Source organism: Eumetopias jubatus, unplaced genomic scaffold (genome assembly GCF_037043125.1).
Source record: "Eumetopias jubatus isolate StellerSeaLion01/CBP00866 unplaced genomic scaffold, mEumJub1_p1.0 scaffold_2, whole genome shotgun sequence".
Lineage (NCBI taxonomy): Eukaryota > Metazoa > Chordata > Mammalia > Carnivora > Otariidae > Eumetopias > Eumetopias jubatus.
Window position 1 is genome coordinate 125,636,296 of NW_028274808.1, and position 144,179 is coordinate 125,780,474.

The following is a 144,179-nucleotide window of genomic DNA, read 5'->3' on the forward strand; positions in this document are numbered from 1 at the left end:
ACCTGACAATAATCTCCCAGGTCATAGGACCATCAACTCTGTATGACGCATTGATCCCCATGGACTCGAACTGAACATTCTTTGAGCTATGTACATACCTTGGCCTGAAGACGGACACTGAACTATTAACCAGTTTTCCATAGAAATAAGTTTTGCAAGATTTGGACATCAGATAAAACAGTCCAACATATTTCAGTTAAAAGCAGTCATATGGTATCTCTGGAGGAATGACTGTTTGGCAAACAGAAATACAAGTATTGAACACATATGCTAGAAAAGCAATAGACATTTTCTTGGAGCTAAGGATACGACTTTTGATTCAAAACTGAGCTCAGTTTGGACAGTATGTTTGTCTGTCTGTTTGTTTGCTTGTTTAAATGAATCAGTAAGGACATGAACTATATTTTGTGTATCCAATATAAATGTTATCCTTCAAAACCAAGCCAAATACACCCAGAAAGATTTTGGCAGGAACTTAAGAACCAATGGTATGGTAGTCACTCAAGGCTTTAAACCAAATAACATATGATGAAAGTTCAAGCTCAATCTGAAAAATATTTTCAAGTTTGGTTTTATTCAGGCCAAACTGTTTTTTAAAAAATATTTTTTAGGGGCACCTGGGTGGTTCAATCAGTTAAGCCACGGGCTCTTGATTTTGGCTCAGGTCATGATCTCAGGGTCCTGGGATCCAGCCCCACCTTGGGCTCCATGCTGGGGGACGGGGACTCTGCTGGAGGATCCTTTCTCTTTCTCCCTCTGCCCCCCCTCCCACTCACATGCTTGCTCTCTCTCTCTCTCTCTCTCTCAAATAAATAAATAAATAAATAAATAAATAAATAAATAAATGTTTTTTGGGACACCTAGGTGGCTCAGTTGGCTAAGCACCTGCCTTCTGCTTGGGTCATGATCCCAGGGTCCTGGGATAGAGTCCCGCATTGGGCTCCTTGCTCAGCAGGGAACCTGCTTCTCCCTCTCCCGCTCCCCCTGCTTGTGCTCTCTCTCTGTCAAACAAATAAAATCTTAAAAAAATTTTTTTGTTGTTGTGGTAAAATATCTGTAACTTAAAATACACCATTTTAGCCATTTTTTGAAAGATTTTTTTTTTAATTCATTTGAGAGAGAGAGAGAGGGAGGGAGGGCAGGAGCAAGGGGGAGGGTCTTTGGGAGAGGCAGAAGCAGACTCCCCGCTGAGCAGGGATCCTGCCGTGGGGCTGGATCCCACGTCCCCCGAGACCATGACCTGAGCTGAAGGCAGTCACCTAACCAAGTGAGCCACCCACGTGCCCCCCATTTTAGCCATTTTTAAGTATATAGCTCAGTGGTATAAGTCCATTCCCATTGTTGTGCAGCCATCATCACCATTTCCAGAAATTTTTCATCCTCCCAACAGATGCCTAGTTTGAGAATATATGCAGGTTTGGCTTTTTAAAATGTTGATTCCCTAAAAATGTCTTTTGAAGAAACTTGATTACTTCCTAGTTCCTTAAAAGAATGTGCATCTGAGTTTATCACATGAGTTCAGTTTGTTCAAATGCATGCTTTGCTCTTTCTGTGTTTTAATTCTCCACTTGGGAGCACTAGAAAATAACCCTACTGGGCCAAAAATTACCCTGGATTATATTTTCATCCCAGGTAAGGTAGTGTGAAAATTCAGTCATAGTGATGGCATTTACACATATGAATGATCAGTATTCCACTTTAGGAAATAACTTTTGGATCTGCTATCATGGTGGTTCTATTTTTTAAAGGTATATCTAAAGTAATTGAAAAAAAGAAAACACCAAGAGTTTGAGGCCAAAAATTCAGTCTCTGTTTCTCTAACCAAGTTGGAAAACCGTATCTTTCATTTCAAGATGACTGCTGGTCTCCAACTATTATGGATAGGATAGAATTAATAGAGCTAATAATTTATAATTTCTTGGACTTAGAGGAATGCTTTGTGCCTTGAGTTTAGCTGGGGCAGGCATTATAATCTCACTGATTGGGCTGTAGGGTTAATTCTGAATCTAATTTAGATGCAGATTCACAGAGATTGAGAATCCTTAGATGATATGAATTGGAACAGCTACAGAGCTCAAGGACATCAAGAAAATGACATTCCAGGTCATTGCTACTTCCTAGAAACTCAGCTGTGTGACTCTTGAGGGGAAGGATCTTGTCAATCATGTTCACCCTTATACCACTGATTTCTGAAATAGTGCCAGGCATAGAGAAGACACTCAAAAACTACTTCTAGAATTAAAGAATAACCCCGATCCCGCTATACAACACATACATACATATCCTTGTTTCTACCAACATGAAGGTACAAATGAGATCACGTTAACATTAGTTGCCCAAATTTAACAGGCTCAAGGCCTTATCTGCCTGACTAGTGGTTATTAGCCTTCCTCTCTCCAAATCACCTGCAGTTTTTTTTTTGTAGACATCCCCCAAGTGTGCCTCGGTGGTGTGTCTGCTCCTGTGCTGCTGCCTGTGGTCCACAGCAACTTGAGGGAGCGCCTCCTCATTCTCACTGCTGTGGCTAAGTGGTTGGAGGATGTGAGCATGATGCTGCCCTAAACAAGAGTGCTGGTCTGGATGTTCCCGTGGCTGGAAAATCCTCACTATAGCAAATGACATAGTGTATATATGTATATGTGTGTATGTATGTATATTTCAGTGTTCTGGGCATTGGAGCCATGCTGCCTCCCACAAAGAAATAGAGAGAGGGGGCCCCTGGGTGGCTCAGTCGGTTAAGCTTCTGCCTTCGGCTCAGGTCATGATCTCAGGATCCTGGGATAGAGACCATATCGGGCTCTCCCTCTCCCTCCACCTGCCACTCCCCCTGCTTGTGCTCTATCTCTCTGTCAAATAAATAAATAAAATCTTTAAAAAAAAAAAAGAAAGAAATAGGGAGAATCCTTCCTTCATCCCAACTCAGTATTATGCTTTGGACATAGGAAATCACATGGCCAAGTCCAAAGTCAAATGGTAGAAAAGAATACCATGTCTATTGTGAATCCACAGTAAGTATGGGAAAAAATAATTCTATAGCATGTCTATAACACATATAAAGAGAACCCTGGAAATCAACAAGAAGAAAAGATGAAAAACCCAATAGAAAAAAAAGGCAGGAAACTTACGAAGAATAAATATAAATGACAAAGAAACATAGGATGCTTACCTTATGTTCAGCCTTATCTGTAATCAAAGACATGCTAATTTAAAGCCCTGTGACAATATTTTTTACCCATGAGATTGGAAAAGAATAAAATAACATTAACTCATATTAGCTAAAGAATAAATTTGTCCAACTTTCTGGATGTCAGTCTGGCAATGGGTATTATCATTTAAAAGGTACATAACTAATTATTCAGCAATTCTCCTTCCAGGAATTTATCCTAAACAAAACAAAACAAAGATTGTGCCAAGATCCATGTACAAAATATTTACTATGGGTAAAAAAGAAAACATGGCAAATGAATTGAAGAAAGCTCTTTGTTCTCTTGCTTTTGCCTGAACATTATCATTAGGTACCTGGCAGAGCTAAATTAATCACTTCATGAGCAGCATATAATCACAGATTTTGCACAGTGACATAGTAGACTAAATTTACCGGGAAAGTAACACATTTACCACCACCAACATGACGAATTTCTTTTTTGCACTAAAAAAATGTGCTTTTACTGTGAAACATCAAAAAATCTCTCTACAGGAAGGAGAAAATGAGATAGGAAAAGAAAGATAAAGCAGAAAAAAACTGAAAAGAGAACGGTTATCAGGCAATTCCTTATAACATGTTTTCTGGGTTTCATGGTGGGTCTACAAAAAGATGGACTTTTCAGCATCTTACATATAGATTGTGAACCTTAGCAAGCCAACACACTTCGTCAGGAATCTGTTTAGCAGATATGAAATGAATGGAAGGAAGAGATGAGCAGCATAATTGATAGAGAGAATTTTGAAGCAGTTTCTAGTAAAGTGGCCTGGGGTGGTCAGCCCAGGCTCGTTATTCTGAGGGTCTTCCCAGTGGGGGGGTGGGAGGAAGCATGGGCGGGCATGGTGGAGGAACAGCTTCTCAGTTGCTGCTCACAGTCTGTCAAGGCTAGAACACATTCAGGGACTTCACCTCCCTCCGTGACATCACCTGAGTTACACAGAATGGCGCTGCCCCTATTCTATTTGCATATTATCTTCACAAAGCATTTTAATGTCAAGATTTTTTCCCCCTCTTTACTGTCACTTTTGCTATACTTTTCATTTTATTTAACCAGTTAAAAATTGCTGTGCGTGGCAAGTAGACAAAAGACAAAATGTAAGATCTTTCCCTCCAGATCTTTCCACAAACCCATGTTCCCACCCTTCCTACCCAATTCTCCACCCCTCATCTCAGCTCAACTCTCCTGAGGGATGGCTCTGCCCAACTGTTCATAGAGAGGAAACAGGAATCTCAAATCACTATGTGAGCATGCGAACTGCTATTTGGACCATCTGACAAAGAACAAAAAGTTGGTAAAAAGTTAAAAAAATATATTAAGCTAATATGTAAATCGATAGATATATTAAGTACTTTGGTCCCAACTACTAGCCAGAACACAGCTTTGATTAGGGCACAACGACTCCAGGACACATTAAGCACAGAGATAGTCTCAGAGGAAATGACTAACGGAAAAAAGATTAAGAAGCACTTGGTAAGACTGACTCACATTGTTCAGTTTAACGTGTATTTCTAAATTTAATTTTGTGTATTTTCAGCTTTAGGAACAAAATAACATTTGAAAGGATTTATACTTGAAAGCCTTTGGATTTCAAGCTGATTAGTCTAGTTAAAAAATGAAGTAATTAGAGAGTTCTAAGCTTGTAGGGAACGTTCCGTGACACTTCTTTCCTTATCCTAAAGGCTCTTCCCTCTGTGCCAAGTGGTTATAAACCAAAACTTTGTGAAGCATTTTGGGGAAGTTGTAAAAGTATAGGCTTGCAATCAACAGAACTGAGTTTGAGCACTAGCACTGCAACCTAATAGCCGTATGACTTTGGGTAAACTTGCTTAATCACTCTACACCATAATTTTCTCATCTGTACAGCAGGTCTAATTCTATCTGCCTTACAGACGTGCCATGTGCATTAAACAGCTCCACAACTATCATTATCATGAAATAAGCACCAAATATTTGAATTGAATGCAATTTTCTCACTTCACTTAAATTTTTATGGAAATTATTTTCCAAAACTACATATCTGTAAGAAAATTATTTAATAAATAAAATACTCGATTTTATATCCCACACCCTACATGGTCTCTGTTTCCCCAAGATTCTCCCTGCTCCTCTTCTTTTTAAGACTGAGGGGTAAGGGACGCCTGGGTGGCTCAGTCGGTTGAGCGTCTGCCTCCGGCTCAGGTCATGATCCCAGGGTCCTGGGATCGAGTCCCACATCAGGCTCCCTGCTCAGCGGGGAGCGTGCTTCTCCCTCTCCCTCTGCCTACCGCTCCCCCTGCTTGTGCATACTCTCTCAAATAAATAAATAAAATCTTAAAAAAAAAAAATAAGACTGAGGGCCAGGAGTTGAGAAGAGGTAGGGCCATCAGGAGTCTAATGCTTTCTCTGCTTTTAGATAATCCCCTTGTTTTCAGTCCTGAATCTCAAGTCCACTTTTATAGGTCTTGGAGCTCTGGTCTTCTGGGTTCCTCAGGGTTATTAAGATAGCGTCTCCTTAGTGTATGTCCTCCTCTCCACCGTTAGAGAAACTTGGGTCATAGCTTTGACTCCATGGGTTTGATTAAGTGTCACTCCTCCATTTGCTTCCTGTCTGCCAAAAAGTTTTCTGAAATGCGTCTTATACTCTTTACTTCTCCCCTTTCTCTTTGTCCTTTCTGACTACACCTTTTATGTACTTTTCCTCTTCTTTCTATGTGTTGACACACGCTTAACCAGCTGCTTTGGAAACAACAAGTTGGAAAATTGAAACAATAGGATTTAAAACTAGATGTGAGAATGTAATTTTTAAAAACTCAGGTAAAGGATGTATAAGAATTGGAACTTTCCAGTTTCTGGAGATCAATGCATACATTTAATTTGAGCACTTCCATCATCTAAATCTGAAGATGATGCAGGAAGAAGATTGAATACTTTTTTTTTAAACACATTTTTTTCAGGAATTTTGTGATCCTTACTCTTTGAATTTGTAAACAAGGCTTAATAAACAGGATCCAGAGGATGAGAACTAAAACTAAACACTCAACTGGCTTAAGTTCAAACTTCACTTTTGGAAATTCAAAGTGTGTTAGAAGATGTCTTTGACATTGATAAAAGATGCCTTTGATTTTTTTGAAAAGAATACTTTGCATTTGCTAAAGCTGAAAATGTGAGCCATGAACAGCAACTTAATCTGGGTGGCTAATATGTGTCAGAACAGCGTTTTGCTTGAGCTATGTAGCTGAAGAGACTTTGCTGTATTCCAGAACATACTTATCTCTCCTCAGCTGTCTTAAAACAGGAAACAAGTAGAAAGTCACAGTTGATATATGACTACCACTACATCCAAAGAAATAAAATAAAAGGCAAAGATTCGATTTTTTTTTTTTAAAGATCTTATTTATTTATTTGGGAGAGAGAGAGAGGGAGCATGGGGTGGGGGCAGACAGAGTGAGAGAGAGAAGCAGACTCCCCGCTGAGCACGGAGCCCAATAGAGGGCTGGATCCCAGGACCCTGAGATCAGACCTGAGCCAAAGGCAGACACTTAACTGACTGAGCCACCCAGGCGCCCCCCAAGATTTGTTTTTCAATATTTACAAAAACATAGTAGCATTTTAACATGAAGTTTAAGTCAATATAACATACAATTTCATATGAATTTCTATTTATTTGCAGAAAATATTTTTTCTGCAAATTATTTGTCTTTCCAAATTGGGCCTAACAAAATGTCTGCAATGAGTAAGTCTCTGTTAACATCTGCTCCTTAGTCTGGCTTATTTTGGAAATTTAATTAGGTCACTCAATATTTCATGAATCAAAAAAAACCAAAATATAAATTTATTAGAATATGCATTTGCCAAACAAGAAATACATTTGCCAAACATTAGCAAATCTTCTTTCGGGTGTTGAATCAAATTATACAGAACTGGATCATTTTAACAAAAAGCATAATCAATAAAGGGATAGATCTGCTTGGAAAAGGGAATACCTGTGCCTGTCCATCGAAGCATCTTTTATCTTCGATAGTGGTGGAAACCTGAAAAATGTCTTATTTAGTTTTTTCCTTTCAAGTATTCTCACTAGACACCAAAAAGCACACATTGTAAGAACAAACCTCTATAGGAGACGTCTTAGAGTGCTGGGACCAGTGTTCATTCCATGTCGGGTACATGAGTGTTAATTGAGTGATAATGTCATGTTATTTACTCCTTTACGTGTATATTTTTCACTTCTTGATTTAACAGAAGTATTTAATTGAGGCAGGTTGCTCTCTTTGAAAGAACATAGCACTTTGAGAAGAAATCACAAGGATTTTGAGGAAGGAAGGGAATAGTCACATGGCCAAAACACCCTAGCCAGCAATTATACAAAGATGCTGTGATCACAGCACCACTGCATCTGACATTTGTTACATAAGCCACAGGGACTGTGTTAATATTTAGGAAGCAATTCCTTTCAGAATCACATTTACACATCTTCTTTGAGTTGGTGTCCACAGATGACAAGTTAACAATTTATATAAATTCCTCCAAACCCCAGACTGATACTGGTAATTCTGGATCTTTTCCCCAGCCTACGGTGGTTCATTCGGAATTGAGGCCTGGAGCTTCCCATGAGCTATTGAAACTGCTACCTCAACAAAATATCCATAGTGCTGGAAAACGTACCATTCCCAGCCTTCATGGATTAGGTCCCAGCATTTTGGAAACAGCTGATATTTTCTCTCCATATAGCTCAGGCTCATGAAGAACCAAAGTTCTCCTATAGCAAAATTGTATCTTGGAGGCCAGAAAAATATGTTTTTTTTTTAAAGATTTTATTTATTTATTTGACAGAGAGACAGAGAGAGAGAGAGCACAAGCAGGGGGAGCAGAAGGCAGAGGGAGAGGGAGAAGCAGGCCTCCTGCTGAGCAGGGAGCCTGATGCGGGGCTTGATCCCAGGACCCCGGGATCATGAACTGAGCCGAAGGCAGACGCTTAACAATTGAGCCACCCAGGTGCCCCAGGAAAAATATGTTTTAGCATAACTTTGTTTATTGTTTTCTGGACCTTTTTGTTAACTTCGCTATAGATGAAAACTGCTTCTCCTTTGCTTATAAAAACTTGTTTTTGTTTTTTTTTATATTCTTGTATAAGTCTGTGCTCTAGGTTTGAAGCTTCATCTAATTTCTATAGTCATGGCTTAGAATTTTCCTTCCATTAGAACTCTATCTCCCTTATAGACACAGGGCAGCAGATGTTAGTTGTATTAGCAGAACCAAGATTTCTTGATTTCCTTCGTTCTAAGCAATTTCCTCTCTGCATTATAGGCCAGTCAGAAAGAATTCTGCCAGAAATCTTATATGTTTGATAGGAAGGCATGCAAAATCAATTTCTAGAATAAAAAGGTGAAAAAACCTGCTTAGGAGAAAGAGAACAGAAATTTACTTGATATGTAGAGTCAGGCTAAAGAAAGATGAATAATCCTAAAAATGGTGTCAGAAAATGATAGAAGCCTGATAGATTGAGAAATATATGCATATAAATATATATTTATGAGACAATCTAATGTAGTAATTAATAGCAAAGACTCTGAAGGTATACTAGCTGGCTCAAATATTGGATCTTCTGCTTGCTTTGAGACCTTGGCAAACTGACACTGAGTGAGTACCAGGTACACGGTAGGTGCAGATCTCAGAGTTTGCTATTATTAATCCCCTATAGAGTTTTGGAAATTTTCTGACATGTTCTTATTCTCCAAAATCTCCTTTAACAAGGAGTACACTTGTTGTGATGAGCACCGGGTGATGTATGGAAGTGTTCAACTACTATATTGTTCCCCTGAAACTAATATTATACTGGATGTTAACTGGAATTAAATGAAAACTTAAAAAAAAAAAAAAAAAACCAAAATCTCTTTTTTCTAGATTTCACGAGGAAAACTCACCTCTTTCAAAATACGTAAAAAATCCAAATATATAAATTACTTTAATAAATACGTTTTAGTTGCCTGCTTCTTGATAAATTCTAGGAACATGCTTTAATCTTACCAAAAAACTCTCTCTAAATTACACTTTTGTCTGCATGACTTTAGTACCTGTAAATAGTGAATCCATTCTGTGACCTGGGATTATCAGAGAGGGTCACCTTCCTCTGATCCGAGTATCTTTTCTTTGTTGCCAGATGTGGGGACAAAGACAGCTTGTGCCCCTGTAACTTTCAGTCTAGGAGCTCTGTGTCCCTCTGGTCTTAGTTTTCATGTAAGAAAAGTGTTCAGGGGGAAATTATGTCATTGACTAATAGAGCGGAAAGAGACTTCAGAGGTCACTAGGCCAATTCTTTTATTTTCTAAGAACTGGAGTTTTGAGAGGAGATGAGATGCTTTTGGGTAACAGGACAGGGTAAAGGCAGAGGAGGATGTAGGGCATGCCTTCCTCCCACAGTGTATGTTGTAATGATACAGAGGGGACAGTAATTGATTCTGGAAAAATCTTAAAAAGCAAGTCAATTTACTCTGTTGTAATGCTTATTTCCCCCATTCCTGACAGAAGAATAAACATGGAAACTCATGTATAAGATTAAAATATTCGAGGAATGTTGCATCTAGAAATGCTTTCATGACATGCCCTAGGCAGTTACATAACCATACTCAAGGATATGCACACCATTTATGATGTTATTTTAGGGGCATTAAATGAGACAATACATGCCAAGCACTTTGCTTAATGCTTGGCTCACAGGAAGCAGTTAAAAAATATTAGCTATTTATATGACTATTATTTACTTACCTCTGGGAATCCTCTTTCAGGGAAAAGGCTAGGCAGAAAAATATTTACTCACCATCTTGGAGATAATTATTGTATGATTCTTCACAGTATCTGAAAAGTCAGGTAAGAATAGTGTTATCCCTGTTGAAATCTGGGGAACATAGACACTAAAGATTTGCAAGCACATTTTAATTACCCAAATAGGTTAGAATCAGAAAGAGAAACATAGTCTTCACTTCCTGACTGCTCCGTCCCAGGTTTAAATACTTTAGTTTCTGATGTTTTTAGTTTCTCAAGTAACTTTCTCAAATAACTGTGAAAAGGAAATCAGGAAGCTGAGTAAAGGAAGTTCTGTGGGCTTCTCCTGGAGACTTCCTTCTTTCTCCATCAACAGAGGAGCTGGAAAAGTAGAAATGGGTGTGTTTGAACACTTCCCCTTTACCAAAACAAAATAATAAATAAAGAGGAACCGATATGTGGGCTATTTTTTTAAGCATTATATTTATTTTTCCATTTTTAAAGATTTCACTGATTTATTTGAGGGAGAGAGAGAAGCAGATTCCCCACTGAGCAGGGAGCCTGACACGGGGTTTGATCCCAGGACCCCAGGATCATGACCTGAGCTGAAGGCAGATGCTTAACCCACTGAGCCACCCAGGTGCCCCTATTTTTCCATCATTAAAGAAATATGTAATAACTACTGATACTTATCAAGTAGTGACTACAAATCAAGCAATGCACTGAATGATTGAAATACATTAACTTGTTTGATCCTTTCAACTTGGAGAAATCAGAATGATTTTTATCATTACCATTTCACAGAAGAGGAAACTGATGCAGAGGCTGTTGGTCTGAGGAAAGTTCCAGAGCTCAAAGTGGTAGTGTTGAAATTCCAATTTCAGGCAAGCAGTCATGCCAGGTTGGAAGTCTTCATCAGGACCTTATATGACCATGTGCCTACATTGGTTGGAAAATCAGAAAAACAAGAACGAATTGGGACTCTGAGTCAATGTTGTATCGTGAACAGCAGTTAGGAACTCGCTAATTAAATACCACAAGGCTAAGAGAGCTCCAATTCCGGAGCCGCCAGAGAAAAATGAAGGTATATTCAGTTAAGTTCTCATTGTCCTTCAAATGCTTGTGTGGGCATTACCAGACAGATTGTCACATGCATTCATAGTTCTTTCTCACGCAGTCCAATCTGGTGCACAGGGCAGACGAGAAGGGCATGGGGTATGCAGAAAACAGCGCTAGCCCAGAGAGAATCAAGATAATCCATGAGGGGTGTTCACCTGAGTCACCTCCTTTACCTTTCCCACATTCAAGCAGATCATTGACTCAGCTCATTTCCTCAGGAGAGGATGAAGCAGGGTAAAAAGTAAAAGTTGTTTGGCAACTGCTTCTCTTTCTGGCTTGTAGCTCCAAGGCCTAACCACGGAGAGGGCAAGGACTCTTCGGCAGACACTGGTGAAGGGAAACCATCCTCCCTACAGACCGCCGGCTGACAGCGTTAATTAACTCTCACGAACACTCATCACCTCTGTGTAAGCGTGGAGGTGATGCACGCGTCTTTTTTAAGCGCACATCTATGCACTCATTTAATGCTCTCAAAACCTCATAAGGTTGTCGTAATATTGTTAAGAATGCTCCGTGAGGGGGGCGCCTGGGTGGCTCAGTGGTTGGGCTTCTGCCTTGGGCTAGGGTCATGGTCTCGGGGTGCTGGGATGGGGTCAGTGTGGGGCTCCCCCGGAGCCTGCTTCTCCCTTTCCTCCCCACTTGTGCTCTCTCTCGCTCCTTCTGTGTCTGTCTCTGTCTCAAATAAATAAATAAAATCTTAAAAAAAAAAGAATGCTCCATGAGGGCAAGGATTTTTTTTTTTCTGTTTTTGTTTACTGCTTTACCTCTATTATCCAGAATAGCACCTGGCAAAGATTACGTACTCACTAAATATTTAAACAATATGGCTCTTCGGAGAAAAGGAATGTAAATGAAATAGGCTAGCAGCGATGAGAACTTAAGGAATCCTCGTAAACATGTGATTTGTGGGAAAATATAATATTTGGGATCATTCATTCAGCAAAGATGTAGTAGTGCCTATGATGTGCCCAGCATTCCTTCCCATCGTGAGGGCGCCACACTAAACTGAACAGTGAAATGCCTGCTCTTATGAAGCTCACATTCTGCTGGTGGCGGGGTGGTGAAAACAAACCAAGAAAATACACTATTTGTCAGACACGGTAATGAAGAAACACACAGCAGGTGAGGGATGAGACTGTTGGAGGAGGGTTCCAGGGAAGACGTGGTCAGCCAAGCGTTCTCTAAGGAGAACTAATGAATTGCAGAAGCCAGCCACGTGCATATCCGAAAAGAAGGCTTACTTGTGTTCACTTTCTCTCATTCTCCGGGAGCCTATGGTGTTAAGGTTTTTAAACATAGATGAGCATGTAGCAATAGGCACACATCAGCACCTGTAACTTTGATTTTATCAACTGAACGCAAATATGTTAGGTTATTATTCACACACAGAGATCCTATAAAATGCCAAGAAGAACCAGAAGTCTTTGCAGGATTGGACTGTTTGGCAGGCATATCTCATCTAAGAAATGAAGGAAGAGACTTAGGTGGAAGTAAGTCGCTTCGTCTCTCATTGGCTTGTGACTGTCACTTACTCATCGTATAAACCCAAGATGCAGTCACTGATGAGAGCATAGAAGATACTAGAGACTCCACAGAGACATAGCACAAGTAAGTGATAAGATTGAACTCTACAAAGTTAAGAAATGAGATAGGGTTATTTCTCCATCTTAGTGTTTTTTATTACTGTGATATTCTGTGTGTGACTGAGCAACTGATACCTATTTTCACCATGCCACTCATTCAGCTCTCATTCAGAGCTTCTTTGTTAGTGGCCAGGTAGAAATCAAACAGTAGTTTCTTTTCTTTTCTTTTCTTTCTTTCTTTCTTTCTTTCTTTCTTTCTTTCTTTCTTTCTTTCTTTCTTTCTTTCTTTCTTTCTTTCTTTTCTTTCTTTCTTTCTTTCTTTCTCTTTCTTTCTTTCTTTCTTTTCTTTTTCTTTCTTTCTCTTTCTTTCTTTCTTTCTTTCTTTCTTTCTTTCTTTCTTTCTTTCTTTCTTTCTTTCTTTCTTTCTTTCTTTCTTTTTCTTTCTTTCCTTTTCTTGAGGATAGGTGAAGGGGCAGAGGGAGAGGGAGACAGAGAATCTTAAGCAGGCTCCATCCTGGGCCCGGTGTAGGGCTCAATCCCATGACCTTGAGATCATGACCTGAGCCTAAATCAAGAGTTGGACACTTAACTGAGCCACCCAGTCTCCCCAAAATCAAACACTAGTTTCTAAAAGAAATATAGGTACTGGAGATTTTGAAGGATTTTAAGATTTTAAAAGATCCTTTAAGTAGATATTAGCATAAAAAATGCAGTCAGTACTGGAGGAAAAGTTCTTCCAGAATTTTCCCCACTAATATTTTCAGTGTGTGAAGCCTTTAGAGAAGTTCTTCTCTTTTTGTTTCCTTCTCTTTTTTCTTTCTCCCTCCCTCCCTCCCCCTTTCTTTCTTTCTTCCTTTTGCTTGCTTGCTTGCTTTCTTTTTCTTTCTTTCTTTCTTTCTTTCTTTCTTTCTTTCTTTCTTTCTTTCTTTCTTTCTTTCTTTCTTTCTTTCTTTCTTTCTTTCTTTTTCTTTCTTTCTTTCTTTCTCTTTCTCCTCCCTCCCTCCCTCTCTCTCTCTCTCTCTTTCTTTCTTTCTGTTTAGGGATTTTCTTTGTAATATTTTCTATCATTTTAAGGCTCATTTTGTTGAAGCATCTCCATGTTTTGCCAAGAATTGCATTCTATCATCATTTGGTTTCAAAGGTAATTTAAGGCATTTACTCCAGACTAAGAATTTGAGCTCTCAGCTCCCAAAGGATATTTCAATTATTCCTCTTGCTTTGGCTTTAACATGAGGCAACAATTTAAAATATTTAGTTGGTCTTTGGTGGGAAAAGAGAGATCCTGGCTTGCCAATGCAAAATTAAACATTCGGGATTCGACTGAAATCAGTATTTTACTCAGTTAACAAAAATGCTTATATTTATTGTCCTACAATTTAACTCCAACCTGGCAACTTTTCCAGAACCGAACTAGACATGCTCAGGGACCCTGTGAAGGAGGGAAATCAACATTCTTTACCACCAACTGTTAGCGGGTAATGCAGTGCTGTTATTTAATGCCATAATGGGCAAGAGGTTCTTATGTAGACAATAGCAGCTCCTGTGATTGCTCTCTAAATCCACTTTTTACAATTCAAAACACTACAGTCTATATGATGGGATCACAAACATTATACTCTATGCTGGTACATTTTGTGTAGGTTAAATACTGGTCAAGTTGGGATCTAGTTTGCTAGATCCCAACTTGACCAGTATTTAAATTCACAATATAAATTCACAAATAATCTTTGTTCTTATACTTCAGACTTGTAGGTTATTGCATTACTACTAGGCATATATAAAACTGTATCTGGAATTCTTGAGTATGTTTGACATTCCTTTTATTTAAGAGTAAGAGCTCATGTAGATCAACACTTTTATCAGTAAAATAAAGATAAATAGCATTTAGGTTTTGAAGCGAATTGCAAATGGTTAATACTTAATTCCTTATTTGTGAGTTTTTCTATCCATCAAAATTACTCCAAAAATTCAACTCCTTTTTTCAGTTACCTGCTGAAATCTTGAAGGTATGTAACATAGTAAATGAATATTAGCCTCCTTGGCCAGAGTTGAATTTGGATGGTTATCTCCGTTCTGGCAGACATTAGCATTTTTGATACTGTTTTACTGTGCGCTTACAGCAACATACAGATTAGAACATCAGTTCAGTTAAAATGAAATGGTTTTATTATAGCTTGTACTTTATCAATGACTGCATTAAAATTGCCTCTGGGATTGAATAGTCATGTGTTTTGTGGTTGTTAATCAGTTGAAATGTGCCAGTGTTACCTTAAAGAAAAAGAGCTACAAATGAGGAGAAAGAAAGGAGCTCCCCAAGACAGAACTTTTCAAAAACACTATTATTTTCCATGTAAATATTAATTGATTAATTATTGATTAAATAATTTAATTATTTATCTTATGATTAAATAATTAATTAATTAAAATAATTAAATATTTAATTAACATTAAATATATATTAAAAGCTAAATCTTCTTTTGCATTTAATGGCTTCATCCATCTGAGTTTACAGGTGAAAGTGTCTATGCAGGGGTTTTATGAGTCATCATTCATATGTTCTTTGAGAAACTGTGTATCTTGTTTTTCAAACACAATTCTAAGTGGATTCATCAGATAAATCTGATGAATCAGGAACTTTATTTTTTTTAAAGACTTTTATTTATTTGAGAGAGAAAGCATGAGCAGGGGGAGGGGCAGAGGGAGAGGAAGAAGCAGACTCCCTGCTGAGCAGGGAGACCGATGTGGGGCTCCATCCCAGGGCCCCGAGATCAAGATCTGAGCCGAAGGCAGACAGACGCTTAACCGAGTAAGCCACCCAGATGCCCCTTGAATCAGGAACTTTAAATGACTTCTTCAGAATGGAAGGAAGCCAGTGGTTAGTTTTAGTTGTAAAGGAAAGCATTAAGCACAATCAGCTTACCTTTTTACTTCTTGTCCTGTATCATTTCAGGAAACATTTTGCAGCATGCCCTACATGGGATTCTTAACACGGAGTGACAGTGTTCAGGGCTCAGAAATGAAGCTCACAGGGAACAGCATGATACTAGGATTTGCCTAGGCCAGGCAAAGCATACTTAGGTCTATCATGCAGCTGGGTATTATTTCTATATATTATGGGAAGCTGGGATCTAATTCTGTAGAGTTTTCTTCTTTGTCTCAGTCTGGTCCCATTAGATCCCCACCGAAATGGCATGTCTGTCATATATCTGCGGTTCTGTTTCCAGACTCTACACACCTCTAGATGTCTGGTCCTGAACAAAAATCACATTATCCTCATTACAAGGTTTTTTTAAAGTCTTGCAATCTGGTAGGTCAAGTCCTCTCCTTCTGTTCTCTTAATTTGTCTTGGTTATTTTGGTCCTTAGCATTTCCATTTGAAATTTAGGCTCAGGTTTATTCACAGATGCTCTTGAATTTTAAATACAAACAGTAACTTTGATTGCAAATAAGGACAGTGTTGTCCCTTCCTTTGCATTCCTTACATATGCTGTTTATTGTCTTATCTTACTGAGTTAGCTGGGCCATCCAGGGCTATGTTGAACAGTAAGGGTAATACTGGGGTTCTCATTATTCCTGATGTTAAAGAAAATGCTCCTATTTGCTCCCCGTTATGTATGATGTTTGCTCTAAGTTTTTTTTGTAGCGACTCTATTTTCTTTTGGGCCTGGTGTCTTTCATGAATGTAACTAACTACCAATTCAATTTCTTTACTGGTTAGTGTTAAATACAGGCTTTCAGGGGTTGTTTTTTTCTTTTTTTAATTTGACTGTGTTAGTTTACATATTTCTAAAAATTTTTCCATTTAAGCGTTCAGATTCAGGGACATAAAGTTATTTGCCATGTTAGCTTATGATTTTGAATGATCTATTTCATCTGTTCTTATGACCCCTTTTTGTGTATGATATTAATTTTTGTGACTTTTCATACATTTTCTTTATCAGTTTTACTAGAGGTTTACAATTTGACCTTTTAAAAGTTGTATATAAAAGCTTGCCAGGCCCTAATTTCAAGCAGTGCATCTCTATACACTCTCCCATTTGAGTGGGAACCTTTATTCTCCTTTTTTCTGAAGGAGCTACCCTCCTGGATGCCACTGCCTCTCTCAGAATTCAGGGTCCTGCTTTATTTACCATTTTACAGGTGAGGAAACTAAAGCTAGGGACAGGTGATTTGCCCAAGGCCATTCAGACAGTAAGTGGCAGGGGTGACCCCCAAATCACACATTCCCTTTGCCACTGACCTGCTCTGCCCTTGAGCCTCTTCCTCACTGCGTCTCTCGGTGGGAGCGTGATGTCTTACTTTCATCCTTTTTAACCCGTCATCCTCATGAAGTAAAGACTTTAACAGAGTGAGATTATTGTAACAGAAATATACTGCCAAATGCAGTAAGAGGGGAAAAAAAATTTTTAGGCACTGTCCTCTTTGGTGATCATTAGCTTATATTATAAATTGCCTTATAAATTTTCACCATACAAATATTTACCTGGAATTTATTCCGTTAGGGTTTTTTGTTTTGTTTTGTTTTTTGTTTTTAAGATTTTATTCACTTAGGGGCGCCTGGGTGGCTCAGTCGTTAAGCGTCTGCCTTCGGCTCAGGTCATGGTCCCGGGGTCCTGGGGTCCTGGGGTGGGGTCCTGGGGTCGAGCCCCGCATCCGGCTCCTTGCTCCGCGGGAAGCCTGCTTCTCCCTCTCCCACTCCCCCTGCTTGTGTTCCCTCTCTCGCTGTGTCTCCCTCTGTCAAATAAGTAAATAAAATCTTGGGGCGCCTGGGTGGCTCAGTCATTAAGCGTCTGCCTTTGGCTCAGGTCATGGTCCCAGGGTCCTGGGATCGAGCCCCGCACCGGGCTCCCTGCTCTGCGGGAAGCTGCTTCTCCTGCTCCTGCTCCCCTTGCTTGTGTTCCTTCTCTCGCTGTGTATCTCTGTCAAATAAATAAAATCTTTTAAAAGAGAGATTTTATTCACTTATTTGAGGGAGAGAGTGCTAATCAGAGAGCACAAGCTGGGGGAGAGGTAGACTCCCCACTGAGCAGGGAGCCCAATATGGGGCTTGATTCCAGGACCCCAGGATCATGACCTGCGCCGAAGCAGATGCTTAAACGACTGAGCCACCCAGGTGGCTCTCTTCTGTTAGTTTTTATGCAAAAGCTTTATAAAATATAGAAAGGATTTGAAGAATCCATAAATGTTTCCAATTGCATTTACATTTACTTATTTTTCATGTTCTAAAAATGTGCACATTTACCCTAAAAAACAAAAGTCTTCAGGTTTGGAAGTTTTGTAGCTGTAAAAATCAAGAAACCAGACTTGTGCTCAGTAGAAAATATAATTCTGCAAGTAACTACAGGAATGTGTTGTGCAAGTACAGCTTCATTAATGAGTTATGACTGTTGAAAGGATGTTCTAGAAGGAAAGATAAGCATTTGTCAGATGGTCACGGACCTGTGCCAAATCTTAGATTTAAAGATATATTTGCAGAAAACTACAGATAGCTGCCAACTTACACTAATGACTTCTTAATGTCTTCTTTACTTGAGTGAAACACAATATAAAATAGCATGTTTTTGCAAATGAACCACAACAAACAATCCCTGTGTTTTCATGCAGAATTAGGAGGTAGACACTGACATTTACATGGCATTTGATCAAATGAGAAAAAGTTATATGTTTAATTTTTAATATTGATCATAACAGATGTATATAAATCTATTCATATAATGTTTGTAAGGAAAATGCATATCATGTCTCTGTTGCTGAGGAAAAATTGACCTATGACAGCAAAAATCAATAAAGGAAAGTTGTGTAAAATGTTCGCCAAATAAAAACTGCAACCAAGAATGACACTTTTTCCACTCTGAAGGCTTTTCTTGTTCTTTTGAGATTTAAAAACAGATGGATCAGGGAATTGTAACCACTACGCTTTTTATGTCCTAGATAAGAATGTTCCCTTTATTGTGATTACATAAGTATTTCCTTTTTTTCAGAAGGAAGCTTGCTACTTTACATTTTTTATTGGCTATTTTTGTACTCTCCTATTTTTCCCACTATTTTTTTCTAAGCTCCACATTAAGCTTCATTTAGTCCTAACCCCAAATTTGAACTTCTTCTATGCATATTTCTCCCCCAAAGTACTGGGGCTGTAAATCTTGGAATTTTCATTAGTTCACTCCAGTAAATTCTTCCCTCTAGAGAGAGCACTCCCTCACATAGTGATGTGTGTGGCAGGTGCCACGTGTCACTTGGGTGCAGACTGGACTGGCTAACAGGAGTGGAATGGGGCATGGGATGTTCAGAGTGACTCTGTTTCTAGCAAGGAGCACCAGCTCCACCCGCAACACCTGGACAGGGCAAACCAAGGCCCAGAGAAGTGGACTCACCAGAAATCACTATCATCATCATTTCTTGGATCTTGAGGGGGTCTAGATAGGCAACCGGACAGTTGTTTGCAGTCACCCTCACCATGAATGCACGAACTTGGCAATCTAGATTTTTATGGTTTGTGTTTGACCTTTTATGTGATGTGCTTTCAAATATATTTTTTTAAGATTTTATTTATTTGAGAGAGAGAGAGCGCGCGCGCGCACAAGAGAGAGCGCATGAGCCAGGGAGAGGCAGAGAAGCAGACTCCCCGCTGAGCAGGGAGCACAATGCAGGACTCAATCTGTTCGGATCTGAGGACCCTGGGATCATGACCTGAGCAGAAGGCAGAAGCTTAACCGACAGAGCCACCCAGGACCCTGTGATGTGCTTTCAGATAGAATTTTGTTTTGAGACTTCAGCCCAACTTTTCTTTCTAGCTAACATTCCATTAATATCCTTGAAAGACTTCCTTAGCAGAAAATGAACTATTTATACTTAAACCACTTAAAATTAATGATATTTATGACTTCTATTCATGGAATTACTATGATTATTATTTATTTTTAGTGTACTGTATTCACAGTGTTTATTCTTGACCATAGAATGAATTCAAAGTTATTATTGTTGATAGCTAATAATTATTAAGTATTTAGCATTGTGCTAAATGTTTGACATGTATTATCTCATTAGATCTCCAAATCCATATTAGTACCTCTATTTACAGAAGTGGACTTTGAAATTCAGAGAGATTTTATTGATTAGCCCAAAGATACATAGCAACTAAGAGGAAAATCTGAATTTCAAATGAAAATGTTTCTTTCTCAGTTGCCGGATCATCATAAAATTACCATACGTGCTACTACTATTCCTTAAAATCATTGTTTATAAACCATGACAACGGGAGGATACAAATCACAGAAAATCACAAAATTATAACGGCCTACAACTACCCAATGCCGCTAGTATTACCCAACTCTCCGAAATTTAAGAGAAGTTGCAACCCAGCGGCGTGGATGCAGTAAAAAAAAAAAGAGAGAGAGAGAGCGCAATGTTTCCCTAAGTCATTGATTCCTAGAGGGAAATGCCACGGGGGTGGGAAGAGAGCAGACGGCCAGCTCAGGCTGGCAACGCGGGCTCCCATCCTCTTGCATGTACCCTGTTCTTGAAATCCTCATCCAGCTGTCCTCACAAACTCAGCTGTGTCACCAAAGCAAACAATAAACCAAATGTCAAATTACAAGTGAGTAAAGGCAGGACAAAAACAGCTTCAAATGGAAAGTTTTGGACTTTATCCTCTGACAGTTGGTGTATAGATAGATAGCCTCTCACTCTGAATTTTTTTGTAAGTAAAATTTGAGTCTGGTTATTTCACTGGAATGTTCTAGCTAGTTTTTTTTTTTTTAAGATTTTAATCATTTATTTGAGAGAGAGAGCAGAAGCTGGGGGGGGAGGGGCAGAGAGAGAGGGAGAAGCAGACTCCCCGCTGAGCAGGGAGCCTCACATGGGACTTGATCCCAGGACTCTGAGATCATGACCCGAGCTGAAGGCAGATACCAACTGAGCCACCCAGGTGCCCCATCCAGCTAGTTCTTAAAGAGAGAGTGATGATCTTAATTCTGTCAAGTTTTCCCCATATGTTATTAGGATTCAGGCTTTGAAATATTCTCTAATATCTCCAGTTGTCTCAAAATATGCCATAAAGTTTTGAAAAAAGTCCCCAAAGGAAAATGTTGAAACATCTCTAGAGGGCTGTTAAAATAATCTTTCAATTTTTCTTTTTCCAGAATCATACCATGCCAAACTACAAACTCATTTATTTTAATATGAGGGGGAGAGCAGAAATTATTCGTTACATATTTGCTTATTTGGACATAAAATATGAAGACCACAGGATAGAACAAGCTGATTGGACTGAAGTCAAATCAAGTAAGTGGCACAAGTAACAGTTTATGAAAATGTAGGGAAAATATGTCTCCAAAACCTTCTGTCTTTCCTCAGGGAAATGAAAAAATAGAGGTTTTTAAATCTCATGTAGCTTTACATTGAGAAGCAGCAGTTCAGGCAAGTTAAATAAATGCTATGTGGCCCAAATTTTCCTATTCAAGATGAAAACACAAACCTCACAGAAAGAATATATAAAGATAAACAGTAAGAAGTTTTGTCATAAGAGCTGAAAGAGGGAATACTGAAGTGAGTATTCTTGACAACTCGAATTGGATGGGCTTACTACAGATATCTACAGTGTTCTGACAAAGGATCGGATATGCTGCTCTAACAGAAAACCAAACTCAAGGTGGCTTAAATAAGAAGGAAATTGTATCACATAACTGAAAATCCAGAAATAGGACAGGTTTCAATAGATGACTTTATTCATTTTTCCTCCACTGTGTGTTGCCAGCATCATGAGGCTAGTAGCAATAAGTTTGCTGCAATTTCAGCCCCACAGCCTTGAACAGTAACATCAAGAGGTATATGAGAGAGAAAGAGCACTGCTTCCTTAAGTGTTCCCAGAAGAATGAACAAAAACTCCCAGAAGGCCTTAGCAAACTTGTCATGTCTCACTGGCTCAGATTGGGTCACACATCCATTTCTGAACCAGTCACTGACCAAGCAGATGGGAAGAACCTTGAACCATCTAGTCTACCTCACAAGTTGGGGTTAGAATCAATTTTCATGAAGTACGTGACTATTCCAAAGAAGGGTGAATATGTGAACAAAACTGGGATGTTTGATCAGACAAACATCATGATGATGAGCAAATTGATCAGACAAACATCATGATGAAGAGCAAATATGATGAAGAGCAAATTGACAAATTGGGCAGGTAATCCAATGAAAACATGCTAGTTAGCACTCAGGACAAAGGGGAAGAATTAGAAATATATTACATTAAAAAGTGTGTGGCTCTCAAGTAAGCTGTAAGTCAGCCTCTAGGTGCTATTTTCTTTTCTTTTTTAGAATGAAGAAAGGATAGTTGAGCTAATTCTTTGCCCATCATGTCTGCCTAGAAATACTAACTAAATATTATTTGTCTAAAATTCACATTTTTGTGTTGGTATTATTACAAATTTGCTTAAAGATGAAGTTGAAAATAGTTGAAAACAACTATTGAGTATATGAAGACTTTTGGGCACCTGGTGGATTTCGTTTAATTTCTCCAGCATGCCTTCATGGGATGTATTATTGTATCTATTTTATAGTTGGGATAACTATAGCACACAGAATTTATGTAATTTTTCCAGGTTCACAGTCCTAGCAAGGTAAAACTGTTTTTCAAACACAGGTCAATTTCATTGAGTGGCCCAAGTTATTTACACTAGATAATGCCAATAACACCATGATAACTGGCGTATTAACAATACGTATCGCCAGATGCCTTTTGGAAACATGAGTTCCTTAAAAATCATTAGCCCTGTAGCCACTCTTTTCCTTATTAGAGAACTCTTCCCTGGTGGGCTAGAATATCTTATTTCCTGTTCTCATGAAACTTTCTCATTAATATCTAAACTTTTCCCCTGCTATCAGAATTTGTACATGGGATTTTTGATTCTGTGGTTATAAAATAGGTGAAATTTAATTTTATCCATTAATTAAGATGGATAACAAGCTGCAAAGATGTTACATATAACAAATTCTGCCTTTTAGTTTTTAGATATAAATTCTTTGAGTGCCTCATACCCTATTCTATCTTGACTTTTCATTATGTTATTGAAAATGGAATTGCCAAATTTTCTTAATATTTTCATAGATTCTTTTTTTTTTAAGATTCCATCCATTTATTCATGAGAGGCAGAGAGAGAGAGAGAGGTAGAGAGAGAGAGAGAGGCAGAGGGAGAAGCAGGTTCCCCAAGGAGCAGGGAGCCCGTGCGGAACTTGATCCCAGAACCCAGGGATCATGACCTGAGCCAAAGGCAGATGCTTAACCATCTGAGTCACCCAGGCACCTAATATTTTCATAGATTCTTAGAGTGGGAAGGTATCTTAAAGTTTATGATGGTTAGTGTGTATATATATATATAGTTTCCAATGCTTTAACAGACACCCAGCACAAGTGGAACTTAAGAAACAAAATGGACATTTGGGAGGGGAAAAAGAGAAACAAATCATGAGAGACTCTTAACAATAGAGAAGAAACTGAGGGTTAATGGAGGGATGTGGGTGGGGGATGGGCTAAATGGGAGATGGGGATTAACATAACGCTTGTTATGATGAGCACTGGGTGCTGTATGTGAATGATGAACCATTGAACGCTACTCCTGAACCAATATTGAACTGTATGTCAACTAACTAGAATTTAAATTCAAACAAAACAAAACAAAAAACAAAAACAGACACCCAGCCCAAAAATGGACTAAAGAGGATAGCAGTTTATTTCTTTTGCATAAAAGCCCAAGCTGATATGGCAGTTCTGCTCCACAGAGCTGTCAAAGATTAGGTTCTTTTTTTCTGTTGATCTGCCACCCCTGGTTGGTTGTCTTATTTACATAGTGTAAGAGAGTCCTGTCTCCTTCCACATTCCAGCTCACAGGAAGTGTGAGAGGGAAGGAGGCACATCTCTTTCTTTCAACCGCATGACCAGAGAGTTTTATACCTCACTTCTGCTTATAGCCCCTTGGCAAGAACTTCTTCACATGGTTACACATTACTGCAAAGGGAAGCCGGGAAATCCTGACTTTATTGCTTTGAGAAAAAAGGAAAAAATAAATGTTAAAAACAGTTTCTTAGAAATTTTAGCTGGCCTCATCTCCTACCTGATTTAGGAGTGCTCTCTGGTGTTGGAAACCCTCTATGATCTCCCCTCTGTGAGAACCTAGAGTATCATTGGATATTTCTATTAAAAAGTTCTTCTAGGTTGGGGCACCTGGGTGGCTCAGTCTGTTAAATATCTGCCTACGGCTCAGGTCATGATCCCACGGTCCTGGGATCAAGCCCCTCAGCCCCTCATGGGGCTCCCTGCTCAGCGGGGAGCCTGCTTCTCCCTGTCCCCCTGCCTCTCCCCCTGCTTGAGCACACACATGTTCGTGCGTGCTCTCTCTTTCTCTCTCAAATAAATTAATAAAATCTTAAAAAAAAAAAAAAACTTCTTCCAGGTCAAACCTGGTGGACTGTGCACAGGTATTGACATTTTTCTTCTCTTTTCAAATAACATTAAAGTACTTCTTTAAAAAAAAGGGGGGGGGCAAAGCCCTACAAGGACAAAGACATCAAGCTTGCATAAGAGAGCACAAAATTCTTAAAGCTGGAAAACAGGTCAAAGAATGGTAAGGTGACTAAGTAGGCCCGTGATGCCCAAATATAAGCCTGGTAGAGGCGAAGGCAAGCCGAATCACTGCAGGGAGCCCCCAGAAGGCTCAGGAATTGGTAGCAACAGAGAACTCTAAAAGCTGAACCAACAGAGGGTGGACTGGAAGCATGTGAAGCAACAGCATGACCGCCCTGGAAGAAGTATGGAGATGACTCTCAACAGATGACGGACCAGAGCTTTGTGGGACAATAGGCATTTCTGAGGCCACAATACTACAAGCGGGACTCAGTGGAAGCCTAGAAACTAAATCGTGAGACCCAGAGCCCTTATCCCCTGCTCCCCAATCAAAATGCTACACCCAGACGGGTATCTCTCGGGCAGAAAGAGTTCTCTCAGAGGAAGCTGCTCAATCCCAGAGAAATGTCTAACAGACTCTGGACAGGTGGGAGTCTCAAGGCCATGGCCCAGCCCGATCCCATATACACTGAGATTCCAATTAGCTTCTATTCCTTTCGCTTATTTAAAACAGGAATGGAAAACCATAAATTAAGAGATAATTGTGAGAAGGGCTCTAATGTGAAACAGACATAAACAAAGAAGCAGAGGGAGAAAAAATCAGCTGAGGGCATCAGGGCGATGTAGCAAGAAAAAAACTTCAAAAAATATAAGACCCTTAGAGATGGGGCGCCTGGGTGGCTCAGTCGTTAAGCGTCTGCCTTCAGCTCAGGTCATGATCCCAGGGTCCTGGGATCGAGCCCCGCATCGGGCTCCCTGCTCTGCGGGAAGCCTGCTTCTCCCTCCCCCACTCCACCTGCTTGTGCGCCCTCTCTTGCTGTGTCTCTCTCTGTCAAATAAATAAATAAAATCTTAAAAAAAAAGACCCTCAGAGAGAAAAATTCTATATATTCTGAACAAGCATGCTATAAAAAGGAATGTTCAGAGACAAAAAGATTTTGAAAATTAAAAATTTGATACAGACAAAACAAATGAAATCAATAAAATGATAAAAAATAAGGAACTCCTCCAGAAAGTACAATAGGAAAAAGAAATAAAAAATAAGAGAAAAAAGATTAGAAAAATTGAGACTCAGCAGGTTTAGGATGTCCAATGTCTCAGTGAAATTCTGGGAAGAAAGAAGGAAAATTTAAAAGACTCTTCCTTATATAAAATTAAAATTTATCTCCTCAGTGGCTTTCATACACCGGTCTTGGACATACCATTTTAAATCGTGGGAAGGTGATTATTCCTTCTTTCACATCCAATTATTTGAAGCAATTTAGTATCTTTAAGACATCATAGAGAAAAAGCCACTGCTGTGTAGACAGTTCAATGATAATAGTCTGAGTGAAGATAAAGGTCACTGGCTGAATACGGAACTGAGTCTCAGTTAACTCATGCATCCATCCCTGTAGTTACCAACTTTTAGAACTTGCTTGATTGTTTTTCTGATCATCATTGTGACTATCAGCCCAAACTTCTCAGCCCTGGCTCTACTTCTTGATTTAGATACTGTTTCCCATGAACTATATCAGATCCGCAAGGTAGGTCCAAGGACAACTCTCTTCTCTTCCTTGAGTGATCCATTTATAGCCCTTGGTTTGGATTTCCTCACCACCCAAGAAGGACAAGCTGCTGTTAGACTTAATGTGTGGTGCCTGGGGAATCACAATGTTCCAGGCATAGGAACAGCGCAGAGCACAGTGGGACCACCACTCCTAGCACAGGTCCAGATACTATCCAAAGACATTTTACCAAGATTATAGTGGTTATTTTGACAGCCATATCCCACAGCCTTATATTCAGCGTCACTAAATTCCTTAAAGCTGTTCGACAGGTGCTCCTGTTGGATTACATCTCCAATAACTCCAAAGTTATTAATTTTTTTCTGGAACCAAATGAAGGACTTGGCATTTGTCTTCTTAAATTTCTTCTTGTTAGATGCAGCCCGATATTCCAAGTGTTGGCAATCGTCCCAAGCTTGGCTCAAATGCTGCTAGTAGCTGAAAGCTTACCATCCCACAGGTCTTCCATGGTGCCAATGCTAAAAAATTATTCTTCATCTTGAGTTAATATCTGTGCCTTTTAAAGTACCTTTGAATTGTAGCTCTGCATTTTAGAGATAGTCGGAAAATGTCCAATTTTTCATCCGTTTGGCAGCTGTACCATATTTGAAGATGGCTTTTAGGTTTCTTTTGTCTTCATTTGTTTTATCTCCCCCAGTAAAGAGTGCCAAGTTCTCCAGCCAATCCTTATAAAATGTGGTTTTCAGACCCTTCTCTAACTTGGATACACTTCTCTGGGTTTGTTCATTTTGAGATGAACAATGTAAATGTTCATTTACATGTAAAAATACATTTTTAATGTATTCTCAAAACATGGCTCTTAGAACTATCAAAACAGCTGAGCAAAAGTTCCAGCTGAACTCAGTCTGAATCTCACCTCTACCAGGTATGTGACCTGGACTATTTATATAACTTCTCTTCACCTCACTTCCTCATTTGTAAAATGAGATAATAGTTAATGCCTACATCATAGGGTTGTTGTAAGTACTAGAAAACCTAATGGGTATGTTAAATATGTAGTACACTGCCTAGCATAAAGGAGGCCTCCCTCAAAATGTTAGGCATGTTAATTCCTAATCACATACTTTGCTTCAGATGAGGCATCACAATTTGTGTCGGCTGTCTTTGGGACTCTGTTTTGCTCACCGCAGTATCTCAGGCACCTAGACTAGTACTCGGCACACTCATTAGGTATGTACTCAAAGATGGTTTGATTCCTGATGTGAACCGTAGTTCATCTTGTACTTAGTTACTATGCATACAAAAGACACCTGAAGGTTGATTCTAGTAGTTGCTCTAGGGTCATGGGATTGTTCTTTTCTCTCTTTCCAAAATAATTATATTCCCCAAAGCAAGGCACTGGTTGGAAAAATTGTGATCAATACATATGATAAAATATAATGTAGCCATTAAAAAGGTGATGTTTCACTGATTTGGAAAGATTTCAAAAAGATGTTGTCGAATAAAAAAAGTGGTTTACAAATACATACTATAGGATGCTGTTTTTAAATATAAAAGAAAGCAATTAAAATATTCAAATGGTTATAATTATGTGGTAGAATTTATTTATCTTCAAGTTAGAATTTTTCTATAAAAACATATATTACCCTCTGACAAAAATATAATAAGTTTAGATAAGAAAACAAAGTAGGATCTACAGATAGAATGATAATACATCTGCTATGAGGCTGCCCTATAATGGTACAAATTGCTTGCTGCCTTACTATATACTTCACATAGTCCCTCATCAAAATAAGAATCTGGCTAAATTCTTTACCATAACTCAATATATAAATCAAACTCTCCATTTCCTCAACTTCTTAAAATTTATTTTATTTATTTAAAAAATTTTTTTATTATTAAGATTATTTATTTATTTATTTGAGAGAGAGAGAGCACAAGCAGGGGGGAGGAGCAGAGGGAGAGGGAGAAGCAGGCTCCCCGCTGAGCAGGGAGCCCGACGTGGAGCTCGAGCCCAGGCGATCCCAGGCGATCCCAGGAGATCCCAGGACCCTGGGATCATGACCTGAGCTGAAGGCAGACGCTTAGTCGACTGAGCCACTCGGGCGCCCCAGACTATGGTTTTAAAGAATAATTAATGGTATCGCTGATCGAGGCCACAAAAATTAATGAAGCTTTGAAAGAAAGGTTTATTTAAAAGATAAGTAGTAGGTATATGTAAGCCTATGAGGTAATATACAGTTTAATATGTAGTATCACTATAAACCTGGGTTTTAGACCTGGTGCTGCCATGAACTCTGCAGCAGGTCTTCTAACAACTCTTCTTCTAAAAGACCTATAAAGATTCCACTACAGGGGGCCTACTGTCCCTTTTAGAACAAACATTCAGGAATTCCGGAACTTTAAAATCATGATTTGTTTCCATAATTATCAGTAAAAATGGAAGTAGTATTACTTGACTTTGTTATGGAAGTTGATTTTTTGCTTATTTTTTTTTTAAGCTCTTCCATTTGGTAAAATCCCCATTTTGGAAGTCGATGGACTTAACCTTCACCAGAGCCTGGCAATAGCAAGATATTTGGCCAAAAACACAGGTAATATGTTTGTTGTGTTGAAGAGTTTTGATAACTGAAAAAAATACATGACATATATTCACTATTTGTTTATTAAATAACTATTATTGAACAGTATAGTGTAAAGAATGAAACAAAAGATACGAAAGAAACAAACCTAATCAGCTGAGGGTAGTTAAATGGATTGTGGCGCTTCTACTTACAGGAATCCCATGTGGCTGAAAAAAGAGCAGGGATACCCTTAACACACTTGTAAAGGAAAGATCTGTAGGATATATGGGGATGTGTATATTGAGTGGGATATATAGTTTTATTTTTATAAAGAAATAATGGAAGAATACAAAAAAACCCCTAATAGAGGGGCGCCTGGGTGGCTCAGTTGGTTAAGCGACTGCCTTCGGCTCAGGTCATGATCCTGGAGTCCCGGGATCGAGTCCCACATCGGGCTCCCTGCTCGGCAGGGTGTCTGCTTCTCCCTCCGACCCTCTTCCCTCTCGTGCTCTCTATCTTTCATTCTCTCTCTCTCTCGAATAAATAAAAATAAAATCTTAAAAAAAAAACAAAACAAACAAACAAAAAAAACCCCTAATAGAATGGTTACCAATATGGTAGGTAGGTAAAGGAGCAAAATGAGATGGATGGGGCACAGATAGAAGTTAGTCTTTATTGGATACAGTTTTATATTGTTTTGAATTTTTGAACCATAAGAATATATTGTCTATTAAAAAGTTATATTTGAATATAGTAAATTAAATCCAGCATATTTCTGGGCATAAAATGGTCTCTATTTTATAGATTTGGCTGGAAAAACAGAATTGGAACAATGTCAAGTTGATGCAATTGTGGACACTTTGGACGATTTCATGTCACGTTTTCCCTGGGCAGAGAAAAAACAAGATATAAAAGTAATGTGATCAGTTTGTTATTACTACTATTAATTATGTCTACTTGTGGGGTGCTTTAACGCCTGGGTGGCTCAGTTGGTTAAGCGTCGGCCTTCAGCTCAGGGATGGAGCCCCGCATTGGGCTCCCTGCTCACTGGGGAGTCTATTTCTCCCTCTCCCTCTGCCCCTCCTCCCACTCATGCTTGCTCTCTCTCTCTCAAATAAAAAAATCTTTAAAAAAAAGTTTCTTTTTATCAAAGTAAGACATACCTATAGTTTTAAAATATCAAATTATATTTAAAAATTTAAAACAAAATACAGTGATTCCCTGCTCTACCGTCTCTTCACATTAACACCTCCTCAGACATAACCCACTTTTTAACACTTTTAACTATTTCTTTAGGACACGTAAATCCGGCTTTCTTTGATTCACTAATTTTAGTTTCTCTGGACTTCTTATTATAGTAATAAGAATTTATCTCTTATGTAATCATTGTCTCTGCTCCCCTTCTCCTGAACTCCCAATACAATGATATTAAAATGTTTTGGCCAAATCAATAGTCACTTGTTATATTAGTATGCCTACGCAAATATCGTACAGACACGCAGGTATCTGTCAGTTGTAGTATACCTTGATTTTATTTCCTTGCTCACTTTACCTCCTCAAAATTAGTAATTGCCTGCCTTCATTTGCCTAATTATTTTTACGTTTATTACTGAACCTTCCCACACCATCCAGTAGGCCACCAATACAATTTTCCACAAGGTCAATGATGTCAGATTATCCACTGTTTTCTTGGAGAGATTTGGCCGAGATCCCCTCTTTTTCTGCAGAGCTGTCTGGGTTTTCTGTGCATCTGCACATCTGTCCCCACTGGACTTGCCTCCACTGCCATCCCAGGGATGTCCTTCTCTTGAGTTGGAGTCCTATTTCCCGGATGCCATCCTCTAGCTTTGCTTACTTCTTTGTCCTCCAAGATTCCCAAAATTAAAATGACAAGAGGTGTACTGATGACGGACAGCATAGATATGTCTGTCTTGTGTGTCACACTGCTTCAGTCTGGTTTGGTCACCCTAAAAAACCTTGTGCACCATTGTCATTCTGTAATCTTTATTATCATATTTTTCCTCTTTGTTTTGGTCTGTCTCTTCCCAGGAGTCAGACCATCCTTTAGAAGCCATGGTAAAGAATAGGAAAATTAAAAAGTGTACCCAAAGCTCTCGGCATGTGGACAGGCTGTGTTGATTTTGAGCATCAGTAGCCATTTGTGGAGTATTTCCCAATATTACTGTCTTTAGGGTCTAGAAAGAGTCCCTAGAGAAGACTTCTGATTTTTGCCTGGAAAGAAAGGTGTGACTGCCAGTGTTCTGGGAAACAATCAGCGAAGAGAGGGCCACGAGTCTCAGAACTTAGTGTTCAGTATGCATATATTCATTCAATCCCCTATTTTGAAGACATTATGAATGTCAGCTCCCAACAGACAGACCATCGATTTCCCCCCTCTCCAGCCTTCTGATAAACACGGGGAAGAGGCATGTGTCAAGCAGTGTAAAACGAAGAAGGAAATCTTATGCTAAAACTACCTCTTTCACAACTTTCAGCCACTCCTCACATTACCCTCTCCCTTACCTCCTTACAATTCTAGATGTAGCCTGCCTTTTTCTGAACCACTTGAGGGTTTTATGGGGTAGATAGTGTTGGTTTTCAGCTTTCCCTTTGCAGATACCAGTCATCCATTAGCTTTATAGCTTTGAATTTTGTTTTCTCTTGTCTCCTCTCCTGTTTTCCACCTCTTTGTGGGTGCTATCTTTTAAAAAATATGGATTTACTGTGGTTTGGGGATGAAAAAAATCATACATGTGTGTCAAATCCATCATCTTTATCCAGAATTCTAAATAGACCTTGTAGGTTATGCTCCATTACCGCCCCTTAGTGGTTTCCTGGGGGGCACACATCACAGACTCTATTTTAAAAACTCTTATTTGTCTTCTCCAGTAGAGCGTGTGGTGAGGGTAGTAATTACGTCTGTACTACCACTCATGCAACACACCCATCCCTGTGCTTTTCACGCAGCAGGGACACGTGTGTGGCCTCAGCCAGTCCTCCCAATCCTTTCATGGGATACATGCTTTCTATCATCATGCTCACTTTGCAGATGAAGAAACTGAGAATCAGAGTGGTTATGGAGTTGCCTAGAGCCATGGACTCATTTAAATGAGTGACTAATACCCAGAGCATCCCTTAGGGAGAAACTGTTATCTTCATTTTCGCGGATGGAGGAATTGAGGTTCATGTAGAAGTAACTTGTATAAGGATATTTAGCTCAAAAGTGATACACAAGGAATTCAAGTCCCCGCCACTCGGACTCAGACCTCTTAACCACTGGCTGTAAGGCCTCAGTGCCGGCAGCTGGTCGGTATGCACGGATGCGGTGTGGCTTAAGGTCTATATCCAAAAGTTACTGCACAGAGTGAATGACAGCCTTATCAATTTACTTAAACATATTTAGGCTAAATACCACTTAATTAGGAACTTCTGATTTCAATAGAGATATTTGGAACATAAAAGTATTCACATTTCTGATTCCTTGATAGAAATATAAGGTGTGTCACACACACACACACACACACACACACACATGACTAACCAGAGCAAAGTCTAAAATAAAAGCTCAGCTTTGATATAGCAACATATTCAGGCTCTGGAGTCACACTGCCAGGCTTGAATTCTGATGCCCTTCTAGTTGTCACATACCTACCTATCAATAGTTCAAATTCTTTGTCTGTAAAGTAAAGATACTATAGAATCTACTTTGAAGTATGTTGGGAGGATTAAATGTTAGCATGAGTACCTATGACTAGGTCGAAAGTGTTCAACAAATTTTAGATATTATAATTATAGTATCTAGTATATTAATAACTATTAATATGTATAATTAATAGTGTTATATAGTTCACTGCTCGTTGTTTTTCTTTTTGTTGGACATGGCATCTCTATTTAACACATCCTTATAAATGCAGAAACAAGTAGATACATAATGTCCAATTTAGAAAAACGGATCTAAAGCTTTTCATTTCACATGCCAAAACCCCACTGACTGGCAGTCTATCAACTTATAGGCTTGCCCTTAGCTATTTTTTACCCTTCTGTGGCTGAGGCTCCATAATAGAAGCTACCTCTCAAAGGAAACTATTCTTTGAATGCTTATGATATGAGTAACACTCTACCTTTGTATTAGAATAACAATGCACTTACATACCTAACTAAAAAAAAAATTCACAGGACAAAATCCAAATTTATAAATAAATCATATGAAGGGAGGACGCGTTGCAGAAATATTGCAGTTGGCTACATACTATCTGATTAATAAGGAGGACCTGGCTGGTATACGATGAAAAACCCGCATAGTTTTAGTACATTTCTTCACCTAGTCTGGGTGAAGTGGGTCGCGTTGCTGCCACCTTGTGGTCAGGTAATTTTTCAAAAGCAGAATATTGATAACAGTGAAGACGAGTGGATAGTAAACATAGTCCTCTTATTATATGTGCCCTAAAAATCTATCAAACACACATAATTATAAATATTTCAGTATCTGTTGCTAGAAATTCCACTTCCAATTTTAAAAAAATTAAAATTAATTTAGAAGGCAAAATATGTTTGTGGACATTGGTCACCCTGATAATCCTTGAATTTACCACTAGTGTTTCTCTGGTTATTCAACCTGTCTGTTTCAGTTTCCTCATCTAAAGAATGAGGAGGGGAGGACGAAGGATGAGCAGGATCAAAGAAATGCCAGTGGCGCATTTCCAATACTAAATGATTTTGGTAGTATGGATTTAAAAATAGTGCTTTGGAGAAACATCATTCCTCTAAAAGTCATTTGATAGAATACTGTAGCAATGACTTCTCAGGTTGAGAAACCTCCTGACTTATAAGTCTCCAGAGGAAGAGGAATGAAATTTCTGAGTCTACCAAGTGTAAGAGCGGCTATCTAAGATTTATCAAGAAATGCATTTTAAAAAAGTACACATCTGGAAAAAAGGATGCATAATCAAATTTCATCTTCTTTATGTTATTTTGGTGAGTATTCCTTACAATGACTCTTAAATACTAATGATTATGTTGGGGTTAGTAATTTACATATCGTTAGATGAGATGAGTCACTGGGATGATTCACCAAACCTATAGAGAACCTGGGCTACGGGAGAAGTCAATACAGATAAAAGATTTTTATTTGGCACTGTGTGCGCACAAGCATCTGTGTACGTGTACCTTAAGTGGTGGAAATACACATTTGAAGAAGTAACAAAATGATACAGGTGAGCACACAAAAGTTTTGGAAAGCTGTCCAGCAGCTACATCCTATTCCATTCAACTCCGTTCCATTTCTAGCTTTTCTAGGAGAGCGAAATTGACCATCACCTTCCCACCTGATGCTGAGCTGAGCTGGACTGGGCTGTAGGAAGTGTCACATGGATCTGGGCCCATTGCCTCTCAGCTCACAAATTATGTGTAAGAAGAACTCACAGTGTTTTATTTTAAACTATGACAGATTAACCATAGAGAAAGAACCTTATGAATGTAGGTGGTATAGAACAGTGGAAAGGATATAAAGTCAAAATGATGACAAGCTTTCCAAGTTTCAGTTTGTAAAATCGGGCAAATGTATGTTAATATGTAATGATGCTTTTGTAAACTCTACAAACAAGGCATTATGTGGCAGTAAAGTCTATTACCTTGCTAAGTTACAGTAATAACAGAAAGTAAATCAGCAAGTTGGTGAGGGAGTTATCTACTACCCGACTTGCCTTAGTAAGGCTGGATTATAGGTAATTTGTCATTATTAATAAATAATATATATATACACATATTTTATGGTATTTTTGAGTTTGGCTTACATTTTATATCCAAGATACACACCGGCCAGAATTTTCATATATAAGCAAACACTTCTTACAAAGAAAGAGGCCATGAATAAATTATTTGGTCTTCCAGAGTTTCAAGGAAAAATACAATTTTTAAAAATGGATATATCTTAATTTTTCTCTTCTAAGGATATTTGATTTATAATGTTACCTTACATAATATATATATCAAAAGGGGGCACTAGTTGATGGTTTTGTAGATAACAGTCAAGGCAGACTAACCTCATAGTCTCAAAACCTCATTTGTAAGGCACAATGTCAAGCCAACAAGATCCATAAAGCCTAAGAGCATAAGGATTCATTATAGATCACTTCCATTAAGTGTGATGGTGAAATAAAAGACTGCCAACCTGAAGGAGCCTAGCCATACAAAATAAAACTCATTTCTTTACCCTCAGTTATGTTATTTCACTTCAAAGAGAATGAGGATAATTTTAGAAATTAATTACCTTAATAAAAATTAAGATAAAAATCATGAAAAGATTTTGTAGGTGAAATATTTGGTCATTATATACAAAGATACCGTAAGAAGTGGACACAAAAGTAATTCATGAGTAACAAAGGGATGACTAAGTATGAGGATTCAGACCTCAATCTCGATAATGTCATACATTTGAAACAAACAAACAACAACACACAGCTACTTCTCTTTCTTTCTGAACTCATGTGGGAGAATAAAGATGGAAAAATCTACTTCCTTTTCAAATCATGTTATTTTTCTTCCTATTATCCTTAAAGTGATCTTCTTCATCCTCTCCTAGAATCAGATGTTTAATGAGCTACTTACATATGATGGACCTCATCTGCTGCAAGATTTGGACACATACTTAGGGGAAAAGGAATGGCTTATTGGTAACTCTGTGAGTATGTTTTTACATCTTTAAAAAATACAAGTATACACACATACACATACATATAACCAAAAACTTACAAAGACTCGGTGAGGAAAAAAAAGTTACCAATAAGGAAGGACTAGATAGCAGGGATAAAAGCTAAACTTCTTTGAATAAACCTGTTTTGGTGGACTTAACTTTGGAACTATGTACTAAAATATTTTATATAATTATATAAAAACAATGAAAATATTTTAAAAAGCTAACACTGCAAAGCAAAAGCAAAGTGAAGCAAATGAACCTATGTTAAATTGATGCATGAAATGTGTAGAGAAGTACCTATTACTCAATAAGTGAGGAGAACCATTTTAAGAAATATCATCATTTGTAAAACACAGTCATTTGAATATACATTTTATTAAAAATATTCTCTCAGAACCAAAAAATAGAAATCTTATACCATTTTTAGTAGAGGCATACATCAGAGAGATATTATGGGTTTGGTTTCAGACCACAGCAATAAAGTATCACATATCAAATGGATTTTTTGGTTTCTCAGTATATATAAAAGTTATGTTTACACTATACTATAATCAGTTAAGTGTGCAATGGCATTATGTCTAAAAAAATGTACATATCTTAATTAAAAAATACTTTATTGCTGAAAAATGTTAACCATCATCTGAGCTTTCAGAGTTGTAATCACTGATCACAGATTACCATAATAATGAAAAAGTTTGAAGTATTTCAAGAATTACAAAAGTGTGACACAGAGACACAAAATGAGCAAATGCTGTTGGAAAAATAGTGCCAATAGATTTGCTCAACACAGGGTTGCCACAAGCATTTGTCAAAAATGTGGTATCTGCAACATGCAATAAAGCAAAGCGCAATAAAACGAGTGTTCCTGTAATTCTATTCTTAGTGGTACTGAGTACAGTCATATGGTTTTATTAGGATTTCTGATATAACTTATTTTGGGGTAAAGCAGTAAGAAAATATGTGGATGTCACTGGGAACCAGGATTTTCAGTGTGGGAGAAAGAAGATAGAGATGTAAGATCAGTGAAGCTAAGTAAACACCCTATTCCTGAATGTGAAATATATATATGAATATATGTAAAAATATTATATGTGAATATATAAATTTATATATATATATAACATAAGGTCATGATGTACTGACTGTTATATATATAACATAAGGTCACAAGGTACTGACTGTATCTTAGGATAAAGAAAAAACCATGTTGTATCTCTTTTTCTTGAAACAATGACCAACCCTGTTGTCCTGGGCACCTTCAGGACCCAGATTCTGGTCTCTAAATATTAAAAGGAACCAGGGCTTCTTAGAGAAATGGCTCGTTCTCAATTTGGGACAGGAAATGTAAGAGATGAGCTGGAAATACCTTGTCATATCAGAAGCAGATAAATTATCAAAGACAACTGAACTGGGGACTCCAAAGTCAACTTGAAGCAAAGGCTTCCACTGGCTAAATACGGGACAATTCAAGCTTCGCTAAGAATATTAACAGCAGTGGATTGAAACAAATCAAAATGAACGAATCCATGAATTTATGATGACCACTCCTACCACCACAACAAAACACAAACACATATATGCAAACCCCCAAACCAAACAGAACTTCATTGGTTACTTTTGGAAGATGATATGGAGACAAATTACTACTCTGAAAACTGTTTTTTAAAAAGTTGGGAGGTTTGAATAAAGAATTTATCTTGCCTTTCCGATCTGTGCCAGTTGTAACTCGAGATAACACAAACCGAAGGGCAAAGTTTGTCTTCATGTAAGTATTCCAGTTAGTAAGTAAAAAGGGGAGACTAAAATCAACTATCACCATTTTCCAACCCCTGATGGTTGGAACAGACCGAGGCATTGGTTAATAATTATTAATATCACAGAAAGCGAGACAATCAGCTATTACAGCCCTACTACTGAGAGAGAGGAGCACGTTACTGACAAAAACTCAAATCTAAACATGACTCAGATGCTGTGGTAGGTCAGAGTCTGTGCCTTCAAGGAGGCTGCTTTCTAGGAGACAAGACACAGACTGCTCTGGGCAGCACTCTCATGACTTACTCTGTTTATGGTCTGTTGAGTCCTTCTGGGTGACATGGACACATACTTTCCACATCTTTATTCTCAACTTTCAACCTCATCACATGCTTCATTTCCTCCCACATTCCCCAATAGACTTTCCTAAAATGGTCCTCTCCCTGCCCTATTGAAGGACTTAAAATCCACCCCCCTTGTTTTCTATTAAGACTCTTCTGTAAACTACCTCCGGACCCCATCTCTCAGCACTCTCTCCCTTCCTCAGTGTTCCACACACACTGGCATTTTGTGCACTCCTCCAACACACAACTCACTCCCACCTAAAAGCCTTTATACTTGCTGTTCCCTCTGCCTACAAGGCTTCATCTGCAGACCGCTGCCTGTCTGGATCCTGTTCTCATTTAAGCCTGGGCTTAAATGTCACACATGTAAGGTCTTCCCTCCATGACCACCTGAGGGTCCTTCCCATCACTTCACTTTTTCCTCATCATCCCTACCGGTTGAAAAATGTTTGTCTTCCTGCTTCTAAAACAAAAGGTGCACCCGGAAAAGGGTCTGTATCACATCTTGCTCTCCAGTCCAGCCCAGCCCAGCCCAGCACGTAGACCTGCACATCACACACAGTAGGTACGCCATAAATGTGTTGACTGAACTCCGAATCCTCTAACCCAAAACTCTCCTGGTTGACAGGTGTTTAGTATGCAGGTTCATAAAACACTAGCAATTAGCATTATTAGATTCCATACAAAAATAAAACTACGGATAGCCCACATTTAAACTTCACTCTTTGATGGGTATTCATCATCTGGAGTCAAAGTAATGTCAGCCAGATTAGTTTCTAGTCACAAAGGGAAAAAAAAGAAGTTTTCGAAGAAAAAGTATACAAGGGCAGGACCGGGCTGTCATCACACCTGGGGATCCATTAATGCTCGGACACCGTATGTCTTCGGAGGTGATGTAATCTAATGTGTTAGCCAAAAATATTTCACTTGCAACTACGAGCTCTCTAGGGATAACTTGCACCCTATCCCTTTATACTCTGCAAAAGGAAGGAACAAGGTAAGATGAAATAATCACACAAATCCTGAAGACAGGACATTCTTCAGGAGTAGTGTGAAATCTCTAGTAAAAGGGAGTTGGCATAACCAGACGAAATGCATGTCTTGGAATGGATTCTGCTTTGTCCTATAAAGGACATTTTTGGAACAGATGAAAAAGTATTGATTGGGTATTAGACAATGTATTGTCGCAGAGAGGTGAAGATTGAATCAAGTTACAAGAGTATGTATTCTAAGATCTCATTTTAGAACACACACACACACACACACACGTGATACCATTATACAAAGAGGTGTTAATGGTAGCAACCTCTGGGTGTTGGGAGTATGGTGTTATCTGTAATTTTCTATCATATACTCATTCCACTTTCATAGTAACAGATAATTTTGAATTAAAAAAACTATTCTTGATTTAATAAGTTATGCCTTCTATGTTCAATGGCAATTTTTGTTTGCTTTAAACTAGGTTACTTGGGCAGATTTCTACTGGGAAATTTGCAGTACCACACTTTTGGTCTTTAAACCTGACTTGTTGGACATCCATCCCAGGCTGGTAACATTACGGAAGAAAGTGCAAGCCATTCCTGCTATCGCTGACTGGATACAACGAAGGCCCCAGACCAAACTCTAGGTAATGCCTGCTGCCTCTAAGCTTTGTTATTCACACACAGCATCGCTTCCATCAGATAAGAAGCTCGTCAGCCTGCCACGGAATCTACACACTCCCCTCCCAGGCTCCACCAAGTCTTTCACTTTTGCCATATTCTGCTTTAAAAAAAAAAAAAGAAAGAAAGAAAAAAGGGGGGGGGAAGATCACTTAGTTTCAAGTATCCCTTTTGCCCCCCTTTCCCTTAGAATAATTTCATATCATTTACAACTGAGAAAAAAGTTTACAATATAGGCAGGGCTTACATTTCATGAGGTTTGACATACATGGATGTCAGTCACAACGGTTTAGGAACATACACGTTTTCCCCCAAAATGGTTTGGACTTAAGCTGTAATTGCACAAAGTGTTAACTTTGCTGCCAGCTCTGTGGTCCACAAATCACTATGTAAATAACAGATGCACAGCATGACCAGTGCCCAATTCCATCACTTCTTTCCAAGGCTGTTAATGAGTGGCCACTGCACATCTGTTACGCACAGGTAGCAGGGTGGGTAGCTGCCTTGCCGGCTTGTTTCTCAGTGATAAACCCACTCAGAAATTTTTAAAAAGTGGATCATTGAAAAAGGGAACTCAGCAACAAAGATGAAAGAAAGTACAATAAAGAAAGGAAAAGTGACCATGCTGGAGTCAAATTCAAATTACACATAAATGGAAAGAGCAGACTATAAGAACATTTACACAGCTGCCGTTCAAGGGGCTCCAGAGATGTAGCTGGAAGAACTTGGCAGACCTACTGACAGAAATGAGGAAAATGGCCGTGACAAAGGTGATGTTCCAGAGGAAGGGAGACTGCCAAAGGGCTTCACGTTAAAAGAACAGAGATGGGGCACCTGGGTGGCTCAGTTGGTTAAGCGACTGCCTTCGGCTCAGGTCGTGATCCTGGAGTCCCGGGATCAAGTCCCGCATCGGGCTCCCCGCTCAGTGAGGAGCCTGCTTCTCCCTCTAACCCTCCCCGCTCTCATGTACTTTCTCTCATTCTCACTCTCTCAAAATAAATCTTTAAAAAAAAAAAAAAGAACAGAGATCAAAAGAATGAGAAGACAAGCCACAGACTGGGAGAAAATATTTGCAAGAGACGTTATCTTTACACGATATGTAAACCATGGATACATGATATGGAATTCTTTACTTTCTGCTCAATTTTGCTATGAACCTAAAACTCCTCTTAAAAATAATGTCTATTAAAAAAGAAAAAAGCAGGGATATTTCCTGACACTGGAAATGCAATAAAATGTGGGAGGGTGATCCAAACATAATTTGCCAAGGTATAAAAAGAATGCTCACTTGCAATTATACATGAAGGTATTATTAAAACTATTCTTAATACATTTTTTACCGAATACACTTTTTCAGTTTCTTTTACTACTAAAATTAGTTTTACTACTTTATTTACCTATACATTTATAACCGTTTTTAATGTGTTGAGAAAAAAATTTAAGTCATAGAACATTTTCTTCATTGACTTAAGATTATTTTGCACAATTTCAACCTGCAGTCATTTTTATGGTCCTACACTACTGTGGAAAGCAAGAACTGCCCATATAAACAAACCATTTAAATAGAAATCTTCCAAGTAACTATAGATTATCCCTCAACACATTTTAAACCATAACTATAGCACTGGAATATATTTTAGTTCAATTTGCATGTTAATATTAATATTGGATTGTCTAATCTTAGCATGTCATGTTATATATAGAAAGAGACTAATGAAAGAGATGGCGTATACTTGAAATGCAGGACAGAGGAAAGAGAACATGGTTGAGAAGCCAGAAATGGGGAGAGGATGTAAGGGAAGAAAGAAAAAGAAAAGGAAAGCTGGGCTAAGTATGATTTTGTTTAAGGTGCTTCTTTCATCCCAACAATGTTCTACAAAATAGGAGAAAAGATGTTAAATACTTGATACATCATTAAGGATTATACATAAAAACAAAGTATATTTCCCAAATGACTTGCTTCTTTGGACCACATTTTCTTATCGCTAGTCGCTGTTAATAAATGATAACAGGTTATAAGTGAATCTCATTGCAAAGTATTGTATCATGTTATCAAGGCAATTTAAGAAAAAATTATCTTTCACAACAGAAATTCAAATAATACTCTCGACGATGAAAGTAGTAACTTTTTTTTCCTCTTATGCATGTTCATTTTCTGCCATAAAATTAAATTCTGACAAACTTTAATGAAAATAGAATTTAGTAAAAGTGAGAATGACAATGCTTATCTAACATTATGAAAATCCACAATAACATCAGTCCCACTTGTTTACACAAATCATAATTCAAATATAAAATGCAACCACAGCAGGGCTCATAAAGAAGTATTTCATTTCAATCATAGCATCATCAATCTTTAGGTCATCTTTTTCACTGAAGGGACAACACATTCCGTTATCCCACCCTGTACCCAAGATAAATGGCTCCTTGCTGAGCAAGTATGAATTTGAATCAATCAGAATTGCAGATTGTAACCAGAAAACACACATTTTGGGAAGAAAAGAGTTAGAAGAATCAGTTCCTTAATTTTATGGACATTTTAAGTGTCTTGCTTAGGGTCACCCAAATGGAACCCTAATACTCCTGTCCAACCTCCCTAATACTCCTGTCCAACCTCTATACAGTAACACCAAAGTTAGAAACAACAGTAGTTAATGTTGCAATATAAGTATCTGTTGGTGTAAAGTTACAAGTCTATGGGGTCAGGAATACAGTTATGAAACACATAAGGCATATGTCTTCTACCTTTTAAGTTGCATTAAAAAATAAAAGTTGCTTCAGTTGGTCAAGATGATATTCCAACTATGGCTTCACATGCTCTTTACTACTGGTAATAGATTATGATGTTCATATGAACATCAGTCCAATGAAAGGACTAATGGGAATATATCCTAAGTAATAAATTCCAGTTTATTGAGAAATAGATAATATTTAAGGACAAATGATCTCATTTGTGCTCAATATTGTATTTTTAAAGGTAAAGGGAGAGTTAGAAACTATTAAAAAGGGTGTGAAAATACAACTTATGATCACAAATATTTTTATTAAGCCCAAGACATAAAAGAGCATGACAGGGAGAACTCAACTACATCTCATTAAAGATAATATGGACTTAATAACAACAAAAGAAACAGCCTCTCACTGAAGACACATTACCACAGAAAAGTTAAGAAATCCATTATGAGATTTTGAAAGGTAGTATTTCCAACACTCTAAGTGATTTGGGTCCTGCAATGTAGGAAGAGGTAGTAATAGTATTTGCAGATTCCTTCTAGCCCCATTATACTAAAATATATCGATTATATTCAATATACCTTCAAGATTGGAAAAATCTACTGAATCATGAGTTTTCAGAGTCTGTAATATCTGAAGATTGCTTTGAGAGCTTCATTACTCTTCTAACTCCAGAGGATTACATGACCTAAGCATCTTAGCAAGTCAGGATGCCTTGAAAGTACAATCTCCAAAATTAACAAGTCTGTGATTTATAAATAAGTTTATTTATAATGATATTTACATAATAAAAACAAAACACATGAAACTCACAAGTTATACAAAGAAACTGATGTATAATAAAAACAGCAAGATAGACTGACAGGCAAAAATTTAAAGAAAGATTTAATAAAGAGTTCAATATCAAATAGACAACTTTACTTCTTCTAAATTTCACTTTGTCACCCACACTGAATTGGAATTGAACAATGGCTCTCTCTTCAGGAGGTCCTGTACTGGAAATTCTGGAAACTGATAAATTATATTGAGAAGTGTTTAAAGTTAATGACCTATTTCCATGCAGTACCTAACGCTGCCTTAATATGAAGTCACATTCAGTCTGCTTTGAAGTGAAATAGCCTGTTAATCTGTTCTGCCAGGCTAGACAAATGTTACCCACATTTTGCTGATACGTGGAGACGTGGCAGGAATAAACTACTATTTAGAGAGTAAAGAGAACTGGAGCAGAAGTGACTGGGCAACAGTTTCAAGAGAAGCAAAAGCCAGGAGAGGAAATCAATGAAAACATGCACAAGAATAGGCAGAGTAGTAATAAGCACAATTAGTGCAGTGGGGAAATGAACAGAAGGAATTAATCCATGGAGCAAGAGAAGGGCTTCTTCATTACTATTCACTGGAAAACAACTTAGTGCCTAGCCAAATTTGTTTTAACAGAAGTACTTGGAAGGACCTGGGGGTGTTAGTAAATGGAATGCCACCTTTAAATTCAGGTTGAGTTCTTGTTGACAGTGGTGAACATCTGCTTCAAATAGCAATAAAATGAAAGCTATATAATCTATACAGCTGCGTCCTTTAAACTAACAAAAAAAGAACTTCAAATGAGACAAGGAAAAACAAGACGTAAGCATTGTCAAATAAGGCACATGTAAAAATCTACACACATTATCCAGTGAAAGACAATATATATATATTTAGAGGTAGAAATAATTACAAAAATACTGACATTTCTAAAGCATTAGCATATTTGTTACAAACAATCACCAACTAATCCCCATTCAGAAAACTGTTTTGTAAAATGATTATTCAACATCTTCAGGACTACATATTTGTGGGTGTTTTTTTTGTTTTGTTTTGTTTTTTTGAAATTTCACATGTGAGCATCTGGAGAATTCAGTTAGTGGCAAAAAAGTTGTCCATACTATGAGAAATGTAATATGGAAATTATAAAAAGTTATAAATGTTCATAAACCCCATGGTCGTCATAATGTAAATGTCCTTGAGTGCACCAAGTTGATATTTCCTCATCAATTAGGAATTCACAATTCTTAAATTTCACAGGCCCATTGACGTTTTTAGTAACGTGGCTATATCTGCTGGCATACTCCCTTCGTCACCTGCAGGTCAGAAAGGGGCATTAAAAGTTTAATAAAAATATTTTATGAAATATATTTTCTCTAACTTTCATGAATTCCTAATCATCTTTCAAGGTCCAGTTTGCTTCAGTGTCACTCCTTGTTAAAAACCTCCGTGAGGGGTGCACAAGTGGTGCAGTCGGTTAAGTGCCTGACTCTGGGTTCTGGCTCAGGTCCAGATCTCAGGGTCTTGAGACTGAGCCCTGCGAGGGGCTCCACACTCAACATGGAATCTGCTTCAGTTTCTCTCTCCCTCTCCCTCTGCCCCTCCCCACCGTGCACGCTCTCTAAAGTAAGTAAATAAATCTAAAACAAAAACAAAACGACCTTTACAAATCCCTACATACATTTAAGGCTATTTCCTCTGTGCTCATGTTCATATTACCAGCACAGTAATCTAGAGGCTAGGTTTCTGCGTTGACATAAATAAAAAAGATAGGCAAGTATTAATCTGGATCATATTCTATTCATATAGAGCAACAGTATTTACTACTCAGGTTTACTCGATAAAAACATTTGTGCAACAAAACTAAGTAATGCAAATAAAGACAACCAATGAAATCATTCATCCAAACCCTTATTTTCAATCCAAAAATACAATCACTTAGACTTAACTGGTATATCTAAACAAAATTGTGAATATGGCATACCAGTTGAAGATTAAAGTGCTCACTGTAAATAACATTTTCCCAATGTTTGCTCCATATTTCAATTAAATGAGACTCCAGTATCTAGACACTTATGCAGGAAGCATTCAGGATCTTTTTTTTTTTAAGATTTATTTATCTGAGAGAGAGAGAGCGAACTCCCGAGTGGGGGGAGGGGGGGAGAGAGAGAGAGAGAGGAGGATCTCAAGCAGACCCCCCACTGAGCATGGAGCCCAACATGGGGCTTGATCCCATGACCCATGAGATCCTGACCTGAGCTGAAACCAGAGGCCAGACAGACAGACGCTCAACTGACTGAGCCACCCAGGTGCCCCCAGGATTTTCTAAAGCAGGAAAACATTTTGTGTCAATTAAGTACTCAGACTGTTTAGAGATGAACTGATTAGTTTATAGTGACAGTGGTATAGTTGACAATTCATAAATATTTGTACGTTCACAGCAATGAATAATTTTATAAATTAGATGTGGCTACAATGCAGCCAAACTAATTCACTACTCTGTCACACATACACACCCCAGTTATAATCTAAAATTCTGAGTACTTTTATCTACTCTTCCTTCAGTAAAACACATATGCAAAGAAACACAGACTATTCCATAAACTCTCAAGGAGTTCACGGACACCCTTGCGCCTTGAGGCTCTTCCATAGATTTAATAGCCTATGAAATCTAACTTGAAACGTGCTAAATTAACTGACCCAACTAAATAATCAGACAGCTCCAGAAGACAGTAAGACAAGAATTCAAGAAAGTACAAGACAGCAAGACTGTACAAGATTCAGTATTATGGGAATGGAAGGGGGGGTGAAAAGAGGAAAAGGGCTTGAGGAGACTTTTGTAAGTTTGAAGATACTGAAGATATAATGCAATAAAATGCAATAAAATGCAATGGGTGAACTCTGGATTTTTTTTTTAAGCTATAAAAGATGAGGGGATAATTGGGAAAACATGGTAATATTTGGAAATTACTGTTAATTTTCTTGGATGTAATTGGCAACTCAGTGGGAATGCTAAAATATTCAGAATGATGTGTCATGTCTACAACTGACTGAAATGGTTCATGAGGAAAAAAAGGTAGATGAAGCCAAATGTTTACACAACTGCTAAATTCATTTATACTCTGCTTTTAACATCTCTGTATGAAAATTTCCATTTTAAAAGGTAGAAAATCTATTAATCACATTAAGAGATTAAAGAAAAATAACACACCCCCAAACCATAATCCTTATTCTAAAGCAGTGGCTCTCTGACTTTAGCATGTATCAGAACACCAACCAGATTACTGAGTTCCATTCCCAATTTCTGACTGAGTAGGGATGGAGTTGGGCTTGAGAATTTGCATTTCAAGACAATTTCCCAGATGATGTTGTTGCTGTTGGTCCAGGGACTGCACTCTGAGAACCACTAAGGCAAGCTCTAGAAACACAAAAATCTGACAAGCATTTCTGAGAGGAATCATGGTACTTATCTTTCACAGTTTCATGGAAAGGGGGGCACAGAGATTGTTAACATAAAGCACAGACACACTCAATTACAAATATGCTTTTTGTTTACAGTGGAAAAGAACCTCACTGTGAGAGATGAAAAGGGTACATGTACTCTCGTTCGGTCTGTGTCCAATTATTTAAATGAATAAGCAGAAGCACAAGCAAAGATGATAAAATCATTACAGCTAAGAGAATAAAGACACTGTTGTATCCTTACCCTACCAAATAAAACACATACCAGAAAACACTGATACAGATAGCTTTAACAAGACAGAGTAAGATTTCCTACAAAAAGAAAAGAGTGATAAATGGGGGAATGATTCTTTTTAATAAAAGCTTTACAGGTAACAGCCTAAAAGCATAGCTGAAATAAGTTGCTATTCTAACAGATACTTGATGTGAAAATAACAGGTAAAACTTTAAACTAAACAAATTTATATAAATACAAATAATTTATGTGAATTATGACTAGACATGACTGGATATACACTGGTCTCATCTGAAATACCATTAAAATGCCATGGAAAAAAGAAATCAGGGGCATTATACAAAAGAGAAAAGAACAGAAGAAAAAAACAACAGTGGGGAGAGAGCTGTCAACAAATTTTGGAAGATGAAAAGCAAATGGAAGAATGGAAGCTGACTTTAGCAGAATAGACAAAGCAAAAACTTAAGTGAGCACATAGAAAATGCAAGAACGTTACTTCATACTCAGAATCTAACCACACCCCTCCCTCCCCCCACCCCCACTGCCCCAACTCAAGACAGGGGTAATGTATGGCTCCCAAAGGATGGGGAATATACAGAGCTAGAGCAGATTGAAGAGTACAACATCTAAAGCCTGCCCAACAGAGCCAGGCATTTACCCCAGATAACACAAATGAAAGTTTATTCTCTGGAAAGTCTGAATCAGAGGAAATGCTAAATATGGGCATAGAAGACAGTGAAGTTATACTGGAACAGGAAAATTAACTATATAAATAGGACAAGAGCCCTCCCTCCCCCCCAGCTTCTCCTTAGCTCTAATAATGCAGTCAACAGGTTTATACTCTATGTCCCACCATCCTCATTTCACAAAAGATTGGTGAATATGTTTCTGGGGAAATGAACTAGCCCATGAGAAGCAACCTATATAGTTAAAGACAGTGGGGACTCCAACAATCAAACTGCTGAAAGCCCAACTAAAACTAACTATGATGATTCTATTTAAAGACTTACTGTTAGAATTAAAACAATGTATCCGGGAAGGTGGCAGAAGTGCTAAAGGAGAACAGGTATTTAATTGTTTTTCTAAGTTTGAAAAGATGCCCTAACAAAACAGGAAAAACTGTTGTGCTATGGAATCTGCCTTCTATTGCTTCTGCTAGATTATCTGATATTGGCAAGTTGACACCTCCACACAAAGCTTAGTAACTGTTTAAGTTATAATCATCACACTTGCTTCTACTCAAACTTTTTTTAATGCCTGCCTCCCCAACCTGAAGGACACCTACTAATTTCACCATACACACCTCCCTCCCTCTCTCTCTCTCTCTTCTCAAAGACAGATTAAAATACACTGAACTCTTTATAGTACAAAGTGCCCAGCAAAATACTGGGACCTCGTAAATATTCAATGGAAGTTTGCTGAATTGAAACAAACAATGATCAACATTAGGAAGATCCTTACTTATTAGAATAATGATTAAACAGCTTGTATTCAGTTAAATTTAACATTAAATAAGAAAAGTACGATGTAAAAGACTGCATGCTAAGTTGTGTAAAAGGGAAAAAGAATACATATACTTATTTATTTCTATCTGTATAAAATGAGCAGTCACATGCTAATAAAAGTCAATGTGTCATTGTTAGGGGGAAATGGAGGATAGGGTGAGAAGGCGGCCTCTGTTTGCTTTTTATATCTTTTGAATCTTGAACTATGTGAATGTATTATCTTTTCAAAAATAGAAAACTTAATTTAAAAACTATTCTTTTCAAAAAGGTGGAATGAAGAGGGTTCTCTTAGAGGGTTCTTTCTAGTACCCAACCAACTTCAATCTGAAATTACTAAATTTTTGAGAAAAAAATGCGTTTTATTGCACTCTAGTACCCTTAAGTATTTACTGGTCAAAATGAAATTAATGTAAATTTATAGTTCTTATGAAATTAATATTACACCATGTATTTTAATTCTTGGGGATTCATATGTGTTACTTATATAGTAAATAAATTATAAAACTGTGGATAAAATTATAGAACTAATTTTATTTCGGGGATGTTTTGGCATCAAGAGATAAGGGATGGAAGAGACAGAATTATCCAAAATCAAGTGTTTGCATCAATTCTGGCAAAATAATCTTAGTTATTATAGTACTTTTGAAATGAGCATGCTTTTTCTATACTGTATGCCAGTGAAGGATTTGGGCCATTTTTGTTAATCCCTTGCTACTGCTAATTTGATGCCCTTTCATATAAATAAATACTGATGGTTTTGTTTACAAACAACTTACCTTCATCAACTGTGGTCATATCTTGTTCTAGTTTCAATTTCTGTTGGTTAATTTTTAGCATGGATTCTTCAATTGTCCCTTGGCTTATTAATTTTATAACTAGTACTTCTCTAAAGAAAACAGAAGATATGTCCGTTGGTTACTTAATATAAAATTATTTGGCTACATATAAGCTATATAAAACATCTTAAGAGTTCAATAAGAATAATCTGAAGATTGTATAACAAATACATCCATAACTTTACCTTATTTTATTTTTTTTATATCCATAACTTTAAATTCCCTTTTATTCAAACTTGGGATTGGCGTTTTCTGAGCATGTAACTTCTAAACGACCTTTCTTATTAATCCAAGATATCTGTACTCCAAAAATTACTGGTAAAACTTACTACAACAAACAGTCTGGGTGCAGATAGGTATTCATTTTAAAAAGGAACATGTTAAACAAAAACAAAAATAAAAATAAATTAAAAAAATAAAAAGGAACATGCTTTGCTTGTCAGGTTCCACTAAATAATTCAGTATAAAAAGTAAGAAAGCGTAGTGAAGTACAAGGATTACACAGAAGTTTTAGTCCCATAATAGGTACAGATAATATGATTCATAAATGAATTTATCAATATCTTTTGGAAATATAGTAACACACTCCACACAGAAAACACTGATTATTCACTACTTACATGTGAAAACAGAGTTGAGTTATAGGTATTAGCACCTCTTTATGGTCCAATGTCAAAATGAACCTTCACCTAAAATATCTACAACTCAAATAATGTATTTCCTAAAGGATAACAGGGTAGCAATAGTATACATTTTACTGTCTATCTGGCTCTTAAGGGATCTGACAAGACTTTTTAACTACTAATATTTTTCAAAGGGGCTGAACCATTGGTAATATTTTGTTTTCATCAGCTGCAGAACTGACTGGGGTGAGGTGGGAGGTTATTTTGCTTTAACTACTAAAAATGAATAGGATATATAGTGAAGTTCACATTCAACACTGCTGGTATGAAACATAGCAGCAGCCATGCTTTGCTGAAAATACAAACACTGAAGCAGGACACTGACAGACTATATTCTACTATTATATACAAATTAAATTGGCATTTAGTTAAAAATAAATTTCAACTCAAAACACTTACTTAGTCTGGCCTACTCTATGGCATCTATCTTCTGCTTGTTTGTCATTGTACGGGTTACAGTCAATATCATGAAGTATAACAACATTCGCTGAAGTGAGGTTTATTCCTAGGCCACCAGCTTTTGTTGACAGCAGAAACACAAAGATATCCATATCGGTATTAAACTCGTCAATTAGGTGAATCCTATAAGATAAACGTATTGGGCTAAATTTCACTAAAATGTATACAACTAAAACTGAAAAAACAATCACACTACATGGAAAAAAACCCTGAAGATGTAAATACATGCTCTTGGCAATATAGTTACCTTTCCTGCAGTTGTTTTACTGAAAGACCTTCCCAAATTCACCAAGTTCTTTTCTATTCCATTTCTCTTTCTATTAATTCTCACTTTAATTCAACTATTTGGGTTTGAGTAATGCTAAAGGGTTATCTTCTCCTTTGTTTAATGACTTCTGGCTTACCTAAATTTTGCATATGGCTTTTCAATCTTTAGCCTTCTCAGAAGTCTATTGGTGGCTGCTCTTGATACCAGATGAACTAAAGATTTCAAGATCAAATAGAGCAGTGTATTCCCTTTTAGCATGACTTCTATCTTTAATGCAGGGAAAAGAAATCATTCTGGCTGATAAAAAATAAACCTAAAGATGTAATGCAGTTTAAACACACTAGAAAAAGTATTCTTTTTTTTAAGACAATCTTTTAATCTTTGGGAATTAAAAAAATAAACAAACCAAACTTACTCAATTACTCTTAAAATACGAAAAGCCCAAGATTTTAAAACCATCTTGGTTTTTGTTTTTTTAAACAATCTTGGTTTAAAGGTAAAGTGCTTCAAGGATTTGAATGAGTCTTAAAGGGCAAAACATTCTAATTAGGTATCGAAACAGATTTCTATGCAATTCAGATCAAAAACTTAGAAAATTTTTATCTTAAGACAATGGTTTGAAATAACCACACAAGACTCAAAAGCAATACAATCCAATCAAATGCTTTATATACATTTAAAATTCCAACATTTACTCTTATTTAAAGGTGAGGTGGAGATTTTCTGAAACTAAAGTGAAATATACCAACCTTTCAGAAATCTGAGTCTTCCCATCTAATCTGAGGTACCTATGCTGATGATGTTTTAAGAGAACCTCTAAAATATCCAGCATCATGGTAAATTGGCTAAATAATACAACTCTATCACCCTGTGAAAATACATATATGGATTAGATACATGGAAAAATAAAATTCTAAGAATCTAATGATCAACTGCTTCTTTAACAAAAATCAAGTGATCACAGCAAACGTCTATTATATAATGATCCTGGGGTCCTGGGATCGAGCCCCGCATTGGGCTCCATGATCAGCGGGAAGCCTGCTTCTCCCTCTCCCATTCCTCCTGTTTGTGTTCCCTCTCTCGCTCTGTCTCTGTCAAATGAGTAAATAAAATCTTTAAAAAAAAAAAAATCAATACAGATGGTGTATTCTACTAACTTCTATTTTTCTTTCTCAGACTCAATAGAGGAAAAGTAATCAGGAAAACATATCCCCAAATAATATCCTCTAAATGTTCAAAGCATTAATTTCTAGAAACATATATAATAGATATAGGCTAAAACTTCAGGAAAGTCAAATCATGCCAGAATTATCTTAAAGAAGTTTAATTGGAAAAATACAAGAGGAGTAGCATTCTTTATTACCTTCTGTTTCAATTCAGACAAGATGCATCCTAAAACTCGGAATTTTCCAGAATCTAAAATCAAGTCCATGTCTAACTGGAAGTTATTAATATGTCTATACTGTTTACAAAGTACATGTAATTCAAAGTCTGTCATAACTTCCATATCTTCAAAGATCAAGTCAGGGTTAGCCTCACAATGTGTTGGTTCCTTAAAACAAAATAGAACAATTCACACTTCAAAATGAAGGTAATTTATAATATGACCAGAACACTCGAATAAAATTGTTCACATCTGATAAAATATTAAGTAGCTAAAAAGCACGTTACATGGTACAATTTAACAAAGGAAAATAATTTCATTATTTTAGGTACAATAAAGGTGGAAATGTCCTTACTGTTTTAGGGACAATGTCCTAAAATATTTAGAGATGAAGTAATGTCTAGAATTTGGTTCACAATAATCATGGGGAGGGATCTAGATGAAACAAGAGTAGCATCATTCTAGATAACAACTCTAAAAAAAAAATGGGTGGTTACATGGGCAGAGGATTTCATTATACAATTCTCTCTTTCATGTTTGAAAATTTCCATAATAAATTTAAAATAATATAAAAACATTTTAAAAAGCAAATAGTTGCTTTTAACACAAAGATCTATAAAGGAGAACTATAGGTGGGTGCTGAGGGAGAATGAGGCAAAAATAAAGATTTACTATAGACAAAATATAATGAAGAAAACAAATGGAGATAAACAACTCACTGCCCTGGACATAAAATCTGAGGGATCCTTTTGGTAAAATAAAGAAGTGCATTATGGCAGTCTCAATCAGGAGCTGGCACACTTTCTATAAAGGGCCTGACAGTAAACATCTCAGGAGGCTCCGAGGGCACAGTGATCTGTTCTGCAACTCCTCCACTCTGCCCTTGTACAGGCATACCTTGCTTCATTTTTGTGTATGGGTTTCACAGATAATGCGCTTTTTACAAATTGAAGGTTCGTGGCAACCCTGTGTCGACCAAGTTGACTGGTACCATTTTCCAACAATATTGCTCATTTTGCGTCTCTGGTAAATCTTAAAATATTTCTAACTTTTTCATTACTATTGTATTTGTTATGGTGATCAGTGATTATAACTTGCTGGAAGCTCAGATGACAGTAGCATCTTTTTTTTAACAACAAAGTATTTTTTAAGTACGTACATTTTTTTAGACATAATGCTACTGTACACTTAACTGACTACAGTACAGTGTAAACATAACTTTTATATGCACAGGGAAACAAAAAAATTCATTTGACTCCCTTGCAGTGGTCTGGAGCCAAACCTGCAGTATCTCTGAGGTATGTCTGTGTTGAGAAAGCAGTCACCAAAAAAAAGCAACAGAAAGATGGGGCTGTGTTAAAATAAAACTTTATAAAAATAGCCACGGTCCTGTTTGGCCCTAAGGCCATAGTTTGCTGACTCCTAACACAGACTGTCAATCCCCTTGGTTCTTATGTTCCCCGAAATTATCTTGAACTTTGTCTTAAAAATGCTTTTCTTAAATATGGGGTTAATGGATCAATATGCTCATTAGGCTCAACTGATCTTTAGCTAGCCTAACAATTTAACCTTACATTTAATAGCGTTAATAAAGGTTAGTGTTAACATAATATGAAATCCTTACCTTTAGCATAAGCTGCGACATTTCCTTGAGCTTTTCAGCTGTGTAATATTGGCGATGTAATAAAGGATGATTGGCCATTTTTCGCAATTGCATCATGACATTGCACATTTCTGTGTTTTTTTCTGTGAGCACACATTAAAAACAAAACAACAAAACCCAAGCTGACAGCTGTCTGCTAAAATACATCTCAATGCAAACAAAAAGTTTAAAATTATTTCTTCAAATTCTAAGTAATTTTTAAAAATGAGCAAATCCCACTATAACATGACTAAACAAAATGTAGCCCCAGTACAGGATTATTTTTCACATGCAATTGTGAAAATCAGATTATACCCATGTTATTGATAGATTTTTTCAATCTGTTGAAAAGACCCAAATAGAGTTGCTCCTGTTTCTCTGACATTGCACACAATTCAATTCGATCTTTCTTGGGGGGTAGCTGCTTGAGAACCTGAGAAAGGAAAACAGTTTAAAAAGATCATTCAAATAAAGAAAACAGGTTTTTAAAAAACAATCATCATAATAAATATGCAGATAAGTTACCTCTTCTTTTACCCTTCTGAGAATAAATGGTTTTATAATTTGTTTTGCGTGTGCTATTCTCTCCTTTTCATATATACTTTGCTCATCTGCTGATTTCTAAGTAAAAAAAAAGAACACATCCTTTTAGAAATTACTCACTTAAATGATCAGAGTTAACAGTATTACCGAACATGAAAATCAACCTCACTACAATCTCTGAGTTATTTTCCACAGAAACTCACTTCATTCTAAATGGAATTTCACATTTCAACTCTGGGCTATTAACCTACCTCTTCAAGCTCCATATGTATTTTGAGGCTTTAGGTACTCTGCTGAGCTAATAAAACTGAACTGCCTTAGGATGGTGTCCAGAAGTTTAAGTCATAACTAATGAGTTATTAACTAATTATCAGAGAGCTCTCATGAAAGTGTGTGTGTGTGTGTGTGTGTGTGTTTTAACAGGGTGGGGAGAAGAGGAGAAGGGGAAGAGATAGACAAGAAAACTTATATTTATTTCTAGAAAAATGACCCCAAAAGAAAGCTAGTGCAGGTGATGTACACCATGTGTTCTAAAACACAGGGATGGTTCCTAGTCAAGGCCTGTTAATTTTGGAGAAATTAAAGAAGTGGAATTTTATTCTAAGATGTGAAGAAGTCCTCCATATTCTATAATCTACTAGGCCATCAAGTGGGAGTGAATACATCAGTGAAAGTTTAAAAGGCAGTTAATGTGCAGTGGAAGAATATCATAGAGAATTCCTGCAAAGTATATGTGACTTAGGAGACAGTCAAGAATCTACATAAACATTGCTGTACTGGAGAATTTAGTAGGAGTTCCTGAACACTATACTGTACTTTTTCTTTATATTGTACTTTTTCTTTCTTACAAGATTTTTCCTTCCCTCCCTCCTTCCTTCCTTCTTCCTCTCTTTCATTTATTGAGACAGAAAGAGAGAGAGAGAGAGAGAATGCGGGGGGGGGGGGATGGGCAGAAGGAGAGGGAGAGAAAGAATCTCAAGAAGACCCCACGCTGAGTGCGGAGACTGAAGTGGGGCTCGATCTTAAGACCCTGAGATCATGACCTGAGCTGAAATCAAGAGTCAGACACTTAACCAACTGAGCCACCCAGGCTCCCCTATGCTGTACTTTTTCTAAGCAACATGGAGAAAATTAACCAGATTTTCTTCTATATAGAATTTAAGTGTAACTGTAAGAAATTGTTACTTTGGGGTGCCTGGATGGTACAGTAGGTTGAGCATCTGACTCTAGGTTTTGACTCAGGTTGTGGCCTCCAGGTCGTGGGCTCAGCCAGTTATCTGCTTGAGATTCCCCCTCTCCCTCTGCATGCTTCACCCCTCCACCTGACCCCCTCATGCTCTCTCTCTAAAATAAATGAATTAAAAAAAAAAAAGTGCTACTTTTAAATTTATGGACTTTTATTTCAAAACATATTTCCCAGTACAGGAGTTTTCTGGATATTCTATCTTTGTCCAGTTCTACAGTTTACCTATAAAGAAATGCTACTAATTTACCAAATTTTAATAAGGTAAATGCAATGACCAAACTTTCCCCACCTATTATATATCTGAACACTCCACTAATTTAAAAGTGTCATTTCAGAAAATTAGGATATTAAAACCAAATCTTTTGGATATCAATTACAGGAGTCACCAATTTATTTCCCATGGTATTTTGGCAGACTTCCCAAGTCATCCAAGTACAGGGATATCAACTACTTAAACTTAATTGATATCACGTATATACTATGAAAACAAGAAAGAGAAGAGTGGCCTATATAAAACAAAAAGTAACATATTTGGGAGAAAATATAAACGTATGCTTACTGTTTTAGAAGAAAACATTCTTCGTATTTCACTGGTGCTACTACTAAACATGTGTGGCATAACAAAGTTCAATAGGGACATGAGTTCTAGCAGATTATTCTGTACAGGTGTGCCTGTGAGCAGCAAACGGTTATTTGCCTGTGAAAGTAAAATTTGGATTAGCTTTCTTTTTTTTTTAAAGAGCTAAGTCCTTCCTGTCTATACTATTCAGTAGGGGGAAAAAATTAAAACCATTATTAATAATGTAACATTCTGTGATGAAAGACTACTAATTTAGAAAAATTATCATGTACTTTAAGGTAGAATGTGAAAACTCATGGTTTCATTCTGTAAGTAGGTAACTTGATTATATTTGATATTCATAAAGTTTATCATATAGAACAAGGGCTGGTAAATTGAGGCTCATGAGCTAATAAAAATGGTTTTTATACTTAAGGGTTATAAAACGAAACAGAAACAAAAACAAAAGCAAAGAACAAGTTGCAGAAGAAGACCCACAAGACATGAAATATTTATCATTGGGAACTTTAAAGAAAAAGTCCACTGACCCTGATATAAAATACTAAATACATTAAAACACGTAACTTCGTTATAATTGGAAAAATTCACAAAATACTCTTACATTAATTGTCATAAGGTGCTGGTAGCGGATGGAGCCCATATTCTTCAGCATATGGCCCTCATCAAAAATCGCGTAATTAAGTTTCAGCCGTCGAAACAGACTACGATCATCAGAACTGCTGATTGCACAATTATACCTGTCACCAAAAAAAAAAAAAGGTTAAAGAGCCTGGACCATAGTGAGACTTAATGTTTTCTAAAATTATTTTTATTTCTACATTTCTAGTACCCAGTACCTGAAAGATACCACTAGACATAGTTGGTGTTCAAATAAATACTGACACACTTCTATACAGTAATTATTTATGTACATGTAACCAAGTTATAAAAGCTGCAATGCGCAGGTAAAGGAAAATTTTAATGTTATAATTAGACAACTTCTACACAACTAAGAAGAAGCCAATTTGGGTATGATTTATAGGTTATATGCAACTGTTACACACTTTGCTTCATGAACTGTTATATTTTCAGAACAAAAGTGGGGAAAAAAAGGACTTGAAATGACATTTGTTAAGAACATAATACAACTGTATTAAACTAGTAGAACACATCCAAGAAAAAACAGTTAATAGTAGCTAGCAGTACTAGACTATATATAAAATGAAGTCCATTTTAAGGAGAAAAGATGAATTTTGGATTCATCTTTTAATCATGGCCTCCTACAGAAGTCAGTAGATGGAAATAATAACTAAATACTGACAGTTAATATGAACCTGAAATAACCTATATTTAAAAAATGTAACATGACAGCATTAAGTTCTCTGCTAGGTATTTATGCTAAACGGTTACTACCAAGTAATAATGACTAACTTATTCAAAGTTTTATTTTCCATCCTTTTATTTTAATTCAATTTTTTCACTTAGAGATTTCACTGTATTTAATAATTATTAATATTAATAATTAACATTTATAAGTTACAAATACTATGGATCATTTTGGTGGGATATCTTCAATTTTACTTGAAGTTTAACAGAAAGAGTCCTATAAAACTATGCTTTCAATCAAGTGGACAAAACCTTTTTATAGCCACTATCAGTCACCTGCTGTACTAGTAAAAAACTGAAAAATGCCTGAATACTCAACATGAGTCATTCCATTACTTTTTTTCAGGAAAGCCTGAACTTTCCTTCATATTACTACTAACATATTTTAAATATTTTTTTAAATATAAGGGTTACACAGTATCTCCCCCCAATTATTTTTTCTCTCCATACTTACGTGGTCACAATTACATTATATTCTTCATATTTACTATGGATGTTATATCGAATCTGTTTACGTTCTTCTTGAGAGCCTACAATTTAAAAACAACACATGCATATTGATTATATTTAATGTACTTTATGTTAGGATTTTAAAGAAATTTCCAATTAAGGCAAAATGACATTCTTACCATAGTAACAGAGCACCTTTAAAGTGGGGCACCATAAATTAACTTCTCTTAACCAGTTATCTAAAGAAACAAGAGAGGTATTACTTGCATCTGCTAAATAGGTTAGGTATATGCAGTGAAATGAATTCTATACAGAATTTTTTCTTTTGCAAAATAATACAAGATTTTTTAAAAAATCACAGACCCTTCACAATTTTACTCCTGATGTTTAAAGTAATTTTGAGAAGGCATAAAACAAAAGGCAAAGGAGCAACCATTATATTTATAGGATGATTAAATTCCAATTTAAAGAGTTTTTTTGGATTATGTTCATACATACATTCACTTACTCTAGTCTACATCCAATCGATTACATAATTTCAGTGGGATGAACTGTTTACTTTCTGATTCAATAAATGTTTAATTAAAATTTAAAAGCACTTGTTTCTCTTAAATTACTCATTAAAACAATTTTTTTCATTAAAACAAAAAGAATTACAAAAACAAATGATCTTATCGATGGTCCTTGAGGCATAATAATTTAAAAGCTGAGTAACTGACTTGTATTTGAGTTATTTTCTTTTAAAAGACGTCTACTAAAAAGACGTCTTGTACAAACACAAGTACATACACATACACAAAGGGGGAAAATGTGTAAGGAGACCACAGAATTATATTCACCTCCACAAACTAAGAAATCACACATAAGCAGTTTTTCTTTTCCCTGTATAAAACACTATACAGTCAAGTATGATTGTTCACAGTAGTACAAACCTATAGTTGACGCTGGAACAACGATCAAATGAGGACCTTTATTACCCTCCTGATAAAGGTATGCGAGGAATGCAATGGCTTGAATAGTTTTTCCTAGGCCCTAAAATTAAATGTTCAAAAGACAATATATGAAGTTTAAAAACAAACAAAAAATACTGGAAAACACAAAAGGAAAAATAATATTTCTGGTTTATTTTTGATTCCCCAAAATGCAACCCTATGAGACTTCTACCATGTTCTTAGTTCTCAGTGACAGATGAAACAGATCATAATCTCCAAATATACTATAACTTGGCTTAATGAGCAGGATGTATCCTAACTGCTAGTAAAAATGGGACACACATGAATATGGAAGAGCTCTGCAATGCATATAAAGGACATAATGTTGGTAACTGTTTTATATAAAACAAGTATTTAATACATACTGGATAGATTAAGAACAATGTTCCAATGACTAATTGGATTTTAACATGCCTACCTTGTTACCCATCAATTTCACTTCTAAGAGTATATTTAGGAGATATAAGAACATATGTCCACAAAGAGACTTGGGTAAGAATGTTGACAGTAGTTTTATCATGATAGCCAAACACTGGAAATAACTTAAATGTCCTTCAACAGGAGAATGGATAAACAAGTTGTAGCATATTTATACTAGGGACTACCACATGCCAATAAAACACCAAACTACTTATATATATATAAGAACATGGATGAAACTCAGTATCATGCACCAAACAAACCAGAAACAAACAGTATATACTACATGGCTCTCTTTATATAAAGTTCAAAATGTGAAAAAAATAATCTACGGTTATAGGTGTCCAAATAGCGGTGGTGGTAATGATTGAAAAGGAGCATGAGGGAACTTTCTGGGACGATGGAAATGTTGATCTGGGGAGGGGTGGTCACACGGGCACATATATGTAAAAAATCACCAAGCTGAACATTTGTGCATTTTACTACAAGTAAATTATACATCAATGAAGGGTTTTTTTCTGTTGTTTGTTTTTAAAGGCTACTGGGGAGGAGCTAAACATTACCAACTGTTAACTGAACTGCCCTCACTGCCCCATTCATGTTTTGAAGCTCTATATTGCAATGTGACTGTATTTGGAGACGGGGCCTTAAAGAAGGTAATTAAGGTTAAATGAAATCACAAGGATGGGGACCCAATCCCCACCTTAAGAGAAAGAAATGCCAGGGAAGTGTGCGCACAGAGAAAAAGACATGTGAGGACATGGTGAAAAGGTGGCCACCACCTGCAAATGAAGGAGAGAGGCCTCGGGAGAAACCAAACCAGCCAACACCTTGGTCTTAGACCCAGCCTCCACAACTGTGACAAATAAATTTCTGTTGTTTAAGCCACCCAGTCTTTGGTCTTTTATTAGGGGAGTCCTAGCAGACCAAGCAAGACACTAACTTATAAATACAGTGCTTTACAGGTCACAAGTTTCACATCTTATACCTCATCTGGTAAGGATTAGCCTGAGAGGCAAAGTTGGGGCACCAAACCCAGATCTGATCCGCAAGTCCAGCTTTCCACAACTGTAATGTTCTGTATCTAATTCCATAACTATTTTGAAATCCTGCATAATTATTTAGTTTTCTATCAGATAAACAGCACTTGTTATGACGACAGTACGATATACGTGTGGGAGTAGTCTTTTTTTTTTTTTAACTTAAAGATTTTTATTTATTTGACAGAAAGAGACACAACGAGAGAGGGAACACAAGCAGGGGGAGTGGGAGAGGGAGAAGGCTTCCCGCTGAGCAAGGAGCCCGATGTAGGGCTTGATCCCAGGACCCTGGGATCATGACCTGAGCTGAAGGCATATGCTTAATTGACTGAGCCACCTAGTGCCCTTGTGTGGGAGTAGTCTTAAAGTACAAAAGATTATTAGAAGCTAACTACAGAATAAACATCACTATGTTAATTTTTATTTTAATGATGTAATACACAATCTGTGTATTTAATAAACATTTTCTCCACTAAATATGACTAATTTTTAATAAACTTTTTAAAAGACAAAGGACATTAGGTTAGAGTAAAGGTCAAGTTTCTATGTGACAATACCTGAACCAGGCTATAATGAACTTCCTAAGCTTAGTTTCAAGCAAATGTGATTTGGGAAAAAACAGAAACTCAGAGACATCTAACAAAAGTAAAATAGCTGAAATGATGTTGCTGATAAATGTGTGATTTATAGATATCTATAAAATTTGATAAATGTGCAGATTTATTTATAGGTTATCTATAAATTTTAAAGGTAGCTATAGAAAAGCACATAACAAAATTTTTCAGTATTTTATACATATGTGTATATGTATGTGCACACACACACACACACACCTGCAGGAGAAAATAATCTGAAAAGATACACATCAAAACAATACTTATTTCAAAGTGGTAGGAATATGAGTGATCTTGATCTTTTTTGTATTTTTATATAGTCTAATTTTTAAAACATATATTTATTAATTTGATAATTAGGAAGTAAGCCCATTTTCATTTTGGGGGGCAATGAGGAGGCTAGAGCTAAGAGAAGCAACAGAAAATCAGAAGAGGTGATTGGGGTATTAAAATACTAAAGTGAGAGCAGTAAACTACAGGGGCCAACGGAAATTTTTATTTTTTAAATGACAGCAAGAATGCCTTTTAATGACAAATCCTAAAAACAGAGTAGTACTTACCATTTCATCTGCCAAAATGCCATTAAGTCCATGTTTATGTACCAATGCCAGCCAATTCAAACCAACTTTCTGATATGGCTTGAGTGACAAACTGGTAAAGAGAGTTACCAAATATTATGGATTTGTACTTCTATTAGTTTTCTCTACTAGTTTTCTGACATGATGGTTAAGTTTACAGTGCACACAAAAACTGAAATAACTATGTCTAGTCTTACCTTTTACCTTATGTTATACAAGCTATTTACACATGGTTAAGAAAATTAGCTCAAAACACAATACATTTTTTTCAATTTTTTCAAATTTTATTTTGTATTGATCTGTTTTTTCTGGCTATAAGAATTATAAAAGACCATTTCCATATTCAGTCATAATGTAATGCCACCAAATTAATTCCATAAATGATCAGAGTATTAATTATGGTAACATATTACTAACCTAATATTTATACTAGAAAATGGTATTGTATGGATTTGAATTTTACCACATTAAGGAACTTCAAGTATTAGGACAACAACGCAGGCTTAATGTGCCTTTGCTGCAATGACTGAATAAATGTCAATCACCTCTAATATCAGTAGAATGTGTAATTCTGGAAGGTGTATATTTGTGTTTGAACTATGTATGAATAGAAATTTGCTAGTCATCAATTAGCATCAGTGAGTAGAAAGGAGCAAGCCAGTGTCAAAATCTCATTTAATTTGTAAACACATAATTTGGAAATAACTTGCTTGGAAGGTAATATAGAAGGTTATAAAGGATGAAGTTATATTTTTTTTCCCTAAAAGTTCAAGTGGTTAAAAACTAATAGTAGTTATTAATAAACATAATTATATACAGACACACAAATATCATTTTCAAGTACCACCTCATTTAATCTTTTAACATCCTATAAAGATAGCCTTTTATCATCATTTTAAACAGATCAAAAGCCTGAGGCTAAGTAATTTGCCTGAGGCTACATAGCTACAAAGTGTTTTATGGAAGGCTAAGATTTAAACTAAGTCTGTCTGTCTCATTCGGCAGTTTATTCTCATACTCACTAGGTAAGCACACAGCCCGTATTAAGACAAAAAGCTAGGATAAGGCCATGTGCCTCTCGTTCTCCAGCATTCATGCTGTCCCCTTAATTTCCTATCACACACATCCTATCTGCACACAAGGAAGGGGTCTGGACATAACTATGGTAAAATAAAATAAAGGGCCAAATTCTAAAATCAATATACTTTAATTAGAACACGGGTAAAAGAGCTGGGGTAGAAAGAGTTCCACCTTAAATCAGAATCTATGCTTCAACTGTGAAGTATGCAATCTACACATTTCTCATTAAAAAAAACTTAAAAGTACTGGTAGGAAAAAAACCAGCAGTATTGCTGAAGTCTTTGTAGTGATTTTTAAAAATGTCCTTTACTTACTGGCCAATATAATTTCTACTGCCACTACGAAAGTAATAATAAATAAAAACATATTACCACAGATATTTTGATTTCCAAATCCAAATGAATTCTTTCTACTACAATAATGGTGAAAGTAAATGTTAATATTGGAATATTTACTCTATTCCAGACACAATGCTATGGGCTTGATATGCATTATTTCATCATTTAATCCACATTATCAAGCTAATAAAATTATTATCCCCATTTTACAGATGAGACCATCTCTGGGACTCAGAGAAGGTTAGTAACTTGTCCAAGGTCATATTGCTATCCAAATCCATGTCTGGAGTGGCAGAGACAGTATCCAATCCGGGTCTGATCCAGAGCTCATCCCTTAAACAGAAAATATGAAAAAGTTCTTTCTCTCTGACCCACCCACTCTATGGTCAGAACTGAGTATTTTTGAGTCCTTCCCAAGGCCTTAGTCATCCCAGACATATAAGTTCCCATTTCATGAAAATGATGAAACTTGTTAAGGTAGGCACAGCACACCATTTATTAATGCATCAAAGGGCCAGTATGCTATTCCAATGTCAATCTATCACAAGTGGCCAAGAAATATTGAGAAACTAGTATTACTGTTATAATATTCTTCACTATACATAAAACTTTAAAAAAGTGATGAAGGAATTTTGAGAAGCATCTACTATACAGAATTTTTCGACCAAATAAAACTGTTTCATCCATAATCACAAGGCAGCTCTGGTAGCTGTTTTTGATCAGGACATTAAATAACTTTGTTATATTGTAATATTTTTAAAAAAAAATACAAGTATTTGTGTGTGTGTGCTTGTTTATGTGTATATACACATACATATTTGTGTGTGGATGCACTATCTACTGGATTTACCTAAGCTACAAATAACTTTTTGTTGCTTAGTATCCCAACAGTGCTGTCCATCAACAGATCCTTTCTTCAGAATGCAAAAGATCAATGAAAATGCAATTTTGACAAAGACGTTTGAAATCCAATTCACTTGTTATGACAAATTTTTAAAACAGGGAAGATGTATTCTAGCAGGATCTAATATTTAGATGTTGTACAACTGTACCTTCCATTTACTCAATTTATTTTGACATTCTATAGTTTTCTAAGAATTTTCATGACTGCATATGAACCCCAACTACCAGTTAAAGATAAGAATTTAACCTGTCCAGGGTTACCCAAATGGCAAGAACTAAGGCCCAGGCCTTCTGAATTAGTTAAGTGCTCTCTTCTCATTAGCAGACTATAAATATCTTTAAACTGAAGGTTTTTTACCTCCTACTAAGAAAAAAAAATGATTTTATGATTTTAATTTTTCCGAGATCATGAGGGAAAACAAAGCACATTATTCTGAAGTTACTTGTTTTGTCAGGAGAAAAAAAAAATCATTCCAGACAGTTATGATTTCTTTTGAGTGAAAATTAAATTAGGTTTAAATCTCCTGCCAGAGAATCTAGTATCAAAATTATTTTGAAAAGGTGAGAAAAACCTGAAATGGAAACAACAGGAACCCATACAATATGCTAACTTTGAGTTTAAAATGCAGAAACAGTCTAGGGAGACTTGTTGCAAGCAGTTCATATGAAACAAGTTTAGGGATACTAGCTGACCAAAAGTTTATGTCCCGTAAGTGTAACATAGTTGCTGAAAATACTACTACAACATTAGTTTGTACTAATAGTAGTATCCAAACTACTAAAATATTTCCATCATAGTACTTTGAGTTAGTCAAATCACATCTGCAGTATTGATTTGCATTCACATCACTGTCAAATGGTTTCATAGCAACTGTTTAGAACAGGACAGAAAACCATTTCGTCAAGTTGAGGGACAAACAAAATCAGAAAAACCTTGGGTAGATTTAGCCCAGAAAAGACAGGACACATATAATTAAATATATTTTACATTGAACACCTGAGAAATCTTTTCAGTTAAAACAATTTAAACCTAATATATTTTAGATAAAAAGCTAAAATTTGAGATGGCTACATTAACAGTAGGAATAAAAAGGGAGACGTAACTGATTTTTTTTTCCCTTTTCCCTCACACTGTATTATATTTCAACTTTAGGCACCTTTAGTTTTGGCATTTTAAAATAAAAATTATGAATGTAATGGTTTTGAGATATATGCAAAACATTTTATTTTCCTCTGCAAAGATTTTATTTTTATTAAGGATGTTGGTATGTCTTATGTCCTTAATCTCTAAAAGGCATTTTTTTGTTCTAATTCACATAAATTTGTAGTAAGAAAATAAACAGTTAACATAATTTTGCTAAAAAGAATTGGTTCTGTTAAGAAATGCGGGACCGCTTAGTCATCAGGATAATTTAACATTTTCCTCCATGCCAGTAAATCCTTTCCCAAGGCAAGGCAACTACTTTGCATGTCTCTATGCTAAGCAGCAATGATGCCTGGCCAGTATACCAAGTAAAACTGCTTGTGTAACTCTTACCTTGGCTAAAAATAAAAACCAAGACAACAAATTTCACCCCCTAAAAGTGCATTTAAATAAACTCTAAAGAAACCACACAGGTGTTTAGAAGATATGTTTTGGGCTAGAGCACTTTTAAAAAAGAGCTATTTTTCTCATCTATTATATATTTCATCAAAAAATTACTCAGCCTAATGGAAAGGATACTTTATTACCTGATCATACTATTTACAAGTAACAGGACTTTGTAGATGTGGGTTTAAGAGAGAAATTTTTTAAGTGATGCAATAAAGCACTTGATTTTTTTTAAAATCCAAATTATGATAAAGTAGACTCAACTGGGTAAGTCTTGTAGAGTGAAGAACTCCCCATATCCAATGCTGTAGAACAAGAAGGAGCAGCTCCAACTACACTTTTAGGAGATGAATTTGCTGACATGGCCATAGTTCTTTCTATGCAACAGAGAAAAGAGCTTCTTTGTGGGAACTGCATCACGTTTCCCTACACCATCCCATAGCACCCTAGAAGGGCACAGAAAAGATTGTAGCTTACTATTAAAGGCTAGTAACCATACCTTGACTTTTAATTAACCAATGATCAGCAAATATGCTTTGATCATGAACTAGAAAAATGCTAAAAGAAGTAAATAAAATCACCAACTAAGGTAATTACTTTTAATGAGGCCCTAGTGCTAATCTTATTAAATACCTATCAGAAATATTCTGAACAGATGTAACTTATTTTTAATGTTGCATAACACTACATAGCTTGGATATACCATAATCCATTCTAACTATTCATACCACAATTCATTCTAACTATTCTGATTTTAGGAAACTGGACTGTTTTCATGTTTTTGTCACTATAAATATTACCACAGTAAACAATTTTATACATTTCTTAAGAAGGAAGTATTCTAAATAGTTCTGAGTCCCCAAACCACTTAAAAATAAACTTTTAAAGGAAGTTCAAAACAATCTCCCCAACCCAATATCCCAACACCATGCAAAATGGGGGTGTTCACAATTATAAAATGCCATTTTAATATGCACTGGTTGTTGTATGAGTTTTTTATTGAAAATAATTTAGTGTCTATTTTTTGTAAGAATTCTGACAAGGCATTATACTGACAGTAGCAGTTTTGGGAAATACACTTTTTATAATCTTTCCTTATATAATCTATTTAATAAGTGTCCTTTTCATTTTTGATGTGTTTCTACTCCAAAAAGAGATTTAAAAATATGGGCTTTTTAAAGCATTTAAAACATTAAATCACAGATACAGGATATTTTATCATTTCATTTTATTTATGACTAAAAAGAAACTGAGCTAAGACAAATTTTTTTCATTGATGCAATTAAGCAGCTGACTTTTTGAAGCACCGTACTGCGTAAAGGGGTGGCTAAAATTAGCTTTTCAGTTTTTGTGATTATATATGAAATTATCTGTCATCAGACAAGGAAAACACAGGTTACATAAGATCATTAACATTTGCTCCCTCTAATTTATGATATAATGGAGTAAATACCCTTGGCAGGGTGGGGGGGTATTGATAAAAAAACAATTCCTATATCACTTATGTATCATTATAGGAAACCTTGGGCTTCCCTTCTACCATTAGTTTTCATAAAACGTCCACATTTAAGTTCCCTAGGCACAATACAGAAGTAAGTTCAGAATTTTTACACGGCTGAGATAAAGTAAGAAATAGGTAAGTACAACAAATATTACCTCTGGTTTAGAATGGAGGGTTGTTCTATGTTCCATCCACCACCATTTCCAGTGAGCATGGTAACTTGCTTTGTCAATTTATTTGAAATGTCTTCACATTTGTTCATAAGCCTTATAACTACATCCCTTTCTTGGATCAGTGTTTTACAATGCCATATCAAATCTTCTGATAAGCCATTAGTTTTGGACATCTTTGTGAACTATGGGATAAGAAGAAAAATAATTTAATAGTTTGGATCTAGTAAATACAAATCCAGTATCCATTTCTTTAAGGGAAAAAATTTTGTTAATTTAATTAAACTTTTACTAATGACCTTAAATCAAGTGCTAAGAGATAAGAGAACCTGTTTCTTCATGTTTACATTTGAATTTCCATGTTTCTCTTTGATAAATCAAACTCACCATACTGAAATAAAATGTATCTTTCTCCCCAAAATGCACAATCTCAATCTCAAGCTAGTTACTTTGCCCCTAGTAGCTGTTCTCTTATAGGAGAAACTCTCAAGTAATCGTTAATGTCTTCTATGAGGTTTTGTTTTCAAAATCTCAGATTCATCTTTATCACCAAAGGAATGGCACCAAATATAATAATTGTATACCTGAAATCTTGCCTCCATTTTTGTCACTTCCCATGACTATAACATATTATCATATGATTAATCTTCCTAAACATACTTTTCCCTATTATCAAAGCACCACCCCTTGAACTTTCAAACCCTCAATTATTATTTGCCACTTAAATTTTTGCTCCTAAACTGAGACCATTATTTGGAAAGATACTGCATGAATCAAAAGTTAACTACAACCAATTAAATAACTTGATAAAAGTTTTTTAAAAAGTCAATTTCAATACAACATTTGTATAAATGGTTTTTTTGTGAAAGCTCAAAGCATTTTTTTCAAAAATGTATTTGTATTTATTTTTCTAAAGGAGACACTGAGGGGCACCTGGGTGGCTCAGCTGGTTGAGCATCCGACTCTTGGTTTCGGCTTGGGGCATGATCATAGGGTCCTGGGATCGAGCCCTGTGGTCAGTTCCACACTCGGTGGGGCTGCTTGAGATTCTCTCTCTCCCTTTGCCTCTGTCCCTCCCCCCACTCTTGCACATTCTCTAAAATAAATAATCTTTAAAAAAAAGACACTGAAAACTTGATCATGTAAAAGCTATAAAAGAATTAGAACTTTTCCATACAGACAGCTGGAAAAAAAATATCCTGAAGAACCTTGTAAGAAAAAAATACTTTTAGTGAAGAGGAACAGAAAGGCCCATAGCTGTCTAAAAACTAAAAACCTTGGTGGGCAAAAAGAGAGATCCCACAATCCAGAAATGAATAAAAGAAACTAGAGTAAATGGGTGCCTGGGCGGCTTAGATGGTTAAGCATCCGCCTTCAGCTCAGGTCATGATTCCAGGGTCCTGGGATCGAGGCCCACATTAGGCTTCTTGCTCAGCGGGGAGCCTGCTTCCCCTTCTCCCTCTGCCACTCTCCCTGCTCATGCTCTATCTCTGTGTATCAAATGAATAAATAAAATCTTTATAAAAAAAAAAGAAAGAAACTAGAGTAAAATCACCTGTTAAAATAAAACTACATGATTTTGATTCATGTCATCTTATTTAGCATATTCTTTCAAGTTACAACAAGAATCACATTAACAACTCTAAATAATCTTTGTGATCAGTGTATCTAATTCACAGAGAAGCTCAAATAATACAAATTCAACACTTATGGGATATACAAAGATAATTTCATCAAAAATGCATTTATAATAATATACTTTTTCATATCTAACTTAGAAAAAGTTGGAAAGAAATAAAATTTCCACTCTATTCCAAAGCCATGTTGTTATTATACCGCAGGATTAAAAAACCAAACAAAAACTTATTAGCACTTCACAAAATGGCACTGCGAAATACAAAGTTATTTGTACACGACTTTACATCTTCACAAGGGCAACATTAACAATCACAATGTGACCTCCCACTTTGTGCGTTCCAGGGAAAAGATTTATACGTTAACACCAGGATATATAAGAATCAGTGCCTTGAAGATTTTCAGGAGGTTCTGTTGGAACTTTTTTTTTAGATTTATTTTGAGAGGGAGATAGAACACGAGCGACGGGGATGAGCAGAGGGAGAGGGAGAAGCAGACTCACCACTGAACAGGGAGTCCGATGCCAGGCTGATACCAGGGCTCCATCTCAGGACCCTGGAATCATGACCCGAGCCAAAGGCAGACACTTAACCCACTGAATCACCCAGGCGCCCCTCTATTAGAACTTCTAATTAAAATATTTTCAGGGGCTCCTGGGTGGCTCACTGGGTTAAGTGGCTTGCTCTTGATTTTGATTCAGGTCATGGTCTCAGGGTCCTAGACCAATGCCTGGGATCAAGCCCCCAGGCAGGCCCAAGCATCAGGGCTCTGTGCTCAGTGGAGAGTCTTGTCTAAGGATTCTCTTTCCCTTTCCCTCTGCCTCTCCCTGACACTCGTGCTGTCTCTCTCAATAAATAAGTAAATCTTTTAAAAAAATAAATAAATTTTTAAATGGAACCCTAATACAGGCCAGAAACCCAATCTCATGCTTGTTGTGGGTAAATGTATATGTTTCTGATGTGTACGTGTGTGAGAGAACAAGTAAGAATAACCAGGAAATAAAGAAGTAACAAATACTCTGTACCATGTGTGTGCTAGAAACTACTAGATGTCTCTTTTATTTACTAACTCATTAAATCTTCACAATAACCGAAGATCAATTCACCAATTCTGGATGAATAAACCAAGGTTCAATTTCCAAGGTCATAAAGTAGGGCAAGATTCCAAAGTCCATACTGCTTTTTCACTACAATTAGTACCTCCCTAAGTTAAAAAAAGACCTTAAAGTTTAAAAAAATGAAACTTTTTTTTTTCTGTAAACAACTACCACTTACTATATTCTAATTTTTTAGCAGATAGTACCCTGGCTGGTGAAGACATCTGATGTGTAGACACAGTCCCTGTCCTCATGTTGTTTATAGTTGTTGGGAAAGACATGCAATGAAAATTTTAAGTGTAAGACTCGTATTACAAGGGAAAGAACAAAATTTCACGGGCACTTCCCAAAGAGACTAGTATAATCTAAGATCTAGAAAGTTCTTTCAGAGTAATAAGGCCAGAAATAAGAACTATTTTGACCCAAAGAAGATCAATTCAATTATGTCAGAATCTAGAAAAGAGATAAACATTACAAAAAAGAAACTAGCCATAACTCTCCTGATGAAAGAACACATCAACAACCATGTAACAGTAGTGGTGGCAGCATTTAACCTTCTAATTGTAATTTTACAGAAAATACTGATCCAGAGGAATGTGTTAAACTATACCAGGGAGGTGTAAGCAGAAAAATCTAGACAGGGAAGCTGTAGAACAAATGATCCAGTTCCTTCACCAAAGATATTAGAGGAAGAGAGAGAGAGAGAGAGAGAGAGATGGACTGGGGAACCTATAGGTTAAAATAGAGTTAAAAGACTGATAACAATTTCAGTATGTGGACCTTATTTAATGGATTCTAACTCAAACTTAGAAAAAAAATTATGGCATTTATGAGAAACAATTTGAACACAATGGATATGTTCTAATATTAAGGAATTATTGATGATTTTTATTAGATGTGACAATGTAGTTTTGTTTAGAGAAAAAATCTTTTTTTATATTTAAATTTTTATGGATAAAAGGAACTCTGAGATTTGCTTCAAAATAATACGAGAAGGAAGGAAGTGGATGAGGGTAAAGATGAAACAAGATCAGGTTATCAGCTAGGAACTGAAGCCACTGATGAAGACATGGGGGTTCACTACACTATTCTAATTTTTACGTTTGAAATTCTCATAGGGGAAATAAAGGAGAGTACAAAAGGTTAACTCTTATTTCAGGATACTGCATCAGTTTGAGTTGGTTATTAAGATTTTTAAATGAACTTGACATTTTGGTTATTTTTGAAGTCAAAATTTATCTCCCTGAGGCTTCCTACTGTCCCTACCCTTCCTCCCATATAAGCCAACTGACATTAGAGATGATCAAAATTATTGTTGCTAGTTTAGAATTTAAATCTATCAGCAGTAAATACACTGTCCATGAATGTAAAACACCAGATTTTCAAGGAAAAAGTTTCACTGAAAGACGAAGTTGTTAGGGTTAGGTTCAGTTATGAGTAACAGTAAACCCAAATCAGGGGTTTAAATAAAATGTAAGTTTATTTCTCTCCAATGTAAATGAAGACCTGCAGAAGCACTTCAGATTTGGCATGATGGTTCCCAAGTCAAGGACTTTTCTACTTTGTTGCTTCATATCCTCAGTATGTGGGGTTCCTGCTACCATGATGACATCTCAATCAACAAGAAAAAGGGATCCTATTAAGGACACTTTCCAAAAGTCCTAATATACTTCTGCTTATATCCCATTGGACAGAACTTTGTCAAATTACCACAAGGAAGGCTGAAAAATGTTGTTTTAATATACTGTGGGTAATGTAACCAGCCATAAATCTGTTTAAAGCCCAGAAGGAGTTTTAAAATAAAGAAAAACTGATCCAAAAAAGTTCCATTCAATATGGCTATAACTGAAAGGGGAATAAGCAGAAAACAACAGTTTCTTAGCATTTCACTAGTAACATATACAACACTTCCAATGCAAAATATTGTGGATATTTGCAGCTAACATTTTCTAAGAACTGGGCAACTAAACGGACGTTTACTTTATTTAACCCTTAGAAGTCCCACCGGTCAGTACCATAAACACACCCTACTTAAAGATGAAGAAATGGAGAATAAGAACTTGCTGAAGGTCAGATAAACTGCTGGAAATGTCAGAATTGGGATTCAAAGCCAGGTCCTGTAGCTCCACTATATAATTCACCCACCTCTACCTCTTAGCTTACTATGTACTCATAAAACCGAGGGAATAAAGAGGCATGTGTGAAATTCAGGAAGAGATCCTACACAAGAGAGACAACAAGGATTCCCGAGGATGTCAGGGAAATGAGAGCCCAAGGCCACGGATGAATAGCAGGCCCAGTGTAAACCAGGGCAGGTCATTAAGATCCCAAAGAGACTTTCTTAGGAAGATGAAACCGATGGAACACCTGAAGTGTCTAAAAACTGAGGGGAAATTTAGACAACTGAGGAAAATTTTAGAGTTGAAATAATATAGAATATAAATATAGAATAATAAAAGAAAGAAAGAGATATAGAAGATTAAGCAAACAGAAAAACCAAGACAACTAATACCTAGAGAAAAAATGCTAAGCAATATCATGTGATATTCTACGCGGCTAAGCTAAGAAAAGTATTTATATAGTGACAACAATGTAGATAACAAAAAAATGATCTTCAAAATTATCCTATCATTAACTTCTATTAGTAGGACCAGGGAATAGGAAATGGGCATGGGAGGGGAGACTGACACTGAGAGTTAATCTCACCATAATGTTATAATGTCATGTCAACAGATAAGACCTAAAACAAAAATTAAAAACAGCCTTATGCTTATATTACCTAGAGATATGGAAGTGATAAGAATCAGACATAAGAAGTGACAACAGTTATTTGAAGTGTGGGAAACAGGCTGAAGAAGGGGATGAACATGGATTTTTGGAGGAAACAAGCATGTAGAATTTAACTTGTTAATCCAAATACATGAATAATAAAAATCAAAACTTATCTTCATTAGTGGTGTGTATGTTTGTATGTGAAAGAGACAGATAGGCCAGCACTTACGGAAATATGTTAAGAATACTCTATGTTACCGTTTTCTAAAGACAAAATGCATGTAAGAATTCTATACATTACTTAGCCTCACCAAAAAAGGATTTAAGAAATGAAAATACTCTGTAAATGCAGGATCTACTAGTAAATCTAAAGTTACTGATGAACATAGAAAATGTCCTATTTATATAATATGAAATATACAAATGGATGCCCAAATAGATGCTCAATAAAGTCTTAGGTGATGGGTATCTTTGGTTGAATTATCACTAACTTTATTCTTTGTTATTGAAGGTACTATTTTAGACAAAGAAAAAGCATTCCTCAAAAAAGAGATAAAGCTTTTATTTTTTCCGGGTGGAAGGAAAAAAAAGAAAGCAATTCCTACTTCCTGGATAACTGCATGGAAAAAAAAAAAAAGAATATCAATATGGCCCTGATTACGATCACTTTGATTAAAAACTCAAGTATCACTCTAAAGACTTTTTTCTTTTAGAAACAGTCACAAATTGAAGTACCTCTCTCCCACCACAGTGTGTCACTCTTACAATACAAGTATTTTTGAATTTCGATGGGGGGGTAGGGGGAGGATTGTTTAAAACCAGATTTAACCCCCCACCTAATGAGTAACATTTTTAAGGACAGAGTCCTAATCTTATTCACAGATACAAATACCTGGCAGCAGCCGACAAAGTGCTCAGAATGCATTTATAATTTTTTTATAAATGTTTATCAAACTTATACAAATTTAAATAAAGCTGAATCGGGCGCCTGGGTGGCTCAGTTGGTTGGGCGACTGCCTTCAGCTCAGGTCATGATCCTGGAGTCCCGGGATCGAGTCCCGCATCGGGCTCCCTGCTCAGCGGGGAACCTGCTTCTCCCTCTGGCCCTCCTCTCTCTCTCTCTCTCTCTCTCAAAATAAATAAATAAATCTTTAAATAAATAAAATAAAATAAAGCTGAATTTACTGAAAATCATCCTATCAGGAAGGAAGTAACATGCATTACAATGCTTTATGTGACAAACTTAAGACATTTTACAATAACAACTGAGAAAGCAAAAAAGAAAACCTGGGGTCCGAGTTACTAGTAAATGGGAATTGCATAATGAGGAGCATAAAGTATTTTAACATGAACTAAAACCTGGGTTGCATTGTTAAGGATCAAGGAAAACTGCATCTACACTGACCTAAATGTTAAGGAAGTAGATGCATCTATGAAAAGTTTTTAGGTTGAGTTATCCATGAATGAGTTTCTCATGAATCTTGCTTTGGTCAGCAGCATACATTACAACCTGATTAAAGTATAAAGATGCAACATCATAAGATTAATACAGATAAAATAGCGTCCCAAGGCGTAAGACTAGACAAAAACTCAGTTAAGTGGTTAGTGAAGGTTAGTGAACTGATGCAATCAAACGAGTGAAATTTGGCAATTTTAATAAAAATCCCAATTTTACATTAACTATACATGTTAAACTGACATTATTGGTTTGCTGTATTTCCAAAGTCTACAGGGTTTGATGTTGTGGTTTCTTACAACGCATACTATACTACTATTAAGCAGAAAAATGAGATGGAAAAATTATGAAAACAATTTGACGAACAGTATTTAAATTCTGATTCAAAGAAAATAGGTATAAAGCTGCAAACATAAACAATTGTACACAATGCAATTATTGTGCTAAATAAACACATTTTACTCGTAAAATAAGAGTGACTAGCATATCTTACAGCACTTAATGTTTAAAAAGTGTATTTCTCTGAAAAGGAAAGTCATAACTGAGGTACTTTTCAAATTTTGTTGTAAAAGGCACTGTAAACATAATTTTCACATTTGAACTATTTTTATAAGACAATGAAATACTAATGATTACATTAACCTACCAATGTTACAGACTTCATTTTTAACAAAAATCGTAATTAAAACATGAGTACTTGATTTGTTGGCTCAGTATGCATTTTTAAATGAAATATAAATGACTTCTAAAATTCTGATAAATTCCCCAATCCTTAAGACAAAATAAGCTTCAACAATGTTAAGACTACTACCATTTACATGCTAATCTTAATATATAATACCATGTAATTGTCATTATAGTATGACTGAGTGTCATAATTAAAATTTCAACTAATTCTCATAGGAATTTCTAAAAACAGTAGCTATGAAAACAAAAGTGATGTTTTTTCTTTTATTTCTTTCTGAAGTTGTTTATAGGTACATTAAACCTTTCTGAATAACAGGAAAGGAGTATACCATATACAGCTTTTTACTAAAATGTACATAATATTAACTTTACCTTTGATGATTTTAAGATGAAATGGCTCTCTAAATCAGTCACACTGAAAATTCTACAGTGACTGAAAGTAGAAGCTTAAAGTTTTACACAAATTAAAATTCAAAGCTTATATACACAGATGTGCTAATGTTAAACTGTTCATGTCCAAAAACTCTTCATTTACCTACATTTTTCAGAACAGCAAAACCCTGTTTTTTGCTGATGTAGCAAGTTTACTTTTTAACTGTTACATAAAATAACCAACATTTAAATAAACAGCTAGCAAAAAAATCTTTGTGCTCAATTTTTAAAGAGGGGGCAAGATACAATAGGAGATTTACCTAGGTAACGCATAATCCACAAAAATTTCATGTTGAGGCTAATTTAAACTATGCCAGTTAATTAGTAGGGGAACTATGCTTTCTACATTAAAAGCATCTGGCACATATAAGTCTGGTATAACTTACTTTTACTATATTTGGGCAAGTAGTTACAGTTACCAAATACAGTGGTGTAGATAAATGCATTCCTTATTAAATAAATTAGAATCCCAACAAGCCTGAGCAACCGACTCTGCAATAACATAGGAGACCATTAAAGATTAAAAGAAAGAAGAAAACCAAGAAAAGAAGAACAAGAAAGCCCTTCAGCAAATACTTTAACAAATAAATCACTCAGGCAAAGCCGAACAAGTTTTGAAAGGACCTGCTTTGACAGATGTTCTCTGGAAAAGCAAAGGCTTTAGGCAAACCAAATGGCTTTATTTTATTTTTTTAAACTATGAAATACCAGTAATGTTGTTTCTTTATTTTTCAAATATCTTAATTTTTTAAAAAATGCTTTTCAGAACCACTTTTCAGGGACCCTCCCATACTGCCACTTTAAAGATACTTATTAAGGGAACTTATGCTCTTACAGATTTGTCACAAGTATAAAATTCACCACAAAACAACTTTACTCCTTAAGACAGGGAATAAAACTTCCTTAAAATTTCTAAAGCTTCAAGAGGCACTTCATCTTCGAAAGCTGTAAAAAATCATCCATATTGCTTTCACAGCAGGGCCTGTATATAATTCATGCTATAAAAGCCCACATTCTCACAAAAGTCAAGGCAAAATTGAAAAGACAGAGTTCTTATATTTCTCTGTATGAATAAAATTTGCTCACTGAGACTTATAAAACTCAAAATACAAGTATTTGGATAACACTTGCTTATAGGAAATTGAATTCCATAAAAGGATCATGCAAAGTGTACTTACCAGTTGCTTATGCCTTCCCTTCACCTAACGCTTGAATTCTAGGCTTCACACACTTTTCTATCTTTTCCAATTAAAAACGCTGCAGCCTGCTACACTCCATAAAATGGCCGTGTTGTTTAACCAAGAAAAACATGTTAGAGATTGAGCTATCATTTTTAAAAGAAAAAGAAAATAAACACTTGCTTCTTTTGTGGTGAAGCATAAAACACTTAGGCTGGCATCTTGAATCATGAAGCTCCCCTGGACGTTGCTATTGCTCTTCAAGTAGTTGTAAAATTTCTGCCATTCTTGCTTTCTGCATGGTGTCTCAGCAGTAACAGATCAGAACAGGCTAGCAAACAACTCCTTCCTAAATGTAAGCTCTAATTTCTTCTTCTGCAGTGAAATGAACCAAGTTTCTATGCAAAAGAATGAGTGACAGTATGCCCAGCCAATCAGCTTGGGTTTTTTCAGAAAATCATCCCTTAATTCATTCAAAATTAGGTCATATGACACTATTTGAAATACTATTGGCTTACAATGAAAGTAATGTTTGCCTCTACACAGGATAAGGCCACCCATCTATGCCTCCCTGGGCTGAAGACACCTTGACTATAAACGGTACTGTGAATTAAACACACACACACACACACACACACACACACACACACACACACACAGGGGGAAAAAATGTAGCCTTACCAGAGCTTCCCAACTATTAAAGGGCCGGAGTTCTGTTATCTTCTGAGCCTTTTTCTGAGAACACTGAGGAATCAAAGTAAGTTCACCAATTGAAGCATCTTGAAGAAAGTGAAGAATTTTACCCTTATAGCCATCCTCCATCACTTCTTCACCACTACTGTAGTCCTCATCTAGTGAACTACCCACGTCAGAGCCCGAATCGTATTCAGAGTCTTCAATAACTCTCTTAGGATTAAATACATTTTTTTTACGTTTCTTGTTAAAACCATTTTGTGGTTTCATGGAACATTTCTGTTTCAGTTTTGTTTTAGCTGCATTTTTAGGGTAATTCTGACTTCTTGAGGAAGCTTCTTTTCCATTTGGAAATTCACTTTGTGAAGCATACTGCATATCTGTGTAGAAAGACAAAAATAACTAAGTTAGAAAGATATAAATCAAATATAAATATAAAGATATAAACCCTCAAATAAGAGAAAAATTACCTAAATGTATTATTTTCCCTTTGAATACAGAATTCAACTATAATTTGTTAAATCTTGATATGCTTTAAAGAGAAATACTGAAGTGGACTTTGAAGTTGTACAATGAGTTGAAATAATTAGCTTCAAAAACAGGTGATTACTAAAAAAAAAAAATGAATAAAAACCTCCATTTTCTAACAAAGGTCCTGAGAATATAAATGGCAGCTGCATTTCTGTAAGATATCCCAGATGCTACTCAGCAGCCCCATCTCCATGCCAACACTAACAGGTATAGCAAAAACATGCTCACCCTAAATTAAAACCATTCCTATTATATTAATTTTCCATCGCCATGTCCATCTATTGAAATATACTATTATTAAAAAACATTGCAACTTTATCACTGGTTAACCTATCATACTCCATAGATTTCTAAGATGCCTGTGATTGAAGATAACTGTTATTTCTTACCAGTTAATTACATAATACTTTACTGTTTAGAATGTCTGTTTTACTTACTCAAAGAGCTTTCAGACTTATACACTGATTACCACACATTCATTCATATGCACATATAAAAGAGAGAAAAATAAACTGGGATAAGGTAGTTCTCAAATTCTTCACATTCATAATCTATCTCTTTTGAATTTTTCAGACACAGAATTGGTGATATTGGTGGCTTTTTTTCCCCCCACACAATCTCATTCTCTGTGCCATCAAGAGCACTGCTACTAAGGTATTTCTTAAAATAATTAAAAAACAAAACCAAGAAAACCTAAAACCACTGTACTGGGTTTTTAAAGCCGGTTTTGTAATCAAGCAGGAATCAATTAGATCAGCTCTTCATAAGGATGTTACTAAACATGTGTGATTCAACTCTTCTCCACTACTTCCCATCTAACATTTGGTTCTGAGAGTTAAAAGTGCTCCAATACAGGTTTAGGGACTTTCTTCCATGCCAGTGATATTCATCTTTTAGGTTTCTGATACTGGTGCTTCTGATTATTCATGTAAGAGCAGGCTAGGACACCTACATTACAGGGATTATAAACCACCAGCAATCATAAGATCCATCCTGTGTGCTGTTAAAATATAAAAAATGTTCCTTTTATATTCAATAAAACATGGTAATTTAAAAGTAGCCTTAACTATCAAAAAAAAAAGCCAAGTGGAAAAAGATATTTACTATTTCATTTTACACTGCCATTAAAGAACAAGCCAAAACATTTGGAAACTGCTCATTTAAAAATTTTTTACATCATTATTTCCAAGATCTTTTGCAATCCCATTCTCTGATAATTACCTAATAGGTTTACATTTTCTTATATTCCAAAATACAGAACATAACAGGAATTATGTGTTTTCTAGGACAGAAGAGCTAATTACCTTGGTCTTCTGCAAACACTTTTAAAGATTCTAAAGCTTCTGTGTACATCCATTCATGTTCCTTGAGTACTTCCCTTAGTTCCTAGAAATAAGTCATTGATCTTTTTGTTAAAAATCTAAAATTAGCAACTTGTAAAAAACTTTTATGCTCTTTTAAAAATAAGTAAATCCCTTGAAAATTCATATCTGATTATTTCACATTTGTTTATATGCTGCTTTACAAATTCTTTGTGTGTATAAAATTTCACCTCTGCGAATTTGTAAGTCTTCAAAGGAAACGAAGCTAGACTTTCTGCATTTCTATTCTCTCTATGAAGGTTCTGAACACATGAGATCAAAAATGTTTGTTCAATTAAACTTATCATGCAGCTAGGCTTTTTCAAACTGCCAACTTCAAAACATATAGTTTCAACACATGTAAGGAACCAACCAACAAGATTTTGCAGTTAGCTTATCAGAATTCAGCAGATGTACTACCCGTGCATGTACCTGAATAAATCAATGCAAGTGTGAATGTACTTAGATCTTAAACAAATAATGTGCTTCTACATACAATCATGTGATTGAAGAGAAGCAAGTTTGGCATAATCTTTATACAGACTCTGAAAGCATTCTTACTACTTAGCAAGCAGAACAAAGCTTATGGAATACTAAAGTACTGAAATGCAGTATTATACTTTAAGATTATTTTTTTAAGTTTATTTTTTTAGTGATCTCTACAACCAATGTGAGGCTTGAACCCACGATCCTGAGATCAAGAGTCACGTTTTTCTGACTCAGTCAACCAGGCACCCCTAACCCTTTAAAACTAATGATGTAATGTATGGTGATTAACATAACAATAAAATTAAAAAAAATAAAATTCTTAATGAAAAATTTAAAGGACAAGAATATGAAAAAAGCTAAAACGGTTGACTTGGCTTTCTACATACTCACATTTCATATATGAGTTCCAATTGTTATGTTTGTTATGATTATGATTACTGTGCGGATAAAGTTAGCAATTAAGATAAATAAGCAACGTAAAGAATTAACAAGCAGTATAAAAGTATTTTATAACATTGATAAAGGAGTATATTTAATTAGGAAAATGCAAAACATACCCTAAGCTTTTCCACAGTTTTTCTCAGACACTATTTTGTTCCAAATATTTAGTACACACTGATTATATTTCTGTCCACGACCACCTACCTGTTTATCAAAATTGGGAAATTCCTTTTGCAACTTCAATACAATACTTTCTTGCTTTTCCCAATTACTACTAGATTCTGCAGACTCATTTGATTCCTCTCCCTAATGGAAAGAAAAAAAAACAATTAAGGAGATCATCTATAACGCTAACAGTCTTAAGACAATTACATTTATATTTGACTTGATTTGGAACTTACCACATTAAGAATTCAAAAATGTTTTTCTGTTTCTTGTGAAAACTGACAAATTTTTATCTTTAAGGATAAAAAATATTGCTGCTTTACGATCACAAAAAGACCTTTACTGCCTATCACACTTCATTCATAAACACTCAAAATGAGATAAATCTGCAAAAAGACTAGAATGTTCCTCAAATTATTCTAAATAATTTAGGTATTTTGAAGTATATTTGCTAAGCAGCTATATATGCTGCATAAAAAAAAATGATTCAAATATCTCATCTATGCTCACACTTTTATACCTCCCTACAAATTTCAAACACTGAGAGAAAAAAGTTTACTTTTCATTTGGTGCTGATTCACAGAATGGCTTAAGTATTAATTGTTCAGCCATAACAAAAAAGTAACATGAATGATAAAGAAACTTATGTGAAGCCAAAACATTAATCTGGGAATAATTATAGTTACTCATATAATCTCTTCTTTGTCACTTGACTTAAATAAACTGGTTAAAATTCCAGAGTTAAGGGGCACCTGGGTGGCTCAGTCAGTTAAGTGTCTGACTCTTGGTTTCAGCTCAGGTCATGATCCCAAGGTTGTGGGAGCCTCACGACAGGCTCAGTGGAAGGTCTGCTTGAGATTCTCTCTCTCCCTCTCAAATAAATAAATCTTAAGAAAAAAAAAAAAGATTCTTGGGTTCATGCATAAGAAAAATCTTGCATTTCAGTCAATAAAAAGTATTTATCTAACTCTGCTTAGAAGTATACCACATGCCATATAATCAAGATATAGAAAAATACAGCCTCATGTTTTCTCTTCTACCTCCTTCTTATCCAACTAAATGTTATTTTTCCTTCCCCACCCAAAATAGAAATACTGAATTGTGAGTGATACCTCTGCTGCGCAGAGGTGTAAGATGGGAGTTCCACAAGACAGACGCAGATAAAATACTATGGAAGTTTGGAAGAGGAAGAAGAAAACTCCATGTGTTTTTATAATTTTGGAAGAGGAAGAGGAAGAAGAAAACTCCATGTGTTTTTATAATAGTGAATGGCCCATTTGGGTTGAAGCACAGAGACCATGGATAGGCTACTAGGCTGAAAAATTAAATCAGAGCTAATACTGCATTTGGCCTGCAGTGCTAAATTGAGGTCAGCCTTTATTAAGAAAGCAAAGGTTTTGAGCTGGGGAAAAAAACACTAATACATGGAGAAAGCATTTCAAAACTGTCAGAAATTCATACTGCCATCCTCACTTAACAGCTGAAGACACTGAAACGCCAAAAATAAACCTTTTAGGTCATAGATAGGTAATAACTATCTGAGGCAGGAATAGAAACTTAGGTATCTAACTGTACACTGCTGTTTTTCTACTATGTAAATGTTTCCTAAACCTTAGTCATTCACATAGCACATTCCTGTCTATCAAAGAGTGAATGGATAAACAAACTGTAGTATATACATAAAATATTATTCAGCCTTAAAAAAAGAAGTACTGATACTTGCTACAATGTGGATGAACCTCCAAAAACATTATGCTAAGTGAAAGCTAGACACAAAAGGTAACATTGTGTGCCTCTATTTACATGAAATATCCAGAACAGGTAAATCTAGACAGAAAGCAGACTGGTGGCTGCCTAGGGCTCGGGGGGGGGGAGGAATGAAAGGAGAGAAACGACTTAAAAGGGATGGCAGGCTAGTATGGGGTGACAGAAAGATTTTGGGATGGGATGGTAGACTAGCAATGAACTGTTCATTCTTAAAATGGTTAATTTTATGCTATGTGAATTTTACCTTAATAAAAAAAAGTCTGATGTTTGGAAAGCAGTAAATATCTTTTGGGAATCAAATATATGATAGTACAAATTAAACATTCAGTAGATGGTATACCTCTCATTTGCTGTCTGCTCTCAGATTTAACACTTCTGCCAGCTCTGCTAATCCCTGGTGGCTTAAAATACCTATGCGATCCAGTGGTAACACCAGAGCTTTACACAAGACAGGTGATACACAGAGTCTGGGCCGAAATGTCTCAGTGGGCTGTAGGGTTATGAATTAATCTTGTGGTTATTTTTCCCATTCCAGAATGCATAGCTGGAGCAGATATATTTAGGACTGGCAGCAATCTCATATTAGCTCCTTGGCCCACGAAGTAAGGGCCATTAGTGTAGGAAAAAAACAAATCCAAGTTCCTAAAACCGAGGAGGGGCAGAGGAAGGGGTAGGAAGAGGAAGAAGAGAAGTACAAGCAGCAGCAGCAGCAAAAGCATATTCCTCAAGGAACTGAGAGATGGTATCACCATCCCATCCCATCCCAATGAAATGGGCCTCCTTGGCCTATACAAGAGCTAGATGATGGGTTCTGGGGGATTACTTCAGGTTATCATAAACAAAGAGGTGATGACCCCGATTTTTACTACTAAACCAGATGTGGTATTTTTACTGGAGCAAATCAATAACACTGTGCAGTTATCAATCTGTCAGATGCTTCTTCCCCCACTGTCCCCATCCCAATTAGAAAGGACAAGCCAAAGCAACTGTTTTCATCTGGGCAGTGTCAGTGATAGATGCACCTTCACTGTCTTTAGGGCTATGGTAACTCTCTTGCTCTTTCCTCATATAGTACTCTAGGACTGATAGTTTTGCACAGTGCACAGGATTCACGTTAATCATCTACACCGAAGACATCACACTGACCGAACCTGGTAGGCAGGAAGCACTGGGTACCTTACTAAGATACATGCATGTCAAAGAGTGGGGAATAACCCCCCTCAAATTCTGGGGACCACCACTTTCATGAATTTTATGAGGGATCCAATCTGGGGCATGTTGCAAATGCCATTCAAAAAAAAAGGAAAGAAAAAGGGTGCATACTGTTTATGAGAAAGAAGCACAACACTCGGTCGGCCTCCTTCGATACTGGAGGCAAGGTACACTTCGTTATGGCGTGTGCTGCTTAATCTGTTTACAAACTAACTCTTTAACACTGTCACAGTTATGAATGAGGCCCACATGAAGAGAAGACTCTGTAGCAGTACAGGATACAGTACAAGGTGCTCTGCCACTTGGGTTTCTTGACCAACAAGCAGATGCGATATTCTCAAAGAACCTGTGGCTAATAAGGATGTTGTATAGTGTCTGCAGAAAGCCCTAATAGGAAAATCACAGCAGAGACCCATAAGCTTTTGAAGCAAGGTCAGGTGTCCTGCTGAAAACTACAGTCTGTTCTGCTACATGACATATGCAATTCCAAAATTACCGCACTGTGCAAAATCATGAAAATAATAAACTACAGTGTTTAAGAAAAATCATGCTAGAGGTACAACATTCAAAAACTTCATCAGTGACACATTAAAAAAAGAAAGGACTGTGCTTAAAACAGGGTAGCACAATTTCACATACATTAAATGGTTAAGAAATACATAAATACTGTAATAAATATGAACTGAAGACTGCTTGGGGGCGTTAGCACTGGAAGGTACTGTGAGGTACTGTGAAGTGGTAGAAGGGTTATCTGAAAATAACAAAGTTGTTAACACCAGCTATGGAATGCCATGGCTCACTGTGTTATCTCTGCAATATTGGCTGAAAATATAAATAAGAAATTATAAAATAAACAAATATGTATTTCTGCTCCTTTGAGAGCCTCTCCTTTCATACTAATGTTGTCTATATGGTTCTTTTTTTTTTTTTAACTTATTTATTTGAGAGAGCATGCACGTGCATGCAAGCCAGGGGAGGGGCAGAGGGAGAGGCAGAGAATCTTAAGCAGGCTCTGAACCGAGCGTGGAGCCCAATGTGGGGCTTGAACTCACAACCCTGAGATCATGACCTGAGCTGAAATCGAGCTGGATGCTTAACTGACGGAGCCATCCAGGTGCCCCTGTCTGTATGGTTCTAAATTCAACTGGATGCTATGCATGACTCTTTCTACATTCAGCATTAAATCCATTATCTTTAAACCAGTACAACTGTTTTCAGTAACACTTAAAACACCTAACGTGATGTGTTAAGCTGTCATGGTGTAGCCTTTTAGTCTTCACCATCATTGTCATCGTCACCTTCTGCATTCGTAAGGCCAGCAGCAGCAAATTATTGCAAGAGTTCTGTGGTTAGATCATCAGAGTGGGACCCTAGCTCTTCATGACCTCCAGTTTCTACTTCCTCCAATCCAACCTGCTTTCTTAACATAGCTTGTTCTAAGTTTTAAAAACTTCTCTAAAGAATCAAAATCTTTCAAAATCACAAATAAATCAAGGAGAGTTTTCCACCACACAAATGCAAACACTCTTATCACTCCAGGCTTTTACAATGGTAGCAATGAACATTCTGATGTTAAATCTATTCCCAAATTCTATAATCACATCTGCATTCTTTCGGTAGTAGCAATTAGCATCTTAAATGGTCACTTTAAATAGTAAGCCATAAATGATGTAATCACACTTTTATCACAGGGTTATCTCAGAGGGGTGGTTTTCTGAGGCAAAAAGAAGAAAAAAAATGGGGTTGAGTTCGGTTTTTGTAAATAGGCAGGCTTGATGCATTTTATATAAGAGTTTTTAAGTAAAGGTTTTTTCACTTGCTTTTGTTTTTGCAATAACTCTCTTACAACAGACAATAATTAAGTAAAAATATCAATGCAGATTTGGGCAATCCATCCATTTTTCCTATACCTGTAGTGAACTCTAAGGATGACTTTCTTTTAAAGGGCTCAGCTCAGTTTGGTAAGTAAGAAACTACTATTGGTTTTAGCTCTAAGTCTCTACCTGGCACTAGTGCTGAACATCAAGTAATGCCATCTTTCAAAGCCCTAATTCCTCTTTTCTGTCTTTCAGATTTGGGACTTGTAAGGCAGGCATTTGTAACAGATACCTGTTCTGTCAAAATTTAGAGTTTAATTCAATGTACAGTTGTTTCCTTTAGTTTATTTCTGTATGACACCTGGAAAATTCTTTTGCAGCTTTCTCATCTGCACTCATCGCTTTGTGTGACAGTTGATGGCTTAGGAATTTGCAGCACTGTCTGAAACTACTATAGCAACCACTAGTGGCACCAAAAGAAGCTACTTCTGCAGGATACAGTTATTTCCTTAAAAAGGCTTTGTATATAAAGATTCATATGAAAAAGGGTGTTCCTGATTTTTTCACTCTTTGATCTTTAATTCAAATGCTCAACCATCTTTACTTTTCTTCTATTTCTTTATGCCTATCCCAGCATTTCATGACAGGCCGGCTGTATTATATTTGTGGCACTGTCTCTGATGCTTCACAATGTGGATTCCTTTATGCCTGTTGCTCAGGATATAGCATATCCTTATTTCTTCCCAAATGTTTGTTTCAAGCTTTTCTTCAACACTTAAAACTTTCCTTTTGTATGTACTGCCTGATATTCTTGAACGAGATTGCTTAGATATGTTCGGGATGTTGAACAGGTGCTTTTTTCCCAAAAAGTTCACCATTGTGAAAGAATAAAAACACAGGCTCATGGGATAATAAACATGGAAAATGAAGCAGCCAGTAATGTTTGGGGTGTGTGCATTTTATGTATTCCTATGTGGCCCAGTGCAGTTGGGTACAGTATTGTGTTCATCTAGTACTTCTCATGAACAAAACTGTACATAAATAACGCAACATTTAGGCTACAGTAAAACTGCTGTTTAACATATTTACTGCACTGGAACAAATTCTCCTTTTAAAAACAGAATGGACTTATCTCTCTTTGTGAAACAACTGTTGGCTTGATAGGGAGTCCTGACAGGAACAGAATGGTTGGCCATGGGACATTAAATGACCATGAGACTTGAGCTGATGTGATCTGATTATCTCATCTACCAAGCCTAAAACTGGGCATGAACAGCAGCAACCCATCATCAAAATGGGAGACTGAAATTGAACTTGAGCAGGTTCAGGAAGTACAAATAAGTTGCATGTGCAGGAGTCCCAGAGTCCCATAGTACCTACTCTGCTTTACTGCTGCCCCTCCTTCAACCAGTATCTATGGCACTTTTGGGAATTCTTTATGATCAAATAATGAGGGAAAATCTTGAAATTGGTTTTCAAAGGGTTTACATACTGTTAGAAGCAGCCCAAAGTGAAGTAAACTGCTATGATTTAACCTCTTTTAAAAGAGTAGCCCTGTGCACAACTTTGGGCAGTACATCTTACTGTCCCTTTTGTATAGAGAGAGATGGCCAGATGTATAGAGCTATGATATATTATGGACAGAAGCCAAGGAGGAGAGTAATAAAAATAAAAGATCAGTAACCAGAAGTCTGGGAAAGAGGTGCACTGTTGAACTTATCAGGAGTTTTTCTGAGAACAGAATGCAAGGGAAACAGTCTTCCTTGAGAATGTTCAGCAAAGGCCATCTACTACAGAGGAAATTTTTAGGAATCAGATAGACAAGATGATCTATTCTGTGAATACCAATACCACCACAGCCATCTGAATGCTTGCCCAATGGGTCTACATACAAATGGCCATGGTACAGGAATTGAGGCTGTGCATACAAATCAACAAGAGTGTCCTACACCAAGATTTATCTGACCATTGCTACCAACAAATACTTGACTTGCCAAGAGCAGAGGCCAACAATGAGTTTCCACAATACCACCATTCCTTGGGAGAGTCAGTCAACTGTCTGGTGGAAAGCTGATTACATTGGACCCCTTTCATCATGGAAGGGACAGTAATAGAAAACTACCGTAAGCTGCCTTTCCTCTCTACTTGCTTCTGGCAATATCAGTTATGGGTTGAATTCTGTCTCTCCAAAATTCATGTGACGAATAACACCCAGTAGCTCAGAATGTGACTTTATTTAGAGACAGAGTCTTTACTGAGATAATCAAATTAAAATTAGGGCGAGCCCTAATCTGATGACTGGTGTCCTTACAAAAAGGAGAAATTTGGAGACAGACATGCACACAAAGAGCACACAATGTGATGACGAAGGCAAGGATCTACAAGCCAAGAAACACCAAAGTTCCAGCAAACCACGAGAAACAAAGAGAATGGAAAGCCTTCAGAAGAAACCAACCCTTCTGACGCACTAGCTTCAGAACTGTAAGACAATACATTTCTGTTGTTTAAGCCACCCAGTTTGTGCTACTTTGTTATGGCAGCCCTAGGAAACTAACATCATATATAGATATAGAGAAAACCTAATTCACACAGTACACTGTGACACCATAATGTTCCTGACCAGGGAGCTAAGAAAAGTGCATCAATGAATTCATGCCCAAGTTCAGTGATTTCACCATGTGCCTTAATACTCAAGAAGCAGTGGGCTTATAGAACAGTGGTACCACTTAGTGAAAATCCAGCACATGAACTTATAGAGAACACACAAGACTGATGTGTTATTCAACAGGATGTACAAAGAAAGTAAATGCTTTGAATCAGCAATCAATATGATGCTATTTTCCCCACAGCCATTATATATATAGATCTGTAAAATAAAATGTGGGCCCAGTCTCTTATACTACAGCTGTTCCTCATAGCTAAAAACCCACAGAATTTTTACTTCCTATCAGTATTAGTTCTTAAGAAAAAAATGCTTCCATGTAGGGACATAACACTGTCTCATTAAATTAGGGTAGAGACTGCCACCTGGCTACTCTGGGCTTCTTATACCATTAAATCACAGGTTAAAAAAAAAACAAAAAACGGTTATTATACTAGTTGGGGTAACTGATTTTGATTTTGATTACCAAGAAGAAATTGTGTTGTCTCGAATGCAGGCCAGGAGGACTATGTCTGGTTTCACTGGGAGGCCTCTCAGTGGTTCTAGTCATAAAGTGAAAGTTAATGGAAAACTATAGAGTAACCCAATAAAAGCATAACCGTAAATATTTTTACATAAGCAGTTAAATATCAAAGATGTCATCTAGAAGAATTATAAACAGCTGCCACTGAGGAGGAGGAAATGGTGCTGGTGGTGATAACAGCCATTTTTCTTAAGTGTTCAATTATATAGTCAAAATATATTTTCCCAAAGTTACTTTATCATGCCACTAGAATGTTTTTAATAATTGATTTTATAACTCGGAGATAAGCAATTAATACCAGATAAATTGAAAAGAAAGCAAAAAGTCATAAATGAAATGTAAACACATTCTGATTTGGTTGTGAAAAAGGAGTGATTCATTTGGGTCTAATATCCACAGATTCAAGATATTCTATGCCTAACAGCTGATTTTGATACTGCAGTTCAAATGTAACTTACGTGATCCAGTCTTTTCTTTTTCATAGACTGATCATCATTAAATTCATCTTCCTCATATGGCTCCGAAGAAGAAGATAATTTTCTTTTCCTGGGTCCACCACCTTCTAAAACAGAGAAGAACAATCAAAGCCTGCATAGTTATTATAAGAAGCATTAATGCAAAATAAAGGCAAAAATGTTATTATAATGAATACATGTGTAGACAGTTCTCTTGACATCAGGCCCAATGTTATCTCTTCTACTTATCTTGTATACTCAGTAAATGTCAACTGAATTAAAGGAAAAATAAAGAGACTTTTATCAGTCTTTCAAAAGTAGAAATCACTGTAATAATGTTATTTGTAAACCATCATGTTACTTAATAACATACATCACTAAACTGACGGGTAATTCTACAGAGCAATATTGAAAGGAGAGGGTTCCCCCGGTGACTTAGTGTTCAGCAGTGAAAATAAGTTGAGCCCTATCAGTGTAGCTTATTTGAATAATTGTTTACTATGTACCAGGCTTTGCAAAGGGCTTATTAACCGTTGTTATAAACTTCCACAATAAACTTACAAAGTAGGTAACAGTCTCTCATTTAACAGATGAGGAAGTGAGATATAGACAGCTCAAGTGATTAATGCTCTTAACCTAAGACCAAGAGAGTGTAACATAGAGGCTATAACAGTGACAGAAAATTTACATATTGTCATAACTGAAAGAAAAACTCAAACTACATGATCTTAATAAGCTATACTATAGGGGCGCATGGCTGGCTCAGTAGGTAGAACAGTGACTCAATCTTGGGGTTGTAAATTCAAGCCCCACACTGGGCGTAGAGATTACTTAAAAATAAAATCTTAAAGAAACAAAAGGAAGCTGTATTACATATTTGTACTTTGAATACATTTATCTATTTCTTATACACTTTTACTTTCAGAGAGCAAATTCCTCATACTGCTGTGTTAATATGAAACCATATGCTAAAGCTTACAAAAGTGCAGTATTAATTAAATCAGTACCCTAACTATGCTTTTAGAAATAAAGCTTGTAGCAGTATTCAAAATAAATATAAACATGACAGCTTTTAAGTTGAAAGCCTGAAAATTTTATAATATAGTTGTAACAAAGTAAGAAATGTTATTAAAGTTTTAAAGTATAATTTCATGTAAGTGTGGATGGTTAAATTTTTATTTTCCAATTTATTTCATAAAGTAAATGTACATTCTGCAGATACCAACTACTTCCCATTATCCACTTTAAAGAGGGATTAAAAAAACCCATATATTTATTGCGGGAGGGTGAGCACTGTTAGTAACAGTCTAAGTCCGGAAAAAAAACTTTGAAAGTGGCTACAGGCAAAAAATTTGCAAAGTGTGGGGGACAAAATACAAATCTAAAATTTTAGTATGAAAAGGTTACATAACAGCACACAATGCTGCCTACATCTAAATCTACTCTATTTATAATTAATTAAAAATTTTGTATGTAACTATGTTATGCTGCGCTCATCTTAAGTGTAGCTACCGATGCTATTAGGTATTCCTGACTATATTCCCTGTGCTGTGAGACGTGCTCACCGTGTGGTAAGTGCGGCATAAGGCATAGCAGTTGAATCACTATTGTACACCTGAAACTCATGTCACACTGTGTGTTAGCTATATATCAATAAAAAAAGTTTTTGCATATATCCAAAGGAAACAAATTAATATTTTACATTAAATAGCACTTCCAAATTGTGTTTCACAAATCCTCATCTTTTATTGGGAGCACCATCATCAATTTCAGAAAAAAAAAGTTAAAATTGTACCCCATACCCCAGATGAAAATAAATTTCATCTAAGATCAGTATTTAACAATAACAAATAAAACACGAAACTGTATAAAGAAAATAAACAAAGAACACATATAGGCAGTTCAACAGGAAAAGAAAATGAGATGTTCAACTTCATTAATAATTAAAAACAGTTAAAATAAAAAAAATAAAATACCATTTATTTTTCATCCATTAAAAAGACAGTCCTAGCAGACCACAGGCAAAAAGGCACTTTTAAACATTACACACTGTTATATCCTTTCTGGAAGGCAATGTAAATAATACATCTCAGAATTTTAGATATCTTTTAGTCCAACAATTCCTTCTCTAGGAATTATTTGACAGAACTGATGGAAATGTGTGCTTAAGTATACATACAAGAATTCTGTCTAAATGCTTAAGATATTAAACAAGTTAGAACATACACATAAATCCCACTGTTATAAATTAGGTAGACTTTTAAAAATAAACATGGAAAGATGTCTCTAAACAATAAAAAGGTCACAAAGCAGATATATAAAAGGATCACAATCACCTAAAAATGGTTTTATGTATTTTTATAGAAACACAGAGAAGTAGAAGAAATAGCTAGAGACTCCTGACAACATCAATAAATTCGTATTATTACCTTTTAAAACAGGGTAAAACCTTCGGATATATATATGTGTGTGTGTGTGTGTGTGTGTGTGTATATATTTTTTGTAATCTAGTATTCTTAAATGAAAACTTTCAGAAAGCAATGCATAAAAGGTACCCCTATTGTTTAATATGTGAAATATTATCTGTAAGAGATAATTTGTGCTAAAACCAATATCCAACATCATGATGTATAAAACTGTCCAAAATATCTTAACAGATATTTAAAAAGACCTTTTTTGGGAAAACTGTTCTAATATATCGAAAATAGTTTCCTGTCTTAATGATACTGTATATTGAAGGCTATCTTAACGTTGGTGAGGCAAAGCTATCTTTCTATACATCACCTCATAAGTATAATATACTAAAGATGAAGATGACTGATAGGACGGTCTAGTCTATTCCAAGATGAAGCATGAAGTCTACTTTAAAAAGAAGAAAACCCTGATTTCTTCTTTCCTTATAACTTTCCACTCGAAAATATTTATTTATTATTATTATTCTTAAGTATGCTCCATGCCCAGTATGGATTATTATTATTGTTGTTGTTATTCTTAAGTAGGCTCCATGCCCAGTATGGAGCCTAATGGGGGGCTTGAACTTACGACCGTGAGATCAAGACCTAAGCTGAGATCAAGAGTCGGACACTTAACCGACTAAGCTATCCAGGTGCTCCGAAAATACTTTTTTTAGTAAGAAATAGTATCAATGTACAGTGCAAGAATGAGAATAAGAAAAAAAACTCAGATGAAGTTCAAATTTAACGAGGATTGTGAACTCCATGAAAGCAAAGGTTTTGTCTATTTTGTTTCCTTATATATCCTCAATGCCTAAAACAGCATCTGGCACCTAGTAGTAGATACACAATAAATATTTGTTAAATTAATGAATAAGTTGAATGATATAAGTTGCTTGAGAAAAAAGATTAGACACTATTATGGAATAAAGCTTTTTCTACAAATCTGGAAAGATTATGGAATATTGCGATATTATAAGAACAAGAAAGTATATGTAAAATTTCCCAAACCATTCTGCAACTCAACAAATGTTCAATGAGTATCATTTTTCAGGAACTTTTAAAGGAAGTGCCAGGGCTATGGTAATGAGGGAGATACAGTCAACCTTCTCCTACACCATTTTCTATCATCAGATGGCCCGTAAGAACAGATGACTAACATTTACTATGTCAGCACAGTTATTTATTATGTGCCACATACTACAGTAAGAAATTTACATTAACTTTATCAATTCTTCACAACAACCTATGAGTTCAGTACTATTATTACGCTATTTTGCTGCTAAGGAAACAGAGATACGGAAGAGTTAGGCAACGCTGCCCAAGGTCACACAGCTAGTACGTGGAAGAAAAGGAAGAACCTTAACATACTGTGTAGGTAGCACCCACACAATACTATTCCCTTGCTCAAATTGAAGAAAATGAAAGACTTAAAATATTTCATATGGATGAAACAATTTCATCTTTGGAATGCACTCTAATAGAATCTACTTGGTTGGAGGTAAAAGTGAGGTAGGTATTTGCTGAAGAGGGATGATAGGCCCACGAGAACACACTATGCTATATTCTATTTTTGCATAATGATTTTAGAGTTTCAAAAAATTTTAGGAAGCTAAAAAAATTCACTTAGGGAAATGGGCATTTATTCACACAATGTTGATGAAAAAACAAATTAGCACAACCTTTAAAAAAGTAACATGGAAGTACATATTAAACTTGATTCAGCATCCCAGTTTGAAATTTAGCCTAGAGAAATAATAACATAGATTTCCTTATAAGGCTATTTACTTTAGTACTATAATAACAAAATAATGGAGATATAAAGGCTATTTAACAGAGAAATAGTTAATAAACCAATCATATGCGTAGTTACAGAGGAATGTTATGGGGCCGTATTTCAAAATTGGATAAATCTGATTGTTCTGACGAGTTATCCATGATAATTCATCAAGTGATTTTTTTTTTTAAAATGCAAACCAATACTATTATTGCATTTCCTAGTTAAATGTGTGTGCGTGTGTTGTGTAATAGCAGGTACAAGCATAAGAAAAGTTGAAAATGATACAAAGCAAATTTAAGAGTGGTTAATGGAGTGTGGATTTGCTTTCATTCTTTAAATGCTTTTTTGGTAGTGGGATTTAGGTTATTTTTACTTGTTTGGTATATACAAGTTAGGGAAAAAAAAAAACCAAGACAGTATTTGCTGGGAAAAAAAAAAAAAAAATGGAGGTGCTTTTATATTGCAAGCTCCTTTAAATGCATTTATTTTTGTATCCCAAGCCTGGAACATAGCATAAATATTTACTAAATGAAGGAATGCTGATTACCAGCTAGGACTTTCCACAAGACATTATGTTCCTACTGACTCAGATTTGTAGACCTGTAAATAAAACCACAATGCAATTAGAAAGGACACTTAAAAAAGAAAATATACCTTCCAAAACTTCAGTTACGAGATTTGATCTGTAGAAAACAAGCAAAATTACCAATGAAAACCTGCCCCCTCCCTAGGGGAAAAAAAAAAAAAAAAATCAACCTAGAAAATTTGGTTCCCAAATAGCTGTATGACCTCAGGTAAGTCACTTAACCTTCTTAAGCTTCAGTTTCTTCACTTAAAAAAAACTGAAGCTATTAACAACTCATAACATTCCTGTAAGAATTCATGAAGGTGCTTGGTAAATTGGAGAGCAATTATCAAAAATGTGAAGATATTTATTATTATAAAACTAATAAATTGACATGGCTAGAACTAAGTCAGGCCTACCTGCATCACCAAACATCAGCAAGGCGGCAGCAATTGCTCCATCCATAGTGCTTGTTGATTCAATCAACTAACAGAATGAGAAAAGATTGTTTTAAAAATAACACTTTAAGAATTATTTCACAAAAGTCTGTACAACATAAGCACACCTTAAAATGTTATTGGACTTACTCATCATCCCTATGTAGTGAAATATATATTCAAGGTATTCTTAATTTTTTAATTGCAAAGTTCTGCATTAAAGCCTTAAAAACTCCCTACTTATGTGCTTATGTGTCCAGGCAGTGAGAGAGAGAGACAGAGAGAGAGGGAGGAGGGACACTGGTAGACATTTGTATTATTCCTTTTTTATTTATGAAAAAATAAACCACAATTCTGCAATGATTTTTTTAAATCTAATATTTCTTAAGATGAGTGGGACCAAAAGGTTCTTTTTGATTTTTCCTCTATTTCTGAATTGGCCTGAATTTATTCAAGAACATATTCATATACTATTTATGTAACTAATAACCTCAATATATAATTTTTTGTACTGATCTATAACATTCTGCGTTTCAAAAGAAACTAAACATTCCATCATTTTTCTTTGCTATATAGTAAGAGTGCTCTCTTCTATTAGTTTTCCTAATCTTGGATCCTTTATTATCCTGTAAGCCGCTCTTCATTTTCAAAATAGTCAAAGCATATTCTTATCAACTCTAGGACTAAATTTATATTTTACAACTTCTTGAATTCTTTTATATGGGTGTTAAGAGCCTTCCCACAGTACTTTATAAATGTCATCTTTAATCTCTTGAAATGATAGAGATCAGTTGAAATGCAGAGTACTTCAAGAGTACTCGTACTCTGCTTTGGAGTGAGTGATACAATGAATTCCCTAAATTTCAAATACTGATTAATGAAACATGCATACAAATTCTGTTTATCAATCCTATTTTCCCACTGTAATTATAAAATTAGAGCTAAATATTCTTACAGAAGAAAAATACCCTTCAACTATGTGAACAATTAGCAATCAGGCTAAAGTATTTTTAAAACTGAGATTTGTTCCTTTGAATATTTAATACTACATCACGTTTATTCTGTTAGAAGCTATTTCCAACACTGTAAGCAGCCCCTGTAGCTACTGGTACCTACATTGTCTCCTTAGTCTAGAAAAAAAATCACACCCAGAGGAAAATAACACTGCTAGCAGGGTGCAGACTCAATATACCAATGAAGTTTCATTTAGCTAACAGTAAGAATGTATCAAAATGATTTGGGGGGAAGAAAAGATTCGGCTCAGGTCATGATCCCAGAGTCCTAGGATGGAGCCCCAGATCGGGCTCCCTGCTCGGCGGGAAGCCTGCTTCTCCCTCTCCCACTCCCCCTGCTTGTGTTCCCTCTTTCGCTGTCTCTCTCTCTCTCTGTCAAATAAATAAATAACTAAAATATTTTAAAAAATAAATAACAGAGAGTAATAATAATTTATTCTACGGAGTTTAAACTAGCAGGCCCAAGACGACAGGACGACCTTCAGTTCAGACATGTTGTTTGGCCTGAATAGTACTTCCTTCTTTAAATTAGTTACCATAGGGGCACCTGGGTGGCTCAGTCAGTTAAGTGTCTGCCTTCCGCTCAGGTCATGATCCCAGGGTCCTAAATTGAGCCCTTCTGTCCAGCTCCCTCCTCAGTGGGGTGTCTGCTTCTCCCTCTGTCCCTCCCCCTGCTTGTGTTCTCTCTAATAAATAAAATCTTCAAAAAAATTAAATTAGTTACTATAAAAAGTTAACAAAGTACTGATACAACACGGATGAACCTGACACCCTTTCGCTAAGTGAACGAAGCCAGTTCACAAGCCATATCATCAAAGATCACATATTATTTAATCCCATTTATATAAAATGTGAATAGACAAATCTTTAAAGACAGAGATTAGTGGTTGCCTAGAGCAAGAGGAAGGAAATGCAGAATGACTGTTAATGAATACAAAGTTTCCTTTTGGGGATGCCTGGGCAGCTCAGTTAAGCCTCTGCCTTTGGCTCAGGTCATGATCCCAGAGTGCTGGGATCCAGTCCCACACCTGGCTCCTTGCTCAGCAGGGAGCCTGCTTCTCCCTCTGCCTGCCACTTCCCCTGCTAGTGTGCACACTCTCTCTCTCTGACAATAAATAAAATCTTTAAAAAAAAGTTTCTTTTGAAAGAAAGATTAAAATGTTCTAAAATTAGATTATGGTGATAACTGCACAACTTTGTAAATATATTAAAAACCACTAAATCATACACTTCAAGTAATTAAGGAAGCTATTAAATTGATCAATAGTAAGTAACAGCCTTTTCACTTTATTTGGAAACTCTGAAACCTAATAAAAATGGGCTACCATTGATACCACATGGCCATCTCTTGCTGGCACTAGAGAGCAGCCACCCATTTCAGAAAAAGCATATACTCTATGATACGCCAGCGAACAGCCTACCCCATACAGATACGGTACCTCCTAAGGTTCCGATTGGAGACGGTGGTAGTCACCACAGATACAAAGGTGAAAAACATAAACCTGCAATTATATGATTCTCCTAGGGTCATTCAGTGATAGAGCTAGAAATAACCTATTTACTAGTAATCTTCAGAGATTCACTCTCTACCTGAAATTTAATTCGTCAATTTTTATGTGCTCTTATGAAGATACCTATTACAGTCCAAGTACAGCCACTTATTTTGTTTCTATATAACTCAATCAATGTTTCTCAGCAAGAGAGATATTGACAGGATAATTCTTTTGTTATGCAGGACCATCCTCAGTACTGCAGGGCATTTAGTGTCCCTGGCCCCTTGGCATTAAATATCAATAACAACCCTTTGTCATTATGAAGACAAAAAAAAAAGCCTCCTGACATTTCTGAGTTTCTAGTGGGAGACCAGTTAAGTCTCATTTTAGAACTATTTAAGCACACAAAAAAAATTTTCACAAGCTATGTGAGCTGAGGGAAATACTATATTTTATTATTTATAGGTGTATAACCTTACCTATTTAAAGTTAAGACTCCCAACAAGTAAATCTCTGGCATTTACTTTTATTATTATGTAAAATAAAAGTTAATTACCTCAAAACATAAGATATCTTTAGAAAAATGACTATCTACTAAATACAGTACTAGATACAAGGGAAATTTTAAACATCATTACAGCTACAATAACCAATTACTGTAAAAGGGTTTAACCTTAAGTAAATCACTGTCACTTCTTTGCGGGAAAAGTTCCTTCAAGGTCTGAAGTTTAGCATCTTTAAGGTCTTCCAATTCCGAAAGGTCTTCCAATTCCGAAATATCATCAGTATTTCTACCTGCCATGGTAGGAAGGCCCTGGGACTCTTCATCTTCAGATGGCTCAGAACTAAAAATATTTTCAGAGGAAAAAAACAATATTTTGATGTACTACTGTTATTTTATTAGAATCATATATATATGTAATACAGTTCTTTCCAATAACAATGCAATCTACCTCTGTCAAAGATTAAAACAACTTTTTTCATTTCAGTATGGTTATATATATATAAATCTACATTCCCAGAGTCAGCATACTTTGAAAATATCTCATATTATCTGGGCTGGGATGGAGAAGAACAATAAAATACCTGGCAATTATTTTAAGATACACACACGTACTGCATGCCCACTTTCTCCTTCCTATTCCCTTTTCACCTATACTCTATATATCAGATGAGCATTGTCAGGTTGCTCTTGAGAAATTATAAAGCCTACACTAATACAAAGATAAAAGAATTTTCATGGCCTACCTAGGTGATCAGAATCTAAGTGTTAAAATAAGAATGGTCCCATTGAGTACCAGAATCTCTGGTACCAGAGAAGGAGCATTTATTCCATGCGAGGTTTTATTCTACAACTAACTTTAATCTCATTCCATCTCAATTTATATGTTAATCCTATATAAAAAGCAGGAAGGAAGGAAGGAGAAAAAAGATACATGGAAGAAAAATTATGAAAAACTAAACTGGTTAGTTCTGAGGTGGGATGACAGTGGGTATTACAAGAAAAAGGAAGAGAGGTAATACTTTTCTGAGCACATTCTATGCAGAGTTTTGATTCCTAAAGCCTTCTTAATATTTTAAATATTCAAAAGTAAAATTTAAAAGAGGGATAAGGAAAAAAACCTTAAAAGGAATACAAATTAATGAACTGAACTAGATTTCAAATCAATAACAGAAACGTTAAGTAATCCAAATACTTTGACCATATACCTTCAATCTAAAGACAAAACAAACCTATAAACAAAATTTAACTCTACTTAGTAGGCTTAATGGTCAAATGGTATGATTACAGCAATTCTGAATCTATTTTATGTATACTGGATGACTGAGCAAGTTAAGAAATAAACTGATATTGCAAGAAGCCAGAGTTCTCAATGTCAGAAAAGGAAATATAGAAGGAGAGCCAAGGAAAAGCCTTGTAGTGGTCGATTAGAATTAAAGGTTATCATTAAAAACTCATAATTTAAAAACACACACACACACACACAAAGACACACACATTCCCCTCATATTTCCTAGTTCGTATAGTGAAAAGGGCAATGACATAACCCCTGCCTCGCCTGATAGCAAAGAAAGAACACTTCTAGTCCCCAGATTTCCAAATACCATTCTCTATTAAAAGGAACCAGTGCAAAGAAAGAAAAAGAAAGAAAGAAAGAAAGGGAAAGAAAAAAGAAAGAAAGAAAGAAAGAAAGAAAGAAAGACAGACAGACAGAAAGAAAGAAAGAAAGAAAGAAAAGAAAGAAAGAAAGAAAGAAAGAAAGAAAGAAAGAAAGAAAGAAAGAAAAAGAGAAAGAGAAAGAAAGAGAGAAAGAGAAAGAGAGAGAAAGAAAAAGAAAGAAATACAAAAGGAACCAGTGTTTCTTGGAGAAATGGCTAATTCTAAATTCAGGCCTAGGGTAGGGATAGTGTTAGTCTGTACCACCTTTTGCCAGAAGGGAAAGGCTCATAAAATAACAGGAACCTCTCAAAACCAGAGCCTGCCTAGAAGGGCCCTCAACTGCCAGAGCCTGCCTAGAAGGGCCCTCAACTGCCAAAATTTAGCAATTTGAGCACCAAAATGAATAATGACAGTAAGTGAATTACAACCCACTGAACAAATAAATATCCGATTCCATCTTTGATATTTACTTATACTATATAAATACCATATAAATAAATGGATGTGGAGAAAACAGAAAACCCTTCTTTATATTAGAATACCAAATAATTAAAGTATAAGATCTGAAATGCTAGTTAAAATACCACCAATTCACAACCCTCATTTAAGTAACTGATTCAGGTAAGAATCATCAACAGGTACTAAAACTGCTGAATAAAAGTCTGCTAAGGAATAAGGTCAAAGTATCTGTGAATAGATTAATCACTGCAAAGGGGAAAATAGTAACTCTTTAGGGGAAAGCTGGCAGGTTTCTGAGTGATCCAAGTTCACCAATAAAGAGACAAATTGCTATCAGTGTGCCTTGTAATATGACACACTCAGGACACAAAATCATTTATGTAGCATTCCTACCAGTTAACCTAAATTTAATCATGAAGAAAATCAGCTAAGTACAAACTGAGAAACCTCCTTAAAAAATGGCCTCTTAACCTTCAAACGCCAATGACGTGAGAAACAAAAAAAGGCTGAGAAACTGTTTCAGTGTAATGAGACTAAAGACACAGGATACTGTTTAAAAAAAAATCCAACATGATACTGAGGGAAAAATTACTGTGAAGTACTTACTTAAAATAGGGTCCAAGGACTGACTACTAGTTCTTAAGCTCACACTGTTATCCATCAATAACAAGATAAGGAATTTACACCAGAAGGTAAAACAACTACATTACTAAGCATATAACTTAGTCAAGCTGATTTTTCCTTGTAATACTTTCCTGGAGAAGAAACTGGTACACTGACTTGCATTCTAGAGCACATTCCTTATTTACAAACCAGTACTTCTGAACGTGGGATTAACTGGTAATATTTAAACATGTACTATACATTAGATAACTGTACTGTGCCAATGTTAATTGGTATTTCTGAATTTGAATGCTTCTTTTGTAATTAAGAAAGACCTTGTTCTTAGCAGGTAAATGTGAATCTAACATTACCATGCAGGATCTTCACTATTTTTTATTTCAGAGTGAATTTCAAGAGAAAGGTATGTTCATTGTGGCTTATTTACAGAAAGTTCATTTTAAGAGGAAATTATAATCAGCAGACACTCTCGATCTCTTGGCTCCTTCTTGCAGCACTTTCTTAGCTTAGCTTCTGAGCACACAACCCTTTGACTTTTACCTCAACAACTATTCCTTCTCAGAACCTCCACAGATTTCTCATCTCCCTGTTCCTAAAATCCCAAGTTCCCCTGGCCTGAGTCCTTTAACCAGGAGATCTCTTTTCCAGCTATACTAGTATCTCTTAGTGATTTCATCATATAACTTTAAATATCAAATCTATATTCTGACAATTCCTAAATTCAGATGTTAACCAGACCTCCCCTCAAAAACTCAAATGTCACAAATCCAATTGCCTACTTGACATCTCCCGCCTAGATGTCTAAGAGTCTTCCCAATCACAGCATGTTTAAGACTGAACTGCCAACCTTTCCTTCAAAAGGAAGCCTACCACACCCAAAACAGTCTTCCTTATCTCAGTTAATGGTAATTCCATCCTTCCAGTTGCTCAGGCCAATCTTAGGGTCATCCTTCACTCCCTTCTCTCCCACCCAAAATCCAACAATAAAACCTCTCTGCTCCACCTTCAAAGTATATACAGAATCTAACCCCTTCTAATCATCCCCACAAGTAGTAGCTTGTCTAAGTGTCCACATTTCTTGCCTGGGTTATGTATACAATAGTATACATGCTTCTAGTACTGCTCACCTATAGTCTCAAATACTTTTTAAACACGTGAATGAAATAATTTACCCCTCTGCTCAATACACTCCATTCATTAGCTTTCTATCTCATTCAGAGTAAAAGCCAAAAGCCTATGGGTTTAAGATAATTAAATCCCTCTTCTACCCTGCTGCTTACCTTGTGACCTTAGGTCTTTCTCTCTGATTCATTTGCCCCCTACTTTCCTTAGAAACATCAGGTATAATACCACTTCAGGGTCATTAAACAAGTTATTTCCAATGACCAGAATACTCCACTCCTGACCCCCCCCCATATCCATATGGTTCACACTTTTTTAACCCCTTCAGATCTCTACCCAAGCATCATCTTCTCAATAAAGCTTTTTTCCAACTGTGCTCTTTAGAAACCATACCCCCTACCCCTGGCCCTGAACTCCATTATTTTCTTTCCCTTTTGGTCATAATATTTATTATTTGGCATAGTACATTGTTTATTTGCTTATTGTCTTTCTACCTGACTATAATACAAGCTCCGTGCTACTCCACAGAATGTGCCCAAAAAATGTTAAAACAATTTGACTCTGGGACTTAAGAATAGACCATAAAGAAATTATAGATGATCAAAGGTACCTGTTAAAATAATTTCCCTATTTATAGAGGGTTAAAAAACTAAATTATCTGCTCTCACGATAAACTTTTTATTGAAAATCAGTGTTATCCAGAAACATGCGCGCGCACGCGCGCGCGCACACACCCACACCCACACCCACACCCACACACACAAATACCTCTCTACAGTTCTAAGTTAGGGAAAAATAACCAAGATGCAATAGAGAAAAGGCAAAAAAGAAAGGAAAAAAAAGAAGTCACCAAACTATTTTTCAAATTAAATAACTTTTTCTTGAAAAACTTCTTACATAGGCAAATATAATGAATGAATCTATTAAGCTGCTTACACTATAATTACTGTGTCTTTGTTGAATTTTTTCTCTTGAACTGTACTGGAGCAATTTGGGGAAACGATATCTTCACTATCAGAAGACAAGTCAATATACTGTATTCCTCTTTGATTCTTGAAATATGAGATACTAGCTTTTCTTTCATTTTCCGCAGTTTCTGGAACACTAGAATCTTCTGCAAAAGAAAAAAAAGGAGAAAGGCATTTTGAGCAACCTGAAAATAAATCTGTTTTTGATAATTATAATCATGTGCTAAAAATCTCTAATCTGTTCAGTGTTTCATCCTAAAACCAAAAATTCCCACCAGTTTTCAAAGAATATATTAATAGTCAAACCAGGGCTGATGTTAAATGATTTTCCATTTCACAGGTTAATTTACTTGCAAGACCCTAGTGGGAATTGCAAAAGAGGAGTTTGTGCGTTATAGTGTCATCGTCTTTTCTCTGTGCTTTTATTTCCTAGTACCCAGTTCTGGCCTAAATGAACATGGACACTACAGCTCAAAAGACTTGTATTCCAATCCTGTCTCTTAGCCAAGTTATGTAATCACTCCAAACCTCAAGTGTCCTCACCTGTAAAATAGAGATGCTAATCATCACAGGGCTCATATGAACATAAAATCAAAAGATATATAAGATATATATTAGGCATTTAGTTCAGTCATTGGCACATAGCCCGTATTCAATACACATTACCTCTTAAGCAAATGTTGGTGTTATGGGCTGAATTATGGCCCCTCCAAAATTCTTAAGTTTTAACCCCCAGTAACCTCAGAATGTAACATATTTAGAGGTAGGGTCTTCAAAAAGGAGACTGAGTTAAAATGAGGCTGCTTCAGTGGAGGCCCTCATCCAGTATGACTGATGTCATAAGAAGAGAGAGAGACAAAAGATGTGTGCATGAAGGGAAGGCCATGTGAGGACACAGTGAGAAGGTGGTCATCTGCAAGCCCTGGAGAAAGTCCTCAGAAGAAACAACCTGCATCCTGGGTTTTTGGCCTCCAGCCATGTAACAAAATAAAGGTATGTGGTTTAAGCTACCTGGTATTATATTTTGCTATGGCAGTCCTCACAAGCTAAAAATTTTGGCTCATTCAAAACAGGTGAATAAAATATTTTACCAAGGTCTCTTCTCTTCAATAGCAGAGTTCCAAAATTATTCTCCCTTCCCCAGAAAACCACCATTCTCCCTTACATATTTGAGAAGGGAAAGATCACATTTAAGAAATTCATATTAAAGTAGTCAATGCCTTGGTCTAGTCAATCTATTTTATTTTATATTTTTTATTTTTTTTTTAAAAGATTTTATTTATTTGACAGAGAGAGACACAGCGAGAGAGGGAGCACAAGCAGGGGGAGTGGGGGAGGGAGAAGCAGGCTTCCAGCAGAGCAGGGAGCCCGATGCGGGGCTCGATCCCACGACCCTGGGATCATGACCTGAGCCGAAGGCAGATGCTTAACGACTGAGCCACCCAGGCGCCCCTAGTCAATCTATTTTAAAAAGCAACGACCAGTTGCTTTTTTTTTTAGTTCAAAGGTGTCAATGTAAAAAATATTCACTGACAACTACTTTCTAAGTCAGAATCAAGTCCTTAAGTGATGCACAAACATTTTTAATCCTCACAATAAACCTAAGGGTACACATTATATCAACATTTTATAGATAAACTAGATTTAGAGAAAGCAACTTGTCCAAAGTCATATAAGAGAAGTAACAAAGCTGAAATCCATGCGTAAAGGTCTAAATCCTTATACTCTAAAACTCAGGCCGTCTCCAATACCTGTCACAAAATGATAGCAATCATTATAATGAAGTTCAAGAGCCAAATTTGTAAATAATATTAACCATGGCCTACATGACTACTATTCACCTGGAGGGCACTAAAACGATATATCTTTAACTTCCTACAATGAAGTCCTATCAACACAACTGAAAAGCAAATCACATTTTTTCCAAAAGAACAATTTTATAAATGTTGAGTGAAGAACCTGGATGAAGAACTCTGCATTGGAACAAATCAGTTATATTAACTGCCATAAACATGGCGACACTTACAAATTCTGATAGGTGAATGGATTCTGCTTTTACAAAGTGTACCTGATATATCACAAATCATACATAAAATTAAAATCTAGATGTTCACTGTATCAAAAATCTGACCTAAAGCTAATGCACATCAGCTAAACATGTTAACCAGTGTCCTGTTTTCTTATATTTTCAAAGGGCTAAGGCAAAATGATTTCAATTGTCTGTTTTCTTCAAAGTCTCTTTATTCAAAATGGATAATAATCTTCTTAAAGCTAGCTACTTAAATGCCTAAATGCCTGGAGGAGGGGAGTCCTAAAAAATCTGTTAATGAGTATTAGGAGAACTAGAGTTTCTTGAACTTGATTACATATTCATCTTTGATTTTTTTTTCCTCTTCTTATTTTATACAGGTAATACAAAAATATACAGTGAAGACATCAATTTTTAAAACTCATGCTTAAAGTGCTTAGTTAACGAGACAAAAAAAATAAAGAAGTTTGGCTTACTCTCCATCATGTACTCAATTACTCAGCTTTTACTGGTAATGTAATATGTACCATCAAAATACATAATTTTATATATATATATACACACACACACTGTATGCATACAATGCATTATTTTGTATTATATATATTATAATATATACTATACATATACCTATACATCTCTACCTAAAAATATACCTTAAACTTGTACACAGGTCTGAACCAAGTGACATCCCCATAGCCCAACTGGTAAGTGACTAACAGAGGAAGTAGTTTGATAATATGGAGGATAAGGGAAGGTTACAATACAATAGCATTTCTCAAACTAGAACCCTTTACACTCTTAAAAATTGAGGACCCTAAAGAGTTTTTGCTTATGTGGCTTATGTTGGTTATATCTATGATATTACCGTATTAGAAAGTAGAAACTGAAAACCTTTATTAAACTGCTTACATAATAACAAGTATTTTTATGAAAACTATATCCCCTCAACCCATCCCTCTCCCCCCAATCTAGTGAGAAGAGTGGCACTGTTTTATATTTGTAAAAATCTTTGGTTCTAGCTGCTTCTGTAATTCATCTATTGTAATATAGTTTTTGTTTAGGTTTATGAAGAAAATCATGCTTCACACAGATAATACAGTTAGGAAAGGAAGAGTTTTTTCATAACCTTTTTACAATACTATGGATATTCTTCTTCGATACTAAACCCAAATTTGACACGTGGTAGCTTTTTTTTAAAGGTCAGTTGCAACGTGGAATGTGAAAAAGTTTATGAATAAACTTTTGCGTTCTTTTATATTTAAACCCACTGGTCTATCTTGCACTTCAATGGACCTTTAAACCATGCACTATTTTGTAACACTGTGTGCACTGGTCATTTGGAAAATACTGGTTCACTTACTGATTAATGCAGATCTTCCAAATGTTGACACATTTCATGATATTTTATCAAAAAATTACATTAATATTACCATTGATCCTGAAATATCAGGAGATTGTCAAACTCACAGTCCAAAATCCAAACTCTCCTTTGAAAACTGGAATTTTATCACTAGCAATAAATGCTACCGGTTATTTCCTTGCTTTCACTGTCCTTTTTTGAGAAAATGTCTGCTAAATACCTAAGTCTGCTTAACCACAGTTTGTCAGCCATTCTTTTAAGTAAAAATGGTGTTTGGTGAAAAAAATGACAAGTTCAAATCAGAACTGAAAGCAACTGTTCAAATGCTCTCCCTTGAGATAACCACTGTACACACTTTAGTATACAGCAAAAGCTGGTTCACATTTTGTTTCACAAAAGTATTAAAAAGACACCTACTGCTTAGTTGAGATTTACCAAAATCAACAATTTTTACTGCTTTATCAAAAACATTCTTAAGTGAAATGACATTTAAAAATTTTTAAGAATACAATGACTACTAGAACAGTTTGGAGTCTTGGCCTTGATTTGTGCTAAGGCACCAGCAGTTTTACTTACCACTGCTTCTGTACACATCAACATAGTAAAAAGGCAAGTAGTATCTTAGTATTATTGTGAAAGCAGTTTGCCCTTAGGGATCCTAAAGGTTCACATACCACACTTTGAAAACTGATGGGCCACAGTAAGAGCTTGTTTATCTAAAAACATCAACTTTCCAACACAGTCAATAATTTAGAATTAGAATAATGTTTAATGCTTAGATTTGTTTGTTTGGACTATTTCTAGAAGTAAGCAAAAGCAAAAATAGCTAAGAGGCAATGAATGGCCAAAACAATGCAGTAATGGTTTCTGATCCAAGCCAAACAAGCACTTTTAAGCAGCACAAGAGACAGAGGAAACAAAAATACAAATGAAAGAATGGTGAAATGCTGAACCAATTATGAAGGCATCAGCTACTATTAAATTCTGACATTTGCTGACTGCCTTCTGTGTTTAAGGCACTGTACCAGGAGGTAGGGAATATTAAAGAAAAAAGGTTCAACTTGCCCTAAAGAAACAAATAAGAGCTTAGTAGCCAGGTACACAAGTAACTGTTATGAAATATGATTTGTGCCATGAGAAAGGATTAAACAAAATGCTACAGGAACATGAGGGAAAACAGCCTATTCTTTCGTACAAAGACCATAAAGAGGCCTATTATATTTTAGAGATAGAAGATGAATATTTTCTTATTACCAAAAGGTAATAGGAATCTACAACATTAGCATATGCAAGAAGACTCCAAGGTTCCAGGGAGTTTTTCCAAACTAAATTCCCCATTAATGGGTATGCAGAAGAGAAGACAATCTTGTATCCCAAGTTTTTGCAGTATGCGTGTACCCATTCTCATATTTAAGTCTACCACAAAACAAAAGAAGCATTTAAGTCTGACAATGGTTTCACCTTTCCAAAGGGTCCAAGATCAAGGGCCACTCAAAAACAAGCAAAAATCACTACAGGAGATTATGAGTTCACACTAAAGTAGTCCAAATTAATTTGATAACCCATAAATAAAAGTTATCTCCCAAAGAATGAAAATACATAAACCTTTATATCTGTCCTGAAGACTTACAAAACCGTGCCATTTCTGATTGTCTAGTTGTGTTATACTCTACATGGTTCAATTCTTTAACATGGCAACTAATTTTCAAAGCAATTCCTTTGAATACCAACTAAAACACATCATTTATTGTTTTAAACAGTAACCAAAATAATACATAGTAAAATCTAAGCAGCCTTAATTTGAATGTCACAGTAGAAAGAGAAATACCATTAGCATCTTCTAAAAGATAAATCAAACTTTTCTCTGATGAAAGCTTTAAAAAAGACAAAGAATACACTAATAAATACATGACTGAAGAGTAGTAGTTTCTGACATCACTCTAAGATGAAATGAGAAAGAAGAAACACCTCAGGCGTAAGCCAAAAGAAAAGATAAATGGGAAAAACGTAAAGAAAAACAAAGCCATGCTACTGTTACTGAACAAAGCAAAAGTATTTAACTTGAGAGACACACTTTTTAATAACAGAAATTAGAGCTACAACAAAAATATAACATATATCTTAACTGCATACTAATAATGAAAGACATAAACACTGCAGGATACATAAGGCAAAAAGTCAAGAGACAAATATGAGGCTTTAACTTTCTTCTCCAAGCTCTTAAACAGACAGCACAAAAATATGACATACAATAGTGCTTTCCAAACATTTCTGATTGGGACTCATGTAAGAGACACATTTTAGATTATGACCCTAAACATGATTATTAATGGGGTAAAAAAATATAAAACTAGAGAAATAGATTAGTGGCCTATAAGATGCAAATATACATGAAAATTTAGAGTATACTGATGTTTCATAAGAAAAAAGGTTTATCAATAAATGATTCTGGAACAATTGACTAGTAAATGACAAATAATGAGCAAAGGAGAACACTGTACCATCCTTTCTTTAGTCCTTACAATATTATACATTCCAGATGAGATTTAAAATTAAAATAAAAACCAACACAAAACCTAACTCATATCCTCATTCAGTTGATAACCAAACTCACTAGTTTGGTTATCAGTGCAAAACCTGACTCAGATCCATTAATTTGGCTAGCAAAACAAAGAAACAAAAAAACAAAAAAAGAAAGTAACAAGTGTTAGCAAGAATGTGGAGAAACTGGAACCCTTGTGCACTGCTGGTGGGAAAGTAAAATGGTACAGGTATTAATGGAAAACGTGATGGTTTCTTGTATGACCTATCAATTCCATTTCCGGGTATATACCCTGAAGAAGTAACAGGAGGGTCCCAAAGAGATATTTGTACACAAATTTCATAGCAGTAATAGTCACAATAACCAAAAGGTAGAAGAAACCCAAGTATCCATCCACAGATGAATGGAAAAACAAAATGTAATATACACATACAATACAATGCTTTTCAGCCTTAGAAAGGAAATTCTGATACATGCTACAACATGAATGAATCTTAAAAACTTTATGCAAAGGGGGGCACCTGGGTGGCTCAGTTGGTTAAGCGACTGCCTTCAGCTCAGGTCATGATCCTGGAGTCCCGGGATCGAGTCCCACATCGGGCTCCCTGCTCAGCAGAGAGTCTGCTTCTCCTTCTCACCCTCCTCCCTCTCATGCTGTCTCTCATTCTCTCTCTCAAATAAATAAAATCTTTAAAAAAAAAAAAAAAACTTTATGCAAAGGGAAATAAACCAGTCACAGAAAGACAAATCCTGATGATTCCACTTTTATGATGCACCTAAAGTAGTCAAATTCAGAGAAAGAAAGTAGAGGGTGGTTACCACAGGCTGGGAATAGGGGGGAAGTGTTTAGTGGGTACAGAGTTTCATTTCTGCAAGATGAAAAAAAGAATTCTGAAGATTAATTGCACAATAACGTGAATGTACCTAACACTCCCGTGATTTGTGTACTTAATAGTTAAGATGGTTAATTTTATGTTATGTATATTTTACAATTAAAAATAAAATTAACACAAATGCGCTAGAATAAAATACAGATGAAAATATTTATGATGTGATAGTAAGGAATGCCTGTCTGATCAGGACCTAAACCCTAGAAACCATCAAAGAAATGAATGAACAAACTGACCACATGAAAATGTAAAATTTCTCTAGGACAAACAATAAGGAATCAAAAGAATAAAAAACTTACAAATTATTTTTCAGAAAAAAAGAAAAAGGAACACAGAAAAAGTCCAGAAAGCTAATACATTTATGAAAACATACTTAACCTTAAAAGTAAAGAATAAAAGTAAAGTAATTTAATTCCCTGGTAAAGATTAAAAAGGTTTGCAATATTTTGACCTAGTACGAAAAAGTATACATCTAAAAACCAAGCTGTAGTCTGGTGCAAAGTGGTAAAACTTCTGTGTATGATAACTTGGTAATTACTAAAATATTACTAATTTCACTCAAATCTGACAATTCCATTTCCAAGAATTTTTCTTCAGATTGTATACAAGCTAAAAAATCTGTTAAAAGGATGGTCATTCTAGCCTTCTTTCGATAGCAAAAAAAAAAAAAAAAGAAAAAACCCAACTAACTCATGTCCATTAATAGGAAACTACATGAATTATATCTATATAAGACACTGCAGTCATTTAAAAAAAACTGAGGTATAGCATAAGTATTACCTATAATATAAATAAAAACAAAAACCTGGAATATATACAGGCAGAAAAAAAATGTGAAAATAAACACCAAAACTAAAGGATTATAGGATATTCTTCATTATACAATACTGCATCTTTTATATATAACATTTTATTTTGAAGAAAACAATAGCTAAGCATGGAGAGCAAGAAGGTAGAGAAAACACAGAAGAAAGTATACACTTAAAATGTACTTAAGATTTTTACTTAAGTATGAATACTCATTGTACTTTCTTCTATTAAAATAATTCAGCACTGGGCGCCTGGGTGGCTCAGTTGGTGAAGCACCCGCCTTCAGCTCAGGTCATGATCCCAGGGTCCTGGGATGGAGCCTCGTATTGGGCTCTGCTCAGCGGGAAGCTGAGCCCAGCAGGGAAGCCTGCTTCTCCTTCCCACCCCCTCCTGCTTGTGTTCCCTCTCTCACTGTCTCTCTGTCAAATAAATAAATAAAATCTAAAAAAAAAATAAAATAATTCAGCACTTAGCCTTCTGCCAAGTACTGCCTGTCAACTAACACTTGCAGACATGAAGATATCAGAATAACTATCCAAAGACTTAGTAAAGATTTGCATTTTGGCCACATACACCTAAAACAAAAAAAACGCCCCAAAATATCACCCAATAGTTATAGAATCATGATGCTAAAATGATACATTCAGCTCCATTATTCAAAGGACATACCCATTTTACTGCTTGCAGGGACTTCAGAGAACATCCAGGCAAAGGAAGTGAAGACCAAAAATGCTGATGTCTTACACAAGATCATACAACCTGTATGACCTGGAAAGCTTTTATTCTTCGGGGGGGAGGGAGGATCTTTTTGATTAACTGGAGTAATTTTGAAATTTCTCTTAGTAACAACTGTTACTTTCAACATCACCACACTAAAATGGCAATCATTTTAGGAGACAATCTATTTCACTAAGGAAAGAAATTAATCAAGCATTTACTAAAATTTTCCTCCATTCCAACCTCAAAATAATTGATTAACCCATTTATTTTATCACTTTTTCTCCCCAGGTAAAATGTGTCTCTATTCCTTTGCAACGTTAATAAAGTCCAGCTGTGCACCAGTTCCCATGCCCTAGATACCTGTCTTCAGATACCTCCCCTCCTTTCATCCTTTCCCTCTCTACTAGCTTCTTCCCCTAGGCCAACAAATATGCTCAATTTTCAACAATCCTGAAACATCTTCTTTTGACAATGCTGTACTGTCAAGCTGTTTCTCTCTTCTCCTTCTTGAAAAGCTAGTCTTCATTTCCTTACCTTTCTACTGAAACTGTCTACTAAAGGTCAACAATAACATTTAATTTCCAAGGAAAGTGGTCTCTGATCAGTCCCCCATCCAATCTGACTTCTCTACAGTATTTGATACTGTTCACTATACACAAAACTGGAAACTGGTCTTTCTTTAGCTTTCAGAGTACTATTATTTTCTATGAATATTCATTATCCTTTATAGTCTTCACTGATTTGCCTTCATTTGTCCACCATTAAATGTTGGTATTTTTTACTGTATGCCTTGCTTTGGGGGTATTTTTGGTTAACTGCCATAATGATGACCCCTTCAAAGTTGATTTCTCAGGTTCCAACCATCTTTGAGCTATAAAACTAGTGTTCAATCCTCTACTAGACCTCATTTCTGAAACAGGAGAACTGAACTCAACATGTTTAAGTGTATTTCTCCTAAATACACTGCCTAATTCAGTTGACAGTGCCCATCACCCAGCTGTCTAAGCAAGAAAGATCTGAGTTATCTTTAAACCCTCTACATTTAACTATCACCAAATACCATCAAATACTGAAATATAAAACTTCCCGAAAATGCCTCCTCTATCCTACTAACATTTTCCTACATTTAGGCTTCAATTAATTCAACAGCTTCATCAACGGTCTTCCCATGCCGAAATGCTCTCTAGTGTGTACCAAAAAAAGTCCATCCTTCCTGGCATAGCATATAAAGGCCCCTCACAACCCAGCAATTTACATTTCTATCTTCTCAGTTTCATCTATACCTGCCCTAGACCTCCTCTTCCACAGATAACCTCCCTTCCCACAGTCGTATCACTCTTCTAAGCAATGTGTATTTTCATCTCTTGTTCACCAAATAAGCACTGATTCACTGATTCAAAGTCATCTCTGTGACTTTTCCTGATCCTCTCCAAAAATAATCATTTCTGAATTCGATTGTGATTCTATATTGCTTAATATTTTCCCAAGTTATTACATTGTACTATTTTAACTATATATATTTATATGTCCCTTCCTCCTGGTGTTCCTTGAGATCAAGCTTTGCTCTTATTTTTACTCTTTACGCATAAAACATAATAAGCTCTCTCCTCTGTCACTCATCTGCCATTATTTTATTCCCTCAAAACCTGCTATGCTCTCAAAAAGATCAAAAGAAAAAAAGAATGTGTAAACAAGCAATAACCATTAATAACTGGACACCATAAGGGCAAAATAAACACAGGAGGGAAAGGTGCCCACAAGTTAAGCGTATGCCCCCATATCCAAAGGCTGGATGAAGGAAGACCATCCTGCATCAAAAAGTTTCAAGTAACCATGACTGAAGAATGCCTGATGGCTATGGGACTGTTTCAAGATCATTAAGAGGAAGGATACTTTTAAAAATTTGTACAAATTGACGATGGACTCTGAAAAACAAACTGAGGGTTCTAGAGGGGAGGAGGGTGGGGGGATGGGTTAGCCTGGTGATGGGTATTCAAGGGGGCACGTTCTGCATGGAGCACTGGGTGTTATGCACAAACAATGAATCATGGAACACTACATCAAAAACTAATGATGTAATATATGGTGATTAACATAACAATAAAAAATTAAAAAAAATTTGTACAAAGCACTAGTATCGCCCACTTATCACTTAATACTCCTTCCTTCAACACATATTTACTAAGAGCTTATTATGTGCCAGTCACTGCTCTGAGCAACGGTGAACAGGACAAAGTCTCTGCTCACATGGATCTTATATTCTAATAAGGGAGACACAAATATATAGAATCATGTTAGGTAGAAATAAATACTACATAGAAAAACACAGGTGAGTAAAACTGGGGGCGGGGGGGAGGAGTTGCTATTTCAAAGAGTATGATCAGGGGAAGGGCTTCTAAAGATAGTAAATATTTCACTAAGCCCAGAGTCATATGCATGTATCAGCAGGAAGGGTCTTGGAGGAAGAAGAGAAAAGAGTAAGAAGGAAAGATGGCACTGTCCTTGGCATATTTAAGAAAAGGTATGGCTGTGGCACAGTAACTGAAAAAGAGTGGTAGGAAATAAAATCTTAATTCATATTGGCAAAATTAAAAGGGTTAGCTAAAAGAGCCATGACAGGTAATTTTTACAATTTCCATTCTATTTAAGAAACAGGTGATTTAGACCTGATTTAGACTCTAACACTCTATTGTATATAAGCAAACACAGCATTATCATACAATGGCAGAATAAGAAGTTACCATATGATGATAAAGGAAGTAAGGTCAAAATCCATATCCCACCAATGATTCCCTAATCTCCATCTCTCGTCAGGATCCTAAACCAGCTTCAGCATCTCATCCTGTATACAGGCCCAAGCTTCCACACTCAATTCTGAATTCCCTACCTCTATGTTAAGTTGCCTTAGGTCTCGTCCAACATGCTAAATTAGGGACAGGACATTTAAGTCTTATTTGAATTTTTAAAGGCATGCCCAATGGGTTAGAATGGGTACTTTATACCTATTCTGATGTACGAAACTACCATTTTTTTTCAATTACCTAAAATTCTTGTCGATTTTAGTTATCTGAGAGAGAGAGAGAGAGAGAGAGAGCGAGCGCGCGCGCACGCATGCTTGTGCATTTGCACAAGCAGGGGGAGTGGGAGAGGGAGAGGCAGGCTCCCTGCTGAGCAGGGAGCCCAATGCAGGGCTAGATCCCAGGACACTCTCTCTCATCTCTTTCTTCTCCATTTCTACTGTTCTTTCTACTTCCTAAATGAATTCTCTCTCTTCAAAACTTACCCTCTAACAAAGTGCAGTACTCAGGATGGCTAGACTGGTTTAACAAAACAGCTTTCTTTCACCATTTTACCCTTCTATCTGTGAAGGCTTTAATGGATCTCTAGTAACTACAATGTAAAACCAAAACTTAGCCTTCGTTTTCAATATTCTCCCAAATTCACAGTACCATCTGCAATCATCTTTTCTTAAAGCTCTCTATTCCTAGTAGGATGAATTCTCACCATTCCCACAACAAATTTAATTTTCATATTTCCCAACGTCATTAAGACTAACCATGTGATTCCTAAAGGCAATCTCAGCTTACAGGAGGAATTTACATATGAGAAAAAAAAAATCCCAATAAAGATGAATGAAATCTCCTTAAACAGGAAAAAAAAAAAAGTATAGCAGCATCTTCTGATTAGAAGAGACAATTAAGAATTTCATATTACTAATCCTGATAAATAAAACACTGCACTGTATTCCAGTTTACAAAGTGCTTTTTATTCTACAGATAAAAAAAATGTTAATCTCAGATTTTAAGTAATTTGTCCAATGTCCCATTTAACTAAAATGAAGCAGTATAGACTTCTAAGGGCTCAAAATCCCATGCCTACATGCTGGCCTTCCCAGCCCCCTCTAACTACGTAAGAAACAGATTCATATATTGATTGTTAAAATATTAAAGTACCAGGATGTCTACATGTTAACTACAGCATGTTATGCAAAGCAAACACCTACTGAAAGAATGAACAAAGAGACAGCACTCCTAAGCTTCTGGACAAGTTCAGAACCTTTTATACAAACAAAGTCTTTCAAAATTATGACTCCTCATTCCCACATAATTCAACCTACCAAATTATTCCACCGTGTTCCAAATACACCCAAAGATTTTTAAATGTTATTCAAAAGATAATGTGTGGGGAGTCTGCCATCACTGGTACAGTTAAATAGAAGACTAGCAAACAAAGTAAGATCCCAACGATAATGACATACGTATTACCAATCTTGCCAGGGCCACATCAGCATAAAAGCTGCTTGGGAAATACTGAGTTTTGCATTAAAAAAAGGTATCACTAAAATAAACATTAAAATAAAACTTCTAATATTCCTTCCACCCTTCATAAGAAACTGCATAAGGTAAACAATTAAAAGTTTATGCTCAGGAACTAGACTGACTGGATTTGAGTTCCAGGTCTATCAAATTCCTAACAACTTAACCTCTCTGGGTCTCATTTCTGCAAAATGTGCATAATATCTTGTAGGACTGCTGTGCAAATTAAATGAGAGAATGTGAAGCACTCGGTACAGTGCCTAAAACATAGGAGTTCAAATATATCCTGTTAACGGTTCAAAGAACACAGACTAAAATGGAAATGCTAATTTTTGGCTTCCTCTCAAATCCCATTATCTGGGACAATCTGCTGAAGAGGTTAAAAAAATGGTTCTTTCACCTTGAAGATTACCAATTACTCATTTGCACCCTTGGGGTCTCCAGAAAGTCAAATGGTGGTAAAATCTGAATGTGATCTGCTCTTCATTTGTCCAGAGGTTGTCTTCATGCACCTTGAGTAAAGCCTGGTTCATATTAAGTGAGCAGTATTTTTTTGGAAAATACTGAGATGAATGTAAACACCTGGCTAAATAACAGACTCAAAGTCGTCTACATCATTGGTCTGAATCACCTAGTTTCTCTTCCAGTGGCAACTATTCTGACCTAAGGATGACCTAAATTCAGACATCAATTTCCATCATTGGGCCACATTCCAAGAACTCATACAAAACTGAAGAAGCCATGGATGCTCAGTTGACAGTAGGTATATGGTGCCCATGGCAGCCCCAAAGCAGTATCTTAAAGGGCAAGGTGGAGGACAATATATTAGTATGTACGACATGAAGAATATTAGACTCTTTTCCGCCTTTCATCTTTTAAAAATACCTCCTGATGCTACATCAATTTGCAACATTGTAACTCACCTGTTTTTTCAGTTATATCTGAATCAGGTGTGCCTGCCCTGCTAACTTCCCCTTCAGCATTCTCCTCTTCAGCACTAAGAGAAATTGGTGAAGAAGGGCCAGGCTGGGAGGGTTGAGGGGTTGCTTCGGGCACTTCCTCAATCTTACTCCTTTTCTCAAAGCGAAAACGGTCCAAGTTGAAAAGATTCATATTGGTAGAAACCACCACCCTGTAGAATTAAGAGCTTTAAATGAACTATCTGCAGGAAGAAAATAAAAAGAGAAAAAGAGGCCATGAAAACAATATAAAATACAAAGCCTTAGCAGTTCATTCCCAAGGCAATTAAAAGCACGCAAACATGCCAGTGGCACAGGATGACTATTATGGCTGCGCCTCATTGTTAGGCCACAATAATCAGAAGGTGGACAGGGATATCTTTCTTAAAATTTCCATTGCTCTTTCTACTCCCCTCCGTCTCCCCCCTCCCCGCCCCGCCTTCCTCGAACCACACGCTGACCCTCGTGCAACCTCCTCTTACCCCAGCACGCGCAGGCACGTTCCCCACTCTAACCCCCCTGCGGGCCGCGCGCCCGCCCACAGGGAGAGGCTCCCTGCACTATGGTGCTCCCTGCCTCGAGAAAGGACGTGCCAGGGCCCGCGCCGCGATACTGCGGGGACACAAAGGGGCCAAAGAAGGGGAGCGGCGGAGGCCGTGCTGGCGGGCACCCGCCCGGAAGTTGACGCGGCGCGATCCCAGCTGAGAGGAAGCTGATAGGATCAAGAAAACATAGGGAGGGTTCAGAGGTGGGGAGTGTGCTGCGGCATCTCTTTTAATGCTCACTCGCTCGCCCTCTTTCTTTCTTTAGTACTCACAGTCTTGCAGGCTCGATGCAATGTAACAAAGGTCGAAAGAAAGAATAATTCCTGGCAGGGAGCGACGGTAGCCGGGCCGGGACCTTCCAAAACAGCACGGAGAGCCGAAACGAGCGCGCGGTGATGACGCAACACGCAGCTTAGGCTTTTTTTCTTCCCCAGCGACGCGCGAGCGGAAGATGTCTAGGCGCGCGCTGTTGCCATGGTAACTCGTACCCGCCTCTACGCCTGGGAAGCGCGCTTATGGCCTGTTTCTCCAGGTTAGCAAGAGTTGTTAAATAGAACAATAATAAATTGCACAATAGCAATAAATAACATAATAAATAATATAGCATTTGATATAATGTATAATATTTTGAATAATGTATACATAGTGTGATGGTAATATTGTGCTAGGTGTTTTACATGAACAATCTCAACCCTTACAAGAAGGCTTTTTTACATAATAAGGAAACTGAGGCCTGCAGATGTTAAATAGTAAGAAGTAAAAACCCGGGTATTTTGAGCTTCAGAGCATATGAACCGCCTTCCCACTGTTGGATGGATTATTCTTAGAGTGGAATAGGACAATTCCCCTATCTTGATGGAAATACTACCTTAAGAATATTTACCCTTTTTGTTCTAACATTAGGCTAAACAGGCAGTTTTCTGTTTTAATTTGATCCTCTGGTTGGAATTTCCCTTAAAGAGAGATTACTACAAATCATTATTCTACCAAAAACACTGGTCCTTGCAAACTTAAATTGGCATTCTATTTTATAAATCAGTGTTTTGAAGTGTATAATTATAACATGAATCCACAGTTTTATCAAATGCAGGCACACTTACAGAATTGAGTGTTTAGACCCATAAAATTCAGGATCAAAGCCTGAACAATTGTGATTTTGTTATACCTATTTTTGATATCCCATGAAATGCACCAGCTTTATGCATCTATGTAAACTGATGGAATCAAAGGATATATCAACTTAGACATAGTAAATTACTTTTGGTGAAGAATATTTGCTATAAGATCTGCAGTAACTTTCAAATATGCAATACAGTATTAACTATAGTCACCATTCAGTACATGTCATTTTAGAAAAGAGTATTTCCTTTATATTCAGACAGATCTCACATTGAAAATGGATTCCACTAGCTGAATGACTTTGGGCAAATTATTTTTAACTTCTCTATGCCTTAGTTTCCTCATCTTTTAAATGTGGTTGATGATACCGTTGACCTCTTAAGGCAATTTTCTGCAACACAGTATTAACCCCTTGACATTTGCACAGCTGGGGCAAGAGTGAAAATAGAGACCCAAACATCATATGTCTCAATATTTAAACATAAATACAGTTAACAAAATGTAAAAATAAATTATGTTTTATTGTCCTATTTTGAAAATGACCTAGAAAGCCAGGTTGAATGTATAATTCCAGTGTTGGACAGAATGGATGTTTCAAGGAGAATTGATTGGCGCATGTATCTTGCCTTCCCTGTATAATGTCCTCCTGCTCAGTTTGATACTATTAGTGGCCTTGTGCTCATGCATATGGACACCCAGCTCAAATGCCCAACTCTGACCCCATCTAGGGTTCCTACATTGTTTAAAAAAAAAAAAGGTTGTTTTGTTTAATTTGGATTTTATATAAACAATACCTTTCTAATATAAGTATGTACCATGCAATATTCAGAACTTGCTTGTACTAAAAACTTATTTGTTGTCTGTTTGAAATATAAATTTAACAAGGTATACTGTATTTTATTTGCAAGCCTACTTCCACTCCACTGCTAAGCCACCTCTTAGGCCTAGGAGCTTTGTTACTACATGTTGGGTCTAGGATTTAGATACTGGAAGCACTATTGGCCCTTAGCACAAAGGACCTGGGGGAAAGGCACTCTTAGCCTTTTTGGAGCTGTGTGAGCAGAGATTTCAAAGACCAGCTGCTACTCAAAAGCATTATCTAGAATTGAAGACATAGGTTCTGCGTGAACCTGTCTTTTTGGCCCCACAGATTCCTTGCTCTTTGGGGTTTGGTATAGCAGGAAAAGGGCCAAATTGTTCTGTAAAGCCATACGTGCAGTACAGGAACCACTCTTGCCCAGCTCTAAGGGTGGGATGGTTCTGTAGCATTCATTGACGTGGGAGAATTGGAATTTTCTATGATTGGGATTTTGTTTAATTGTGGATCAAAAGGTTAAGGGAGTGTATAACAAAATACACAGACTGCCATAACAAAGTACCGCAGATTGGATGGCTTACAAAACAGAAATTTAATTTTCTCATAGCTCTGAAGGCTGGAAGTCTGATATCAAGATGTTGGTAGGGTTGGCTTCTGAGGACCATGAGGGAAGGATCTGCTTCAAGCATCTCTCCTTGGCCATCTTCTCCCTGGGTCTTTATGTAATCTTCCCCTGTACTTGTGATGAAATTTCACAACTTAAAATGACCACATTTTAACTTAATTACATCTCTAAAGGCCCGATTTCCAAGGGTAGTCACATTCTGAGATACTGGGGGTTAGGACTTCAACATATGAATTTGGGGGAGCACAATTCAGCACATAACAGGGCAAAAGGGTGGAAGGATTCTCTATATGAACCTAAAATCTTCTGGAATGATAGCAGGAATTGGGGCTAAAAACTAGTCCTCTGATTTTTCTTCCTTCTGACCCTAAATATGATCATTTTCCAAAATTCAATCCTTGGTGTCTTGCTTATCTCACTCTACTCTTGCCCAGAGTGCACTGATTATAGTGGTGACTAAATATATTTATCAAATCTTACCCTCAACTATAGACTTAAAAAGGCTTAGTCTTACTGTTTATAAGTTATAACTCAATAAACCTACCATTTTTTAAAAAGTGACTATAAACATTTAATTGATAAGGAAGAAAATTTGAAAACCACCACTCCCCCTAGAATGAAGAGGAAAATGATGAAGAGGTAAAACCAATGAGATTTAAAGAAATGATAAATATAGGATTCAGAGGACTGAGAAGCAAACTTTGATGAATTAATATAATCAAAGAACAGAATACACACAAAATGAGCAAAATAAGTAATGAAAATACATAATAGAAAATGTTCATGAACTCTCATTAGTCTGCAAATGAAAATGTTCATGGGATTCAAGACAAAAGCAATTAAAGAAAAGTAGACACTAAAAATGTTCTAAAGAATTTTTTTTTAATTTCAAGAATTTAAAGCATGTTATTACAATTTTTTTTTCAGAAAAAATATACAGCCTACAAAGGGACAAAAAAAATCAGTCAAAAACTTGTTCAGTAGGGATGCCTGGGTGGCTCAGTTGGTTAAGTGTCTGTCTTCAGCTCAGATCATGATCCCAGGGTCATGGGATCAAGCCCTGTGTTGGGCTCCCAACTCGGTGGGGAGCCTGCTTCTTCCTCTCCCTCTGCCACTCAACCTGCTTATGCTTGTTCTCTCTCTCTCTGTCAAATAAATACATAAAATATTTAAGAAAAACACACAAAAAACTTGTTCAATACACTAAATGCCAGAAGGTAATGATGAAACAATTACAGAGATCTGGAGGGAAAAGATTGTGACTCAGTAATTTTTTAGATTATGTATATGTTATTCATTTATGGATAAAAAATTTGCAAACTTTTAATTCCTTGAAAATATATCTCTGTTAAACCGTTCCTAAAAACATAAATCTAGGTGGCAGGGTCAAGAATGCAGAATTCAGGGCACCTGGGTGGCTCAGTTGGTTAAGCGACTGCCTTCGGCTCAGGTGGTGATACTGGAGTCCTGGGATCGAGTCCCACATCGGGCTCCCTGCTCGGTGGGGAGTCTGCTTCTCCCTCTGACCCTCCTCCCTCTCATGCTCTCTCTCTCTCTCATTCTCTCTCTCAAATAAATAAATAAATAATAAAATCTTTAAAAAAATGCAGAATTCATGGTATAGAAGTGTTCTGTTGAGACTAAATAAAGTTAAGACTTAATAATTATAAGTATGGTGTATTCATCAACATTTTGTTGCATAACAACCACAAAATGTTAGTTACATAAAACAAACTTGATTGGCTAGGGTTGTTCAACTTTGGGCTACAATGCCTGTCTGCACATAGTACATGGCTCAATAAATATGTGTTGAGTGAATGGATGATATTAATAACTACATAAGATGCCTAAGCATACAGATAACCACAAATATATTTTAAAAGAAGCTGAATGTTACATCATGGAAGAACAACATAAACCAGAATATTAAAAAAAATATATTTTTTTTGTTTTACTTTTTTATGTAAGCTCTACAGCCAACGTCAGGCTTAAAATCATGAGATCAAGAGTCGCATGTTCTTTTGGTGGAGAATGCTCCACCAACTGAGTCAGCCAGGCACCCCTTAAATCAAAGTTAAAAAAAAAAACTCAGGAAAGAGGTGATACAACTCAAGAAGGGAAGAAAAGTAAAAGAAAAAAATAATCTTAGAGGTGAAGATTCAACTAGATGTAACATGTAGTTAAATAAACATAACAGATAATGCCTAAAGAGAAAGGGTGAATAGGGGAAAATAAAACACAAAAATAGGAAGGTAAATAGATTTCAAGAGAAAATAATAAATATTGAAGATAAGCAAAGAAGATCCAACATAATTACAATAGGAATCATTACAGAAGAAAACCAAAACAAAGCAAAAGTGTGGAAGAAATAACTAAAAACTGTAATTCAAAAAACATTTTCTGAAAATATCAAAGATTTGAAGCCATATATTGGAAGAGCACATCATTTACCTGAGAATATCAACCGAGATGGCTAACACCAAGGCCTATTCTAGTAAAATTTAGACTTAATTTTTTTTTTTAATTCCTTGAACATTTAGACAAAAATAAGCAAGTGAGCTATAAGGGAAAGAAAATTATATTCTCATCACAGTTTTAACAACAAGTCTTTATGCTGAAAGAAAATGGAATATTGTACATAAGAGGCTCAAAGAAATAAAATGTGATCCAAGGATTTTATATTGAGCAAAAGTGCTTTTCAAATATAAAGGCACAGATGGACTTTTAACATCATGAAAGAATTCTGTGGATTATTCTCATGAGAACTCCTACAGAATTTATTAGAGAATGAACTTCATAAAACCAAAATGTCTATACTAACAATATGAAAGGACAGATTTTGAGCATTAGCTATATAGTTATTTGTAGAACAAAGACAATAAGAGGTTTAAAAGGAAAAGAGTAGCATATAGTGGTTATATGATCTGTCAGTGCATACCTCTTAAAATTGGAAGTGAATGTTAGAAACATATGAAAAACTTTTTTAATTTTTCAGTAATTGTATTGGAGTAAGTATATTAGTATTGTTATTCTGAGACTTTTGTGTGTACATTTTTTTTAAAAGATTTTATTTATTTATTTGAGAGAGAGAGTGAGAGATAGCACGAGAGGGAAGAGGGTCAGCGGGAGAAGCAGACTCCCTGCTGAGCAGGGAGCCCGACGCGGGACTCGATCCCGGGACTCCAGGATCATGACCTGAGCCGAAGGCAGTCGCTTAACCAACTGAGCCACCCAGGCGCCCTGTACATTTTTTTAATAAAGCAAATAAATAACTCCATGTTATCCTTTGGAATAAAATGTCTCTTTGGAAGCCAGGATTTTCAAGTAGAAGAAAGAAGATACAGATGTGATAGAAAGAGGTTTGTGTGTGGGGCACCTGGATGGCTCAGTCAGTTAAGCATCTGCCCTTGGCTCAGGTCATGATCTCAGGGTCCTGGGATTGAGTCCTGCTTCGGGCTCCCTGCTCAGTGAGGAGTTTGCTTCTCCCTCTACCTTTTCCACCTGCTTGTGATCTCTCTCTCACTCTCTCAAATAAATAAATAAAATGCTAAAAAAAAAGAGAGAGAAAGAAAGAAAGAAGAAAGAAAGAAAGAAAAAGAAAGAAAGAAAGAAAGAAAGAAGGAAGGAAGGAAGGAAGGAAGGAAGGAAGGAAGGAAGGAAGGAAGGAAGGAAGGAAGGAAGGAAGGAAGGAAGGAAGAGGAAAGAAAGAAAGAAAGAAAGAAAGAAAGAAAGAAAGAAAGAAAGAAAGAAAGAAAGAAAGAAAGAAAGAAAGAAAGAAAGAAAGAAAGAAAGAAAGAAAGAAAGAAAGAAGGAGGAAAGAAAAAGAAAGAAAGATTAGAGTGCAAGTCCTAGAATGCAGAGTGGTCTTTTATTTGAATTAGAAATGTCATTAGGAACCTATGAGGTTTGATACACACACACATACACTCCTTGGAAAAAGAACAGATACCATTCTAGGATAGGAAATGCACAGGATGAGCCTGGAATATCTTCCCATACCAAAAACAAAAGTTATCAAAGACCACTAACATCATGTCAAAAAGATTCAGGAACCAACTTGAAGAGGCTACTACTACTGGCCAAAGATGGAGCAGTTTGAACTTGAATAAGATTAAGAATTCCAGTTATTTGAAAGCCATCAACTATGTTTAAATCCATGAGTTCTTTATGGTATTTTTAAAAACCTGGTTGTTTTTGGAGAATGAAAGGAAAAGATAATTCATTGTTATGAAAACTGATAGATATGGGAAAAGAATCAAGCTTTTATGTTGCCTTTACTCTGAAGGGTTCTACTAAGTAATAAAATAATAGATGAAGGAAATGTTTCTTTATAAAAGTATTTCAACTAGTAAGTGAGAAAGAAATGATAAAATTGGAATCACCCAGCAAGTCTGGCCCAAATTTCTGACCTACAGAATCATAAGATAAAATGGCTATTATTTTAAACCAGTAAATTTGGGGGTTAGTTTGTTATGCAATAATAGATAATAATTAGAACATATCCAAATATTTTCCTACATTTTGTCTTAAGTATACTGATTCTTCCAGTTAGAAGTAAAATGTTACTTATTTTCCTGTCTCCAAATATCTAGACTAGATGTATTTATGTACAGCTGCTGTGATGGTTAGTTTTATGTATTGATTTGACTGGACAAACGGATGCCCATTTAGCTGGTAAAACACATTTCTAAGTATGTCTCTGAGAGTGTTTTTGGAAGAGTTCAGCATTTGAATTGGTAGACTGACTAAAGAAGATTGCCCTCACAAATGTGGGTGGACAGCACCTAATTCTTTAAGGGCCTGAGTAGAAGAAAAAGGTAGAAGAAGGGCACAGTCACTCTCTCCGCTTGACCTGGGACATCCATCTTCTCTTGCCTTTGACTTTGTTCTCAGGCCTTTGGACTTGGAATTTTGACTGGAGGTACATCACCAGCTTTCCTGGATCTCTAGCTTGTAGAGGGACTTCTTAGTCTCTCAAGTTGAGTAAGCCAATCCCTCATAATAAATCTCTTTCTGTATACTTATTATATATATATTCTACCAGTTCTGTTTCTCCATAAGCCCCTGACTAATACAGCTGCCAAAATCTTGTTAATTACTTGTTAGTTTTGAAATAGGCCCAGTGAAAATGTTTTATAGAAGCCTCAAATTTCTTCATTATATAGAAGGAAAGACTTCGTGGAAATTTTATTTTTATTTCTTTTTGCTTTATATTTACCAAAATAAAACCATGAAGCAATTCAAGGAAACAGAAACCATTCCAAATTTGGGAATCAAATAAGAAACCAAACAAAATAATAAACAGCAACAGAGATTAAAAATGGGATTTGCAAACCTGGATCCCTTCTTAACTTGATACCTTAAGAATGTAAATCACACCTAATTGGTAATGGAAACTTGTGTAATCTTACCTCCCACACACAAATATGAAATGGAAAAGACAAGATACCAAGTCATAAAACTAAGTAGATTTCCTTCCTTGGTAACAAGACTAAGACAAATATTACAAGTTTGTAAGCAAATACTTCTTTTCCCGGAGTAATAATTCTTAATGAGGTGAGGTAGAGGGGATGGTCATGAAACTCTTTTGAGAATCTGTTCTTTAAAAAGTCATGGAGGGGGCACCTGGGTGGCTCAGTTTAAGGCATGACCTGCCTTCGGCTCAGGTCATGATCCCAGAGGCCTGGGATCGAGTCCCACATCGAGCTCTCTGCTCAGCAAGGAGTCTCCTTCTCCCCCTCACTCTCTCTCTCTCTCTCTCTCAAGTAAATAAATAAAATCTTTAAAAAGAAAATAAATAAAATTAAAAATTCATGGAGGGGCACGTGGTTGGCTCAGTTGGTTAAGCATCTGACTCTTGATTTTGACTCAGGTCATGATCTAAAAGTCTTGAGAGAAAGCCCTGCATGGGGCTCTGTGCTGTGTGGGGAACTTGCTCAAGATTCTCTCTCTCTCTCCCCTTCTGCCCCCCTTCATGCTTCCACACACATGTACATGCTCTCTCTCTCTCTCTCAAATAAATAAATAGCCATGGACTGCCTTCCAAAACCTGCATTTGCATGTGATAGATTGTACATAATTTCAGGAGGTTCATAGAACTGCTAGGGCTCTGTGAACTTCACATTGAGGAATTATTTTTTTTACATTGAAAAATTATGACAAAGAGGTCCTCAGTCCTTCTAACTGGTGGAATTCATGATGATTCCATCCTTGTATGTGCCTTTTTTTTTTAGTTTTTATTTAAATTCTAGTTAGTTAAACATACAGTGTAATATTAGTTTCAGGTGTACAATATAGTGATTCAACATTGCCATACAATACCTGATGCTCATCATGACAATTGTACTCCTTAATCCCCAACACCTATTTAACCCATCCACCCACCTCTCCTCTGGTAAACATCAGCTTGTTCTCTATAGTTAAAAGTTTGTTTCTTGGTTTGCCTCTCTCTCTCCCTCTCTCTCTCTTCCCTTTGCTCATTTGTTTCATAAATTCCACATATGAGTGAAATCATATGGTATTTGTCTTTCTCTGACTTATTTCACTTAGCATAATATTGTCTAGCTCTATCCATGTTGTTGCAAATGGCAAGATTTTATTCTTGTTTATGGCTGAGTAATATTCCTCTGTGTTTGTGTGTGTGTGTGTGTGTGTGTACCTCTTCTTTATTCATTCATCAGTTGATGGACATTTGGGCTCTTCCATAATTTGGCTATTGTAAATAATGCTGCTATAAACATCATGTGCATCTATCCTCTTGAATTCGTACTTTTGTATTCTTTGGGTAGATACCTAGTAGTGAAATTGCTGGATCGCAGGATAGTTCTATTTTTAACTTTTTAAGGAACTTTCATACTGTTTTCCAGAGTGACTGTACCCATTTGCAATCCCACCAACAGTGCAAGAGGGTTCCTTTTTCTCCACGTCCTTGCCAACACTTGTGGTTTTTTTTTTTATTTTAGCCATTCTGACAGATGTGAGGTGATATCTCTTTATAGTTTTGATTTGTATTTCCCTGATGATCAGTGACGTTGAACATCTTTCCATATATCTGTTGGCCATCTGTATGTCTTCTTTGGGAACATGTCTTTTGCCCATTTCTTAATTGAATTATTCATTTTTTGGGTGCTGAGTTTATAAGCTCTTTATATACTTTGGATACTAACCCTTTATCAGATATATCATTTGCAAATATCTTCTCCTATTCCAAAGGTTACCTTTTAATTTTGTTAATTGTTTCCTTCCCTGTGCAGACATTTTTTTTATTTTGATGAAGTCCCAATAGTTTATTTTTCCTTTTGTTTCCCTTGCCTCAGGAGACATATCTAGAAAGAATTTCCTGGGCCAATGTCAAAGAGGTTACCACCTTTGTTCTCCTCTAGGATTTAAATGGTTTCATGTCTCCAATTCAGTCTTTAATTAATTTTGAATTTATTTTTGTGTATAGTATAAGAAAATGGTCCAGGGGCACCTGGGTGGCTCAGTCGTTAGGCGTCTGCCTTCGGCTCAGGTCAGGGTCCCAGGGTCCTGGGATCGAGCCCCACATCGAGCTCCCTGCTCCACGGGAAGCCTGCTTCTCCCTCTCCCACTCCCCCTGCTTGTGTTCCCTCTCTTGCTGTGTCTCTCTCTGTCAAATAAATAAATAAAATCTAAAAAAAAAAAAGAAGAAAAGAAAAAAGTGGTCCAGTTTCAATCTTCTGCATGTTGCTGTCCAGTTTTCACAACCATTTGTTAAAAACACTGTCTTTTTCCCATTGGATGTTCTTTCCTGCTTTGTTGAAGATTAATTGACCATATAGTTGTGGGTCCATTTCTGGGTTTTCTATTCTGTTCTATTGATCTGTGTGTCTATTTTTGTGCCAGTACCATACTGTCTGGATCACTACAGCTTTGTAATGTAACTTGAAGTCTGAAATTGTGATGCTTCCAGCTTTACTGTTTTTTATTTTCTTTCAAGACTGCTTTCGCTATTCAGGGTCCTTTGTGGTTCCGTACAAATTTTAGGATTGTTTGTTCTAGCTCTGTAAAAAATCTGTAAGTATTTTGATAGGGATTACACTTAATGTGTAGATTGCTTTGGATAATATAGACATTTTAACAATATTTGTTCTTCCAATCCATGAGCATGGAATGTTTTTCCATTTCTTTGTGTCATCTTCAGTTTCTTTCATCAATGCTTTATTTTATAGTTTTCAGAGCACAGGTCTTTTATCTCTTTGGTTTGGTTTATTCCTGGGTATCTTATTGTTTTGGGTGCAATCGTAAATGGGATTCATTCCTTAATTTCTCTGCTGCTTCATTATTGGTATATAGAAATACAACAGATTTCTGTACATCGGTTTTATATCCTGTGACTTTACTGAATTTGTTTATCAGTTCTAGCAGTTTTTTGTTTTGTTTTGTTTTGTTTTGTTTTTGGTGGAGTCTTTCAGGTTTTCTACATAGAGTATCATGTCATTTGCAAACAGTAAAAGTTTTACTTCTTTCCTACTGATTTGGATGCCTTTTATTTCTTTTTGTTGTCTAATTGCTGTGGCTAGGACTTCCAGTACTATGTTAAATAACAATGGTGAGAGTGGACATCCCTTTCTTGTTCCTTACTGTAGAGGAAAAGCTCTCAGTTTTAACCCATTGAGGGTGATATTAACTGTGGGTTTTTCATATATGGCCTTTATTGTGCTGAAACCCTTATTAACCAATTTAGGGGATTAAAAATATTGAGTATGCTTCACCCTTTGATAATTACCTGCTATGTGTTGATAACTACCATAATTGCTTTCCTAGAAAAAGATGGGATTTAAATTCTAGATAAAACACATAATGCCTTTATCAACAATAGGCAAACTAGGGAAAGAGCCCAAGTGTCCATCGACTGATGAATGAATAAAGAAGATGTGGTATAGGGATGCCTGGGTGGTTCAGTGAGTTAAGCATCTGCCTTTGGCTCAGGTCATGATCCCAGGGTCCTGGGATCAAGTCCTGCATCAGGCTCCTTGCTCAGTGGGGACCCTGCTCCTCCCTCTGCCTGCCACTCCCCCTGCTTGTGTGCTGTCTCTCTGACAAATAAATAAATAAAATCTTAAGAAAAAATGTGGTGTGTGTATGTATACATATATGTGTGTGTGTGTGTGTGTTATATGTATATATACACACATAGATATATAAAATAGAATATTACTCAGCCATCAGAAAGAATGAAATCTTGCCATTTGCAGCAATGTGGATAGAGCTGGAGTGTATTATGCTAAGTGAAATAAGTCAGTCAGAGAAAAATGCCATATGATTTCACACATATGTGGAATTTAGGAAACAAAACAGATGGACATATGTGAAAGGAAAAAAAGAGAAAGAGAGGGAGGCAAACCATAAGAGACTTTTAATGATAAATAAACTGAAGGTTGATGGAGGGAGGGGGTAGGTGATGGGCTAAATGGGTGATGAGTATTAAAGAGGGCACTTGTTTGGATGAGCACTGAGTGTTATACGTAAGCAACGAATCACTAAATTCTACTCCTGAAACTAATAATACACTACATGTTAACTAACTAGAATTTAAATAAAAATTTGTATATAAAAAAAAAAGAATGGCCTGTGGAAAACTGATTAAACCTTCAAATATTAATTTTAAAAAGTATTTTTGGGGGGCGACTGGGTGGCTCAGTTGGTTAAGTGACTGCCTTCAGCTCAGGTCATGATTCTGGAGTTCTGGGATCGAGTCCCACGTCAGGCTCCCTGCTCAGCAGGGAGTCTGCTTCTCCCTCTGACCCTCCTCCGTCTCATGCTCTCTGTTTCTCATTCTCTCTCTCAAATAAATAAACAAAATCTTAAAAAAAAGTATTTTTGGAATTAAAAGAAAGACTCTATGATCCTGCTATAAAAGTCAAACATGAAGTAAAGTTATTTCTGTAGTAGTTCGGGCAGAAATTTTTTATTCTCAAATCTACTATGGAGTTTTATTAAATCTTAAAATTACTTTCATAAAAAAATAATGCTTGACTTTCAATAACTTCCCATTAAAGAGAAAATATTATGTTGTATCTTTTCGTTATTTGATTTTTCATCCTAATTTTTTTCTCTTTTTCTTTTTCTCATTAATTATGTCTTACAATTGTCAGGATACTCTCAACTAGAAACTTGAGTTCACAAACACACACGACTTTACACAGTTTCTTCATGACACTGTGTGGTCATCATTTTGTCATTTTCTACACCCACAATGTCAGGATGGTGCTTGATACTTTCAATCATTCAAGTCACACATCCAGTCCAAACTTTCCACATCTGTACTTGTGGCATCTCATTTTTTTTTTTGTAGTAGTAGTGCTTGCCTTGAAGTTATCCTTTTACATCTGCCATTCTGCAAATATCACTTTTCACCATATATTTAACTCAAATTGTATCATTATAATCAATTATTTTTTCTTAAGATTTTATTTATTTATTTGACAGACAGAGAGAGACAGCAAGAGACACAAGCAAGGGGAGTGGGAGAGGAAGAGGGAGAAGCAGGCTTCCCGCTGAACAGGGAGCCTGATGCAGGACTCCATCCCAGGAGCTTGGGATCATGACCTGAGCCGAAGGCAGACACTTAACAACTGAGCCACCCAGGCACCCCTATAATCAGTTCTTTATATAAATTTTTTCTTCTTGAATTGGTCTTTACAAAGACTTTAAAAAATAAAGTAAGTTATTCTTGGGACGCCTGGGTGGCTCAGTCGGTTGCGCGGCTGCCTTCGGCCCGGGTCATGATCCCAGGGTCCTGGGATCGAGTCCCACATCAGGCTCCTCGCTTAGCAGGGAGCCTGCTTCTCCCTCTCTCTCCTTCTGCTTGTGCTCTCTCTGTCAAATAAATAAAATCTTTAAAAATAAAATAAAATAAAAATAAAGTAAGTTATTCTTTTCCTTCAGCAATTTCAAATTCCACAAATACTTAATATAATTTAAAATTCTTACTGCCAGATCTACTTAGACTTAATAAAAACACAATTCTGGGGATTAATTCCATTTTCACATTTTACATTTTTGGACAATATATGTTGTCTGTGGACTGTTCCTACGTAGTTATTTGATAATATTATAAATGCTTTTCATTATATATGTCTGTATTCTTGAAAGTCGAAGCATTACTGAACCAAAGACATAGGCTTCAATAAATAATCATGGATGATATATTTATAGTCACCTATAAAGAGTACAGTGAATTCTTCATAAGAAAACAATTTCAAAATTACAAAGTCATTATGAAATTAAAGACACCTGATCCCATCTCTTCTGTTGATTAGTGGTGTGATATTCTTTCAATTTCCTCATCTGTAAAGGAGAGAAAATAGTACTCACACTAATGGGTTTCTGTGAATTAAATTTGAAACAATTCATGTTTAGGGCAGGGCCTGGCATACAGCTAATAGCAAGTAAATATTTATGATTTTTAAAGTGAAATTCACCTCATTTAGGAGTTGGACTCCCAGTAAGCAAATTATGTGAAAAATCACTTTTAATTAAAATTACCCTCATAAATTCAGTAAAGCAATAATTAATTAGAGTACATAATGGATTCAGTAGAGTATGTAACTCCTATTAATTTGTTTAATTATTATTGTGTGCCTGTGCTGTGCCAAGGACTACAAGAAGTGGTGGGAGATATAAGAATGAACAAGTCTGATGTGATTCCTTTCCTCTGAGGGCTTAATTTCTGTCAGGGGGACAATTAACCATGAGTTACAAAATAGTATAAATTATGCTTTGATAGTGAAAGTATAGGGTAATGGAGGGGCTCTTATGATTTTGGTGGTGGAAGCCAGGGAGGAAGTGACAGCTGAATCCTGAAGGAGGGAGTAGAAGTAAACCAGCAAAGAGGTAAAATTATGACAAGGATAGAAATGGCTGAAGTCCTATAGAGGCCATGTAAAGGAATTTGTTCTTAATCCTCATGGCAGAGGATAGGATTAAAGGTTTTTAAGCAGTTATAGTCTCTGGTGTTATATAAACACTGAATTCGAGTACAGTAAGACTAAAGGTCTATCTTTACAAAAGAATGGCAGCTATAATAAATGCAGAAGAATGATGAAATTAGAAAACATTACTGTGAATCTTTCAAATAATAATTTAGGGAAGAATCATGAATGGATGATGGTAAAATGGATGGATGAAAGGATGGATGGAACTGGATAATCACAAGATATTCAAGTTTTCATCCCACAGATGATTTACTAATTACAAAGCAAAATATGCATCCTTACAATGGAGAGATCTTGTGAACTTGACATTATGTGCCTTTTGATGTAATGCAATAAGAAGTTGTTATGGGCTGAATTGTATCTCCCCAAAATTTGTATGTTGACATCCTAACCCCCAGTATCTCAGAATGTGACTGTATTTGGAGATAGGGTCTTTAAAGAAGTAATTAAGAGGGGCACCTGGGTGGCTCTGTCATTAAGCCTCTGCCTTCAGCTCAGGTCATGATCCCAGGGTCCTGGGATCGAGCCCCGCATTGGGCTCCCTGCTCCGCAGTGGAGCCTGCTTCTCCCTCTACCCCTCCCCCACTTGTGTTCCCTCTCTTGCTGTGTCTCTCTGTCAAATAAATAAAATCTTTAAAAAAAATAAAATAAATAAAGTAATTAAGTTAAAATGAGGTCACATGGGAAAAAAGATAAAAGGAGGTTACATGGGTGGACCTACTCTAATACAGCTCTTGTCCTTATAAGAAGTGGAGATGAGCACACAGATTCACTCAGAGGAAAGACCATGTAAAGACAGGAAAAAGATGGACATATACAAGTCAAGTAAAGATGCCTGCAGAAAAAAAACAACCTTGGCAGAGTAGGAAAACCCAACGCCCTCTTTGTCCTATGGATACAACTAGATAACACTCACATCAGTGTAAATAACCCAGAAAATGACCCAAAGACTGGCAGAACAAACTCCACAACTAAATGTAGAGAAGTCACACTGAAGAGGATAGGAAGGGCAGAGACATAGTCGGGAACTAAACAGACAATGGGGCTCTATGCTGGAGGGAGGGACACCAGGGGTGTAGAGAGGAGAGAGAAATAGACCCTCACACCAGGGAGCCCACATGGGGAAGATGAATCCATATAACATTTGGCTTTGAAGACCAAAGGATCTAAATTTTATGAGTTCACAGAACCAATGGGACTTACAACTTAAAACTTTAGAAATCAGCAGGCTCTGAGAGGCAAAAACAAACAAACAAGCAAACTAAAAAGAGCATTCAAACTTTCCTAACGCTGCATGTCCTGCCCCTGCGCACTTTGCAGATCCACCCCGTCCAATACACTCTTGGCCAGAGCCCATCCAAAGCAGTGACACAGGTCTGGCAGTGTGCAAGCAGCCCTGACAGAAGCTGGCACTACTCCAAAATGACTCCTGTCTCAGGTAGAAGGAAGATAACCACACTAGTCTGACTGTGCCCCCAGCAGTGGGCTGGGGCAGACAACTGGTCTGACTACAGGCCGCACCCACCAATGAAAGTTTCTCCAGAGACAACACAGGGAAACTACCCTGCATTTTGGTACTACTGCATCTCTGGCAGATGCCTGGTTTAACTTAACTCAAGTCCCAGACTGGCCCATTAACACCACAGGGACAAAACACTGCCCACAATAGGCAAAGAAAGCCACTGCAGATGACTGGACTGATGGAAAAAGTGGCCAAGACACAACAGCAGTGTGCAGCAACACACAAAGGGGACACCCCTGAAGCACCAGTTTCTGGTGAACAGGGAACACTGCACTGCAGGACACTAGAGGACCTCTTTTTCATAAAGCCATTACTTTCAAGTATAGGAGTTGTAGCTGACTTTTCTAACACACAGAAATGGACACGGAGATTTAGACAAATGCAGCGATAGAGGAATATGTCCCAAATGAAAGAACAGGACAAAATCACAGCAAGAGACCTAAGCAAAACAGAGATAAGTAATATGTCAGATAGAGAGCTTGAAGTAAGGATTATAAAGATACTCACTGGACTTGAGGAAAGAGTGGAAGACATCAATGAGACCTTTAACAAAGAGATAGAAAACATAAAAAAGAGTCAGAGATAAAGAACTCAGTAAATGAAAATAAATATACATTAGATGGAATAGATAGTAGACTAGTGGAAGCAGAAGAATGGATCAGTGACCTGGAGGACAGAGCAATGGAAAGCAATCAATCTGAACAGGTGAGAGAGAGGAAAAAAAATAATTCAAAATGAGACTAGCCTGAGAACTCAGTGACACCAGAGCATTATAACATTCTCATTATAGTGATCTCAGAAGGAGAAGAGAGAGAAAAGGGTGGGTGCTGAAAATTTATTTGAAGAAATAATAGCTGAAAACTTCCTGAATCCAGAGATGGAAACAGAAATCCAGATCAAGGAGGCAGAAGGATCCCTCAAGGGGCACCTGAGTGGCTCAGTCGTTAAGCGTCTCCCTTCAGCTCGGGTCATGATCCCGGGGTCCTGGGATCAAGCCCCACATTGGGCTCCCTGCTCAGCGGGAAGCCTGCTTCTCACTCTCCCTCGCCCACTCCCCCTGCTTGCGTTCCCTCTCTCACTGTATCTCTCTCTGTCAAATAAATAAAATCTTAAAAAAAAAAAAATCCCTGAACAAAATCAACCCAAGGAGGTCTACACTAAGACACTAAGACAGTGATTAAAATGGCAAAAAGTAGTGATAAAAAGAGAATGTTCAAAAAGAAGCAAGAGAGAAGAATACAGTTACCTACAAAGGCACACTTCCCCCACTCCCTGCATAAGGCTGTCAGCTGATTTTTCAACAGAAACTTTGCAGGCCAGAAGAGAGTGGCACAATATATTCAAAGTGCTGAAAGAAAAAAAAATTGCGAGAATACTCTACCCAGCAAGATTATCATTCAAAATAGAGGGAGAGATAAAGAGTTTCCCAGACAAATAGAAGTTAAAGGAGTTCATGACCACTAAACCCTACAAGAAATATTAAAGGGGACTCTTTGAGTGGGAAGGAAAGACCATAAGTAAGAGTAAGAAAAGTAGGAAGCTCAAAAGCTGTAAAAATAAGTATATCTGTAAAACTCAGTCAAGGGAGTTATAAGATAAAAAGATGTAAAGTGTGACATCTTACACCTAAAACGTTGGGGGGAGAAGAGTAAAGAATGGGTTGAAACTTACATGACCATCAGCTTAATATATACTGCTATATGCAGAAGATGTTACATACAAACCGAATGGTAACATAAATCAAAAACCAGTTACAGATACACAAAAAATACAGAGAAAGGAATCCAAGTATATCACTAAAGAAAGCTAACTAATTGTGAGAGAAAAGAGCAAGGGAAGAAAGGAACAGAGAAGAACTATAAAAACAACCATAAAACAAGTAACAAAATGGTAATGAGTACATACCTATCAATACTTAGAATGTAAATGGACTAAACAATCAAAAAACATAGGGTGACAGAATAGATTTAAAAAAACAAGATCCATCTATATGCTACCTACAAGAGACTCATTTCAGACCTAAACCTCAGGCAGCTTGAACGTGAAGGCATGAAGAAGCATTTATCATGAAAATGGATATGAAAAGAAAGGCAGGGCAGCAGTATTTATATTGGACAAAATAGACTTTATGTATATATTTTTAATTAAAAAAAATTTTTTGAGGGGTGAAGAAAGGGAGAGGGAGAGTGAGAGCCTTAAGTAGGCTCCGTGCTCAGCACAGAGCCTGATGTAGGACTCAATTTCACAACCCTGAGATCATGACCTGAGCCAAAACCGAGTTGGACACTTAACCGACTCAGCCACCCAGGCACCACAGAGAAAAAAGACTTTAAAATAAAGACTGTCACAAGAGACAAAGAAGGACACTATATAATCATAAAGGGGACAATCCAACAAGAAGATATAATAATTATAAATATTTATGCACCTAGCATGGGAGTCCCCAAATATATAAAACAGTTAATAACAAACATAAAGGAACTAATCGATAGTAATACAATAATAAAGGACTTTATCACCCCACTCACATCAATGGACAGATCATCCAAACAGAAAATTAATTAGGAAACAGTGGCTTTGAATGGACCAGAAGGATTTAACAGATATATACAGAACATTCTACCCTAAAACAGCAGAATACACATTCAAGTGCACATGGAACGTTCTCCAGAATAGATCACATATTAGGCCACAAAACAAGTCTCAACAAATTCAAAAAGATCTAAGTCTTACCATGCATCTTTTCTGACCACAATACTATGAAACTAGAAATCAACCACAAGCAAAAATCTGCAAAGAGCACAAATACATGGAGGTTAAACAACATGCTGCTAAGCAATGAATGCTACTAGGCAGCCAAGAAATCAAATAGTAAATAAAAAAATACATGGAGAGAAACGAAAATGAAAATACAACAGTCTAAAATCTTTGGGATGCAGCAAAAGTGGTTCTAAGGGAGAAGTTTATAGCAATACAGCTGTACCTCAAGAAACAAGAAAAATCTCAAACAACCTAACCTTATAGCTAAAGGAGCTAGAAAAGAACAAACAAAACCCTAAACCATTAGAAGGAAGGAAATAATAAAGATTACAGCAGAAATAAATGAAATAGAAATTTAAGAAACAATAGATCAGTGAAACCAGGAGCTGGTTCTTTGAAAAAATCAACAAAATTGATAAATCTTTAACTAGACTCACCAAGAAAAAGAGAGAAAGGACTCAAATAAACAAAACCAGAAATGAAAGATTCTCAGGTAATATTATGAAACATTTAATGCCAAAAAATTTGACAACCTAGGAGAAAGGGATAAATTCCTAGAAATCTAGAACTTCCCAAAACTGAATCAGGAAGAAATAGAAAATGTGAACAGACCAACTACCAGCAATGAGATTGAATCAGGAATTAAAAGACTCCCAACAAACAAAAGTCCAAGACCAGATGACTTCATAGGTGAATTCTATCAGACATTTAAAGAAGACTTAATATCTATTCTTCTCAAACTATTCTAAAAAAATGGAAGAGGAAGGAAAACCTCCAAATTCATTCTCTGAGGCCAGCATTACCCTGATATCAGAACCAGATAAAGACACTACAAAAAAAGAGAACTACAGGCCAATATCTCTGATGAAAATAAATGCAAAATCCTCAATAAAATATTAGCAAACCAAATCCAACAACACATTAAAGAAAAACATTCTCCACTGTGAAGTGGGATTTATTCCTGGAATACAAGGGTGGTTCAATATTCACAAATCAATCAATGTGATACATTACATCAATAAGAGAAAGGATAAAAATCACATGATCATTTCAATAGATGCAGAAAAAGCATTTGACAAGGAACAATATCCATTCATGATGAAAACCCTCAATAAAGTAGGGTTAGAGGGAACATACCTCAACATAATAAAGGCCATATATGAAAAACCCACAGCTAACATCATACTCAGTCGTGAAAAGTTGAAGGTTTTTTGCCTAAGGTCAGGAACAAGACAAAGGTGTCCACTCTCACTACTTTTTTTTTTTTTTTAAAGATTTTATTCATTTACTTGTCAGAGAGAGAGAGAGCTCAAGCAGGGGGAGCAGGCAGAGGGAGAAGCAGGCTCCCCACTGAGCAAGGAGCCTGATGTGGCCCCTGGGACCACGACCTGAGCTGAAGGCAGACACTTAAATGACTGAGGCACCCAGGTGTCCCCACTCTCACTACTTTTATTCAAAATAGTACTCAGAGTCATAGCAACAGCAATAAGATAAGGAAACAGAATAAAAGGCATCCAAATTGGTAAGGAAGACGTAAAACTTTTGCTATTTCAGATGATGTACTATATATAGAAAACCCTAAAGACTTCACCAAGAAACTACTAGAACTGATAAATGAATTCAGTAAGGCTGCAGCATACAAAATAAATGTAAAGAAATCCGTTGTATCTCTATACTCTAATAATGAAGCAGCAGAAAGAGAAATTAAGAAAATAATCCTATTTACAATCACACCAAAAGAAATAAAATGCCTAGGAATAAACTTAACCAAGTTGGTGAAAGACCTGTGCTCTGGAAACTATAAAGCACTGATGAAAGAAATCGAAGATGACACAAACAAATGGACAGATATTCCATACTCATGGATTGGAAGAACAAATATCGTTAATACGTCCATGTTACCCAAAGCAACCTCAGATTTAATGCAATTCCTATCAAAATACCAACAGCATTTTTTCACAGAACTAGAACAAACAAACGTCAAATTTATACGGAACCACAGAAGACCCAGAATGGCCAAAACAATACTGAAAAAGAAAAACAGAACTAGAGATATCACCATTCCAAATTTCAAATTATACTACAAATCTGTAGTAATAAAAACAGTACAGTACTGAAACACATGGATAAATGGAACAGAATAGAAAACCCAGAAATGAACCCATGATTATATGTTTGATTAATTCTCATGAAAGGTGGCAAGAATATGTAGTGGGAAAAAGTCTTTTTAATAAATGGTGTTGGGAAAACTGGACAGCTACATGAAAAAAATGAAACTGGACCACTTCCTTACACCATATACAAAAATTAACTCAATGTGGATTAAGGACCTAAATGTGAGACCTGAAACCATAAAAATCCTAGAAGAGAGCACAGACAGTAATTTCTCTTGCATCAGTCATAGCAACATTTTTTTAGATATGTCTCCTGAAACAAGGAAAACAAAAGCAAAAATAAACTATTGGGACTATGTCAAAATAAAAATCGTCTACACAGCAAAGGAAGCAATCAACAAAATGCAAAAACAAAACAAAACAAAAAACAAAAACAAAAACAAATGGGCAAAAGACATGAACAGACATTTCTCCAAAGAAGACGTACAGATGTCCAACATACACGTGAAAAGATGCTCAACATCACTAACCGTCAGGGAAATGCAAATCAAAACCATAATCAAAACCACCTCACACTTGTCAGAATGGCTGAAATAAAAAACACAAGGAACAACAAATGTTGGCAAGGATGTGGAGAAAAACGAATGCTTATGCACTGTTGGTGGGAATGCAAACTGGTGCAGCCACTATGTAAAACAGTATGGAGGTTCCTCAAAAAAATAAAAATAGAATTACCATGTGATCTATTAATCTCACTAGTTTGTATTTACCCAAAGATTATGAAAGCACTAATTTGAAATATGCACCCCTATGTTTACTGCAGCATTGTTTATAATAGTCAAATTATGGAAGCAGCCCAAGTGTCCATCAATAGATGAATGGATAAAGAGGATGTGGTGTGTGTGTGCGTGTGTGTGTGTGTGTGTGTGTGTGTGTGTACAATAGAATATTATTCGGCCATAAAAAAGGTTGAAAACTTGCCTTTGTAACAGCATGGATGGATCTAGGGAGTATAATGCTAAGCAAAATAAGTCAGTCAGAGAAAGACAAATACAATATGATTTCACTCATATGTAGAATTTAAGAAACAAAACAAAGGAAAAAAGGGAAAAAAGAGATGGGAAAACTCTTAACTATAGAGAACAAACAGATGGTTGCCAGAGGGGAGTTGGGGGGGAGGGGGATGAGTGAAATAGGTGAAGGGGATTAAGAGCACATTTATCTTGATGAGCACAGAGTAATATATAGAATTGTTGAATCACTATATTGTACACGTGGGACTAATATATAACATTATATGTTAACCAAACCAGAATTTAAAAAAATAAATAAATAAGCCACCTAGCCTGTGTGCTTTGTTATGGCAATCCTAGAAAACTAATACAGAACTAACTACAAACTTTTGTAAATATTCTTGCCAAAAAATGTTTAAAATATTCTAGTTAGGTGTCCACCTTACTTTTGATCTACAGAGAATACAGGAGCCATTGGATCAAGTTAAACAACACTATAAGGAAACAATCAGACAAATCAAAAGTGGAACATTTTATGACAACTGACCTGGACTGTTCAAGTCAAGCTTAAACAAAACAAAAAAAAATGTTGAGAGGGGGTATTCTAAATGAAAAAAAATTAAAGAAATTTAATAAATGTGATATGTAAATATTGATTGGATCCTAAATGGGAGAAGGAAGATATTTTCATATTGTAAACACACTTCTTGGAACAGTTAAGGGAATTTGAATATGGATTGTTACATATTACACTACATAATATTATGGAATTATCAATTTTTTGTGTAACGATGATACTGTGTTTATGTACCATAATATTCCTTTTTTTTTAAGATTTTATTTATTTATTTGTCAGAGAGCAAGCACAAGCAGGGTGAGTGGCAGGCAGAGGAAGAAGCAGGCTCTCCGCTGAGCCAAGGAGCCTATTGTAGGACTTGATCCCAGGACCCTGAGATCATGACCTGAGCTAAAGGCAGACTTTTAACCAACTGAGCCACCCAGGCATCCCATAGTATAATATTTATCAGGAAATTCATGCTGAAACATTTAGGGTTAATGATGTCTGCAAATTACTTTCAGAGTTCAGAGAGAAAAATTACAGATGTAGACAGAGAGGAAGAAAGTGACACAGAGCAATTGTAGCAAAGTGTTAACTGATGAATCTAAGTGAGATATATGTAGGACTTAAGTACATTATTTTTTATACATTTAAAGTAAGAATTTGGGGAGAGAGAGGATAAAAAATCTGAAGGCCTACTGAACTTCAGGGAGAATGTTGTAATATTCCAAATATGAAGTGACAGTGATTTAGACCAGGGTGTTGATAGTGGAGATGGAGAAAAAAGAATGGATTTTGAAACAAAATTATGAAGTAGAATTGACAGGATTTATCAATAGCTTGACATGTGGTGAGGGTGTTGGCCAGGAGAGGGGAGAACTCTGGAAGAGACAATGATAAAAATGTTGGTTCTCTTAAGATAGGAAAGGAGGCGGAAGTATGTGTGTGTGTCGGGGGGTGGGGGGGCGGGGGAACTTGTATAAGGGAGATGGTTAAGTCAATGTTGGATAATGACAATCACCAATCAGGATTTCTGGACCTACAAAGTTCTCATGATAACCACAACATGGTGAGACCTGCATGAACAGCCACCCATTTTTCCCTAGATGACATTTCAGTATAGTTGACCATTAATTGTAAAACTGAGCTATGTTAGGCACTTACGGATACATTACACATATAATTCTTACACAGTCCAATGAAATAATTATTAGGTATATTTTTTCTCTGAGCCTTAGTTCCTCATTGTAAAACAGGATTAAGACTTAGTCATATCAGAGAAATAAAGGGAATGGGTGTCAGAAGCAGAGGGTCTAAAGCTCACAACTCCTAGAAGGGGAGGGGAGTGAAAGGCTCTCAGTGAAGAAGTTTTCCTCAAAAGAAATATGTTTGAAAGAGAAATTCTTCAAATGCTATTTTCTCACCCAATTCTTCCAGGTCCATGCAACAAATGATGTTATCTTCATACAAAATAGGTACAGAACCCTTCAGATCAACTTACCAGTAAGTCAATATGTAAAACAGACCAATATGGTTGAAATGGAAACAAATGAGAGTTATTGCAACTTGCCAGAAGTGCATACCTCCATTCCCACCTCCCCACAATGTGTACTTTGAAAACCACTGGAAAAATTCATCCCCTTATAAATGGCTTGAAATGCCCCATCTGTAATATTCTACATTAAAATGTTTAATTATCCCCTCCAAAAGAAAGACTTAGTCATATTATAATAAACTTCAGGAAAACAAGTATTGTATTGTGTCCCAGGTGCCTACTATAATACCTATGTGTATAATGAGTGCTTAATAAATATATGTTGAATTAAATATAACATCTCCAAAATTTCCCCATGTTCACTTTTAGTTCTACCAATAAAAAAGCTTGTGCTGTGACTAGTTACAAAAAACAAAGTTATTGATTTGTCCATGCCCTAAGATAAGAATCCAGGATAAAATAATTGAGCATATTATGTTTATAAAAGACATATGTCACTTCATTTAATCTTGATTATAATCTTGAAGATGTTATTTTTACATATTATAAATGAAGAAATTGACTCTTAGAAAGATTAAATGGTAATAACTCAGCCCATGTTATAGCTGGTAAGAAGTAGAACTGGAAAACAGACATGGGCCAAACGTGCCCCACAGGTGCTGTACAAAATGCTGAGTTTAAAAAATTGAGTAAGAAGAAATGAAACAACTTTGAAATTTGTGTGATCTCAGACATTGCTCCAGGTAATGTACAACAACACTCTATACAGGTTTAAAGTTTCACTTTTAATTTTAGGATTGTGCCTTTTCTGAGCACAGACTGAAATTCATGAAGGGTGGTATGGGTGCTGTGTGTACATACCTACATAGTCATACACCATCTTCCACTGGTGATTAGAAATAGTGAACATTTAAATTTATGTCCTAAGAGAAACTAAACTTAAGTCTTTATAAAGCAAAGTAGGTTAGTAATTTTTAAAAAAAAATTTTTAAAAAGATTTTATTTATTTGAGAGAGAGAGAGAGAACATGCACAAGAGGGGGTGGGAGGAGAAGGATAGAGGGAAAGGGAGAAGCAGACTTCCCACTGAGCAGGGAGCCTGACACAGGGCTCAATCCCAGGACAGCTAGATCATGACCTGAGCCCAAGGCAGACTCTCAACCAACTGAGCCACCCAGGAGCCCTGGTAGGTTAGTAATCTGTCATAAGTCTAACTCAACATCAGTTTAATTTGTTGTCAGATCACCACCCTGTTAAAAGTGTGTAAGGGTAACTCTCTAGACACATAGATAATCTTAAAACATATGGAAGAAGATGGGAAGTCTAATGTGATAAAATACAGTGTAGACAAAATATTTTGTAAGTTTTACATATGCAGAGTTTGGCTTCATTTGAAATTTCTATAGTACACTAGCTCTCTCCTCTTAATATCAACATAAGATACTTTTGAGACTGACTGCAAAGTACATTTGAGTTAGTGTACTAGGAAGGATTACTTCATACTATGTTAGAATCAATACTAAAGAGAGAGAGGGAAAAGATGGCAGAGGAGTAGGGGACCTATTCCAACCGGTCCCTGGAACTGAGCTGAATATCTACCAGACCACACTGAACACCCATGAAATCAGCCTGAGATATAAGAAGATAGATCTGAATCTCTACAGAATATCAGAGGCGGTTGGTTTCAAGTACAAACAGGGAGCCATGATTCCGCGGGCAGATATCAAAGGATAAATGGAAAGGGGAGGGAGACAGCCATGGGGATCCTACACCACCCACGAGTGATAGCCTCCCATGCTGGGGACAGGGCACAGAGTTGCAGAAGGTAGTGAGGGGAAAGGACTTTAGGGCAGCCCCCCAAACAGAAACCCAGAGCGGCGGGGCGGCACATACAAACTGGGGGTGGCTGGCGGTTTTAGAAGCACAAAGGGCAGAGATGTGTCCCAACCTGGAGGCGAGGACTGGGAGTGCTGCTGAGGGGCACACAACCCAGGATGCTGCAGTTTATATCAGCACAGACAGAAACAGAGAGAGTGTGGCCTGGAGAGCTCACTGAAGAACAGACTGCGATCTCTCTGCTCTGAGGCAGAAGGTTAGAAACAATCTGTTTTCTGACTCTTGGAAGAGATGCAGAAAGCCACCAGGGAAAGCTGCCAGAGAAGAAAAGCCCCCCAAAACCAGTTTTTGTTGAGCCCATCCCCCACCACAGAGGGCAGGGCAACTCTGCCCAAACAGGGTTGCCTGAGTAACAGGGCAGGAACCCCTTCCCCAGAAGACAGGCTGGGAGAACAAGAGGCCAGCAACCCTAAGGTCCCTATAATCAGGTGCATCTTGCTTGGGTTGTGGTCAATAATTTGGACTCTATACATTCCCTCAACCACCCCTCAACAGAATGACTAGGAGGAGGAACCCACAAAATAGGAAGATGTTGGAGATGGAATTCAGGATGGAACTCAGGGTAGCAATTGCGAAGACAATAGCTAGAATGGAGAAATCGATTAATGGCAACATAGGGTCTCTAAGGGAAGAAATGAAAACTGAATTGGCAGAATTTAAAAATGTTACCAATGATAGCCAATCTAATCGAGATAATCTAACAGCTAGGGTAAGGGAGACAGAAGAACGAATTAGTGATCTAGAAGACCAATTAATGGACAAGACAGGGAAAGAGGAGGCCAGGGAAAACAACTCAAAATCCATAAAAATAGTCTTTCTTCTGAGGCAGCAAGAGTGGAGAGTGCACCATGAAGGCCTCGGGCACACTGCGAGAGTACAAGGTGGTGGGGCGCTGCCTACCCACCCCCAAATGTCACACTCCACCTCTGTATTGCATGCGAATCTTTGCACCTAATCACATCGTCGCCAAGTCCCACTTCTGGTACTTTGTGCTCGCAGCTGAAAAAGATGAAGAAGTTTTTGGGGAAATTGTCTACTGTGGACAAGTGTTCAAGAAATCCCCCTTGCAGGTGAAGAACTTTGGCATCTGGCTGCGCTATGACTCATGCAATGGCACCCACAACATATACCGGGAGTACCGGGACCTGACCACTGTGGGTGCCATTACCCAGTGCTACCGAGATATGGGCACCCAACACCGTGCCTGGGCCCACTCAATCCAGATCATGAAGGTGGAGGAGATTGCAGCCAGCAAGTCCCACCGACCAGTTGTCAAGCAGTTCCACGACCCCAAGATCAAGTGTCTCCTGCCCCACCAGGTCCTGCATCTCCAGCACAAGCCACACTTCACCACCAAGAGGCCCAACACCTTCTTTTAGATGCAGAGCCTCCCTATCTCCAGGTCTGCCCAATTAAACTCTTTGGGAAAAAAAAACCCATGAAAATAGAATCAGAGAAATAAGTGACACCATGAAACATTCCAATGTAGGGGTTATTGGGATCCCTGAGGGGGTGGAGAGAGAGAGAGGACTAGAAGATATATTTGAGCAAATCGTAGCTGAGAACTTCCCTAATCTGGGGAATGAAACAAACTTTCATGTCCTAGAGGCAGAGAGGACCCCTCCCAAGATCAAGGAAAACAGGCCAACACCCTGGCATATAATAGTAAAACTTGCAAATCTTAGAACCAAGGAAACCATCTTAAAGGCAATTACGGGGAAGAAATTCCTTATTTACAGAGGGAAGAACATCAGAATAAAGTCAGACCTATCCACAGAGAACTGGCAAGCCAGAAAGGGCTGGCAAGACATATTCAGGGTACTAAATGAGAAGAACACACAGCCAAGAGTACTTTATCCAGCAAGGCTGTCATTTAGAATGGATGGAGAGATGCAGAGCTTCCAAGACTGGCAGAAACTGAAAGAATATATGACCACTAAGCCAGTCCTGCAAGAAATATTGAGGGGGGGTTCTATAAAAGAAGAAAGACCCCCAAGAGTGATATAGAACAGAAATTTACAAGGACAACCTATAAAAACAAAGTCTTCATAGGCAACATGATGACAATAAATTCATATATTGCAATAATCACTCTCAATGTGAGCAGCATAAATGCTCCCATAAAACAGCACAGAGTTGCAGATTGGATAAAGAGGCAGGACGCATCCATATGCTGCCTACAAGAGACTCATTTTGAACCTAAAGATACATCCAGACTGAAAGTGAAGGGATGGAGGTCCATCTTCCATGCCAACGGACCTCAAAAGAAAGCAAGGGTAACAATTCTTATATCAGACAAATTAGATTTTAAACTAAAGACTGTAGTTAGAGACACAGAAGGACACCGTATCATTCTTAAAGGGTCTATCCAACAAGAAGATCTAACAATTGTAAATATCTATGCCCCCAACATGGGAGCAGCCATCTACATAAGCCAACTGTTAACCAAAATAGTCATATTGATAACAATACGTTAATTGTAGGAGACCTCAATACTCCACTCTCAGCAATAGACAGATCATGTAAGCAAAAAATCAACAAAGAAACAAGAGCTTTGAGTGGCACACTGGACCAGATGGACCTCATAGATATATACAGAACATTCCACCCTAAAACAACAGAATATTCATTCTTCTCTCACACAGATGGAACTTTCTCCAGAATAGACCACATACTGGGTCACAAAACAGGTCTCAACCGATACCAAAAGACTGAGATTATTCCCTGCATATTCTCAGACTATAATGCTTTAAAACTGGAACTCAATCACAAGAAAAAATTTGGAAGAAGTTCAAACACTTGGAAGCTATAGACCACTCTGCTCAAGAATGTTTGGGTCAACCAGGAAATCAAAGGACTTAAACAATTCATGGAAACAAATGAGAACAAAAACACATTGGTCCAAAACCTATGGGATACTGCAAAGGCGGTCCTAAGGGGGAAATACATAGACATCCAAGCCTCACTCAAAAAAATAGAAAAATCCTGAATTCACCAACTAACTTTACACCTTAAAGAACTAAAGATAAAGTAACAAACGATGCCTAAGCCACACATTAGAAGATAAATAATTAAGATTAGAGCAGAGATCAATGAATTAGAAACCAGAAACAGTAGATCAGATCAATAAAACTAGAAGCTGTTTCTTTGAAAGAATTAATAAGATCGATAAACCACTGGCCAGACTTATCCAAAAGAAAAGAGAAAAGGACCCAAATTAATAAAATTGTGAATGAAAGGGGAGAGATCATGACTAACACCAAGGAAATAGAAACAATTACTAGAAATTATTATCAACAACTATCTGTCAATAAATTGAGCAACCTGGAAGAAATGGTTGCCTTCCTGGAAACCTATAAGCTGCCAAGACTGAAAGGAAGAAATTGACAACTTGAATAGGCCAATAACCAGTAATGCAGATTGAAGCAGTGATCAAAAACCTCCCAAAAAACAAGAGTCCAGGGCCTGATGGATTTCTTGGGGAAT

General features: G+C 36.5%; 2 protein-coding genes and 1 pseudogene across 5 annotated transcripts; 2 read left to right on the plus strand and 1 right to left on the minus strand.

Annotated features, from left to right (window-relative positions):
- Window positions 1–20,784: 20,784 nt before the first annotated feature.
- HPGDS (hematopoietic prostaglandin D synthase) lies at window positions 20,785–58,993 on the plus strand. Its single transcript, XM_028117790.2, has 6 exons — window positions 20,785–20,926; window positions 28,270–28,362; window positions 29,137–29,246; window positions 34,913–35,011; window positions 38,585–38,749; window positions 58,922–58,993. The coding sequence occupies exons 1-5, from the start codon at window positions 20,794–20,796 to the stop codon at window positions 38,747–38,749; spliced, it is 600 nt and encodes a 199-aa protein (XP_027973591.1). The 5' UTR covers window positions 20,785–20,793; the 3' UTR covers window positions 58,922–58,993.
- SMARCAD1 (SNF2 related chromatin remodeling ATPase with DExD box 1) lies at window positions 42,265–115,192 on the minus strand. 4 transcript variants are annotated; one of them, XM_028117787.2, is made up of 24 exons: window positions 115,090–115,192; window positions 114,237–114,475; window positions 100,612–100,789; window positions 95,986–96,157; window positions 92,789–92,855; window positions 87,575–87,675; window positions 79,175–79,276; window positions 77,984–78,065; window positions 76,137–76,528; window positions 66,185–66,384; window positions 60,599–60,689; window positions 57,905–58,004; window positions 57,152–57,211; window positions 56,977–57,052; window positions 55,759–55,894; window positions 55,137–55,274; window positions 53,314–53,409; window positions 53,104–53,221; window positions 52,771–52,892; window positions 51,126–51,314; window positions 50,512–50,630; window positions 49,435–49,617; window positions 48,293–48,402; window positions 42,265–43,630 (listed from the first exon to the last, which is right to left on the minus strand). In XM_028117787.2, the coding sequence occupies exons 2-24, from the start codon at window positions 114,424–114,426 to the stop codon at window positions 43,569–43,571; spliced, it is 3,084 nt and encodes a 1,027-aa protein (XP_027973588.1). In that variant the 5' UTR covers window positions 114,427–114,475; window positions 115,090–115,192; the 3' UTR covers window positions 42,265–43,568. The 4 variants fall into 4 exon arrangements, with proteins under 4 accessions (XP_027973588.1, XP_027973586.1, XP_027973587.1 ...); XM_028117785.2 differs by having other exon boundaries at window positions 87,575–87,678; XM_028117786.2 differs by lacking the exon at window positions 115,090–115,192 and adding an exon at window positions 114,755–114,950 and having other exon boundaries at window positions 87,575–87,678.
- A 26,349-nt stretch (window positions 115,193–141,541) lies between these two features.
- On the plus strand, window positions 141,542–142,076 carry LOC114220073 (large ribosomal subunit protein eL20 pseudogene; annotated as a pseudogene).
- Window positions 142,077–144,179: the final 2,103 nt, after the last annotated feature.

What these genes read in the sequence shown, in the direction of transcription:
- HPGDS (XM_028117790.2), top strand. Translation starts at nt 20,794, where the DNA reads ATGCCAAACTACAAACTCATTTATTTTAATATGAGGGGGAGAGCAGAA. An exon ending in AGAAAAAACAAGATATAAAA is followed by an intron (nt 29,247 to 34,912) that starts GTAATGTGATCA and finishes ATCCTCTCCTAG; the next exon opens with AATCAGATGTTTAATGAGCT. An exon ending in AATGGCTTATTGGTAACTCT is followed by an intron (nt 35,012 to 38,584) that starts GTGAGTATGTTT and finishes GCTTTAAACTAG; the next exon opens with GTTACTTGGGCAGATTTCTA.
- SMARCAD1 (XM_028117785.2), bottom strand. Translation starts at nt 114,426, where the DNA reads ATGAATCTTTTCAACTTGGACCGTTTTCGCTTTGAGAAAAGGAGTAAG. An exon ending in AAAAGAAAAGACTGGATCAC is followed by an intron (nt 79,277 to 87,574) that starts GTAAGTTACATT and finishes TCTTTCCATTAG; the next exon opens with GGAGAGGAATCAAATGAGTC. An exon ending in AGCACCTTATGACAATTAAT is followed by an intron (nt 55,275 to 55,758) that starts GTAAGAGTATTT and finishes TTACTTTCACAG; the next exon opens with GCAAATAACCGTTTGCTGCT.